The 138,351-nt window shown below is 44.5% G+C and overlaps 2 protein-coding genes, 1 long non-coding RNA gene, 1 other non-coding gene and 1 pseudogene across 14 annotated transcripts; 3 read left to right on the forward strand and 2 right to left on the reverse strand.

The window, feature by feature from the left end:
• The first annotated feature begins 5,779 nt into the window (after positions 1-5,779).
• Positions 5,780-37,413, forward strand: LOC148003699 (uncharacterized). Of its 2 annotated transcripts, XR_015629488.1 has the most exons (4): positions 5,780-5,862; positions 18,857-18,893; positions 23,090-23,183; positions 35,378-36,343. It is a non-coding gene; the product is annotated as an uncharacterized LOC148003699 (long non-coding RNA). The 2 variants fall into 2 exon arrangements; XR_015629487.1 differs by lacking the exon at positions 18,857-18,893 and having other exon boundaries at positions 5,798-5,862; positions 35,378-37,413.
• Positions 37,414-50,813: 13,400 nt separating this feature from the next.
• Cnot11 (CCR4-NOT transcription complex, subunit 11) lies at positions 50,814-60,478 on the forward strand. 2 transcript variants are annotated; one of them, XM_087566658.1, is made up of 7 exons: positions 50,814-51,641; positions 52,360-52,524; positions 53,177-53,329; positions 55,727-55,929; positions 57,946-58,148; positions 59,976-60,072; positions 60,151-60,472. In XM_087566658.1, exons 1-7 carry the CDS (start codon positions 51,551-51,553, stop codon positions 60,346-60,348), a joined length of 1,110 nt encoding a protein of 369 aa, XP_087422784.1. In that variant the 5' UTR covers positions 50,814-51,550; the 3' UTR covers positions 60,349-60,472. The 2 variants fall into 2 exon arrangements, with proteins under 2 accessions (XP_087422784.1, NP_001102264.1); NM_001108794.2 differs by having other exon boundaries at positions 50,820-51,387; positions 60,151-60,478.
• Positions 60,479-63,838: 3,360 nt separating this feature from the next.
• On the reverse strand, positions 63,839-63,953 carry Snord89 (small nucleolar RNA, C/D box 89). Its single transcript, XR_015630025.1, has one exon. It is a non-coding gene; the product is annotated as a small nucleolar RNA SNORD89 (small nucleolar RNA).
• Positions 63,954-64,841: 888 nt separating this feature from the next.
• Rnf149-ps2 (ring finger protein 149, pseudogene 2) lies at positions 64,842-65,602 on the forward strand (annotated as a pseudogene).
• A 510-nt stretch (positions 65,603-66,112) lies between these two features.
• Positions 66,113-93,586, reverse strand: Rnf149 (ring finger protein 149). Of its 9 annotated transcripts, XM_087566662.1 has the most exons (9): positions 93,393-93,586; positions 88,890-88,995; positions 88,665-88,775; positions 79,804-80,054; positions 78,728-78,796; positions 75,271-75,353; positions 72,949-73,045; positions 70,302-70,494; positions 66,117-67,268 (listed from the first exon to the last, which is right to left on the reverse strand). In XM_087566662.1, exons 4-9 carry the CDS (start codon positions 80,029-80,031, stop codon positions 67,225-67,227), a joined length of 714 nt encoding a protein of 237 aa, XP_087422788.1. In that variant the 5' UTR covers positions 80,032-80,054; positions 88,665-88,775; positions 88,890-88,995; positions 93,393-93,586; the 3' UTR covers positions 66,117-67,224.
• Between the last annotated feature and the right edge of the window lie 44,765 nt (positions 93,587-138,351).

Consider the following 138,351-nt stretch of genomic DNA (forward strand, 5'->3'; position numbering starts at 1 on the left):
CAAACCCAGAACAAGAGAGAAGATCCAGGGGGAATGGTGAAGAAAGCATAGCACAGGCTCACACAACATCCTCCTGTCAGCCATCTCTGGGTGCTAAGCAACCCTTCATGGTGTTATCATGGGTTGGATTGTACCCCTCGAAATGTCTAGGTTGGAGTTTTAACCGTCCCCCAGAACCCCAGACTGTGACTTACTTGGAAATAGAATCCATGCAGATGTAATTCGTCAGATGAGGTTATTAAAGGTTATTAAGGTAGATGTTAGTAGAGTGAGTAGGATCCTGATGAAAGGAGGAAGTTGGGGCAGACAAGCAGAGAATAGCATGTGCTGATAGAGAAATGTCGTTGCAGTATGCAGGAGCTCAGAGAGAGCCTGCAGCATCCTAAGAAGCTACCAACCCCAGTGACACTTGATTCTAGACTTCCACACACAGAACTGAGAGACAGTGAGTCTTCTACTTAAACAGTCTGGTTTGTGGTCCTTTGTAAGCCTCATCCCTGCAAAAGACTGGTTGCTTTTTTGATCTTGACCACATCTGTGTAGCATCAAATTGCTTCCAACCACTCTGAGATAGATTCTGGTTCTGCACAGGACCCAGCCTGATACCAGGAATGACCTTGGGAAACAATTTATTGACAAAGAAGTCTGACTGAGTTACTCTTCTAACTGCACAGGGGATACAAGAATGTTAGTAACCCATGCCGTTCACCAGCAGTAGGATTACTCCAAGTAGCCCTGGTGGTGGTGTGAGAGGTGGGTAAAGACAAGGCTTGGGGGCTCTTGCTGCTAAAGGTGGTTGTTATGGCAACAATGGTGATTACAAAGATTGTACAATGAGATGGCTGTTCTGACTGCTCTGAAGAGCAAAAGAGAAAAAAGAAACAAAGAAAGAAAAAAGAAACAAAGAAAAAAGAAAGAAAGAGAGAGAGAGAAAGAGAGAGAGAAAGAACAAGCATGAAGTATTAATTTCCCATCTCAAGGTACAAATGTAGTAAAATTCAAAGAAGCTCTTATCTGTGTGGCCACAGGATAGGCCGACTCTTGCTATGATCCTAAATATAATTGTGTGGGTTACAGAACAGGGACAGAGGTTCCCATTTAACCTCAGCAAGTTCCTTTGCTAAGAACAGGACACTGATCGGGAAGGTATAAGGCAATTGATATATTTTGGAAACATTTGGACTGACAAAGACAAAGCCAATTCCTCAGAGCCAAGCCTCCTGTCCCAGCTTCCAATTACAGGGAAACCTGAGAGTCACTGCAGCTTTTGCTTAGAACCTACCCCCACGTAGGTATGTTGACTCCAGGATCTTAAAGGAGAGTCTCCCCGGGAGAAGAAGCCAAGGTCAGTTTGAGAATGGAAGCAGAATTACACAGTATACCTCAGAGTTGGAAAACCCTTCCCATATGTATTGGGAAGAAGTTGAAAGTCATGTATGAGTAGAGTGTTAGACCAAGGATGAATTACAAAATTGGAGTCAGCAATATTTATAAATATTTACATACTCATGATTATTATGTTGATATATGTGATCTATCAAAGCAATGAAAGAGTTTGGGGAAATGTATATGAATATGCATGCACATGCCGAAATCTCTTTAGAACCAAGAGCTTAAGACACTTGGGAGAGTCAATCAACTATTTACCGTATAAGCACGAGAGCTGAGCTTGATCTCCTAGTGGTGGGCTAGAGAGATTGCTCAATTGTTAAGAGCACTGACTGCTCCTCCAGAGGTCCTGAGTTCAAACCCCAGCAACCACATGGTGGCTCACAACCATCTGTAATGAGATCTGATGCCCTCTTCTGGTGTGTCTGAAAACAGCTACAGTGTGCTTGTATAAAAAAATATTTTTTTTAAAAAAAGAAGAAAATCCAATGGCACATACTTATAACTACAGCCCTGGGGAGACAGGCATGGGAAAGGTTCTGGTACATCCAGGCTGCCAGTCTAACCAACTTAGAGAGCTCCAAGCGCAGCAAGAGACCCTGTCTCAAAAAACCTAAGGCAAGAGGGGCTAGAAAGATAAATAACCCTTTGAAAAAAAGAATTAACCATTTTAAAAGCTATCGGGCAATTAAGGAAGACACCTGACATCAGGGTCCAGCTTCCATATCCATGTGCACATACTCACACATACATGTATTTAAGCACACAAGCAAAATAATTTTTAAAAAAATGTTTTGAAAAGGAGTTTTGGAAAGGATTGTATGGAGGGGACTTGTTACTTTCCCTGACCTGTCCATTGCACACTGTACACATGAAAATAACACACTGGGCCCCACACATCTGTACAATTAAGCTACTTGCTTTAAAAGGGAAAGTGAGGAGATGGAAAGATGGGGCAGCAGTTAAGAGTCCCTGCGGTCCTTCTGCAGGTCCTTTATCATCTGGCTCATAGCCGCCTGTTGACTGGAGCTTGGAGGGATCTGACAATCAATTCTGACTTTGTGGGTAATCATGTGTATGGGACATACACTCACACTCGCTCACACACACACATGCACATACATATGCACAAACACACACTCACATATACATGCATACACATGCACTCACACACATGCACATTAACACACAAATATGCACACTCACACTCACATACATACTCCCACGGATATGCACATACATAAGCACACACATATGCATATACACATGCACATACACTCACATGTATACATACATTGAGTTTTTAAGTACTAACTGTAACAATGACAGAAAACCCTAATCTCTTCTCAAGGACAGAGAGGAAATGACGCTCCAAGCCCATCCCTCTGATTAAAGGCTCTGGGCTGTTGCTCTCTGTCCTAGGTCACATTCCTGGTTCAGGTCTCTGTCACAGGGGCCTAACCTCCTGCCAGCTGTCTCTGAACATCCTCTCTTGCCCCAGATCCTTCCCTTCACACACACAGAGGGGGAAAATGAAGAGACACAAATCAAAAACAAAAATTCTGGGAATGTTAGGCCAAGCCCCCACAGCAAATTAAGATATTTCTAGTTTCCATTCACAATTAACTTAAAAGAAGTGTATGTGTGCATGTGTATATGCATGTGTGTATGTGTGTGTGTGTGAAAGAGAAAGCGTGTGTATGTGTATGTGAATGTATGAGAGTATGTGTTGTGTGTGTGAATGTATGTGAGTGTGTGTGTAAATATGTGTGTATGTATGTACGTATGTATGTATGAGTGTATGTGTGTATCCTATATGGAAGCCAGAGATCAATGCTAAATGACTTCCTCAACTGTTCTTCATTTGTTTATTTTGTTTATTGAGAAACAGTCTCTTGGGCTGGAGAGATGGCTCAGTGGTTAAGAGCACTGACTGCTCTTCCAGAGGTCCTGGATTCATTTCCCAGCAACCACATGGTGGCTCACAATCATCTGTAATGGGATCTCTTCTGGTGTGTCTGAAGACAGCGACAGTGTACCTATATATAAGAAATAAATCTGAGAGAGAGAGAGAGAGAGAGAGAGAGAGAGAGAGAGAGAGAGAGAGAGAGGCGGTCTCTCTATGTAGCCCTGCCCGTCCTGGATTTCACTATGTAGATTATAGATCCATCTGCCTCTGCCTCCCTAGGGCCTGGATTAAAGGCACAGAACAGCACAACTCCCCTTGCTTTTTGTAGCAGAGTCTCTCATGAACATAGAGACTGCCTACTGCTGATAGGCCAGCAAACTTCAGGGTCATCTGCCTCTGCTCTTCACCAGAGCTAGGACTTGAGAAGGGTCCCACCAAACCTAACTTCTACCTGGGTGCCGGGGACCAAGTTCAGGCCTCATCCTGTGCATCAGCCACTTTGCCACCCGAGCCATCTCAGACCCCATAATTAACACCTGTCAGTCCTTGCTAGACCTGCCACTTACGTTATCTGCACACTTGCATTTGTTGCTAATTAGTTACTAAATCTGGTTGTTTGGAGTGGGACACTGAGCTTTTAGCTTTACCGTGATATGTAATTTCCGATACCCTGAAACCATTAAATCCAGAGAACTGCTTTCGAGTTCTTTTTGTCGAGTTGGACTTTTCTTCATGTTCCTCCTTTCATTAGCTGGACCACAGCCTGTGAGCGACTCATTCTAGCAGTTCTGCTCTTCTCGAGGCTCTTGAGAACTCTGACCAACACCGTATCTCCTTAACTTCTCGTGATGAAATTCAAAGGGAAAGGAAGTGAGGCCCAGTTTACAGATGAGCACATCAAAGCTTAGGACATGGCTTCCGTTCCACAGCAGATAGGTAGAACATACTCCCCGGTGTGGCTGGGTCCCAGATCAGCACCTTTTCATTGATATGCATTTGACCATGGGTTCAGAATTCACCAGACAGGACAGTGTTATGGTTTTTTTTCCCCTCAGAGTAACTCCCAGAAACGAAAAAGCTGCCGCCACCACCATCACCATTGTGAGAAACATCAAATTAGAGTCTTTCCTATCAAATACTATGAAATTTGTGTTTCGGACAATGAATTTAAATATTCATGTTCACACACACACACACACACACACACACACACACACACACCTTGTAAGACATCTATATAAATGTCTTAACCTTGTAAAACCTTTATTTATATACAAAGGCCCACTGCTGAATTCCAGGAATTTGATGGCCTGGAGCTGTGACCCTTTCTCCCTTCCTTCTTGTCCTGTGTACCAGTTCTTTTCAGACTGGCCAGTTAAATTAAAACTATGAACTTGGGGATGGGGATTTAGCTCAGTGGTAGAGCGCTTGCCTAGGAAGCACAAGGCCCTGGGTTCGGTCCCCAGCTCCGAAAAAAAAGAAAAAGAAAAAAAAATAAAACTATGAGCTGAGCTGGGACCCCAGACAATAGGGAAAAGGGAAAGGGCCCACCTAAGTTCATATGAAAACCAACCATGCTTCTTGTAACCTCAGGAACTTGCCCTTCCTAGCACATCCTTTTAACTGGGTCAAGAGTAAAGTTTGCCTTGTCCAGACACTTCCCCTGAAATGGTGGTCTCTTTCTTTGGAACCCAAAACATTCCTAACATATTATCAGCATAGCCTTCGAAGAGGCCAGCTCTGGATCCAAACAGCTGCTTCCTCTAGTCCCCACCGTGTAACCACAGGCAAGTGCTTTACCCTCGGATAACTTCAGTTTCTCCATCTGGGTAAATGAGACTCTTACCGCAGTGTCCTATGGCTGAAACAAGGTGGCCAAGGTCACTCACTCACTACAGGCTTGTCCCGTGCACTCCTACTGAAAGGAGCTGTTGTAATGAGCTCCTGTTCTCAGCGCCCTAGTCAGGCATGGCATGGCTCACCTCTACCCTCTATGCTGAAGATGACTGCAATGCCCCTAGCATTTGTCCAAGAATAGGTAGAGGTCAGCATCCAGGAAAAGAGGTTGGCAGCTCATAAATAATGACCCATCTACACCAAGTCACCACCAAGAGCAGGGCCCCAATGTCTATTCCCTAACCAGGCCTGGAGTGTGCATATACATAATCCCAGGTGGGGTTATCTGCACTGTCTCAAGGATTCAGATTAAAACCATGTAGCTCACGTATATGTCACATACGGAATGTTAAGGTAAATTTGGCTTTTGTGCTTCAGGACTAGTGAAGCCCGTCACTGAAAAGGACCTCATCTGGTGCAGGGAGAGAGATGGTCCCTACCATCCCTTTGCAGGGACCGTGATCCGATGACTCTGGGATGAATGGGAGCTTATCTTCCTCTGCTTATGTAGGATGATGTCATTATGCAGCAAGGCAGGTCTAGGATAAGACTAAGTCTATCATTGGATGAGAAGGAAGGGTAGGCGGAGAAAACATCTAGGAAGGAGAGAGGAGGAGGAGAACCAAGAGCTCAAGATGGATCTACAGAGAAGGATGGTTCAGATTTAGGTGAGCTAGATCAATTTTATCTTGTCTAGGTAAGCAGTTTATATCTTTATCGATTGGCAGTGAATTTATTGTGTGGATGAGTTGTGGACTGAGTATTTAATATATAAATCTAATTTCTAAATTACAAGTTTCTGGAACTTTGGTTCTACTGGGCTAAAGAGGACAGTGTGTGAAAGAAATGGCTGAAAGGCAGCTGGAGCTTGCGGATCTGGTTTTGTTGCCCGCACAGAGTGAGAACATTCAGGGCCTACAGAACGAGATGTGTGTGTGTGTGTGTGTGTGTGTGTGTGTGTGTGTGTGTGTGTGTGTGGCATCGTAACTACCACCTAGGGGACCTCATGGAGAGGGCCGCTAAAAGGGGGACAGCCAGGAGAGGGCAGCTTGCGGCAAAGTAGCAGCCTGAGTGAGCGGATCTGGCTCACAGAAATGATTGAAAGCGTCCCTTTCGAATGTTTACCACAACGTGCTTGCCTTTTCCCATCTCTGTGCTCGCCTGAGAGGCGTTGCCAGGCTACATGCGTCCAACAAGGTATACCCTGGGTCTCTTTCCTAGCTATGCAGCTCCACTGTGAGAGATAAGGTTTAGGAGAAAGGCACCAAAGAAAGGAGAGCAGGGGGGAATAGCTCTTGGCATCCCCATACTTACCAAATCAATCAATCAGTCAATCAATCAATCAATAAATAATTAAAATCTGGGGTATAGTAAAATCTGCGATCCCACACACTGGGGAGGTTGAGGCTGGGGCCAGCTGGGGCTCGATAGTGAGACCCTGTCTCAGGAATTGTACGTGTTAACTGAATCTGTACACATGTGAGAGAAAAGCACAGTTCGAGGAGCAGGCGAGCCGCATCCTCTACCAAACGATTTCCTCATTGTAAAGCCAGTTGGTTTCGTTTCCTTATAAAATGAAAGAGGTATCAATAGGAGAAGTCCCCTAGATGGTAGTTACCACCACACACACACACACACACACACACACACACACACACACACACACACACACATCTCGTTCTGCAGGCCCTAAATGTTCTCACTCGGTGTAGACAACAGAACCAGATCACATGTCCTGTGAAGGCTCGTTTCCCCAGTGTATGGGAACGCCAGGGCATTGAGGTGGGAGTGGGGGATGGGAAAGGGGGGAAAGGGATAACATTTGAAATTTAAATACATAAAATATCCAGTAAAAATAAAATTAAAAAATAAATAAAATGAAAGAGAGGACCCTCATATTCAAACAAGAGCACTAGGCCAAAGAACAACACCTTGGGCAGGCTCTAATTGGCTATTGATGTACAGAAGATACAAATCTGCATTCTGGTTCTCTGGAGAGTTAAATTGGGGCTTGTGATGGGACTGAAGCTGGAACTTAGAGCATGACGGTGGAGTGCTCATCTGCAGAGCCCGCCCTCAGCCCAGAGGGCTAGGTAAATCTTCTTAAGCAGACTGATAGCGGTTTTTCTGGGGTTTTTGTTTTTAATTTTTAATTTTGAAATTTAACATACATATTATTTATCATTTGTCTTGTTTTGAGACAATGTATCACTGTGTATCCTTGGCTGATCTGAAGTTTTGTTTTTTTTCTTTCTTTCTTTTTTTCCGGAGCTGAGGACCGAACCCAGGGCCTTGCACTTTCTAGGCAAGCGCTCTACCACTGAACTAAATCCCCAACCCCTGATCTGAAGTTTTCTAGGTAGACCAGGCTGGCCTTGAACTTATAGCTAGCTACTTGCTTTGGCCTCCCAAGTGCTGAGATTAAATATAAGCTCCGCCGCCATGCCCAGTCCTCTCACTCTCAGTTTTTTGGTTTGGGGTTTTTCTTTTGTTTGCTTCTTTCTTTCTTTTTCCTCCTCCTCCTCTTCCTCCTCCTCCTCCTCTTCCTCCTCCTCCTCCCCCTCCCCTTCCTCCTCCTCCTCCTCCTCCTCTTCCTCCTCCTCCTCCTCCTCCTTTGTTTTGTTTGTTTTGAGTTTCTGGCTTCTCTAGACAGGTTTTTCTCTGTAGCCCTGGCTATCCTGAGCTCACTCAGACCAGGCTCTGAGCTCTCAAACTCGCCGAGATCTGCCTGCCTCTGCCTCCTTGTTGATATCTAGGCTGGTTCCATCCCTCGCCATCAGGAATGGAGAATAAACATCAGCTAAGCAACCGTCTCTGTGGCAGGAGATGAGATCCTTCACACCGCAGCATCCAGGCTGATCTCGAACCCACACGGTGACCAAGAGTGACCTTGACCTCTACCTCTACCTCCCAAGTCCTGGATTACAGTGCCAGGACTGGTTCTACAAAGAGAACAATTCTAATCAATTAAAAAGATCTTCAAGAAAGTGTGGGGATGGCTCAATGTTTAAACAACTTGCCATGCAAGCGTGAGGACTGAGGTCGGATCCCCTAGAACCCACAGAAATGCCAGGTGTGTGTGGCAGAGCACCTGCAATCCCAGCCTCAGAAGACGGGGACAGGATTCCCAGAGCAAGCTGCCTAGCAAGCTGGCAGTGAGCACTGGACCAGGCACAGTGGCAGTGAGCAGTGGGTTTGATTGAAAGACCCTCCTCATTGAATAAAATGGTAGAGTAATCAAGGCTGATTCCCACCAACGTCTTCCACATGAACATACATTCACATGCATGCATACCTCCACACATATCAGGGACACACACACACACACGCACACACACACACACACACACACACACTCAAGAGGCTGAGACAAGAATATCGCCACAAGTTTGAGACCAGCCAGGGCTGGATTACAAAATCTGTCTTCAAAAACAAAATAAAACAGAAGATCCTCACAGGACTGTAGATCGAGTCCTGTGGGCGAGCACTTACCTGGCCCAGCACCATGCCAAACTTCTTTAAATTAAAAATAAGTCCAGTCAGGCATCATGGTGCGCACCATTAACCCCAACACTTGGGAGACAGAAGCAGGAGGATCTCTGGGTTTGAGGCTTGACTGGTCACAAAGTGAGCTCCAGAAAGGACTACACAGAGAAACCCCCACTTCAAAAAAGAAGAAAGAGGAGGAGGAGAAGGAGGAGGAGGAGGAAGAGGAGGAGGAGGAGGAAGAGGGGAGGAGGAGAAGGAGGAGGAGGAGAAGGAGGAGGAGGAGGAGGAGAAGGAGGAGGAGGAGAAGGAGGAGGTGGGGCTGGGGATTTAGCTCAGTGGTAGAGCGCTTACCTAGGAAGCGCAAGGCCCTGGGTTCGGTCCCCAGCTCCGAAAAAAAAAAAAAAAAAAAAAAGAGAAGGAGGAGGAGGAGAAGGAGAAGGAGAAGGAGAAGGAGAAGGAGAAGGAGAAGGAGAAGGAGAAGGAGAAGGAGAAGGAGAAGGAGAAGGAGAAGGGAAGGAGGGAAGGAACAAAAATGTCTAAAAATGTCTATGGACTCTGGGGCTTCTTGTCTCTGCGGTCATCTGACACGTGGGTCTGCTGTGCTTAGATGGATGTTCTACTCCATCCTCAGCCCTAGATGTCAGTGTAAATTAGTCACGTCTACACAGTGGCACCTCAGTGAACACAGACTGCATGTATGGTAGTGGCTTGCAAGGTAATAAAGAGTGGGAGCATCCCTCTTGCCCGAGATACAGACCAGGTGTTGGCATACTGCATCACTCACATGACTGGTGTTGCCAGCATGAATAGACCTACTATGCTCTGGGCCTCTAAAAGCATCACCTGTGGAGGATTCACCGTGTGTGGTGATAATCGGCTGCGTCTGCTGGTTACTATTGCCATACTGTACAGCTTACTGCACGCTCCCCCTACCTGTAGGGAAAAGATGGCCATACAACACTATACGCTTCATACGTCTTGTCCACGACCTGTCTCCTGAATCTCTTGATCACTTGGCAGTGGTCCTCGACCTTCCTAATGCCGTAACCCTTTAGCACAGTTCCTCACGTTGTGGCGACCTGCAGCCAAAGAATTATTTTCATTGCTATTTCATAACTGTGACTCTGCTACTGTTGTGAATCATAAGGAAAATGTCTGATATGTGACCCCTGGGAGGAGATCAGCTGACCCCCAGAGGGGTTGAGACCCATAGGTTGAGAACTAGAATATGGAAAGTAACCCAGACCCAGAGAGTACATTTTATTTTAGAAAGTAAGTAAGTGGCATGTGCTCACTTATAAGTGGATATTAACCATGAAGTAATTCATATTGTGCTACAACCCACAAACCCAAAGAAGCTAAATAACAAGGAGGGCCCAAGGAAGGGCGCTTGGATCTCACTCAGAAAGGAATCAAAATAGACATCAAAAGTGGAGGGACAGAGGGAACTGGGTGGGAGAGGAGGTGGGGAAGGGAATAGAGGTGGGTGGGGATCGGATGTAGGGGGTTTGAGGTCAGAGTGAGAGGGCCGGGAGAGAGAAGGGAAATGGGGGGGCATCTCTGGGACAAGATGGAGATAACAGCTGGGGGAGGGGTTATGGAGCCTGAAGTGGCTACCTCCTACAGCCAGGCAGGACTTCTAGTAGAGGAAGGGGGACATCGACCCACCCGCAAAACCTTCTACCCAAAATTTGCCCTGCCTACAAGATGTGCGGGGAGTAAAGGTGGAGCAGAGATGGAGGGAATGGCCAACCAATGCCTGCCCCAGTCTAAAACCTATCCCCTGGGAAAAAGCCAATTCCTGACGCTATTAATGATACTCTGCTAGGCTTACAGACAGGAGTCTAACACAACTGTTATCTGAGAGACTTCATCCAGCAGTGGATGGAAACAGATGCAGAGACCCACAGTCAAACGTCAGGCAGAGCTTGGGGAGTCTTCTGGAAGAGTTGAGGGGGAGAATTGAGGGAGCCAGACAGGTCAAGGGCACCACAAGGAGACCTACGGAGTCAACTAACCTGGGCCCATGGCAGCTCACAGAGACTGAACCACCAACCCAAGAGCATGTGTGGACTGGGCCTAGGCCACCTACACATATGTAACAGATGTGCAGCCTGGTGTTTATGTGGGCTCCCCAAACCATTGGAGTGGGGGCTGTCTCTGACTCAGACTCTGTGCACCTGCCTTTGGATGCCTTTCCCCTAGCTGGGAAGTGGGTGGGAGGGTGAGACTAGGAGGAGAGGAGGGAGGGGGCTGCAATGGGGATGTAAAGTGAATAAATGAATTAATGGGGAAAAAAAAGAAAGGAATATCGCAAACGGAGAACGAAAGGTTCAGAAGGTCACGGAGCTAAGCAGTCTCCACTGTCAGCTCTGAAAACCTCCACTTTCCTCTCAGGCCAGGGTGGGGACAAAAATGGAAATTAGGAACATTATCAGAAGCTTTAGGGGACAGGCGAAGGGGCTTTCCCCACACCCATAATTAGGAAAGGCGAGAAAATGCCTTGGTGGTGAAAACCCACCCAAACATATCGACATACAGAGCTCCTCTGAACAGGACAGCTCAGCTTCTTGTCCCCACTTCGAGCATAGGCTGCCCGGATCTACTGCCATTCTAAAATATGAATGGACCACAGAGTATTTCAGCACACTTGGGAAAATGCCATAGGACACAAGAGACTCTAACAAAAAAAAAAAAAAAACCATAAAAAAGAGACCATAAAAAAAAATAAAGCCAGATATAAGACAGGAAGCAGGTGACAAGTTTAAAAAAAAAATCTATAATGAAATCTGAGGGTGGTGACACAGGGCCATGGCTCCAGGTAATCAAGAGGCTGAGGCAGAGGAATAAGACAGGCCTGGTAGACTCCATTTCAAGAAAACAAAATCGAAATTAAAAAAAAAATCCATATAGAAAGTGCTCAGAGAATAAAACATTGCACCACCACATGAGAGCATGAGCTATTTTTAAAAATGGGGAAAGAAAATAAGGAAGACGCTGAAATGTAAAAAAAAAAAATGCAACAGTGAAACTTCGGGTTGAGGTTGAGGCTATCTTCCCAGGAGGCAGAAAGAACCAAACAAACACTAGAAAAGCAAATACAGATAACACAGAAAAGACGAGTATCCGACTAAAGAGCTGGCTGTCTAACAAATTAGAATTTGTAAAGAAAAAAAAACAGAAAAAAAATCTAAAAACACAAAACAAATACTTACCCAGAACTGGGGGACAGGAGTCTCTGCACATTGCAAGGTCCCAGTTGGAATGACAGACTTAAAGACTCAGTCTGAAATGCATACCCTCTTGAATAAAAATAGACCCAGGCCAAGAGACATCATCACAGGAGTTAACAAAACCCATGCTAGAAATGTGATTCTGAGAGAACAAAAAGGTTACAGACAAAGATGAAGCATCAGAAGAATGCCCAGGGCTGGAGAGGCTCAGTGGTTAAGAGCACTGGCTGCTCTTCTAAAGGTCCTGAGTTCAATTCCCAGAACCCACATAGTGGCTCACAACCATCTGTGACAGGATCTGATGCCCCATTCTGGGGTGTCTGAAGACAGTGGTAGTGTGCTCATATACATAAAACAAATAAATAAATCTTTTAAAAAAACCCACCACCTCAATTAACCTAATTAAAGAAGAAATATTCTGTACAGGAATGCCCACAGACCAGCATAGCCTAGACAGTTCCCCATTGAGACTCCATGTGATTCACAGTTGTATCCAAGTGATGACTAAGACTGGCACTACATTCAGTTATGTACTTCTTGGGGTAAATGCCAAAGCAAGAATAATTTTAATTTAAAAAATTCTATACCTAACTGAGGTAGCACTTTTCCTCCATACTGTGACAGAGTGCACGAGAAGCGACTGAAAGGAATTTGCTTGGGCTTACAATTAGAAAAGATACAAGCCCATCAGTGTGGGAAGGCACAGTAGAGTCAGACTTCTGGCCACACTGCACCCAGTCAGAAATCAGAGAGAACAAGAACTGAACCACACTAAGAAACCTCAACGTCTGCCTCCAAGTGCCCCAGGGTTCCACTTCCACCTCAAAGCCTGTTTCCAGCTGGCAACCAAGCATTCAAATACATGAGCCATGAGGCCCATTTCCCAATCAAACTATAACACTCTGCCTCTGGCACTCATAGCCTCACAGCTGTCTCATAATGAAAGATATGTTTGCTCCAACTTCAAAAGTACTTGTAGTTCATTGTGATTACTATTTAATTTTATTACTTTTATATATGATGTTTTGCCTATATGTGAGTGTGTGTGCGTGTGTGCATGCGCACGCACTACATGTGTATAATACCTATGGAGGCCAGAAGGTATTAGACACCCTGGAAATGGACCTATAGACGGTTATAAGCCACCATACAGGTGCTGGAAAATGAATCTGGGTCCTTTGGAAGAACAGCCAGTACTCTTAACTCCTGTGCCAGCTTCCCAGCCCCCTATGGTTTTTAACAGTCACAATAACTGTTCCAAAATCAAAAGTCTCTTCTGAGACTCAAGATAACCTCTTAGTTGTGAGACCCTCCCTTGGAAATAAAAATACATGCTACATACTTCCAACTCGCAGTAAGTAGAGTAAACATTCCCATAGAGGGCCTCATAGGAACCCTCAAACATCCTAGGCTATTACTATAACCTGATGGTAAATCCTCATTGCTGGAGACAACACTTACATATGTCATTAAACACTAAGTTGACCTGGTGGCTAACCTGAAACTTCATCCCTACTGACTATCATTCGTGGTACTAAACGTTCCTCTGCAGGCTGCTTCTGAAGAAAAGCAATCATCGGTCTCACCAAGTTATGGATTAACCCGGCAACATACAACAGAAGCTAGCCTGCAAGATACAATATTCATGCAACAGTGGCACGAATATTATGGAGTAACCAACCACTGCATGGTTAGACTTAAGGCCCACTCCATGGATATAACTCACATCTGACACTAAAAACGTAGCCAATAACCTGAGACTAGATAGGTCATGGGCCTAATAACCTGAGAATATCTAGGTCATGAGACTAACAACCTAAGATTAGATAGGTCAGTGACCTAATAATCTAAGACTAGATAGGTTCTGAGACTAATAACCTAAGACTAGACAGGTCCTGTGCCTAATAACCTAAGACTGGATAGGTCATGGGCCTAATAACCTAAGACCAGATAGGTCATTGACCTAATAACTTAAGACTAGATCGGTTGTAGGCCTAATAACCTAAGACTAGATAGGTCATGGGCCTAATAACTTAAGACTAGATAGGTCATTGACCTAATAACCTAAGACTGGATAGGTCATGGGCCTAATAACTTAAGACTAGATCGGTTGTAGGCCTAATAACCTAAGACTAGATAGGTCATGGGCCTAATAACCTAAGACTAGATAGGTCATGGGCCTAATAACCTAAGACTAGATATGTCGCTGGCCTAGAGAAGAACTTAGTTCCATTAGTTCACTAAAGGAACATAGCAATCACATGAGTCCTAAGGATATACTGCTACACCCATAGACCAGCGCCTCCTTCAGTCCTCATCAGAGAGGCTTCTTCTGGAAATAGATGGGAAATAACACAGACTCCACAACCGAACAGTTCACAGACAGTGAGAGATTTTGGACTGCTCAGTCCTAACTAGGATATATATCTTCATCAAACTCCTCCCCTCAGGACTCAGGAAACTGTATGTAAGAGGAGTTGGAAAGACTGTCAGAGCCAGAGGGGATGGGTGACTCTAAGGAAACGGTATCTTCCAGACACAACAGAGGTTTTCAGATTGTCAGGGATGAGGCTGGAGGAACTTGATAGCTTGAAACAGAACTGGGGGAAGGATTTATGTCGACAGCACAGATGAAGCAAAACTTTAAATGGCAAGATTTGAATGTCAAAAACAAAGCTCTACAGGGAAAGGACTGAAGTCATTAAAGGCAAACATGGCTTGTCTAAGAATAGTAGTAACTCAAACAAAAACCCTGAGTCATTGAAGGTTAGGGTTTCTTTTTTTTTTAAGATTTATTTATTTATTATGTATACAGTGTACAGTGTTCTGCCTGTACGTGTGACTACAAGCCAGAGGAGGGCATCGGATCCCATTACAGATGGTTTCGAGCCACCATGTGGTTGCTGGGATTTGAACTCAGGACCTCTGGAAGGGCAGTCGGGTGCTCTTAACCGCTGAGCCATCTCTCCAGCCCCAATGTTAGTTTTTGCCTAAGCATCATGACATCCGTTGTAGAGGGATGGAGGCATTGCTGTGTAGTTAGGAAAGGAGACAAGACAAGCTAAGTCTTGGAGCTGCGTGTGGCTCGGGGGTAGAGCACTCGGCTCAGACCACAGCTCTAAGTTCAATCCTTAGCATCAGGAAAATAATATAAAGTAGATCTTCACGGAGAGTAACGAAAAGTCAGCAGCATCATACCCTGGATCCCCGAAAGTTTGGGATCAGTAACAAGAGCGTACCATGTGCAAACAGAGGACGACCTCTCTGCCTCTGAGCTAAGGTCGAGGAGAAAAGTAGAAAAGGCAAAAGGACAAGGAAGTAAGACAGCTTGCCTCTGGACGAGCAGCTCTTACTTTGTGTCAAAAGTCTGAAGAACAAAGAGCAAGCAATGGTGGCTGTGATACCAACATGGTGTGCTGAGGCAGGAGAATCACAAGTTTGAAGCCAGCTTTGGATGTACAGCAAGGCCAAAGGTTTTTTGTTTTTGTTTTTTTTTTTTTAAACCTGTATGTTAGAACTAGAAGAGATGGCTCTATGGCTAAGAGCCTTGTTGCTCTTGGAGAAGGACTGGAGCTGGGCTCCCAGCATCTACATCAGACAGCTCGCGCACGACCACTCATAACCCCAGCTCCCAAGAATCCCACTGCCCTCTTCTGGCTTCTGCGCATACGTGCGCACACAGATACACACACATGCATGACACAAAGATACGCCCCCCCACACACATACATGTAAAGAAAGATAAAATACGAGAAACAACAATGTGTCTTATAAAATTGAGTATTGCTTTGCTAGATGCAACTTTTTTTAAAGACCATACAGGATCTAGAGGGATATTTAAAACACATTTTAGGGGGTTACAAAGAGGAGAATGGATCCTCTTATCTCAGCGTTGCGACCAACGCTTTCTTCATTGTACCCTGCATCTGTTACATTTCGACAGCTGTGATGAAACACCATGGCCAAGGCAGTTTACAGAAGGAAGAGTTTGGGGCTTATGGTTCCAAAAAGAACTGGGTACCAGGTATTCAAATACGTAAGCCTATGACAGAGATTTCTAGTTCAAGCCACCACAACTTTAATTATCTTTCAAAAGTTCTTTCTCCAAAGTCAGCCACCTGCTGGGGTACACTGGGACTTCAACCCTGAACCTAACGGGAACACAATCCCAGGTGGTGAAACCTCAGAAAGTGCTCCGCGCAGCACAGTGAAATGCTCGCACTTCTGTGGCCCGTCTCAAACGCACGTTATCTCGCATGTTTTCCGTGCTTCTGAATGTGGGTTCTCTCAAGGTCAATATGGCATGGTATAATCCCTGCAGAAAGGCGTGGCAGCCTTGCTTACAACCACCGGAAATGAGCAATGGACAGGGACCCCAGAGGCCAGCACTTCTCTTGACCCCTGGCTTGTGGAAGGCAGACTAGCGGGGAAGAGCGCCTCCTGCTGGCAAGGGAGGACGGGGTGGGGGGTGGACATCATCAGAACCATTATACAAGGAGGTGGAAGAAAGACCAGGAAAGAAAATCTAACAATTTCGGCGATCTGAGATTTTTCTAAAGTATTGTAACCTAATGGACAAGATAAAAGGTGGCTCACCATATTGACACACTGAAAATATTCTCATTAAAAAAAAAAAGACGACATTGGTCTGTGTGTATGCACATGCAGACATTCTGTGTGTTATGTGTGTGTGTTTGACTGTGCATGCACATGTGTGTGTCCACTGTAGAATGCAGAGGTCAATATTGGATGTCTTCTTCCAGCTACCTTTTTTTTTTGAGATGGTCATTGCCTGAACCATCTCCCCAGCCCTGCCACCTTATTATTGAGTTGCAGTCATTTTCCTACACATCCTGGGTACAAATCTAAGTCACTCTGCTCAAGCTACTGCAATGAAACACAAAGGAAAGGGCGCAGAAGACAATGGACATCAGATTCCTCACAGTCCTGGGTTGGAGTACACAATCAAGGACTGGTAGGAATCATTTCCCCTGAGTCCTCTCTCCTAGGCTAGCACATGTCACACAGGTTCTGTCTCACGTGACCTTCCCTCATACACGTCTTTGGTATCTCTTCCTCTTCTTTTTTTTTTTTTTCTTTTTTCCGGAGCTGGGGACCGAACCCAGGGCCTTGCGCTTGCTAGGCAAGTGCTCTACCACTGAGCTAAATCCCCAACCCCATCTCTTCCTCTTCTTGCAAGGGCACCAATTCTCTCCACTCGAGCCCACCTTCAGGGTTCCATTTAACCTAGTGACCTTCCTAATGTGTTTAATATAATAGTTGATCTTTTGAGGATACATGCATACAATGTATTTTATTATATTTACTTCTCTTGTATTTAATATTTTTTTCTTTTTTTTTTTTTTTTTTTGGTTCTTTTTTTCCGGAGCTGGGGACCGAACCCAGGGCCTTGCGCTTCCTAGGCAAATTATATTTACTTCTCAATCCCCCCTCTAATTCCTCTCAAGTCCACCCCTATCTCCCCACTCCACCCCAACATTGTGTTTCTCTCTCTCTCTCTCTCTCTCTCTCTCTCTCTCTCTCTCTCTCTCTCACCTTCCCTCCTTCTCTCCCTCTCCCCTCAACCCATGGAGTGCTATTTGTGTGAGGCCATCCACTGCATCATGGTCAACCTACCAGGGGCCCTATTCTAGGGGAAAAGCGACTCTCCCTCCCCTTAACTACGTTTTGAAAAGGCCCTGTCTCCAGCTATAGTTTTCTTTGGATCTGAAGGTTTTATCTTACAAACCTGAAGACAGCGTAGTTCTGCCTCGGTCTGTCTCTGGAGCTGTGACAGAGCATAAGGCCAGGTAACTTGTCAAGAGCATAAGCTCACTTGACACACACCTCTAGGAGTTGTACAGTTCAGGAGGCCTGCCCCAGCTCTGCCCCAGCTCTGCCCCAGCTCTGCCCCAGCACTGCCCCAGCACTGCCCCAGCCCTGGTCAGCTCTGCTCGGCCTCTGATGATGACCTCATTCCAAATCAGAACATGGCAGAGGACGTCACATGCCAAGACCAGATAAGTATATCAGATTCCTTCTCTTTGTATAAAGTTACTAATGCCATCAGTTACTAATTGCCCTACGCCAATGACCTCATATAATCCTGGACTTCCCCAGAGTAACATATCAATAACAGGATCAAATTTTCAACATGAGTGAGGGAGGGACAAATATCATCTGTGTTTAGAGCTGGCTCCTTGGGATTAGGTAACTTATCGGGGGCTCATCCCTGGAGAAAACTGATTCTCCCTCCCTTAGCATGCATTAACTGATGGGCTCTAAGTCTTCACCTAGGGGTGGGATTTTCCCCATCCGTGCTGGAATACCTACTGGTATGGTCACTGTGCAGGTTTCACTCAGGCAACCGCACTGTTGAGGTTCGAGGTTTGCCGGGTACAGCACCCTCGTCACGTCTAGAAGAGACCACCCCACAGCAGGCATCCTGGCTCTTACAATCTCTCTGCCCTCTCTTTTGATGCTGTCCCAGTGGGAAACATCTGGGTTCTCATAGCTGCTTATTCTCTGCATTGGATACTGCAAGGGTCTCCACAGTGGCTCCCATCTGCTGCAAAAAGAACCTTCTCTGATGGGCTGTGAGCTATGCTTTCTTCTCTCTGCCCACCACCTTCCTTCTTTCCTACCAGTTTCTCGGTGGTGGCTTTTGAAGCACAGGTGCCTTTAATTTTTAGTTAAAAAGCCTTTTGAGGCCAGGTCTCCCCATATATCCGTGCTGGCCACAACTCATGATCCTCCTGGCCCTCCACCTCTCACGTGCCCTACAGTCTTACACACTCTTAACAGCGGAGCCAGCTCTCCAGCCCTTTGGAATGGAACTATGCTGTTTACTGTGTATTTATGGGAACATTGTTTCAAAAGAAATTTGTTGTGGGTTGCCCTGATGCTGTTTTTATTCTGATGTTAATTCTGCTTTCTCCAGAGGGGCTGCCCCGACTAGGAGTGGATCACATACTCAGGTGATTTTCATTTTCATGTGAACCTTCTCCCCATTTTAAACTGGTCAAATAAAGGCTAGATCAGGTGATTGGGCAGTGGCTGCTGGCTTCCATACAAATATGCATGACATGGCGAAGCGCGCTCTAGCCAGCCTCTCTAAGGTGAACACGGAGCAGGGAAATGGAATACAAAGGTTAGGGCAACTGTTGCTGCTGTGGGCTTCATGGCTGCCAGAAGAGACATACTACCGTGTGTCTCATATCCAGCATGGGATAGCCTACGCATGTTCTTTGAAAGAAAGAATAAAAACATAGAAAATTGCCTAAATAGGGAAACAAACGGGCTGAGCTCAAGCGTATTATGGGATTTGCATCCAAATTAGATTTCCCTGATGCTTTTTAATTATGAGCAAAAGTGATCTCTGCAGAGGCAGAGAAAGGGCCAGCCACATGGCACACCTCCACGTCTGTCTCTTGAAGACATCTCTCCTCAGGCATTTACAGCCCTGAGTGAAAGAGCTTGCTGTCTAAGATGGCCAAGGTCTGGAAAGGGAGGTGGATTCATTTTGCTTAAGGCATTAGTGTTAAGTAGTAGTTACCTTTGGTGTGGGGTTAGAAAATCTTAGGATCTTTTCAGCCCGGACTATATGCCTCTCTGCTCTGATTTCTACATTATTATCTCCTAGAGAAAAGAGTTGAGAGTATCTGATGAGGAAGAGAGGGGGTTACAGGGAACCAGATACGGCACACAGACACCTGCTCTGATGGTAACCCAAAGGTCAGAGCAGCTTGCAGGCAGAAGAGCATGGGAAAGCCTTATCCAGACTTCGTTCCCATTTTTTCGTTGCCAGTGAGCACTTGTATCCAGAACTGACTTTTTCCAACCTTGCTTTTCCTGACCCCTGTATACATCAAGAACAAAGAAATAACAAAACGCCCTAACAAAGAAAAAGAAGAAAAACAGTTACCCCTTCCAACCCACTGGATACATGAAGGCCAACTCTTTGAAGGGTTTTATTTTGCTTTAGGCCCAGTTTTAGGTGTTACATAAATGAGAGGGCATCTCACACTGTAACTGGGACCACCCTCAGACATGGTACATATCTGTGGCTGACCTTGAACTCCTTCCTGGTTGCCTGCATCTGCCTTGCAGGTGCTGGGATCACAGGAATGAGCCCCCACACCTGGAAAACTTAAGCCACTTCTTAACCATGTCAGACCAAACTATCAGGTGTCACCCACCCTCTGGATAATGTGTGATTGGCAACAATATCTAGATGTAACCCATGTTGTATGTAAACCATATAACAACATCTAGATATAATCCATGTTGCACGTGAACCCTGTAACAACTAGATGTAACACACATTACATGTAAATCATGCAACAACATCTAGATGTAACCCATGTTACATGTAAACCATGTAACATCTAGATGTATCCCATGGTTGTCACTAAATGTCATTTTTTTGTCACCCAAATAGATCCCCAAACCATATCATTAGGAAAGGCCAAAAAATAAGGGAAAACAAAACTTCCTCCACCCCACAGAATACTCTAGGTTAGATTCAGGACTTTCCCTAGCATCGTCCTGTAAGTCAGTGGATCGAGAGCCAAGGACATTTCCAACTCTCCTGTGACTGGCATTCTGAATTCTGTTTGAAGTCAGTTAGCATCATCTGGGGGACTTTTCTTCCTGTCTCATAAATGGCATTCTGGGAGGGCTGTTGGCAGTGTTGCTCCCCACCCTCTTTTGTGTGACCCCCCAAGACCCTCACAGAAGCAGCACCTCACTTTACGCCACCGAGGTTCATGCTCCATCAAGTCACTGACACCCAGTTAACCTCCGACTTGCTTACCCCGTATTTCTTTTTTGAAAGATTTATTTTATTTTTAATTCTGAGTGTATGTATTTGGGGCTGGGCATGTGTAAGTGCAGGAGCCTCTGAATTCCAGAGGAGGGTATGGGATCCCCCGGAGTTGCAGGCAGTTGTGTGGGTGCTAGGAACCAAACTTGGGTCCTCTGTGTGGCGAGTACATGGTTTAAACCACTGTGCCGTCTTTCCAGCCCCTCTCTCCTACTCCATATCTCAACCTTCTCTTTCAACCACCACTTACCATGTGGCTCAAGGCTCTCACCATGTTTTACCTGAACCACCTACCTAGATGACAGAGCCTGGATCTCTCACCTGCATAGCAAGGAGGCTACCCCTTGCCTGGCTCTGCCCACCCCCACAACTTTCTGGGATCCACATTCTGTGTTCAAATCACACTGGGAGGCAGAGCCTTGCACACGTCTTCCCAGGCCCCTGCTTCGTTACCTTCATATATCTGTTCCTCTTGCTACGTATACTTGTGCCCGCCTCAGCCCTTTACCATCCCTATACCTTCCAGAGTCCTACTTGTCCCAGGATTTATGGGACTGGAAAACTGCCTTCCTCAATGTCCTATAACTGTGCCATCTGGCTGCACACCCATGCAGGTTCTGGAGATAGGCCTGTGTTCTGGTTACTGCTCCTGACTGCCAGGCCAGGGGTTTCACCGAGAATCATCGACGGAACAACCATGCCCTTGGCTTCCTTGACCTCTTGCCTTTCCCATCTGACGCCGTCTGAAAACCTTGAAAGTTCTGGCTCTGGCCCAGCTCTGTGTTTCCTTCAGTGCTGACGTCTCTTCTGTCAGCTCAAGTGCACAATCATTCAAGGGACAAAGGACATACAAAGGAGGAGAACTCCGTGTGGGAACTAAGGAGCCCTGGGTCCCAGTTCCTGTATGGGGTGACTTTACTTCCTCTCTCTGTCCTCAGCTCCCTAAGCTCCTTGTATACTCTGAGAAATAGAGAAAAAAAGGGCACTCTGATCTCAGGGAAGGTTGGAAACATGGGTTGTTTCCCAGATGGGGGCTTTCCTAGAAAGAGGTTACCTCCCACTCTTGGGAGCATCCACTGTCAAGCCTGCCCTCACACTCCGTGTCTGGCACTGAACAGGCTGGATATGGCAGCTGAGATTTTTTTTTCTCAGCTCACATTCCCACATCCTCAGAGTAGCACAGTGTCATGAGCTACTGACTTGCCAAAGTCACTCGACAGTTCTGTGGTGACTGAGGGGAACTGAGACCTGTTGTCTCTCTTTCTACATAAAAGGGGAGATGTTGTGAGTATCCTGCCTGGGGCTTGCTCTGGTTTCTGGTGCTTTACTTTACCGTGGCAAAGGCTTACTGGCAAGGACCTGGAGAAGAATAACAGAGCGGACAGCTTGTTGTGAGGTTGTTCTTTCTCATTGCCTGAAGGGTCCTTTCTGGTCTCCCTCTCCCCTTTCCGCCTCCCCCCCCCCCTGTTTCTGTTTCTGCTTAATAATAGTGAGAATTGAGAATTGTTTGTGTTATGAAACTGCCCTTAGGCCACCCTTCCTCCCAAACCTGGTGCTTCAACTGCCCAAAATACCCAAATACCCAGAAATACCCAGAAAAAGAGCAGCTCAACTCTGCAAGCCTGAGTTCCATCACTGTGGAGGGAAAACACATGTTCAAAGCTACCAGTGTTAGCACATCATTTAGAAATGTTACCCAGGCCAGGTGTGGTGGCAAACGCATGTAGTTATGCCCAACACTCAGGAGACCAAGGCAGGAAGATCTCTGTGACTCTTGAAGGGTCAGCCTGGTCTGCCTATCGAGTTACTGGATAGCCAACAGTGATAGAATAGAAATGTTACTTTGAATGTCAAGCTAAGAAGAATGTAGAGACTCCCAGTACACAGAACTACTGAATGCTTCTTTGGGACACAGAAATTATTTGATCATTAAATATTGTATACATTGGGTTGGAGAGATAGCTCAGCGGCTAAGAGCACTGACTGCTCTTCCAGAGGTCCTAAGTTCAATTCCCAGCAACCACATGGTGACTCACAACCATTTGTAATGGGATCGGATGCTGTCCTCTTTTGATGTGTCTGAAGACAGCAACAGTCTACTCATATACATGAAATAAATAAATACATCTTTAAATATTGTATACATATGTCAAGTTATCCCAGAGAACCACAAAAGTAGTACGATTTTCTTTTCACTATTTTGTGGTACTTTGTACATATTAGGGAAGCCCTCTGTGCTGAACTATCTCCCCAGTCCAAATATGTACAATGATCCTATGACAATTGGAAAATAAACGTGAAGAACTAGAGAGGTAGGCCAGTGGTTAAGAGTATTCTTTGCTCTTCCAGAGGACTCCCATTAAGAGGATGTCTGACGCCCTCTTCTGGCCTGCAGCAGGCACCCAGACACATGGAGGCACATGGCACACAGACATCCATGAAGGTAAAACATCCACACGCATAAAATTAATTTTAATTTAAATATTTAAGTAATAATGTAATTAATTAAATAAACTAAATTATATTTATATAATGATAAAATAAATTTATAAATAAAATAAATATTTAAATTAAATAATTAAAATGAAAATAAATAACCTGTCATTAATATGAAAATATTTTCAAAGTGAACGTTACTCGGAATTTTAAAATGCTGTTTGGTGGCCAGGGAAAGCCGGAAGGTAACTGCTGCTGTTCCAGACCGGCAGGGGGTGGGGCGTGGGTGGGAGGGGGACTCCTGTTCAACCCCTAATCCAGGCTTCAAAACACTCTCTCAGTCTTCCCATCTGTTCTTTCACTGTATGTGTGTCTCAACCCCTTGGCAACTCCACAGCCTATATTTCTCCTCACGGCAGGCAGCTGGGGCCTCCTTACAGGACATGTTCAAACCCAGCTCACTTGGGGCTAGACATAGGGAGATACCTAGCTACACAGTGCTGTCAAGTGTGTTAAAATTCTCAAACCGGAGGGCTGGTGGCTTATGGTAAACTCTTGTTCCTGTTGGGGTTTAAATATCAGCTCACTTCCTGGACAAAGCACACCAAACCAACATGGTTCCACCTGGAAAGGTTTAATGAGAGAAGAGTAGAAGGAGAGAGGAAAGGCTGGCCAAGGGTATGTGGAGGGAAAGGGGGTGGGGTGGGGAGAGAAGGGACAGGGACAAAGAGGGAAAAAGGCAAGAGAACAGAGAAAGGAAGAGCAAAAAGAGAATGGGGAGGGGGCAAGCAGTCCTTTATACAGTGTAAGGCACAGCTGGCTATTGCCAGGCAACTGTGGGGTGGAGCATACCTGCCTGTTGCCAGGTAGCTGTGGGGGTGGAGTTTAGACAGATACCAACTTTTCCAGCAGGAGGGCCTGAGTTCAGAGCAGGAGCACCCTAGCCAAATAGGGCATCAGGCAGCTGTAATCTCAGCACTGGGGAAGCTGAGGTAGGAGAGCCCTGGAGTTCCTTGGAGAGACGGTCTAGCCAAATAGATGAGCCTCAGGGGAGGTCAGAAATGCAAAAAACAAAACAAAACAAAAAGGTGGGAAGGCTAAGGAGACGGCTCAGCAGTGAAGAGCACTGGACCTGGGTTCAGTTCCCAGAACCCACATGGCAGCTCACAACTGGTTCTAACTCCAATTCAAAGGGATATGGTACCTTCTTCTGACTTCTTTGGGTACCAAGTACATACATGGTACACACATGTGCTGGCAAGATACCCCTACTTTTACTATAGTAAAAGTTAAAGAAAAAATAAGGCAGAGAGTGAGGAAGATACTTGCCTTGGACTTCTGGCCTAAACACACACACACACACACACACACACACACACACACACACACACCTATTTACATACAAAGGAACAAGTACAGACTCATACACACATATGTGCACCTACCTACTTACATACACATGAACAAGTATAACAGGTACATACACACAGAGATGTATGTACACATGAGCAAATGCACACCAACCCACAGAGGGACAGACAGACAGACTTATCGAACCCACACAGGGAGATTGGCTAAATCTTCTGGGGAGACTCTAATGCTCAGCTTCCAGCCCCTGCACTCTGATTTACTCCTAAGGGCCCCTGAACTCCTATCCCACTTGATAACCTTAAGGCAGCTGCGGTCACCAGAACTCTTCCTCCCTCCTGTCTCTCAAAAGTCTTAGATGTTGAGTTTCACGGCCAGCTCAAGGTTAAGCATGGGGTTGTCTTACCGACCCATGCCTACTGCTCCGTTCTGTTTTAGAGGAAAACTATACTGGCCTGCTTCCCCCACCAACCTTGCACAGCAGACTCGAGACAAGCACAGAATCAGCGTCTTGTAATGATTTTTGCTGAAGTCGGCCTCCTCCGGGTCCTCTAATGGAGAATGTGTGTCTGCTTAGAGACTCGCAGGCTGTCCCCAAGGCGGCTCGAGTTCCTACCTGACGCTCTATCAGAGCTGCTCATCAGACGTCATCCCTGGACTGGGCTCAACTGGGGCTCTTTGGCGGGGGAAACCGGCACAACGGAGCAGCTGAGGTTTCGGGAGCCCTGGGTCCCAGGACAGAACTGAGAGCAATCCTGGATCTTATACAGATTCTCAAAAGTATTTGCATGGCTGAAAAGAAGCTTTTATTGGTCTCAAAATATGGAGGGGAGGGCTAGGAAGTCAGATTAGTGGGTAAGGATGCTTGCCACCAAGACTGATGACATGTTTGATTCCCGTGACCCATGTAGTAGATAAAAACCTTCTGAAAGCTGCCCTCTGACCTCACAATGTTCCATCATTAGCCACACACATTAAGTGTTTTTAATTTTTTTTAAAAATATAAATAGGGGCTGGGGATTTAGCTCAGTGGTAGAGCGCTTGCCTAGCAAGCACAAGGCCCTGGGTTCGGTCCCCAGCTCCGAAAAAAAAGAAAAAGAAAAAAAATATAAATAGAAGAATGGCAAAAATAAAATCTTAGTAATTTCATTTCTGTTGAGGGAGGATGGAACCCAGAGACCCCATTTCTTCCAGGCAAGCGATCTACCACTGAGGTATACATTGACAATTCAATTAATAGTCGTTATGGTTACTCTGATAGCAGATTATAGCATCTTTGGCACTCTTTAAAATTGCAAAATGGCGTTCTGTGTGGGTTGTCAACTGCTTGACAGTACCTTGTGTCATGTTGAAAGAGCCAGAGTTGGGGTCAATCTAAGGCCAGTGGGAAAGTTCCACCAAAAACCTCCAAGCACAAAGACCCCTCCCTTCCAGGGAGTAGTTAGTTCCCAGAGCAACTGCAAACCAAAATATCAAACAAAGCTACCTGTGACTCCCAACTGACCTTCTCCTGACCCCCAACCGTCCCCCCTGGAAAGTCTAGAATGGTCCACTGATCCCGAGTCAACTTGGAGGTCACTTTGCCCCATAAATAATACCCCGCGTAGTTACCAATTGTTTGAATTCTGCTCCAATTGTTTGTAAGGTATATAATTCCCTGTCAGAGTCTTCTTGGGGTCGTCTCCCCTTGAAGTGGGAGGACCCTGACATGACAGAATTAAACTCCTCTTGCTATTGCATCAATCACTGCCTCAGTGAGTCTCATTCAATAGATCCTGGAAGAGGTTCAACTCGGACCTCACAATGTGGCAGAGAGAGACCCAGACCTACACGAAAGTATTCAGGTCTGCCGTCCCTCCATCCTTCAGACTCTGCCAGGACAGACCATGTATCTAGTCTTGGCCCCCCCCATGTACTGTAGCTCTGCCTTCATGCAAACCTGGGGTGTCTTCTTCAACGGTATACTCTGACATCTGTCTTTGTCCAGCTCTAAGTTCCAAGGCACATCAAGCTCTTGATTCTCCCCTTTCACTTAATCCTGGTTGAATAGGATTTGTTACTTGTGTTAAGACAGGAATCCCAGCCTCTTGGTCCTCTTCTTCCTTTGACAGCTGGCTGGTCTGTTAATTGGCTGCAGAAAGCAGCCAGCCTTTGTGGTACATGCCTGTAATCTCAGTAATCGAGAGACCGAGATAAGAGTTTGAAAGCCAAGTGAGACCATGTTTCAAAAAGCCAAAACAAACAAACCACAACACACCTGAAGCAGTAAGTCATCCCGGGGCCGAGTGGATGTCTCTGACAGTTTACCACAGAAGCGTGAGAATCCAAGTTTGGAACTCCAGCTCCTAAGTATCGTCTTGATCTAGTCAGTAGCTTGTTGGATGAAGCAACCAACACTTTGCTCTGGGCTAAAACTGGGTCTGCCTTGTGCGGGCAACACTGTAGTACTCTTAAAACCTCCATGGCCCAGCATGGCAGAAATCAAAACCATCCCGGGCAATTCTGATGGCAAGCCACTGAGGAGCTTAGGAGAGGGGCAGACATGGAGGGGGGGTACTGAGTGGCTGAAGGCAACCTCAGAGCAGCTCATTAATGGACTAGGGCCTGGAGCTGCTCAGCGTCCTCGCTGAGAAGATGGTGCACTATTGGATACTGAACGTCTCAGGTTATTTCCATCTGTGATTTCTACTCTGATGAAACACGAGACAAGCAGATGGTGCTGTGGTATCAAATAAGCTAGAAGTCACATGTGACAGTAGAAAACAAAGTCTCACAGTCTGGTATGTAATATTTATTGTGATGGTTTGTATATGCTTGGTCCAGAGAGTAGCACTATTAGGAGATGTGGCCTTGTTAGAGTAGGTGTGTCATTGGGGAGGGGGGCTTTAAGACCCTCATCCTAGCTGCCTGGAAGTCAGTATTCAGCTAGCAGCCTTCAGATGAAGATGTAGAACTCTCAGCTTCTCCTGCACCATACCTGCCTGGATGCTATCATGTTCCCACCTTGATGATAATGGACCGAACATCTGAAACTATAAGCCAGCCCCAATTAAATGTTGTCCTTATAAGAGTTACCTTGGTCATGGTGTCTGTTCACAGCGGTAAAATCCTAACTAAAACATATATATCCCCTAACATTTTTTTAAAATCTATTCTCGGGGTTGGGGATTTAGCTCAGTGGTAGAGCGCTTGCCTAGGAAGCGCAAGGCCCTGGGTTCAATCCCTAGCTCTGAAAAAAGAAAAAAAAAAAAACTAAAATCTATTCTCATTTGTGTGTGTGTGTGTGTGTATGTGTGTGTGTGTGTGTGTGTGTGTGTGTGTGTGTGTGTGTGTACACACTGGCTGGTTCTGTGTGTCAACTTGATACAAACTGGAGTTATCACATTAAAAGGAGTCTCAGTTGAGGAAATGCCTCCATGAGATACAGCTGTAAGGCATTTTCTCCACTAGTTATCAAGGGGGGAGGACCCAGCCCATTGTGGGTGGTGCCGTCCCTGGGCTGGTGGTCCTGGGTTCTATGAGAAAGCAAGCTGAGCAAGACAGGGGAAGCAAGCCAGTAAGTAACATCCCTCCATGGCCTCTGCATCAGCTCCTGCTTCCTGACCTGCTTGAGTTCCAGTCCTGACTTCCTTTGGTGAGGAACAGCAACATAGAAGTGTAAGCTGAATAAACCCTTTCCTCCCCAACTTGCTTCTTGTTCACGATGTTTGTGCAGGAATAGAAACCCTGACTGAGACAATATATATATATATATATATATATATATATATATATATATATATATATATATATATATATATATATGTGAAAGGACGCATTCCGTGGAGACAGGGGAGGCCATGGGTGGTTGTGAGCTGGCATGGGTGCTGGGAACTGAAATCTGGAAGTGCGGCATTGACTTTCATGTGCTGAGCCTTCTCTCCAGTCCTGCCTCAGAGGCCTGTGGGAAGGGAGAAACACAACTGTGTCCTGTGAACAAGGGCTATTACCCTAGAAGTTAAATGACAGTCCTGTGGGAAAGGTTTGCCCGGAGCAAACAAGCCAAACTTCCTTGGTTTCTCCCCACAGGGGATTAATGCTTCTCTTCAAAGTCTACTATACTGACTTCGAGACAGCTGATGTAGGCAACTCTGGATTAATCATTTGACACTTTTTAAATGATTGGTGTTTTTTTTTTCTTTTGCAATTTTTCCCCCTGAGTTGAAACTCACTCTGTAGCTCAAACTATCTCAGAGTTTGTTCTATAGCCCAGGTCAACATCTAAACCGTAGTGACTCTCCTGCCTCAGCTTCTCAAGTTTATAGTATGGGCAAGAGGCATAACTGGCTAAAATTTTAACATTGTTTTTGTTGGTGGTGGCCTTTTTTCCCGCCTGTTTGGTTGTTTTTTTTTTTTAAACACATTCTTTTTTTTTAAGATTTATTTATTATATAAGTACACTGTAACTGTCTTCAGATACACCAGAAGAGAGGATCGGATCCCATTACAGATGGTTGTGAGCCACCATGTGGTTGCTGGGAATTGAACTCAGGACCTGTGAAAGAGCAGTCAGTGCTCTTAACCACTGAGCCATCTCTCCCACCCTTAGTGTTTATTTTTTTTCCCTGCATGTACATGAAGCACATGCATGATTGGCACCTGCAGATGTCAGAAGAGGGCACTGAATCCCCTGGAACTAGTTACAACCATATGTGAGCCACCATGTGGATGCTGTGAACCAAATCTGTGTCCTCTACAGGAGAAACAGATGCTCCAAGTGTTGAGTCATCTCCCTGGCCCTTTGGACTTCCTTGGTAGAGCATAAAGATCCTATTCCACAGGGCTATAAAGAGCCTATCTATAATAAAAAAAGATACAGCTCCTCATGTTCAAAGTAAAGGATTTACAATATGCCTTTCTGGGCCGAGGGGCCGGCAGTGAAGGAAGTGGTTTATTCTGGCTGTTGCAAGAATGAAACCGCCCATGCCTGAGCAATGCCCGAGGCAAATGAAAGGAGAAAAGTTCCCAGGGGCAGGTAGACCGCCGATCTGGAACCTTCCCGCCTTGGGAGGAAGGCTGGACAGATGTACGAGCTTAGTCATAAGGGGAAGAAGAACCTTGGAAATCAGGGTCAGCCCTTTCGGGGGAGCACAAAAGGTCAGAGAGATTTCAGAAGACGGCGGAACTTCACTGTGCCTTTCCCATGAACGTTGGGTTCAGTTCAGCACGGCCCAGCCCTGCCGATCCCCCAGAGACACTGTGGTGGTTTACAGGGTTTCTCCGTGTAGCCCTGGCTGTACTGGAACTCGCTCTGTAGACCAGGCTGGCCTCCAACTCAGAGATCCTCCTGCCTCTGCCTCCTGATTGCTGGGACTAAGGGTGCGTGCCACCACACACGGATCAGCTTGAATTATGAATCCAGGTTTTCTGTCTCAAACAAACAAACAAACAAATAAATGTAAACCAAGTTTCACACATGATTCCGTCAGTAAATTATTGCAAAAGAGGAGCTTACAACTTCTGAATCAGCGTGTGCTTGATTAGGTTGGGGAGGTATTAGCGTGGCTGATTTCGGGATTGGTTAGGAAGCACAGACTATGTTACAGCACAAGAACCCAGTCCTTCCAGATCCTCTTTAGAATCCAGTGAGTCTGTGGGCCTTTCCCCCTCATATGACTACTCCCCCTGGTCCATGAACACTCCCAGTAGACCAGTAAGGGAGAGAAAGAATGAAGGATCTCAGATGGGGAGGGCTTTGGGGCTAGACAATATGAATCGAAGTTTCCAGAGGAAAAGAAGTCTATGCTTTTGTTAAAGAGTCTACGAGATAAATCAACTGATTAGAATATTGTAATTGTGGAGAGTCAGAATGCTGCAGATCCAAAGCCAAATTATCCTGGGCTGTCTCTGGTCTGTTACTAGTCGTTCCTTGTCAGCTCTGTGTGATCTGACATCTTTGTGTCTGTGAGTGACACCTTTTAGAAAGTGTCAACTCAGGAGAGTAATAGTTTCCATCCATGCATCCATCCATCCATCAAACAAACAAACAAACAAACAAACAAACAAACAAAAAACCCAAAGAATTTCATTTCTAGCATCTGAGACCTGTTACAGGTTTTCTGTTTGCTGGCCCCATTACCTCCACCCCAATCCCACCCCTGCCAATGTATTTGAAAGACAATGCTTTGACTTACAACTCCTGTTTGTTTCATAACTATGAAAACTTCATGGAACTGTTTTCACACCGAGCATGCTATTTAGGGCAACCGGAAAACACGTTTCCCACACAGAGTCATGGCAGGGGGCTGGAGGTTAGCTTAGTCTCACTCCCTTTAAGGTGGCAGCTGTATTTGCCTCTACAACCAGACCTCCCACACACACACTCTTCTGCTGGGATTGTCCCCAAATTGCAGTGTTTCCGCATTTGATTTTCTTATTCTGTATGGCGCAAAAGAGATAATAATTCAACAGGAACCATACTTCAAATCCTGAACTGGGACCTTGTCCTCAGCTAGCAACTTGGCTTGACATTGGCAGCTTCCAATCTTGCCACCACACAGGAAAAGTGACAGACATTATCGTAATCTTTGGTACTAAGCTAGGGTGCTTGGTAACTGGACTTGATAACATTCCAGTTGGTGATATTTCCTGCTGCGATGCATAGTTTTTATGTCAACTTGACAAGAGCTGGAGTCACCCGAGTGGAGGGGAATCTCAATTAAGAAGCGTGCCTAAATGCTGGGCATGGTGACAAATATTTTGTCTCAGCACTTGAGAAGCAGAGGCAGGGGGGTCTCTGTGAGTTCCAGGACAGCCAAAGATACAGTGGTAGGGTCCAGGAGTTGCCTCACAAACCACAGGAGCTCTGACTTCAGTCAGACAAGGATGGCTTATTGAGCATACGCCCCAGGACTGGTTGACCAGGGCCATGGTCCAGATTCGGGAACTGAACCATGACTCTGAGATCCTACAGGATTTTTAAGCCTAAAGTCTACAAACATATATGCCAAGTTAGCTCATCAATCAGGATATAGGGATAGGGGATTTCCTTAGGAATGTGTCTTTGTTGTACACTTATCCTTCTCCCATTGGTTGGGATATTCAACTGTGGCAGAGGACTTGCCTTGTCTAATGTTCATGTCTTAACTTGTCAACCAGGATGTCAGTTACCTACATGCATGTCTCTTTCTGCCAAGTAGGACGTCAGTTTCCAGGGAGGTCTTGGGAACTTAAACTTTACTTGACCACTACTCAAAATAGCTTCTTATATGGGTGCAGGTGTCTCTTTTGTTGGGGTCCACCCAGGGGTACCTTATACCATAAAAGTCCATACACAAACAAACACAGGACGTGCTGCTGGGTGGTTGGTGTGGGTCCAAGCTTACTGTGGGCCTCTAACTAACTTCTATTGGGACTGGTTTCCAAGGACACAGACCATAACAGACTATGTAATCAATCCTGGCACTAGAAAGCTTCCTAGTAACAGCAGAAACATATAAAAAGGTTTCCTTTTAATGGCAGGCTAGCCAGGTAACAGTCACCTAGGCCTTAACATTCCATCTAGGCCTTAATGTTTACCTAGGTCCTAACAGGTTGTGCAGATGCATAGTTTGGGCTGAGACCAGAGCATTTCCTTCTCTGTTCTAACTATCCCCAGGCCTGAGAGCTTCTAGCCTCCATACAATCTAATCTTCCAAGTGACTGATTCAGTCTGGCTCCTCTCAGCTTCTGACTAAATTGCTGTGCCTGGCTTCATACTAACTTTGGCGATTTGTTCTAATCTTCTGGCTTCTTCTTATTCTTTGGTTCGTTCTGTCTAGCTTCTGATCCTACATCATTTTTATGCCTAAAATCTACAAACATATATGCCAAGTTAGTCCACCTGTGTCTAGCTTGCTCTCTCTGCACCCTGTCTCTGTAAAACTGTCCTGGTAAAACTGCCTCACAAATACCACACCACCTTTTTCTCCCTATGCTGCTCTAGAATAACCTCTCGTTAAGTGCTGTTTTCATGAGAGTTGGGCATATTCTATATCTGACTCATTCTATCAAGTCTTTATCTGATTCATCACTTTGTCTGTCCCTCAATTAGACATCACTTTCAAACATGGCTGCTTCCTTCTACAACTTTACCTTCATTATATGGATTAAAGATGTGTCCTGGGGCATGTCTATATTCCAGCCAGATCACACAGACCTAGAAGGTCTTTGGATATGATCCCTTGCCAGAGCAGCCATGTTGCTGGATTTAAAATTCTCTACAAAGAATAAGATCGGGCTATAGGCAGGCCTGTAGGACATTTTCCTAATTATATTGATTGTTGGAGGATAAACCAGCCCTTGAGGGTTGGGACACCCCTGAGGACTTGGTCATGAATTTCATTTTTTTTATTAAAAATAGAAAAATGGTTGAGCAAGCTATGAGAAGCAAGGCCAGTGAGCAGCACCCCTCCATGGCTTCTGTGTCAGCTCCTCCCCTGTTTGAGTTCCTGACCTGACTTCCTTCAATGATAGACTCTGATGAGGATGTATAAGCTCAAATAAACCCTTTCCTCCCCGAGCTGTTCTTGGTTATGGTGTTTCAACACAGCAACAGAAACCATAACTAAGACTCTAACCAAGCTACCTACCTAGGATGGATTAGTGGATCCTCTTTCTGGATGCACTGTGGTCTTTCAGCAGGAAAGGGGTTGAGATGCACAATTGGGTAGCTGTTTAGATGGCTCCAGGACTGGCATACACATCCACAGAAGTCACGTGGAAAAGTTATAGCAGTCCATTGAAGCTGGAAATCTCAATGATACCAAGAAGAACATCACTTTTGCCAACATTGTGCTTGCCTTGCTAGCAAGGGCCTGAAACAACTCAGGAGGCCACGTGGACACAGTCTCAACCAAGACAGAATCAGAGGGGAGCGAGAGGGCATGACTCTAACTGACCACTGAAAATCGGGTCAGTGAGACAGGAATGTAAAAGTGGGGCTTTGTGCATCCAGGGGCCAGACAGAACCCAGAAAAATGGAAACAGCCAATTTAGTCACGGGTCCAGCCTGAATATATTACTATCATTCACTGTCTGGACATGTAGTAAAAATACAGAGGGAAAGGTAATGCTAGTGGTAAATCTTGATGTTTTCCCAGAAAGATACATAGATCTTTATGCGGTTGGGAACTCAGGAGACGGCAAGTGATCTGTGCTCTAATGACATCTGCAAATAGCACTGAAAGATGTTAATATTTTACACAGGAAAATCGATCGCTCTGGGCTGAGAGCACCTGATTGCTATTATGTTTCATTATACCCACTGGGAGCACCTGATTGCTACTATGTTTCATTATAGTGTATTTAAAGCCTTTGCGCATCAAGTGGGATTAGCTAACGTGGCGCCTGCTATTGGGCATGGTGTGGCAAAAGGGGGGGGGGCGGAGAGATAAAAATAGAAAGGACCATGTGTATGCCTGGAACCAGAGGGCTTGGGAAGGTCTGCCAGTCTGAAATGAGCCTGGGCCAGCCAGGCACAAGTTCAGCCTGCTTGCCTGAGGCCCATATGCCTCTCCAACAGGCTCCTGCCAACTAAGCTGTAGCTGCAGGTGACCTGGGTTCTGCCTGCCAAAGGTGGCTGTCAACAGAGCTGCCCCAATGTAGGGCCAGATCATAGCATCTAGGCAGGCATGAAGGCACTTAACCCTGCATAAGTCATGCCCCCAACCCCTAGCTCCCTTCCTCCAGGAGCTACCCTAACATCACTTTCAAGATCCTCCAGAAGAGAACATGATCCAGGATAGGAGCTGTTCCCTGCTGGCTGGCTGCCAGTATTTTCAGCACCCGATTTCTTGTTACCCAGGAGATGAACATCAGAAGCTAGGGGAAGCCATTGTTGTAGACCGAGCCCTTGTGCTGAGCCCCATCATGTCAGACCAAGCCAACATGGAGCTGCTTGTGCTAACTTTCACCCCATCGAGTTGAACTGTCAAGGAAGCAGTTCCCCAAATAGATTAGTTTTCCCAAATAGTTTCTATGCAAAAAAGGACACCATCATTTAGACAAAGTAGTAGAAGGGTGCAGAATGGGACTGGGGTGGGGTGGGGTGGGACGGGGTTAAAAGAGTGGGGTACTGAGATGAGAGGATCAGACAGGGACAGGGAGACAAGAAGGGGACAGGGAAGGGAATGTGGGGAGGGACAGATATAAGACTAAGGGTCATTTGAGATATAGAACCCTAAAACAGTGGAAGCTTCCTATGGTGTATACAACATGAAGGATATCCGAATGCAACTGTCAAGTAACGGGGGATATGGAGCCCCAATTGGACATCCCTTGTCACCAAATGAAGCATCCAGTCCTGGGAATGGGTTACATCTAATCGAGTTATTGGCCAAAGGGGTCCTGTGGGAACCTCCAAACAACCCAGGCTGTGGCCAAGACTCCGCATAAACTGGCAATAAAGCAACACTTAACACAGTTCATTGAACACAAAGAAGTTGAGCTGGGCCTACCTAGAGCCTTTGCCTCCTAGGGATGAATGTTCATGGGCAAGTACTCTGAATGCTACCAAAAGGAAAAAAAGGTAAACAGCAGGCTTACCAGATAGAAACCCTTTACTGTACAAGAGTGATCTGCCTGCAAGATGTGCTGGTGCAATTGTGACACAAAGCTTGTGAAAGTGACTAACCACTCTATGATTAGATTTAAAGCTTACTCCATGAGATAGAAATTCATACCCAATGCTGCTTGGGCGACCAAGCATGGGAGACTAGATAGGCCAGGGGACACAGGGGAAATCCAAATACCATTACTCTGCTAAAGAAACATAGTAATAAAATGACTCCTAGTAACATTCTGCTACATTCATAGATTACACCGTGCCCAGCCATCACCAGAGAAGCGCCCTCCTGCAGCAGATGGAAATAAATACAGAGACCCACAGACAGACAATACTCAGATCGAGTGACCTTGGAAAACTCAGCCCCAAGTGGATGTCACCATCAAGTCCCTCCCCTCAGGGGTCAGGAAACTGCAGAAGAAGAGGCAGAAAGAGTGTAGGAGCCAGAGGGGATGGAGGATACCAGGAAGTCAAGGCTTTCTAGACACAACAGGGCTGACACACAGGAACTCACAGACAGAGGCAGGATGCACAGAACCTGCATGGGTCTGCACCAGATTGGATCCTGGAGTTGAAAGAAGTGGACAGATTCCCCCATCTTTAACCCAGAAGCAATTTCAAACTGACAGCCATCTGCATGAGAAAAACGTGTTTTCTCCAAAGGAATCTCACTGGGGAAACACACTATGCTTCGGGGCAGGCTACATGCCAACAGAAAGCAAACTCAGTGACACCTTTGGTGACTTTGTTTTTATGTCTCATAATATTAAGTCAGAGTTTATTGTTGTTGCTGTACTTTTGTACCCATTATAGCTTCTGGCTTGAATGTTTATAGGATTCCTGACCATCTGAACATGTGTGTCTCTGTGTCCCTGACCATGTGAATATGTGTGTCCCTGTGTCTGTGTGCATTTCCTGTGATTTTTCTTTGGTTCTTTTCTTTTTCTTGTTTGGTTGTTTTTGTTTTTGTTTTCCATATTTTGATTTTCTTTTCTTTCTTTTTTTCTTTTTTTTCTTTTTCTTTGTCTCATTTTATTATGTTATTATTCCTTGATCCCTGTTTGTTTCCTGAGGAGAGACAGAAAAGGTGTGGATCTGGATAAGGATGGGGTGGGGGGTGGGGGACTAGCAGGAGTTGGGGGAGGGGAGAAACCATAATCAGAATATATTGTATAAAAAAACTATTTTCAATAAAAGAAAAAAATAATCAGTTTTCCAGAAAACTGGAGATTCCTGTTTACCCAAGTCAGCCTAATATGGAAGTCCTTTGCTTTACCCTTAAAAAAAAAAATCTGAAGTAATTTGATGTTCATTAATCATTATTACTCTTTCCATTGTCTCTGTTCTCGTTATACAAGCCCTACTGTTCTCCCATAAGCTCCTGGGAACTTTCTGTCTTTTACACAGTGGAGGTTGCTACAACCTGTTAATCATACAGACAGACCAAGACAGACACAGACACATATGTAGACACAAACAGATAGACACACACACACAGAAAGACAGAGACAGAGAGAGGACTATGTTATTAGAAGGGAGGTGTATTTGTCCCTAGTTCTGGAGATTCAAGATCATGGGATTAGAAGTGGCTTCGTGGGGCTGGGGATTTAGCTCAGTGGTAGAGCGCTTACCTAGGAAGCACAAGGCCCTGGGTTTGGTCCCCAGCTCCGAAAAAAAAAAAAAGAACAAAAAAAAAAAAAAAAGAACCAAAGAAGTGGCTTCGTGTTAGTGACCACCTAAGGTAGTTAGCTTTCTGTCACCATAACAAAAACCTATGACAACCAACTCATAAAGAAGAAAAAAGGGGGTTGGAGAGATAGATGGCTGGCAGTTGTTAAGAGAATCTACATGGCAGCTCACAACCATCTGTAACTCCAGTTCCAGGGGATACAAACACCCTCTTCTAGTCTCCATAGGCTGTGCATGCACATGGACATACACATAGGTAAAACACTCACTGTGGTGGTTTGAATATTCTTGGCCCATGAGAGGTGGCACTTTAAGGAGGTGTGGCCTTGTTGGAATAGATGTGGCCTTATTGGAGGAAGTATGCCACCTGGTAGGTGGGCTTTAAGGTCCTATGTTCAAGCTCCACTTAGTGGAGCTTCTCCTGGCTTCCTGCAGCAAACAATCTCCTCACCACTGGCTTTGGATCAAGATGTTGAACTCTCAGCTCCTTTTCCAGCACCATGTCTGCCTGGATGTTGCCATGCTTCCCGCCATGATGATAATGGACTAAACCTTTGACACTCTAAGCCAACCCCGATTAAATGTTTGCTTTTATGAGAGATACCTTGGTCATGGTCTCCTTCCACAGCAATGAAACCCTAAGACACTCATGTACATAAAATAAGAGAGAGAGAGAGAGAGAGAGAGAGAGAGAGAGAGAGAGAGAGAGAGAGAGAGAAGGGATTGCTTTGATTCATATTTTTAAGATTCTAGGATTGGGGATTTAGCTCAGTGGTAGAGCGCTTGCCTAGCAAGGGCAAGGCCCTGGGTTCGGTCCCCAGCTCTGAAAAAAAGAAAAAGAAAAAAAAAGATTCTAATCTGTGCTCAGTTGGCCTTCTTGTTTACAGGTTTGTTCAGGATAGCCTGGCGCTGTAGGAACATACCAATGTACACTACCATCCCCTCTCCATGGCTGAGAAGCAAGAAGGAGAATATGAGGAAACCAGGGTCTCACAGTTCCTTCACGGCACACTCCTAATGACTTGAAGGCTTCCTGTTGGTCTCTTCTAGAATGTACCACCCATTCCTAGTAAGCAGCCCTTGGCACTCATTGAGGCACCAGGAAGCTGAAGTCATGGGAACACAGGTGAGAAAATCCACTGGTCTGGGCTTGATCCTTTATAACCCATCTCTACAGAACTTAATCAGGGTTCCGGAACTGCTTTCATCCAGGGAACGTGTTCTCAGTGGGCTCCATCTCTGTTTCTTGATAGCACCACACATGCAAACCATAGCCCAAGCCAACTGGAGCTGTAACTAAAAGTGCAGTTCTGGCTTTCAATCGCTGAGCTGCTCTGAAGAACTCAGGTGCAAGGTATTTAAGTCTCAAAGACTTTCAGAAAAAAATTTGTATTTTTGCTATGTGATCATTATATAAGTGGTGATCCAGCTAATGCAGGAGAAAATTTCAAAGATGATGACAGTGATGGTGGGGGGTAGGGGTGGGGTACCATGTGCTTCATCTCCTAAGAGAAGAGGGGGAGGAGGGTTGGGAACACACTGGGGTTCTGATCTGTGGGAGGCACTTGATTTCTACAGAAGAAACACTCTGCCTGGGGAGATGGGGTGAAGACCTTCCATATGCTTCTCTCTTCTCTCACGGAAAGTTCACAAATTGCTCCCCATTCTAGGCATAGCTTTCAGTGTGTGCAGCTTTAATGTGCTGAGCATTTTTGAGAGAAGCCAAAGAGGACTCAGAACCAAGATCTGTCCAGTTCTCCCTTGCTCCCCACTCACTGAGGATTCCAAGGCAGTTCTAAAACCCGGAAACACCACCCCCACCTCACCTTTCTCTGTAGGAGCTCACTCTCCCATTTTGCTGGCTGGTTTATGTCAACTGGACACAAGCTAGAGTCATCTGAGAGGAGGAAGCCTCAACTGAGAAAAGGCATCCATAAAATGGGCTGTGCACAAGACTGTAGAGCATTTTCTTAATTAGTGATTGGTGGGGAAGGGCCAAGTCCATTGTGGGTGGAGCCACCCCTAGGCTGATAGTCCTGGGTTCTATGAATGCAGGCTGAACAAGCCAGTAAGCAGCACCCCTTCATGGAATCTGCATCAGCTCCTGCCTCCAGGAGGTGTGAGCCAAATAAACCCTTTCCTCCCCGTTACTTTGATTGTGGTATTTCATCACAGCAATAGTAACCCTAACTGAGACACCAGCCACAAATAAAGACACCACCCTGTGTGACAGTAGGTTATGAAGCCTTCATTCCAGAGAAGCCTGGGGCTATTCAAGGTAGATGGAAAGACAACATAGAGAGCCAAGAAGGAGCTTTCAGTTCCAGGAACTCTGAGCCTTGCATGTTGACCTCACCAAACATCCCCATCCCTCTGACAATATTGCTCAGAAAAACAAACTTCCACCTCAGACTACAGCTCAAGAGAGCAGAAGAGGAGAAACTGACCCCAGAGGTTGGATTTTCTTAGTCACACACAAATATAATTAATCCATCTCAAACTCAAACTCAAACTCATACTCCTGACTCAGCCTTTCCAGTAGCTGGGATTGCAGTCCATGCCATCCTGCCCACTTAAATTCATCTTTCATAGTTGTTATGGTATATCTGAAGAATTTCTTCTTTCTGGTAGCAAAGAAGAAAGGAGTAAAGTCCCCTGCTTTGCTAGGATAATGCAATTTAATTCTGCCTTTCCCTGATAAATTCTCAGCCCACATGAAATATCCCAGGAAGGTTTAACCCCAAAGAGACATCCACTTTTGACTTCACATCAAACATAACTGCCACATAAGAAAATAGAATTTTACGTGTGGTACATCCTGGGAAAGACCCCATTCGATTTACATCTCACGAGGTTCACAGAACACTGATGGAGGGTTTCCGCTTAGCAACTGGGGTGCACTGTGAGGCAGGTCTCTGCTTTCTGTTCTGGGAATTGTAGTACAGTAAGGTCAGAAGAAATGGATGCTGAGATGTGTGTGCATCCTGTTCCTCCAGGGCAGGTGTGAGGCAAGCCTAGTGCTCAGCGTGAGCGATGTGTGCTCCCCAAATTCGGACTGGGGTGCACTACATTGCCAGTGTTGCCTACCCTCTGCATACTGGCAGTGGAACCCAAATGCTCCTGCTCCTCTGGTTGCTGCTGGGGTTGAGACCGGTTAACCAGGCGTCTCTCATCTGTGATCCGGTACCCTCCCTCTGACCAGGATTCATCCAGATGCCTCAGACCCATCACAGATCTCTCCAGGGAAACAAGCATTAAAATGGAGCACCATTCTCCAGGCTCTCCTCCCTCCTAATGGAGCAGCCAGAGGCCCACACGTTCCTGTGGTAAGGAACGAAGGCTTCCCTAGAGGCAAAGCCAGAGAAGCTACAGCACTTCTGTGCCTGCCCACTGAGGTGACTACCAGGCACTTGATATTATCCTGCTCTGTCTTACCTGTGAAACATCCCCAGTCCAAAAATCTGAAATTCAAAGTGCTTCAGAACCTAGCAGTTTCAAGGATTGACATGACTCCACAGGTGGACAACTCCGCACCCCACTTATGTGACAGGTGGCCCTCAAAACATGGGAGAGGGGGGTCTGAGAACATTTCATAAAATTATGGCAATGGGGAGGGGCATATATGAAACATAGAAGCCTGTGTGCATAGGCACACCACACAGTGGGATTCATACTTCTCTTTTGTTATAGGGAACCTACCAGATATGGCCAGTCTGACACAGTTTATAGTCAATTAAGTCTTTATTTCATCTGGCTGGGCCTACACTCAGTTATTTGAGACCCAAGTGTAGCCCTGACCATTAGGCTAAAGAGTTTTTAAAAGCAAAACACTACATCTGCCAAGTATTTCACTTGGCAGCTCCAAGGGGAGGTGTGCACAAGCAGGCAGTTAACAGAGGCTGAGTTAGCCTGGCCTCCTGTCCTTGGGCCCTAGAATAGAGTTGGCTCCCAAGCCACAGGATCAAGGGATCTAATTAAACACTTTGTTTACTGAGGCAAAACTTTATACTGTGTAGCTAGCTTGGCCTCAAACTGCCTACTTTCCTGCCTCAGCCTCCTGGGGGCTAAAATTAAGCTGGGTATTTGGGGTGTTTTGTTGTTGTTTTAAGAGAAAAGATGGGGGGTTGGGGATTTAGCTCAGTGGTAGAGTGCTTGCCTAGCAAGCGCAAGTCCCTGGGTTCTGTCCCCAGCTCCGAAAAAAAGAAAAAAAAAGAGAGAAAAGATGGTATTTTATAATCCAGATTGTTGGAGTTTTAATTAAGGTTATGCGAGCATATGGACTTGTGATATGGGCCTGAGATCATATTTTGTGTCATGGTTTGAATATGCTTGGCCCAGGGATGGCACTATCAGGAGGTGTGGCCTTGTTAGAGTGGGCGTGGCCTTGTTGGAGTAGGTGTGTCATTGTGGGTGTGGGCTTAAGTAGCTGCCTGAAGTCAGTCTTCTGCTAGCAGCCTTCAGATGCAGATGTAGAACTCCCAGCTCCTCCTGCACCATGCCTGCCTGGATGCTGCCATGTTCCTACCTTGAGGATAATGGACTGAACCTCTGAACCTGTAAGCCAGCCCCAATTAAATGCTGTCCTTATAAGAGTTGTCTTCCGGCTGGAGAGATGGCTCATCGGTTAAGAGCACTGTCTGCTGTTCCAGAGGTCCTGAGTACAATTCCCAGCAACCATATGGTGGCTCACAACCATCTGTAGTGGGCATCCGATGCCCTCTTCTGGTGTGTCTGAAGACAGCGACAGTGTACCCACATACATGAAATAAATAAATCTTAAAAAGAGACCGGTGTGGCTAAGGCTCCGAAGCCATGGTGTTTTGAGCTTTTGGCCATCTGTGCTGTCAGCTCAGGCTCCTAAGGGAAGCCGGAGTTTGATGGTTCTCAGAAGGAAGGGAGTTAGGAAGGAAGAGAAGCACGAGGGGGCACGCCCATGAGAGCACAGTGCGTAGTAAACTCCTGGTTCTCACCTGGAGACACTTACCATTTGTCCATCGTTACATTTTGTATCCCTTAAAGTTTAAGGAAAAGGGTTGGGAGGGACTAAACTTTATTCAAAAGCATCTCCTGGATTTGTGTTCTCGGCCTCCAGAAGAGGGCATGGGTGTTGGGAGAGGGTGTGGGGTCAGCTTTGCGTGTTGGTAGTGGCCATACAGCCATCAGTGGCAAATGATAATTTTGCCCAATTTCAAAATAAAAGAGAAATAATGGATTTGTCGTCGGCCTTAACAGGTTGGCAACATTGGACCAGTTTCTACTGCCATCTAGTGGTGAGAACACACATATAGACCTTGGAAACACCAAACCTAACCAACCCTGGGAACCATCCACTCTGATATAATAATCTTGGGGTGTTTTCTCCAAAAAGCTCCTCAGGTCATTCCTTGTTTGCTTGTTTGTTTGTTGTTTGTTGAGACAGAGTTTCTCTGCGTAGCCCCGGCTGACCTGGAACTTGTTATACAGACCAGGTTACCCTCGGAGATCCATCTGCCTCTGCCTCTGCCTCTGCCTCTGTCTCTGCCTCTGCCTCTGCCTCTGCTTCTGTCTCCGTCTCCCAAGTGCTCCTAAAGGTGTGTGCCATCACCGCCTGGCTCTGACGTGATATACCTTTGTAAAAGTCTAGTAAACACTGCTTTATAAGATAATATTTTTAGAATTTTTCAGAAGTGTATTTTTAAATATTTGGTTTTATGGAAACACCCTGTTTCTTTAATCCTACAAATACCCAAATTTTATCCCTCTGGGGGCAGACTTAAAGTTCCCAGCTCCTGTCTCCTAAGGAATGGGGTGTTCTGGATGAGTTTTCCTTCTGTAAAACTTGAAGTTTCTGTGATTTAGCAGGCCGGGGGTTGGGGAGTGGATGCAAACAGGCCTTATTTGGTGACAGGTTTGGACGGAAGCAGTCTTGGAAATGTATTGATCACAGAGGCAGCCTTGGAAATGTATTGATCATGCAGATCCATGGACTAGAGTAGAGGGTCTGGAAACAGAGAGCCCTCGTCATCAGATTCTCAGCAACAGTGCTCAGAACACATGAAGAAATGATTCGGGTACTAATGCCCACTGGAGCAGGAATGGGGCTAAATTACCCTAATGTACCCTTGTATGGAGACAAGTTCGAATCCGTCAAAGGCCAGGGCGAAACATTTCCTGATGGAAGCAGAGACAATCTTCTGTCCAGCATTCCAACAGCTGGAGGGACAACAGCAATGGCTGATAAATGGGTCTGAGGGAAAGAAAAGGCTCCTCTCATCAGAGGGAGCAAGAGCAGAGCGGGGAGACCCCACAGGATGTGTCAGCTATTCATCCAGTGGGGGATTGTAGCCAGAAAGTGTAACAGATGAAAAAAATGAAACATCCCAAGAACAAATAGCCCAATCAATCACTACCTGAGAAAATAAATGATTTTTAAAAGAACGCAAATGGTCATCACATGAAACGCATGGAAACATTCAATATCTTCAGCTACCAGAGAAATCTAAGCCACGGTAAAACTCCATCTCACCCCCAGTCAGAACAGTTTTACCAAGAAAACAGTCAGAAATGCTGCCATTAAAACAAACACAGCTCTTGCTCCAAAGCGAAATAAGAGATCCTTTAAAGCTGGGTATGGTGGAACATAGCATGAAGAGGCTAGCCTGGGCTACAGAATGAGAACCCCTGTCTCAAAAAGCAAGCAAGCAAGCAAGCAAACAAACAGTAGTCTATTTCAAGCCAGACTTGAGCGTTCTAAGAATATGGATTTAGACGGCCTGAATGTTAAGTTCTGATACAGTTATAGTCTCAGAACAGAAGGCAGACACAGGCAACACATTGACCAATGCTTCATGTGTGGCTCAGGGGTAGAGCATTACCTAGCATGCTCAAGGCCCTGGATTCAATCCCTAAAACGTCAAAACCGAATCAAAAGAAAACACTTTGGTGTGCATTTCATGTAGGCAGCTTAAGGCAAAGTGGAGAAGCCCTGGAGCTAAGTTGCAGGCGCTGTCTGGTACCACCCCTAGTCTTTGCTTCCGGGAGGCACATTGAGCTTAGCAGGACATTGCGGGTATGTTATCTCAAAGCGGATGTTAGATCAGACACAGAAGCGGGTGATAAATAGCTATTTTAGGAGCAAAAGATAGCCTGAGATAATCTTGACTGCCTACAACAGTCCCATAGCCGAGAGGTTCTAATCAGTCTGTAGAATCTTCAACACAGATGTGACTCTTCCAGGAAAATGTAGTTCACACTGGACTCGATGCCCTAACTGCTGAGTGGGGCTGGAGCCCATAGAGAAAGTCTTTTACCAATGCACCTTCGAAGTATTCTCTCTTCCGGCTGCAACTAAACAATGTTTCTTGGGAAAAGAAGCCAAGTGTGCACAGAAACATCCCTATCTGCTTTCTTGCTTGGATTATGATCTCCAACTGCGCACACACCAGGATGCACATCTTACTGGAAAGGTGGCTCAGGGGTTAAGAGCACTTGCTGAGGATCTGAGTTTGATTCCCGGCACCCATTTAGTGGTTTAACATTTACCAACATCCGTAACTGCAGTTCTAGGGGATCCACACCCTCTTCTGGCCTCTGCAGGGACCAGACACATGGGGCATGGGCAGGCATATAGGCAGAAAACATATACAGAGCAAGAGTGAGAGCGAGAGCGAGAGCGAGAGCGAGAGAGAGAGCGAGAGCGAGAGAGAGAGAGAGAGAGAGAGAGAGAGAGAGAGAGAGAGAGAGTGAGTGTTCTCTGTGGTTTTATACAATGGGAGCTGTATTAAACCCCATGGGGTGGGGGTTGCTAATTACCTAATTCACTTACTGTAGAGATCATAATCCGAGTGGCAACAGTTAAGCCATTGGTAAGTAAGGGGATGGGTGTGTGCAGTCTCTGGATGGTTTGGGGAAGAGCCCTGTAATTCAGAAGGTCAGCAGAGGCTGGGAAACAATGTTTCAGGAAACTGTGGTTTGGCCCAGTTTAAAAGTTCAGCTGTGGATGTGTCAGACCAGACTAACAATGGCCTCCAGCCTGGATTCAAGTGCCCCACAGCATGGCCACTTCATTTTGTCTTCCTTGACAACAAGCACACAGACACAGTCATATAATACTAATATATGTACTTATTTGATTGTTTCTAGGGAGGAGGAGTAATGTTTCCAGATTGTTTTAATGTTTATTTTCAAATAATCCCAAATTTAATGGAAGTTAGGGGATAATGTGTAGACTACACTTCTCCCGCTCTTCTCAATGGTAACACCTTCTAGAAGCGCACCATAGAGTGACAACTAGGAAACCGGCAAAGCCACAATGAGTGTGCATAATTGCCTGAGAACTTATCACATGTGTGGATACAACCCGGAAGCCAGGGCACAGATTTGCTGTCACCAAGATGCTCCCTTATGTGAAGCCTTTAGGGTTGGTCAGACCTATCTCTCTCTCTCTACCTCCAGCATCTCCAACTCGTCTATCTTCTACCTCAGACCTTTAGGGAGATACTGTTTCAGTGTGATGTAGGGACTTTCAAGATGGCTGCAGGGGCTGAGCCCTCTGGAGAACAAAGAAGGAACAGGGGTAGGGAGGTAGCTCAGTTGGCAGAGTTCTTGTCTAACACACAAAGCCCTGGGTTCAGATCTCAGCACTGCCTAAAATTGGTGTAGGGTAGCATGCCTGTGAGTCTCAGCTCTTAGAAACTAGAGGTAAGAAGAGAGGATGTTCAAAGCAAATCTTGGCTACGAGGTGAGTTCAAAGTTAGGAAGGCCTCCACAGTCCCCTCTCACAAGACACCACCAAACGAGCAAGGGTATTGCCACATTTTTTTTTTTTCTTTTCTTTTTTTTTTTTTTTTTTCAGAGCGGAGGACCTTGCACTTGCTAGGCAATCGCTCTACCACCAAGCTAAATCCCCAACCCCTATTGCCGCATTTTAAACGAGTGGCTGTTGTGTAAGATCCAGAGAGACATCTCTGAGCGCTCTCCCCATCCAGCCAGTGCTAAGGTGCTAAGGTGTCTTCCCCTAAGGAGCGTGAGTCCCAGCAAACGCTACAGTTGTCCTGAAAAACCCAACTTGTCCAGCATAGATACTCCGATAAACTCACCGCTGTTCTGTACTGTAGGCTATAGTTGCTGCCGCCCACGGAGGGATGTGGAAGGTGTCACCCTGGGAGGTTGTCCTCTGAAAGAAGGTACCTGCTGCTGACAGGGTGACAGAAGACCCTCTGGTCCCTCAGCTGCCCTGACAGTGTCCCATGATGTCCTGAGAGTGCAAGCCAAAATAGGTCTAGAGATGGGGATGCTAAAGTCTTACTTCTCCCATCAAAGCAGTATACAGGAACACTATGATCCCGATTCGGGCTGCCACTCAAGGAGCATGGTGTGCCCGGCCGGCTACCGCTCTACCTTGTCTGAGCGCACACTGCTTTCAGGACTGGTATGAGTGTCGCCCACAAGGGGGCGCTGTGGTTCCTGACGCCGCTTCTTAGCCTCACACTACTTGGATAGCTAATTAGACTATACTGACTGCTGCAAACGGTTACAAAAGCAGTGGGTCTCTTCCTCCCTCCCTCCCTCCCTCCCTCCCTCCCTCCCTCCCTCCCTCCCTCCCTCCCTCCCTCCCTCCCTCCCTCCCTCCCTCCCTTCTCCCCTCCTCTGGTGTGTAATCGGGTCTAAGACCATTTGCTAGAAGCTGTAGCAATGCGTTGAGAGCAACAACTCTCCTGCCTCCCCCATCCCCCACTATGTTGGCAGCAACTTGTGGGTGTAGGAAAGATCTGACTGAGCTCTGTGTGCTGTTCTGTGTTAGCAACACCAGAACCCACTTCTCCCTTTCGACGCCTGTGAAAGATTGATTGAGATGAAAGTTCCTCATTCCTTTTGGTTGCCATGTTTGCTCTGTGGATCAATGGGTGAGAGTTTGGCCCTCGTTCAGGATTAAATTCCAGCCTCCTAGCCAGACCTCTCTTGGAGTAGATGGCTCTCTTTCAAGTAGCCAGTTAATACAAATGCTTCCCCGACTGTTCCTTGCAACAGAAAGAGAATACTACTACCAAACTCAAGCTGCAAGAACAGGAGACCAAAACTTTTCTGATTGAACCAGGACCACTCCTGGGCCAACAACACTAATAGCTATTCTTTAACATAGCATTGCCATATAGAGTGGGGATCTATTTCTTTAAGTTTTGTGTGTGTGTGTGTGTGTGTGTGTGTGTGTGTGTGTGTGTGCACGTTTGTGGGCACATGGGTGCTATGGTGTGTCAGAGGAAATATTTTGAGAATTAGTTCTCTTCCTCCATGTAGATCAGACACCTGCTTCTGCCCTCTTCAGGCATCAGACATGCACTTAGTATGCAGATATACATGTAGACAGAATACTGTTGTGGTAAAAATAAAACATGGCGGAACCAGTTCCCACGCGTACCCTTGCGGTTGCGCTCTCACTAGTTCTGGCTCCAGCAGGTCATTGGAACAAGCACTCATTTATTTCAGTGGTTCCATGCTGTCCCCAAGTACTCTCTGACCCAGGCAGGTGGCTGCCACAACAGTTTCATACAGAGACCGCCTATCTCGCAGCTCTCTTACTGTGGGCCCTGTTCACATTTCTAGCATCCACACCCTGGTCCTAGTGGCAGCTACCCTCTCACCCTCTGCCGCTGCTCTGTTCACATTCCCAACATCTGTCCCTTAACAGTTATGGTATAAACTCCCAACGACCCATTAAAATCAAGGCTCAACAAACTGCATCCCAACAATCAGATTTCTATGTTAAATTCTCAATCCACAATACATCCACACGATAAACTCACAACCAATTGATAAAGATATAAACCACCCACCTAGATAAGATAAGTTTGCCTACAGAAATCCATCCCAACTACCACCTGGATCTGGGACATCCTTCTCCGTCTCCATCTTGATTCTCCTCCTCCCTCTCCTTCTCTCCTGCCTTACAAAAACTTTGTCCCCGACTTAATTTTTTTTTTTTTTTTTTACTGTCCAATCATGGCCTTGACCTAACTGGTACCAACCCTCACCTGCATATAGACATCAACCTACAGAATACATATAAAATTAATACACATAAAGTTAATTGCTTTAGAAAATTAAATTAATAACAACTACAACAATGACAAAAAAACAAAACAAAACATTACTCACGATATCAGTGACCTTCACAGATCAAAGCACCTGAGAGAACAACTTAGGAGAGCAAAGACTCATGGTTTCACATGCGCCATTCCATCAGGGCAAGGAGGGCTGGGTAGAGCAGAGCCCTTGGCATCATGGCGGGCAGGAGGCAGAAGAGCAGACAGGAAAGAGTCAAGGATGAATATTCTTACCACTGTTGGTTTGCTTCTTCTAGCTAGGCTCCCCCTAAAGCTAAAGATGTCAGAATTGCCCAAACACTGCCATCAGCTGGGTACCAACCTTTTTAAACACAACCCATTTTTGGATGTGTGTGGGGGTGTGTGGGAAGTTTATAATCAAATCCCAGTCTGTGGCATTCAATAGAAAATGTACTAAGAAGACATCTTTTCTTGGAGGAATAAATGGGGTTGTTGTTGTTGTTGTTGTTGTTGTTGTTGTTGTTGTTGTTTTGTTTCTTTTTTGTTTTCCAGCAGAGTTAGGTGTCTTCCATACTGGTGTGGGCTCTCCAGTAGGACCCCCCTGCCCCCCAAAAAATGAATAGGCATCTTTTCAAAAGAGATGGCTTACAGGCTAAGAGCACTGGCTGCTCTTCCTAGGACCCCAGTTCAATCCCCAGCACCCACATGGAGGCATACAACTGTCTAACTCTAATTCTAGGGGATTTGATGCCCTCTTCTGGTCTCCATTGATGCTGCATGTCCGTGGTATCCAGCCGTGCAAGAAGGCAAAGCAACACACACATAACAAATAAAGTAATAAGGAAGTAGTAAGGACAACAATAAAATACCAGTTGCAATCAGGAGGAGTTAGGGTCTGTGGCTCAGTTGGCCGTCACTGCAATGTGCTGTAGTGGAGACCCATGAGCAAAGGTTATCCTTAAGCTGGATGAGCTCATCAGGCTACCCGGCCCCCTTGTGAGGGTAATCCCAGCTGCTCCAACAGCAACAACCACATGGTGCCGACAGCACAGCCTTCCATAGCAGGAGGCCACAGAGAAACTTAGAGGAGACATGACTGAAGGAAAGAAATAAAAAGGAGAGGACATGACTGCTCCTAGGTATTGTGGGGAGAAAGTTTATTGTAGATAAAAGGTTGAGTGTAGGTAGAGGCAGGGACGTCCAGAGTGGACATGACTAGACTGAGCTGGACCTTGTGGGGAGAGGGTGAGACCATGTGCAGCAATCAGGAGTCTAAAGGGACAAAGGAACTGGTAATCAAAATGTCTGGATTCTAGAGGGAAGAGCCTGTGCTGGAAGGGGAGTTCACGGTAGAGAGGGGGTATGCCAGCCATGTCCAGTTAGGGAGGAACTGAGGGATGCTGGGGGAAGCCAGCAGCCAGGTCAGCTTTGATATGTTAACGTTAAGTTTGAAACTTAATAACAATTAAGGGCACCTAACAAAAGAAGCTTTAACCTAAGGGGGGTCGGGGGCTTTGGATAAATGCCAGAAGCTAGTACAAGACTAGGAAGGATTCTCCCCTTGAGGCTTCAGAGGTGGACTGCAGAGCTGATAACTCCAGACTTGCAGCTTCAGGAAGGGAGAGGAAGTCAGCTTCTACTGTGAAAATGTGCTCTGTTTGTGGGGATAGCATAGAAGTCCTAGAAACAAACTGATTGGAAACATAAAGAAGCTCTTGGTACCGTGTTAACCTTGATGAAAATCAGCTCTATTTGGGGCTAGTATTGCTGTGCTCAAATACCTCCAAACATCTTGAAGCACCCATACTATACCAACATTTAAGTTACTAATTAATAATAATTTACAACAATAACTAGCTTGAGTGGGTTTTAGTATTGTAGAGTAGTTGTCATAGAGCATACAATCAATGTAAAAGGGCTCAAAGAGAACGTAGTTGATTAATAATAATAATAGAGGTATTTTGAATCATTTCCCCCGTTTGCCAAGTTATATTTTCTGCTGATTGTAACGTTCATTGGCAGAATCCCTCCACAGGTTTAACGGCAAACTAAACAATGCGCCATACTCAACACCCGTTCCTCAAAATTTCCTTGAGGATTTTAGCCGGTAAATAGAAAATTCTTGAACTGTTTGCCATTTTTAGCACAGGGTAGCTAGCAGGTGATGCTGATGACATTCCGTTGGTTTCTGTAATTCTAGAGTGGGTACTAGTCACCACCCAGAGCATGGGAGTGGGGAGCAGGTAGTGGTGTCTGGGACCTGGACCAAGAGGTTGGTACAAAAGAAGTTTCCCAGGGCTAGAGAGATGGCTCAGCGGTTAAGAGCATTGACTGCTCTTCCAGGGGTTCTGAGTTCAAATCCCAGCAACCACATAGTGGCTCACAGTCATCTGTAATGTAAGTTTCCAGGGTTTTCCAGTATTCAGCCAAGGTGGCCAGAAAAAGAGCCCTAGGGCAGGCTAAGAAAAATGAAGTACTACAAACGACTTTGAAAACGAGTATTTCTTGAGACACTTTCTCGGATTTTTGTTTCTTTCTTATTGATTGATTGAGACAGGGTCTGTCAGTGTAGACCAAGCTGGCCTCAAACTCACAGGGGTTCGTCTGCCTCTACCTTCTTGGTGCCGGTAATCTCACCATGAGCCATCAAGGATGTTATATCGGACAAGATAGACCTATTTTTCAAATTATAACTTAGGTACGATCGACTGGGATAGCTTGGCGCCACCCGCCACTCTAGGATCGCTTCCATGGGGCTTTAACCACAGTTTACCACAGTTTACATTACTGAGTCCACGCGTCCCCGCCCTCCGCGGCGCCCCGCCCACTTCCGGGCACAGTGCCCCGCCCACTCGCGTTCCCGGAACCTCGGCTTGGCCCGGCTTTGCGCTGTTTCTCCGTTCCGCTCGCCTTACTTACGCGCTGTTTTGTTTGCGACGCTGTCGCAGAAGGGTGCGCTTTACGGCCGCGGGGGGACGCAGCGAGCCGGCGCCAGGGCCTTTCGGCCGGGAAGCAGGATAGGCGGGCGAGGTTGATGCCCGGTGGCGGGGCGAGCACGGCGTCTGGCCGGCTTCTCTCAGCGGATCCAAGAGGGGCGCGGGAGGCGGCGGCGTTCCGGAGTGGCCCGGCGGGCTCGAGCGGAGGCCGAGGCGGAGCAGGTGGCCCCGGGTCAGGGAGTGGAGGCCCCGCGGGCAGGATGAGCCTGACCCCGAAGGAGCTCTCGAGCCTGCTGAGCATCATCTCGGAGGAGGCAGGCGGCGGCAGCACCTTCGAGGGCCTGTCCACCGCCTTCCACCACTACTTTAGCAAGGCCGACCACTTCCGCCTGGGCTCGGTGCTGGTGATGCTGCTGCAGCAACCGGACCTGCTGCCCAGCGCCGCGCAGCGCCTCACGGCGCTCTACCTTCTCTGGGAGATGTACCGCACCGAGCCGCTCGCCGCTAACCCGTTCGCAGCCAGCTTCGCGCACCTGCTCAACCCGGCGCCGCCAGCCCGGGGCGGACAGGAGCCCGATCGGCCCCCGCTCTCAGGTACGACCCGCAGCCTGCTGTTCTGTGGGAGCTCGTCGGCTGGGAACATATTCGGCTTCCTCAGAGAGGATCGACCCTCCCTCCCTTTCCATACTTTGTTCCACTAAAATGGGGGTGGGTAGTCAGAAGTTGCAAGCTTCTTTTCAAACTCACTGCACCCCAGATGATCCCTCCCAATCGAAAAAGCCAACGCATCGTACAAGCCCACCGATGGTCTGGACTTATTTTAAGTATGTCAGATACGGTTCGTTCAGGTAAGGTCCTGAGGTATGCGGAGTAGCCAATGGCAGAGTCCACCCCCTTTTTAAAGCCTCTGAGTAAAGAAGTCGATATTAAGAACCTGAAGAAGTGGCAGGTTGAGATCCGCATTATACAACATCTAAAGTCTTTGCAGCCGCCTCCCTCCTTCCTTGGTCTGCTGTAATGTCATGGGAGCAGAGGATGAAGTTGTTTCTAATTAACTGTTCCAAGATGCATGTATGTGTCCCGGGCAATACTGTGGAATGTTTACTATTGCAGCATTGCAAAGATCGGGCACAGGTTTACATCTGAGGATGCTCCCCTAACTTATGTACCGAGGATGGAACCCAGGGTCACTTCCTCTATACCACGAGCCTAGCCCAGGACTCTGGTACAGCTGTACTCGCAGTCACAGGCTGCATTTCAGAAAGCTACCATATTGTAGTTTTTAGCCTTTGCAGGACTCAAAGTATTTGATAACCACAAGTTTCACTGACGTCTCCATAGGTCCACATTGTCTCAAGTGATATATTTGTTTATGGACTAATATGAGTATACTAAATGTACATATTCGATTAGCTGGAACTCAGTTACATTTAGTTCATAGAAACGAAACGGCTCACAGTGTGGCGAGCAGGAAACAGCTAAGTGTCAAGTTAACTGTTAAAGTTAAGTTTTGAAAATTTAAAAGTAGCCTTTGTCGAGAAATCGGCATGTATTTTTTGTTTGCAGGGTTTCTGCCTCCTATAACTCCGCCAGAAAAGTTCTTTCTTTCCCAGCTCATGCTGGCACCCCCGAGGGAGCTGTTCAAAAAGACACCTCGCCAGATTGCACTCATGGATGTCGGAAACATGGGGCAGTCTGTGGATATTAGTGGCCTTCAGTTAGCCCTGGCAGGTAAGGAAGGGCCAGAGACTGGGACATTCTTACTGGTCCTTGAGATTCTCTACTTAAAAAAAAAAATTAAGATTTTTTATATATATAATTTACACTTTTGCTTGTTTTTGTTTGATCCTCTCTCATCCTGCCCTGGCCTCCCTGCCTTGTCAACCCTCCCCCCCCCCTTTTGTTTGTTTGTTTTGAGACCTGGTGGGTTTCTTTGTGTAGCCTTGGCTGTCCTGAAATGTGCTGTGCAGCCCATGCTGGCCTCTAACTGAGCTCTTGCTGGCTGACCAGCTCCCACCTTGAGTACACCTTTGTATCCTAGTACCCTCCTTCACTCTCCTTTCCGTTTCCTTTTTCTGTGTGCATCTGACCCCAACCCGGCCTCAGTCTCACACCTCCCTGCCGTCCATCCACCTCCCTCTATCTTTTCTTTTGGGGTTATTTTACTATTATTATTGTTTGGTTTATAGGATTTAAAGATATTTACTTTGTACCCCATTCTGTTCCTGGTGTTCTCAGTTTTAAAATGTTCTCTCTCCCCTGTCCCTGCCCCCAGTTTCAAATGCCAGGGCTGGCCTTGGATGCTTGATTTTTGTGTCTACCTTCCAGGTATGGCTCACAGGGCTTAAGTGCTTTAAATGCTCCTTGTCTGAATCTGTTCCAGAGCGTCAGTCTGAGCTGCCAACCCAGAGCAAAGCTAGCTTCCCAAGCATCCTCAGTGACCCGGACCCGGACTCCTCTAACTCTGCGTTTGACAGCTCAGTTGCCTCTCGGATCACAGAGTCTTTAGTCAGCGGACCCAAGCCGCCCATCGAAAGTAGGTGTCTGTCCAGACCACCTACTGAAAGTAGGTGTGTGTGTGAGCCGGCTTTATTTTCTCAGGTTTACAGTCCAGCAGCATTCTGGAGTCCTAAGGTTCTATAGTATCCGTTCACTGATAACAGACTTCCTGCCTTGCCATCTAGAGTATAGCAAACACCAGCCACTAGTTCTACACTAGGATGTTTATTACTTGTTTGATATACATATATGTGTGTGTGTACACATACATATACGTATACATACACACACATATACACCTGTATACATACATATGTGTATACATATATGCCTGCCTGCAGATAGAAGTTCAGATTTTACAAAAGTGAATGTTCTTGTTTTAATGAAACAGTCTTATGTACTGTAAAGTAGCCTTAAAAATTTCTATGTAGCTGAGGGTGACCTTAAAGTCCTGGTCCTCATACTTCTGTCTCCCAAGTGCTATGGTGACTGAGATGGCCATGTCTGGCTTTGTTTGTTTACAGTGTTTGGGTTCAAACCCAGGAGTGTTTGTGTAAAAGGAAAGGACGCCACAGGTCAGCCATGTCTCCAGCCCCCTAGATGAGTCTCCCTAACGTGTGTCCAGTGGAGGTCCTTTTATACCTAGTAGTCTTACCATCTCCGTCCGTCTGTCTGACCATAGCTGACAGTCCTTACTCTGCTTTCCCTGGAAACCAACCAAACCAAACAGAAACCCACGGGTACCATCTGGGTGGTTTGAGTGATGAAGACGTTCTGCATAGGGGGTAGAGCATCATCCCCTGGTCACAGGACGTCCAGGATTTTGAAGCTTACGTCAAATGTGACTTCCATTCGGTGTAATCTCTGTGGCATAAGAGGGTTTACTGTTTGCAGTTTCAGCTCATTACAAGCCTGTCTCCAGTTATGTGGTGGTTTGGTTTGTACAGGATTTCTCTAAGTAGCCCTGGCTATCCTATAACTTACTCTGGCCTGGAGCTCAGAGATCCACCTGCCTCTGGGTTTGATTGCATGGACCATTGGTCAGCTATGTGCATAACTGAGCATAGCTGCACCTCAGCATCCCTACCTCTCAGGAGAAGTACTTCCTTGTGCTGAAGGCTCTTTGTGAGGAGAGGTAACGGGAATTCACTCTGGTGATGCTGGTGAGGGGACCCTGGAGATAATTGGCTTGGTGATCCTTTGCCAGGAACAAGCCAGATCTCCACTTCGGCTGATAGTGGGATCCATAATACAATGAACTACCTTCTGTCCTGTGTGGAAAATGCTCTCCGGAAGGCTGTGATGGGACTGGGTAAAATCAAGCAGGGAGAGGGAGTTCTTGTACCCCAGTGTAGTGGAAATTACGAAGTTCTTATCTCCTGGGCCTTTTGTGGGGCTTAGCAGGCAGGCAGGATGCACAGCTGGATAGAGGACTGGGTGTCTATCGTGTTAAATACTGAGATTTATAGTAAAGTTGTCTTATTGTGCGTGGTTGTTTGTGTATAGCACTGTGGGTCACTGGAGTTAGGCTGCATGTGTTATATATAAGAACATAATACACCACCGGGGCAAGCTGTGTGTTCAGGTGTTGTCAGATGAGGTCTCATTGTGTAGCTACTGAATGAAGGACAATGTTAGTTCAGAAGTACTGATGAGTTACACATCAACCTTGAGTTGTGGGGATAGCCCCAAGCACGATGTATAGCATTCTGAGACCCTAGGGGCCAAAAAAAGAAAGGGGGTTGGGGGGCTCATAAAATTTTAATTTTATGTTAGGTATGGTGACAATACCTTTAGTCCCAGCACTTGGGAAGCAGAGGCAGGCAGATCTCTGTGAGTTTGAGGGTAGCCTGGTCTACATAGTGAATCCCAGGACAGTCAGGGACATAATGAGACTTTAAGATAACAATCAAGGGTTGGGGATTTGGCTCAGTGGTAGAGCGCTTGCCTAGCAAGCGCAAGGCCCTGGGTTCAGTCCCCAGCTCCAAAAAAAAAAAAAAAAAAAGATAACAATCATAATCATCAGCCAAGTTGACATCTGCATCCTCAGCCTAAGTGGATATGCTTGCATTAAAACTTAATTCATGGGGTTGGGGATTTAGCTCAGTGGTAGAGCACTTGCCTAGCAAGCGCAAGGCCCTGGGTTCAATCCCCAGCTCTGGGAAAAAAAAAAAAAACAAAAAAAACCTTAATTCTTTCTAAAAAACAGATTTGGTATCTGGCGTCATGCTGGTGTGTGTGTTTGTGTGTGTGTGTGTGTGTGTGTGTGTGTGTGTTGGTTATAATTTGAGCAGAACTCTGATCTTATATTATTACTATTTGAAGCATGTTTTATAATGTGTCCTTGTTAAAGGCATTCTTGTACTTGATTAAATGCATATAGGGTGTGTGTAAATGTTAGCTTGCTGATAGTCTTGTATTACTCTCATTATAGGTCATTTTCGCCCAGAGTTCATCCGCCCACCACCACCTCTCCACATCTGTGAGGATGAACTGGCCTGGCTCAATCCTACAGAACCCGAGCATGCCATTCAATGGGACAGGTCAATGTGTGTGAAGAATAGCACTGGTGTGGAGATCAAGAGGATCATGGCAAAAGCCTTCAAAAGCCCTCTGTCCTCTCCCCAACAAACACAGGTATGTATGGATTACACTATCCCATCTGTGCTCATCACAGTTTTCTTCCCAGGAAGTAGTAAGTGGGCAGTCAGTTGTTGATGTGAACCAGCAGGAGCAACAGAGGTCTTCACAATCCCAGCCGCTGTGTTGTGACCTTTCCTTGTTTGGCAGTTTTGCTCCGCTGAGACAAGAGGTCTAATGACTAAAAATGTCTAGACTCTTCCATTTTGTCTTGGAGAGAGGTAGGAGAGGGCGAGTGTCAGTCGGACACTGTTCAGTCGGGCACATCATCTGCATTACTGCATCAGGCTGGACAGTGACTCTGGATGGTGTATGGGGTTACTAGTGTTTTATAAAAAAGGAGGTTCAGGGAATGCTCTAGACATTAGCTACAGTGTTTAATGGTAGACTGAGGATATCTTTCCTGCTACCCAAAGTTACAACTAGATGGATCCCCTGAGGAAGCAGAGCAAAGATACCAGGTGGTTGTAGATTTTGTTAGATTTTCACACTTTCAAGTTAGAACTGATAGGGAGACACACTTACCTCCAAGCTAGTTTTTTATTTAAAGTACAGATTTTTTTTTTTTTTAAAGATTTATTTATTTTTTTATACATAAGTACTTGCTGTCTTCAGACACCAGAAGAGGGCATTAAATCCCATCACAGATGGTTGTGAGCCACCATGTGGTTGCTGGGAATTGAACTCAGACCTCTGGAAGAGCAGTCAGTGCTCTTAACCACTGAGCCATCTCTCCAGCCCCTAAAGTACAGATTTTTTAAAAAGTTTGTTTTATACACATGGGTGGTTTGTCTGCATGTATATCTGTGTACCATGTGCATGCAGTGTCCACAGATGCCAGAAGAGAGCATCATCCTCTGGAACTGGACTTAGTGATACTGTGAGCCTCCATGTGAGTGCTGGGAACCAAACCCTGGTCCTCTAGAGAGTAGCAAGTGCTCCTGACCACTGAACTATTTCCTGGCCTCCCCACAAATATTTTTAAGTGATGTGATAACAGTTGTAGTCTGTTGCTCTTAGATGATCATGAAATGGTCCAGTGTTGAATACACAAGTAGGTAAAAGGAGATAGAGTTAGAAGGGATGGGTGTGATGCGTGCCTGCAACCCCAGCACGTGGGAGACAGAGACTGAGACTCAGCAGTTACAGGCCAGGCTCCACGGGATGAGGAGCTCAAAGCCAGCCTCAAAATAAATGGACTTTTAAAAGAAAGAAAAAGTACATATTTGGACAGAGAGAAAAAATGTTTTCCCATCTCTTGGATTTGCAAAGCATGGGTATGTTTTGAGCCGTGAAGTACTGCAGGTGGAGGACGGAAGTGTTGCCTGTTCTGTCCCTCTCTGGGGCGCTTGGGTAAGACAGGGCGTGGCTCCTGTTCTCAATTATTCCAGCTCTTTTGTGGCTTTTTTTTTTTTTTTAAATGGAGAAAAGGTCTGCCTATATACCTCAGATATCCTTGAACTCATTGTGTAGCCCAGGCTACCTGCCTCCTGTCTCAGTGCTTGTATTACTGTGTGCCAGTACACTCAACTTGATGTGTGTGTTTTGGGAGAAGTTGATAATTAAAATTTCTAAGAATGACACTATTGTTAAATTGTATACTACCAGGGTGGGGGTTTGGCTCACTGGTATAGAGCGCTTGCCAGCAAGCGCAAGGCCCTGGGTTCGGTCCCCAGCTCTGAAAAAAAGAAAAGAAAAAAAAATTGTATACTACCAGACAAAACCAAGTTGTCAATGTCTAGAGGAAGGAGGACTATGAATTTTTTAATTGTCCTTTATTTTTGTATCATTGCAAATCACTGAAAAAAAAATAGATAGATAGATAGTATCAGTGAAAATATATGGAGACATAGTAAACATTGGCTTTGAGGGAAGAAATTTAACAAATTAACAAAGATAGTTGTTGTAATTTATGTATAAACACTTCTGTTTGTATGCAGGAAAGTTGTCTAATATGACCCAAGAACCTTTCAACTTGTGTTTTTTTTTTTGTTTGTTTCATTTTGTTTTTAGCTCCTGGGTGAGTTGGAAAAAGATCCCAAACTTGTTTATCACATTGGCCTTACTCCAGCGAAACTTCCAGACCTAGTGGAAAACAACCCATTAGTCGCTATAGAAATGCTGCTGAAACTAATGCAGTCAAGCCAGATCACCGAGTATTTCTCGGTCCTGGTCAATATGGACATGTCCTTACATTCAATGGAAGTTGTGAATCGGTAAGTGCTCATGTTCCGCCAGAGCTGGTAGGTATACAGCACCTCGTCAGATTACCCAGAGGTTTGAAAAGCTGTAGTACGGTCTCTTTCCTTTTCTGATTCTGTTACCCTGAGCTAGTCCTTAGTGTTCACTGCATTTAATTTAATCTCAATTTGTAAGAACTCAGTTGTTGAATTTACTGTCTTAGAGAATCAGGTTTTATGTTCCTTGATAGCCAGCAGTGGCGGCATGCATGTGTGGGTCTTAGAACTGGACCTCTAGGCATGCTGTCATGTGGTTACTAGTATTCTCCCAGCTTTGTTATTTGAGACAGTCTCTGTATAACCCTGACTGTCCTAGAACTCAATTTGTAGGCCAGGCTGGCCTCAGATTCATGGAGATCCACTTGCCTCCAACCCCCAAGTGCTGGAATCAAAGATCTGGACCGGCACACCCAGTTTCCCAGTTCTTTCTTGATTTTGTTCAATGAACATCAAGGAAAGAATACAGTCCCTTCCCTGTTGGTGTGTTTAGTTTGTCTTTTATTTTCCTTATAGATATAATAGTTTAGGTAAATTGTGAACTAAATGCAGTGAGGTGGATGGGGTATTAATTTTCTGAGGTAGTTTTTTTCTTTTTTCTTTTTTTTGGAGATAGGATCTTATAGTATCCTGGTAGCTTCAAGTTCATAGCAGTTCGTCTGCCTCATTCTCTGAATGCTGGAATCATGGGTGTGAATCAGATTACATTTTGAGCATCCATATATAAGTTGGCAGTTGTTTCAACCTTGAACTAAGGAATGTGCTGGTCACCTGGTGACAGTAGCTGGGCTGATAGCTCTGCACAGGAGAGGGCTGGGAGAGGAAGGGAAGCTTGGTAAGGCCATCACTGGCAGACTGCCTGGCTATTTGTGCAGAGCTTGCTGCTTGCTTCCACCTCTCCTTGCTGGGCCCTCCTCTACTATAGATGCAGTTGCTATGTTTGCATTTGGCTAGGTTCTGCCGTTGGATGGAGCAATCAGAGTTCATGGATTCTCCCTCCCGGCATTCCTGTGCTACTGCCTCTACCTGTCAGTCAAGTCCCATCTTTGCTTGTTTCCTAGCTCCTTCATATTTATTAAGTCCAAGGATCAAGCAGCCTTGCTGATGCACAACACTAATCTCTGTGGACGACGTAGCGGCTGGTTGTAGCTTTCTTAAAGTACCTTAGTGCCTTAGGCTTAAGGATGTATAGATTTAGAAGAGTTGTGATGTTTCTTGGGCTGAACCTGACTCCATTTCTTATGCTTCACTTCTCATTTGGGAAGACCTCTCTTGGCTTTATGGACTAAGCTTGTCTCGTCACGTAGCTGCTGTTTCTGTGTAATGGCAGCTCCAAGCCTGCTTGCCTTGCTCAGCTCTCAAGAAGGCCTTTTGTTCCATTATCAGCTAAGTAACCTCTCAAGGCTTTGCCAGGTTCCTGTTACTGCTCCAAAGCCCCATGTTAGTCTGATTATAGGTTGTTCTGTTTAGTCTATACTTCACCTCAGACACACACTGCCTCTCATAGTGCTTGTACTGCTGAGGTGATTTGAGGCTTAGAAGGGAGAGACCGTGACTGACAGTGATTCAGCCAGGCGTACTCAGGGATAGGATACTCATTGCTTAAAGGACCATTACAGAGTGTAATTCATGATACAGACTTCATAGAAGCATCAGACATTTAAATGGCCATGGCTCTTAGGTTTAAAACTAGAGAACTGGGTCAGATAAATTATTATTAGATGACCACAGGGAAATTTGGGCTTTATGATTAGTTTCTCCGTATTAGCAAACAGTTAACAGCTCAACTTTTCTTTTGTGAAACAGACTAACTACAGCTGTGGACCTACCTCCTGAATTTATTCACCTATACATATCCAATTGCATTTCTACTTGTGAACAAATTAAGGATAAATATATGCAGGTGAGTAGTATAAATGTTTATAACATTATCATCTGCCAAGAATACAAGTTTCTAAACTCGTTCCTTTTTCTTTTCCAGAATCGCTTGGTGCGTCTTGTGTGTGTGTTTCTCCAGTCTTTGATCCGTAACAAAATTATTAACGTGCAGGACTTGTTTATAGAAGTGCAGGCCTTCTGCATTGAATTCAGCAGGATACGGGAAGCTGCAGGCCTATTTCGGCTGCTGAAGACACTGGACACTGGGGAAACCCCTTCTGAGACCAAAGTATCAAAATAATACCTCAGCAGAACTGCCCCTTCTATCGCTCAACTGTATTTGGATTGGTTTTTAAACTGTTGTAATTCTTGAGTGGATTGCTTGCTTTATCTAAGAAATATAAATGACACTTTATTTACTTAAAGCAAAATTTCCTTTTTCCTAGATGTTTCCCATGGATGACTTTGGTAAGAACTTGGTGAAATGTATCTTTTGGCTGTCTTGCTGACGACAATCCACATGAAGAATAGTTACTCTATAATAGTTACTGCAAGAAAGGAGGTGCAGATGTTTCTCTTTAATTTCAAACACAGTACCTGTTCCTTTTAGAAAACACTGTAGGTTTCTGAAAAACCAGGAATTTGCTTTTGTAGCTTCTAGTGTGAAGCATGCTCATAAGAGCAGAGATGCTGGGAATTTACGGTGAAGCAGGGTGACAAAGGAGGGCACACACTTCCTGACAACAGGATTCTTGCCCCAGTGACACATGAGCATCTCAGGCGGGACCTTCTCCCAGGCTGATGGCTGGCATTTGTTCTTTCTTAACCAGTCTGAGATGGGCGTGGTTTTTGTGGTCTTGAAGACAAATAGGAGCTGTCACACCAGAAGTGTGTACCTCAGATGCTGTTTGGTGAGGAGGTAGATTTCAGTCAGTACTTGGGACAGTGGTGCCTTAATTAAGACAGGGTCCTCTGTGTAATCCTGGAGCTCACTGTGTAGAATAGGCTGGCCTGGAAATCAGATCCTTCTGCCTTTGCATGCTGTGATTAAAGGTGTATACCACCAAATCCAGCCTTTTTATTTTTATATGTTGTCTGACATATCTTTTTATTTAAAGAAATTATGAAAAATTAGTTTTTGGGAGATATCTCTAGAACTGATTTATGGGGACATAATTCGTCCTACATCTGTCAAGAGTTAAAGGAAGCCAAGCTTTGATTTTGTTTTATTGTACAATTACAACAGTGGAGAAGGAACAGGTAGAAATGAGCCTTGAGCCCCTACAGGAGTGACCCCCTCTGAACTAAACAGCTGACTTCTCTCAATGCCCCAAAGTGGCCACCATGATTTTGCAGATGGCACTGGGTGAAAAACAGCCCATGACCAAACCACTGTTTTAGAATGACAAGTTTCAAAGACTCACTGTAGGCAACAGCTCTACAGCAGATAGGCAAATCTGTCCTATAGCACAGGTTAGGTATGGCTGCAGCCCAGCACAAATTGAAAACCTAATTAAAATGATAGTAGACAGATGCAGATAATTACTCCCAACCACTGGACTGCAGTTGGGGACACCTATGGTTGAATTGGGAAGGATTGAAGGAGCTGAAGGGGAGGATGAACTCATAGGAAGGCCAGGAGTCTTAACTAACCCAGACCCCAGGGAGATCCCAGAGACTGAGCCACTAACCAGGCAGCACATACACAGCAGAGGACTGCCTGGTCTGGCCTCAGTAGTAGATGTACCTAACCTTGAGAAACCTGAGACTCCAGGGAGTGGGGAGGCCTGGCCGGGACTCGGGGGTAGAACCTCTTGGGGAGGAGTGGGATGAGGAACTGTGGGAGGGGGGCTTGGGAGGGGCAATGGCTGGAATGTAAATAAAGGAAAAAGGAAAAAAATGACAGTTTCTTATTTAGGGGAAGGGTCTATGTGTGTGCATTTATTTGTAGAACTTGGTTGTATGGCTCTTGAGTGTCTACTTCGTAGATGACAAGTATCCGGTCAAGATGTCTGTGAGTATAGTAAAATACCTTTACCCTGCAGCCAACAAGGACACAACTGGGATCCATGAACAAAAACCCCTAAAGCTTTAACATGTATTTGTCCATAAAGCCTGTCACCTCATTAAGCTTACAACTAGGAGATGGTAATTCATTATGTTTGCTCAGTTTAGAAAATGCAATTGCCAGCTCCCCACCCCAGGCATGAGCTGGGAAGGGATCCTTGCAGTGAAAACTACAGCAAAAAGGCACAAGCAACTCAAGCTTTCAGACTTCTGTGTATTGAAAAACAAGCTGCTGTAGCACAGAGGGGAAAATTGCAAGTCCTCTCTTGATTTTGAAATCCCAAACAAATGTCTCAAATAATGAGGAAGGACAAGATCACAGTCTTGTTGTTCACTAGGAAAATGAAGAGAAGCTGTGCTTGGTGAACATTACGTACATAAATCAAGTTTATAATGCCACCAGATGGCTGCTGGTTTAGCATGTGTAAAAGACAAAGGTATGTACACCGCACACTGGTGCGGTCCTGTAGTCGTCCCAGCTACAGCCAACTGTTTGGATCCAGGAAGTTAGGGGCAGCCTGGGCAATGAGTTATGTATTCTTGAGACTGAATAACTACAATCAACTTTTAAGTATAATTGAATGAGTTTAATATAGGTTAGGTAACTTCAAAGTTTTTAATCCAACTTAAGTCTTCAAATCACCTGTTCAAAGAAAGAACACTAATCAGTAACATTTTAAGAGTACAACTTTTTAAAATACCAAAATACAACCACTTAAATAATTATTACTGACTTAATAAAGCAATGTACGGAAGACCACTTAGTCTATAGGGTATGTTCTATTTACACTTTAGGTAGCAAGCTTTATATATTTTAGGTAACATTTCTATAGTAATTAGTTGTGTTTCTGAGTCTTACAATCTATGTAACATTTTGAATAGCTCTTGGTAACAAAGGATATCTGAGAAATTAGTAATTAAGAAAAACGTTTACCATGTTCATCAAATCTTAGCAACTGCTTACTGCTGATTTCATTCTGATGGTTTTTTTTTTGTTACTATCGTCTATATTAGGCATAATCCAAGATTTACTAAAGCTTGAGATTTGTAACTAAAATGGGCCCACAGAAAATGGACTCTGTTCCTCATAACTTCAACTCATGGTTTTGTTCTACACTTTGCTATAGGAGGAGGCAAGTGGGTTCATGGCAAGTGGGTTCATGGCAGAGACCTCACTATAATGAGTGATGCAAATACTATTTTTGGAAATGAAATGTTGACCAATGTTTCTGGTTTTAGAGGCAAGACTGAGCTGGAAAAGGCAAAGGTAGCTTTTCTAATGTGTTGAATCATAAAAGCACAACATTGTATTTTACCGCATTGATTTTACTTCAGGCCCACATCTGGTGCTTAGGACAGACATGGTGGAACAGTGTTTTCCTGATCTGTAAAACTGCTTTTGTCTAAATGTCCTCAAGTTCTCGATAATAATAGATACACACTGATTAAACTTCGTCCTTTCTTGAGCAAACAACATCAACTTTCTCCAAGGAAATTGCTGCCAAATTTAGCTATCTTGTTCTAGAAGGGCTACTGTTGCGTTTACAATTCTAGCAGTCCTTGATTTGATAAGTGTTCTAAAGTTACACTGACACTGCTTGGTCAGCGTAGCTAATCTAAGACCCTGATTGTTTTTCTTAGCATAGGAAGGCTTTCCTGCCACCCCCACCCCCACCCCACACTTGGGAAGTTCAGCACAGGCAGGAAGCTTCCACACTGGCACTACTGAGGTCAGACAGTGACTCGCTTCAGGAGGTTTTGTCATCGTGTGCCCACACGGAGAGCAAACTGTTGATGGAGACACTGCAATTCGGCCTTTTATTGTCATCATTCCTCAGCAGCCTTGGGAAGCAGTCAGTGGGAAGAAAGGTTCAAGATCCCAGTTAATCAAGCATGTGAGAGACAATTACCTGTAGAGTGTGGTGACTGTTCCAGTACTCTGCTGGGAGAACTAAAGTCAGTACTGCTGGGCGAAAGCCAGGAAAGCGGGAACCACAGCAAACAACCTCCAATCTTCACATCACCGTTTAGTCAGAAGTGATCTCACCACTGGGAAGGCTGAGGCACAAGGATGGTGAGTTCAAACTCAGATTAAACAGATCCTGCCTTAAAAAAATTTTTTTTCTGTAATGACTAAATGATTAAAACCATCTTACCTTGCTCGATCACAAGATCCTTTTGTAAAAGCAAGCCTCATCGGCTGTTAGAATGGTTATAGCATTTTCCCTGTTATGTCTTAAAAAAACAAAGCACTAACATGCCAAATTCATGCTTTCCTACTTGCACTGAACACAGGTTTGGTGCTAACTTATAAAGCCAACTTTGAGACTCTCCAAAAAGTGTTCAAAGTATGATTTTCTACATCAACAGCGGATTATAGTCATCTGGTTGTACATTTCTTTCAGTAAAACTCACCACGTATTTTACTATGGAGCAGCTAAAAATCAAACTGGAGAAAAACAGCTTGGTAAGACACTTTATCAAATATTATGTCTTAAGAAGGGCTCTAAGGATAAACTTAGCCTTTAAAGTTGTATTTTCTTGGTGCTGGCTTCCAGTTGGGATACTTTCTGCAATTTTCTGGAGACAAGCCCTTGATGCTGATGCTTTCTCTGCCTGTGAAGACGGTATATGGGTACCATGGTGATGTCTCAGAACCAGCTCTAAGAGATGTTGTCCACACAAATAGAGACACACACCATGAAACTGCCCTTATTACTCTACACAAAAACCTCAAAGTTGTACTGGACCTGCTTTTTTAATGATGGCTGTTCCAGGGAACCAACCCACTAAAGACCTCCCCTATGCTACGTGTGCAGAATGGAACCTCTTTATATGTGTCTGGATACCTCCCTCTCAAACCCCAGTAGTTACACTGGTTATCCTTACACCAGGTGCTCCATACACTGCCAAAAGTTCTCAGTACCCTTTCAAGGCTCCCGTGACTACTGTTGGTCCCAGAGGAGACGGAACAATCAGTGAGGACACAATCTGAGCAGCTCTAAGTAGCCAGTGACAAAAAGATGGCAGATGGAAAAAATGGATCACAGCTAGTCAGGGCTCAATGCCTTGAAACAAAGAATCACCAAAACAGATTACTGGAAACTAGAAGGAATGGTCCCATTTAAACCAAGAAGTAGCTGACATAGAAACAGAACTTGTGAAGAAAGACAAAGGACTAAGTTTTGCCCTGGAGAAGATGGAAAATAGATCTGAGAATGATTATGAAGTTCTTCCTAACTCCATGGCACACATCTTTTACTTGGCAGAAGCTTTCACGGGCAGAGTGACAGACCTGGATGTGTTCCTGACTCATGTCTGTCTCCTGTCCTGGAGGCAGTTCTAGCTGAGGGCATTAATGCAAAGAGCAAGACAGACCATGGGTCAGTGACCTCTACTTCTGCTGTCAGCCAGAAACCAACTTCTTACAGCATTCTCTTTTGGGCTGGAGAGATAGTTCAGTGGCTAGCCCAGAGAATTCAGGTTTAATACCTAGTACCCACAAGGCAGTTCACAAGCCTCTGTAACTCCAGTGCCAGCAGATCTGATACATAGCCTCTTCTGGCCACCCCTGGCTAATGGCATTTAATGGCATTTAGATGACTCACAAATGTACACACAGACAAAGTGCCCATATACGTAAAATAAACTTAAAGAAAAAGCATTCTCAGTTTATCACTGAAGTGTAAAATATTTCGATCAAGAACATATTTTCCTTTGCGTAAAGACTAGATTTTTTTAAGATATATATATATCGCTGTAGCAGTCTTCAGACGCACCAGAAGAGGGCATCAGATCCCATTACAGATGGTTGTGAGCCACCACGTGGTTGCTGGGAATTGAACTCTGAACCTCTAGAACATTCAGTGCTCTTAACCACTGAGCCATCTCTCTGGCCCAAGACTAGCTTTTATTAATGCACTTTCTTTTCTATCCTCTGTAAAATTTTTGTGCTGAATGTTAGGGCTGACTATGCTAAATAAAATTTGTTACATAGAAAAATTGTCAGTAAGCATTTATTTTTGTCTACAAAGTAGACATAAAACACAAGTTTAGAATCAACAACAAGGACTCCTAGTTCATAAGTGTGTATCTAAGCACTATATAGAACTCAGACGACAGTCCTCAAAGACGTCACCTGTGGGAACATCAAACAGGAAAGAAGGACAAAAGGTCACAGTATTGAATCGGCTTAAAATCTCATTAGGAAAATGTTATTTTAGTTTAACAACAAGATCAAACTTTTAATTACATATTTTTAATTGTAAAGATTAAATCCACCAAAATATACTAATCATTTAGAGACATTACAGTATGCCTACTTGATTTTCTTAATGAATCACTATTTTAATACTTTTTAACATGCAATATGGCATTTTTGCCAGGTTTTTTTTTTAATTTGTAGAAAAAAATGGATAAATTCCCTTCTCTTTCCAAGTGTGAAAAGAAATTAGGCAATAAAGGTAAAAATGCAAATCATAAAATCATCTAGTGTTCTTTTCACAATCCCACATAATAAAAAGGTATGCATGGTTCTAAAGTTTCTATAGACAATATAGTGCAAGACAGCTGATTTCTCTCTCCCTTTACGTAGCAGTCTTGCTACGTAGCCCAGGGTAGGCTTGAAGTCAAGATCCTCTTGCCTCGGCCTCCTGAGTTTGCACGTGTGTACCACTGCCCATGGCAAGATTTCTCACTTTACAGGTTCTAGAGTCTGCTTCAGGGAAAGTTCATTGATCAATAAGGAACTACATTTCACAATTCCACTGAGTGAGCTTTGTCTAAAAGGCCTGAGAAACAGAATCTTGTTTTATAGTACCACAGAAGCTAGTCTAGTACTCAGAAACAACCCCTCCACATACATCTGTGACAGTTTGATACAATGAAATTTATGATAGACATCATACTTTAGTAGATAAATAGATGAAGGCTAATTAAAGTCTTTTAGGAATAAAATATCTCAGCCCTTTGTATATCAAACCTGAATCTGAAAGGTAAAGTAAAATAGAATCCACTGTTTTCAAGTGTACAAACTATGCCCTAGAGTGAAAACTGAGTGTCCTGTATTCAAGCCAAGGCTCTGTCGGTGAGGCTGTCAATGAAGACGGCACTAGCAGATGGATCCTCCATGCTGAGGGTCACTCCTGCCGGCTCCTACAACAAAGCATCAAAAGCACCCTAGGTCAGTCAGTTGTCTGTCCAGCCTGTTACACATGTGGAAAAAATGACTCAAGAAACAAATTATAGAAACATTTAAATAAAACCTACATGTAAAGATGATAACCCATTTTAAACACAGCTAGTAAGAGAAATACAGAGATATCCTTTCATTCAGTAAGTATAACAGACAGGCTTTTCTAGTGTTATCTGTGCCAACATTCATCTGGTTACTGCCTTCAAAGGACCTCTCTGTTCATACTTCTCAAGTGGAGTCATGTTCTTGAGAAAAGAAATTTAGTTTCTTTCTGGACTTAAATCACAGTAGTATATGTGCACTTTGACTCAAAAGGATTCGTAAATGCAACATTCCTTGCTATGCTGACTATGTTGCTCTGTAATGTGGTTGGCCAGCCAGAGACGGGTGAGATCAAGCCCCAGCTTTATGATCTGTGAAATCCATTCCCTAGAGCCACCGTAACACACTCCCTTTCCTCTAGTATTGGTTTAAAACTTAAGTTCCAGGAAGCTTATAATGTGTCTTCTACCTCAGCTCCATCTCCAGAACACTCATAAGAAAAGCTGGGTGTAATAGTGTGTGCTTATGATCCCAGAGCTAACAAAGTGGAGCAGGATGGATCCGGGAGACTCCCCAGCCAGTCAACCTAGCTTTACTAGGCAAGCCCCAGGCTAGTCGGAGATTTTGTCTCAAAAAATAGAGTGGACAATGCCTTGAAGACTGAAGCTTGAGTTTGACCTCTGACTTGCACACACATGTGCACACTGCACTTTGTGCCTACACACACACGTGCAGCCCAGCCTCCTGAACACATGTGCAGCCCAGCCTCCTGACATACACAATAAAACCCAAAATTCTAACCATTCCTGTAAGTTTTCTAAAACATGTTAAAAGACAATCTGACTCAATTTTAATCTTACTGTTTTGGAAATTTTTTTCAGGATAGCCAAATTCAAAATTAGAAGCATCAGTTACTCTCAATTAAAATAATCTATAGATTATTTTATCTATAAATTTATCTAGAGATTATTTTAATTCTAATAAAAATGCTGGTGGGAATTTCTTCTTCTAATTTTTATTTTATGTATACAGGTATGTATACCATATGTATGCCTGTCACCTGTAGAGGCCAAAGAGACTATCAAATTCCCAGGAACTAGAGTTACAGATAGTTGTGAACCACCATGTAAGTGCTAGTAATGGAATGGATCTCAGGCCCTCTGGAAGAGCACCTAGTGCTCTTAACCACAGAGCCATCTCTGCATCCTCTCTTTTGTTTAGAGAGATGGTCTTACTATGTAGCCCTGGCTAGTCTGGACTCCCTATATAGACCAGGCTAGCTTCAAACTCAAAAGATCTTCCTGCCTCTGCCTCTAAAGTGCCGGGATTAAAGGCATGCACTATCACACCAGGCTCAAAATAGCTTCATAATTAATCTTTAAAGAATACAGAAGAGGGGGCCAGCAGCAAGATGGTTCAGAGGGTAAAGTTTCTTGCTGCCAATTCTGACGACCCGAGTTTTATCCCTGGGACCTACTAAAAATTATCCTCTGATTTACATGATGACATACATGGGCATTTCAATAAATAAATAAGTGAGTGAATAAATTAATTAAAAAGGGGTAGATATGGGAATATAGCTCAGTTGGTAGAGTGTCTGCTTAGCATGCACATGGCCCTGAGTTCGATCTCAAGCACTGCATGAAACCAATGTGGTAATGCATGCCTGTGACCTCGCATTTGGGAAGTAGGATCAGAGGATCAAAAAGTTCAAGGTCATCTTCAGCTATCCAGGGAATCTGAGGCTAGCCTGGTATACATAAGACACAGTTTCAAGAAGGAATTGGGGGGGGGGGCACAAATATTACCAAAACATAGGTCAATAATTCTCTAATGAACCATAACCAACCAAGAAAAAAACTTTCCTATTTAGTATGCCATAAAAGCCAGAAGAGACTAGAAGACAGAATAAGTACAGAGAGACTAAGGATACAGAAGTTAGGCCCTGGAAATACAGCCAAGAAAATCAACACAAAGAAGAAATAAAGAAACTGAGGGAGCGGAAACAAAATATATGGCAAAGGTCTTGTACTTTCCACATTAAATTTTAAAGGTTCTAAGAAAGGGCTAGAGGTACATCTTGTCAGGCAAGCCCGAAGCCCGAGGCTTCACTTGGGCCCACTACAATTTAAAAAAAAAAAAAAAAAAAAAAAAAAAGCATTTCTAAGAGAGTCTAATGTCTGAATAAGAATGGCCCCACAGGCTCACCTACTCCCTCCCTTAGTCCCCTGCCTTTGGGACTGTGTGTTTGGGAAGGATTAGTGGTGTGGCCTTACTGGAGGGACGACACTGGGGATGAGGGGTTGCGGTTTCAAGACTATACAGCAGGCCCAGTCTGCTTGCCTGTCTGTCCTTCCTTCCTTCTCACTGTAGATAAGCTGTGGGCTCTCAGCTACTGCTCCAGTCATGCCTTCCTGCTGCCACACTCCCCACAGTGAAGAGCATGGACTCTAGCCTTCTGGAGCAGTGAGCTCCAATAAATGTTTCCTTCTAAGTTGCCTTGGTCATGGCGTTTTGTCATGGCATCAGAAAAGTAACGAGCTTGAACTAAGAATTAGTAAGAAAAAGCTGTTGAGCTGAGAAGCAGCGGCAAGAAGACTATGCCCCACACATGCTACACAATACAATGAGACTACAGAGACCACCAGAAACACGAATTGAGCAACTAAAAAAAAAAAAAATTTAAAAACTTAAACACAACATGGTCATAAAAATTTATCTATCAAATGATACATTAAAAGAACAGTCTAGGGAGTGGGGAAAAAAAATAGAACAGTGTACCAAACAGCATGTGTAGGGTATTCCCCCATTCCTGAGAATATATGCACCAAAGGGTTTAAACGGCATCTCTAAGTGTGGGACTGTGGTTTTCACTTATGCTTTAATATTCCCTGCTTTCCATCTCACTCCATTACTGGTAGCATCACAGTTTCACACCTGCAGTCACATACCTAGCAATGCTGTGTCCTCCTCTGCATCTTCTTTAAGACAAGGGCGGTGTGGCCCAAACTCGCTTGAGGAAGATGATGGAAGGTTGCTTTCACTCCTCTCCTCATCTTGGACTGTCACACTCAGATTCCCAACAGAAACACTTCCTGGGGCAGCTTCTGGGATGGGTAGGTCCTGTGCATCTTCAGGGTCCCCCTTGAGAGGCAGACAAAAGGCAATGGCTTTCTCAGTGACATGAACAGTGAGGGGTCATTTTGCTGGTAAATTCATGTGAGATATCCTTGACTCTCTACAGGGAACCTGGTGGGAGCACACCTGTATCCAGCCAGGCAGCTTTCTACAATCTATAAAGCTTGGTTTTTGTTTTCCTCTAAAGAGTTTCCCTACTTGGTAGAAGTTGTATCTCACCTTTTAAATTATTTAAACAAAGTTGCTACTACCTGAAACTATCTTCTTGTGGAGTTTGTGAACCTGTACAGCCTCACTGCTGCTCCCTCAGCCCCAGTGAGAGCCCTGGGTATTTTATAGCACAGCACTGGGGTATCAGAGACAATTGGGCTCTGAGCGGCTGAAGGCTTCAGATTTTTGTTTTAAAAGCCTGTTCTGTGGGTTCGGTCCCCAGCTCCGAAAAAAAGAACCAAAAAAAAAAAAAAAAAAAAAAAAAGCCTGTTCTGCATCCTTCCTTATGTAGTTTCTCGACTGTGGTTTGTCTCCAACTCCCCCACTCTTTGTTGCGCTGAAGGAAGATAATGAAAGCATGGCCAGAGACTCCTTTAGTCACACTCCAGTAAGCCTCAACACCAGTGGGTGGGTGTCTCAGACATTCTTTATGGTTAACCTAAGAGCCACAGATGCACGTGGGTGGAAGAAACTGCTGGAAAGTGACTAAGGGCTTGTAGGCTGTGAGCGTGGGGTTCACAGGCACTCAGACGTCTCTGCTCTGTTCTAGGAGCATTTTGAAACCACCCCCTCCTCCTCACCAGTAACGAGACATCCTAGACACATCAAGCAAAACTTCCTGTTGTAATGTCACAATGCCAACTCCTGTTTAGCCTCATCCCAAGTTGTTTCTAACAAAGTTACCAAACCTAATTCTCCACCAAGCCCCACTGAGTTCACATCCCTGAGCACGCACTACCCACCTCCTATGTACTGAGGTGACAGTCCCTCAGCAGCCCCACTAGAATACATGCCTCCATTTCTCCATGTCTAACAGGCAGTATAAAATCTTTTTTTCTAACCCGGATGGCATCTACCACATTGCTATGTTGCATTTCCGGATATGTACTGGCCCCAGTGATCTGAAGGTGAAAACCCCAAGCATCCTTGCTCTAGCTTATTTAACACTGAGCCAAGCTCAACTTAACATCCTAGACAGCATTTGTCTGATTGGGTTTTCCCCAGTAAATGCAGTAGATATGGTTGCAAACCTTAAACTGCCTTAAAGTCTGTGTAAGGGTCACTGGGGACTCTACGGGTGATAGAGAAATGGACCCTCTAAAACTGAGACACACCCTTAGCGCTGAAGTTGCAAAGTGTCCTTCTTCACAAAGTATGGCACATACTCATTCTCTGTATTCTAGTAAGAAAATAATTCAACCTGGGCCTGCATTCTCTGAACAAAATGTATGAGAATGTGAGTCTTTGCTCAGCTGAGAACAGAGATTGGTCTCACACAAATGTCAAGGGCGGAAAAGCTGGTTTAGAATCACTGACAGAGACAACTTAGCATAAGCTTACAGTGTATCTAAGGAAGGGAATGTAAGACTTGGTCAAGAAAACAATTCATGAAGCTCTGTATTTTCTCATTTAAAATTCTGAACCACAAAGGCTCAGCCTCTTGTTGAACTACAGTTTCTACAGTAGAGGACAAGAACTAATAAGGCAATGATGGAGGTATGCCACCCCAGGCTAAAGGGACAGTGGATTAAAGTTGCCAATAAAAGAAGTTTAGGAGTTCTATAAGGAAGACACATTTCAGGACAAAGCAGGATGAGGCTGTAGTCCTTGGGTGAAACATTTTCTCCCCAGGGGGCCACAGCTAGGAAACAAGAGACAAGGTCTTCGAGCACCCTGGGCTACATTCCTAGTCCTTCATTGTTAGTTAAAATACACTATGATTTTATTACTAGTATTTTAAGGCGTAATAGAGTCTATTCGAGTCTAAAAAACAAACAAAAATCTGTGGAGCCCAGAAACAGTGAAAGCAGATTTCAGAAATGATTGGGTATAGTTTATCTAAAATGTGTCTCTGAAGCCAGAAGGTACAGGAGACACTTCTATTTCATACAATCTATGGTTCACTTTACATAAAAGCAAACACACAAGCGTCTGCACACATGCATAAACTCATGCATACCCAAGCAAACACACACACAGATGATACTAGAGTATACAGAACTATACTTAGTAGTTACAAATTGGTGAACACATTCATATGTTCTATTATTCTGTCATAAACTAATCAATTAACTGATTTATATGGACTACTCTACAAATTCAATTTTAATACTGAAAACGTCTCTAAATAACAGTAAGGATATCAGAAGGAACATTTCATCTGTTTGCCTTGCCTCTGGTCAGTAATAAAAGTGAGATACTCAGGAAGAACTGGGGTAGAGATTGAATATAAACAAAAACGTAACAAACCCAATATCCCAGGGCTTTGATGACATCAAGTTTACACATTGGACACGTTCGGTGATCCAAAAGCCATGGGTCAATGCATATTCTATGAAAAATATGCCTAAAAAAATTAAGTATGTGTTAATGTCTTAAAATAAATGGTTGCATATCTTATAAAGGAAATAACGCATTTTACCAACATACCCTCTATTAAAGTGAGCCAACCGTACATCAACATTGAAGTCTACCCTCTTGACTAAGTTATTTTCTAGTATATGTTCCACTTAAATTTTGGACTTAGTAGTGAATTTTTTTAAAAATTGAAAGCTCTTTATTAAACAAAAATATGTTGGATCCATTTCCACCACATACTAAGACGTGTGTGTGTGTGTGTGTGTGTGTGTGTGTGTGTGTGTGTGTGTGTGTGTGTGTATGCGCGCCAGGGTCTATGGTTTTAAGATTAGGGTCTTGCTATGTTACTCAAGCTTGCCTCGAATGTACTATGTAGTTCAGGATTGCCTTGAACTCAGAATCCTCTATCTCTGCTTCCCAAGTGCTAGGATTCTGTTATGTACTACAATGCCCAATCATTTTTATGTGCCTTAGTAGAATATTTATAAACCATTTAGGCTAGTAAAGCCCATAATAAGGTATCAGTAATAATCTAATCCCAAGCTGACAGTATCTTCTTCAAGTCTAAGTGACTCAAGTGGTAATACATACTAACCATCTGAGTGGCAAAAAATTCGGTTATTTCCACTTACACATTTTATAAGCCTCCTCTTGAAAAAATCTCTGTGCTACCAGAAAGGCACATACACTTTCTTTTCTTGTTGGTTTATCTTGATTTCCTGCCCCTCCCACATAATGTGTGAACTCCAGGCTTTGAAACCAGACAGGCAGAGCTCTAACACCAGCTGGGTGACTAGACAGCAGGACCACAAGGAGCTGTGTGTTTCCCAGTCTTTACACCTACACCATGAGCTGTTCAGTGTCGACATATGCTATCGTTACTATTACTCTCTGAAGACTTTCTTTAAACAAAAAGCTGCCAGCGCCATTAAAAATAGTAATCCTTACTTGTGAAAACCTTAGTCCAGTTTGTCACTCAACCACAAATTAAAACTCACTGACCCAGAAGAAATTGTCCAAAACCAAGAAAGTTCAGTTTTGTTGGGGGATGGAGAGAAGTAGACAAAATAAAATCCCCAATAAGGAGAGCAAGGAGTGTGCACCCCGAACACATCTGCAAAGGTCACCTGCAGGCTCAGTGTGCAGTCAGTGTGTAGCCCCGCCTCTCTTCTATGCAATCCTGAGCATCACTCTGACGTGGGAAAGGCCTGTTTTAAAGCCAGCCTAAAGCTCTACTTTCAATGCTCGCTCGTGTGCATTACACGATCAGCCTATACTGACCTCACTCATTACTGTGCTGATCATGTATAAATACTGACAGACTTTAGCCACACACACCCCTCAGGGATCTGTTATTATTGTGGTACTCATTTTATTTCCTCAACAGAGGTATCAAGAATTCAATCTACTAAAAAGTAAAATATTTTTTTAAAAAAAGCTAATACGAGTACTTTTTAACTTGATTCTAAAATATATAAAGTATAATTGACGTTTATTAGACCTTTGTTTAAAAAAATCTAATTTCTATACATAAAACAGGCCCTTTTTGCTAATTAGCAATTCTTTGATGGGGGATGTGTTTTTGAGACAGGGTTTCTCCGTGCAGCCTTGGCTATCTAGAACTCACTCTGTAGATCAGAGTAGCCTCTAATTCAGAGATTCTCCTGCATCTGTCTCCCAAGTGTTGGGATTAAAGGTGAGTGTACCACCTCCTGGCTAATCAACAATTTTTTTAAAACAAAATTTAAGTCAATTGAAGTAGTGGATTATTAAAGACAAAATGGCTACTTCCCAGTTTTAAGTGCACCTGTGCTCCTGAAACCTCAGTAAAGGGAAGATACTCATACAGCTTCGAAAGGAACCTACACCCAGTGTATAAGCAAGGGCAAACTGTTGTGCTCTGAGCCCGCTTCCGGGTCAGTCACTTGAAGGCTCTCAGACAAATGTTCTTGCTTCTCTCCAGCTAGCATGTGCTCTGCATTACTGGGTGTGTAAAGGGGTCTAAGCAAGCCTTGGTAAGACTAAAAGCCAGTGCAAGACAAAGACGCACAGCAGCTCTTAGTGGTCACCAACAAGCCTCTGAAGACAGTATGAAAGATGAAGTAATCCAAGATCACAAGAACTTCCTGTCCAAGAACATGGAACTAACTCTGTCAGAACAGTGAAACTTGTCAAGTGATTTTCAATATTTTTGTGGGAAAAAGTTATTCATACTTGCATGGCAGGATTCTGATAACATCTTTGACTTTAAAGTTTTCAATACACACTGCACAATTCTCAGCATCAACATCGATTCCCTGGAGAGAGAGGGAGAGTCACATGTGCACACATTACACATAGAGCAACAAAAGTTAGAAAAAAATGAAACTGACTAAAACAACAGATCCTACTCTATCTGGGAACAACATGAACCTAAAACATATTTTCTCCTTACCACTATCAAGCAGTTATTTGAAGAACCTGAATGAAAAAGGGGAAAGAAAACCACTGTCCGCTTAATCCGGGCATTAATAGCGTTTTCAATAGTAAGTGTCTGAAGAAATATTAGATGATTTAGGGCTACAGAAATGCACATCACTGTTTTTAGAGATCTCGTTCCCAGGCTGGCCTCAGGCTCATGGTGTAGCCAACAGTGACCTTGATCTTTTGCCTCCATTTTCCAGAAATCTAGGTTACACTCAGGAGTCACCAGATCCAGTTTCTATGGAGCTGGACACTGGATTTAGGGCCTCATCAATGCTAGATAACACTCTACCAAGCGAACTCCATTCTAGATAACACTCTACCAAGCTAACTACATTCTAGATAACGCTCTACCAAGCTAACTACATTCAAGCCACACCTGCTATGATGGGAAAAAAGAAAGATTATAAAGTCTAAAACATAATGAGAATGAATGTTCATATTAGCTGTTTATTTGGCTTCTGAAGTTATTTAAAAAGAAATTGTATCCCTGAAGAACAGTTACAACCTGGGGAAAGTACAATAGCTACACATCTGAAATTTTACTTCATTATTGTTAACGCCTCATCCCAAGTTAGAATGAGTTAACACCTCTGCCTAAAAAATGAACAAAGAAACAGACATTGCTGGCAGTAGGGTGGGAGAATTGGTAACACTTCTACAGGCCTTAGGCTTTCTGTGAGTCAGCACGGTCAGTGGAGCTGGGACAAGCTGAGGTTCTGTGACAGGGACTCAGAACCTCAAACATCATGTACTTCTGAGGCTGCAATGTTTGTCAACTCATATTATAAAACACAGCCCCACTACCCCTGAGTTATTATTTAAACATACCCTTAGCCACCTGTAACAATTAATGAGGAAGCAGTAAAAACCAGATTTTGTATGTATATACCATTATCAGCGACCATTAAAATTAACTTTATAACAGCATTTGAAACTGTTGTGTCATTTTATAAAAACATTTAGTTATTATTTTTATATATGGTACCCCTGCATGAGTTTTTGCACACATGTGCATGTTTGACACCTTACAGGCGAGAAGCAGGAGCTCTTCAGAGGCCCAGGCAGTTAGGGGAGCAGAGGCAGGCAGATCTGTATGAGATCAGGCCAGCCTGGTCTACGGATCGACTTCCAGGACAGGCAGAATACACAGAGAAATCCTATCCCAAAAGCCAGGCCCTCTGCAAGAGCAGTCAGCACTCTGGACCACTGAACCATCTCTCCAGCCCCTTAAATTATATGTTGCAGGCTCTTTCATAGATCCTGAGTTCAATTCCCAGCAATCACATGGTAACTCACAACCATCTGTAAAGGGATCCAATGCCCTCTTTTGGTGTGTCTGAAGAGAGTGACAGTATACTTCTACACATAAATAAAATAAAGAAATCTTTCTTTAAAAAATGTATGTTGTGACAAAATACTTTCACTTATATATCATATATTATACAAGAAGCCATTTTAAAATTCTTTAATAATTTACAAGCTTATACATTTTAAGTAAATCTACAAAAAAATTTAAAAAATAGTCACTTGTCTTCAGGACTGGGTAAGATGCTGACTGCAAACAATAATCCTATGTCAGTTGACAGTGTAGAAATGCTCCCAATTTTGGGTATAGTATCAATCTACTTGTATGTTCAAGGGCTTGGCTCAGTTAGTTACACATATGAATCTGTCTTTTCACATGTTAAGGTATGAGAATTCCTGCTAAGGTGGTGAGAAAACAGCAGCCAGTACAGTACTTTTAATAGTTTGTACAAAGTACTGATTTTCTTCCTGCAAATGAATTGAAGAACAAATAAATTTTTAGAACTCAATTCTCATAGCCTAAGATCAGCATCTAATTTATAAATTACTAAAAGAGTCTTTTCTATTAGTTCCTATGAAAAATTATTCTACACATATTCTGCATTATTAACTGGAAACTCACTTGGTGATTTGCAGAGAAAAAAATCAGTACTTTGCATCAACTATTAAAATTCCATTATGTTACAATGTAAAAGTTATTGGGGGCTGGGTGTGGTAGTGCACGTTTTTACTCCCAGCACCTGGGAGGCAGAGGCAGGCAGATCTGTATGAGATCGGGCCAGCCTGGTCTATAGATCGACTTCCAGGACAGGCAGGATACACAGAGAAATCCTATCCCAAAAAAAACGACGATATCGGGGAAGGAATAACCCAAAGCATATCTTAATCCTAAATATATCACAGAAGCCATTAATAACAGATTTCAATTTTCTTAAACTCAAAAGGTCTAAAATGTAATGTCTTTTAAGAAAAATCCTTTATGTAAGCAGAGGAAGAGATGAAGTAGTTTCTTTTCCTAGTCTTCCTTTCATGAAGGGAAGTGAAGACTGGAGGGTGAATAGACTGAGAGCAATGAGTAGTATGGGAGCACCTGAGCCAGCCCACACACACGGCAGCATGGCACTGCAGGAGACCCTAAGTTTCTGCTCTGGGTATGTCCTCAGGGACCAGGCTCTGTCGCTCCCTAACTGCTTCAGTCTCTAACTGAGCAGGTCAGAATGGCTCCTTTTTAAAGGTGTAGTTTTAAAAATCTCCTTTCTCTCCTTTAGAGATGTTCAGTATGTCCTCGCAGGAACTGAGGGGCTTGGAAAGACTGCACACAGATTCAGATTGAACAGAATGTGTTTACAGGACTCAGGTGCAAACTTTTTAAATGCATAGCATCTTTACAGTCTTCACCTTGGTCTACAGGACTTTCAAAGACAGGAATGTTGGCACACTGTCATTAGTAAGCACATATCATGTAGGAGCTATCTTTTAAATCAAATTTAACCCATTTAACCTTCATGGGAAGTGGGTGCTGGAGCTGTCTGGGACTCCATGTATGCTAAGCATGAGCTCTAAACACTGAGCTACACGGCTGGCCTGTGACTGTACCTCACTACATGTAACTCAGGGCTGCCACAATGGCCCTTCACTCATTACACTTCTGTCAACTTTCCCTTTTTTTTTTGGAGCTGGGGACTAAACCCAGGGCCTTACGCTTGCTAGGCAAGCGCTCTACCACTGAGCTAAATCCCCAACCCCCTGTCAACTCTCCTTAAGATATGAGACACATACAGGAAGGAGGTCTGAAAAGCACAGCTTGTTACTGCTGAACAGCAGCCTGAGAAGAAAATACTTCTCAAACACATTAACATCCTCCAGTCTGAACAGACAAGCACAGGCAAAGATGGATTACCTTCTCTCCATGCTTCACAGTGTGTAGTGGAAGCTGGCCAATAACCTTCTTAGTTTCCTTTCTATGATTCTTGGGGAGGAAAACAGTATTATTAAATAGTCTTTTTAAAGTAACCTACACACTACAATGCATGAAAATAGCTTAGAAAAAAAAACATTAGCTTTTAACACATAAAAGAGCCATATAAACTTATAAGCTACATTATTATTATTATTATTATTATTATTATTATTATTATTATTATTATTATTATTATTATTATATAATGCTTCACTTTAAAGCTCTGACTGACCTTAATCTCGAAGCAACCCAGGATTATAGGCCTAAGCTACCAGGCCCAGCTAAGAATATATTTATTTACTTGCTAATGTGCGATAGTAAGATTACATCTAGGGCCTCACAAATGCTAAGCAAGTACCCTACCACTGGGCTGTACCCCCGGCCCACGAATAGTTGCTTTAATTCCTTATCTGAAAAAGAGCATCCTTGCCTTTGTGTATGTGTGACACTGAAATAGTAGGGGACTCTAGCACTCTAATCATGAATTTAGCCATACTTTTTCAAGTTCCAGGAAACAATTCCTACACTTAAATATTGGCGAGAAGGTACCAATGCCCAGAAAGAAGGTACCATCCATTCCCACCAATGGTGCCCAAGAGGAAAGAGTCCTGCCTAGTTATTAGGCCAGGAACCATGTTGTACCTAGTGTGCCACTAGAACCCTCTGGCTCTTTGTGCTGTTACAGAGAAACAGCCCGCCTTCACATAGGCTGCCTGTAGGCCCCTGCAGTGGACACAAAGCAGCCCTCAGCCCTATGCCGAGCAGAAAACAGGGCCATACCTGTTCATGCTGTCACATGCCCTTTTGCTAGTCCCCTCTGTCTACATAAAGACGGAGGGTACAAGTACCCACAGAAACCCAATGTTCAAAAAGTAACCCAATTAAAAGTTTTATCGAAGTCATAGGACTTCAATAAGTAAACTGAAATTAGTGTGGTTAAATATCACTTCAAGTAGTATATAGACTGTATTTATGAGTTATCATTTAGAAATCAAAATGAAGTTATCCATAGCTACCTGACTTCCAAACTGTGAGCCAGTATATAGGAAACGCTGTATATAATAGAATATTAGCCATGCTAATGAGATAATCATCATCGTGATGAAGGCAATGGCCACAAACACCACAGACTGACCGCTGATGAACTCCTGCATATGACGAGTACCAATCTCTATCCTCATTTTTACTGGAATTCCTTTTTGCACCAGATCAGAAATCTCCCGTCCTTTTGGGTAGCTAATCATGATGACGACTATGCTGCCTGTTCCTGCACAGAAGAAATGAACAGAGAAGAGAGTTAGGTAAAGGCAAGGGCACGCTCGTCAACGCACACATTTGAAATCATTAAGAAAAACAAACAGCCGGTTGTGGTGGCGCACGCCGGTAGGATTTGCTGAAGGAGGCAGAGGCAGGAGGATCACGAGTTCGAGGCCAGTCTGGGCTACACATTGGGGCTGGGGATTTAGCTCAGTGGTAGAGCGCTTACCTAGGAAGCGCAAGGCCCTGGGTTCGGTCCCCAGCTCCGAAAAAAAAGAACCAAAAAAAAAAAAAAAAAAAAAAAAAAAAAAAAACAAACAGTCTTCAGAAACACATCAAGTGCCACAACTGACCCCAAAAGAGAACCCAGGCTGACTGAAGTGAGGAAGTCACTATGGGTTAGTTGTTCTCCCCAAACCCATGACACCGTGAAGATTCACAGATGGGTCTATCATCAGACCTTTAAGAAGCACAGAATACAGTTGTGTTTAAACTGTTCCACAGCTAATGAAAAATAAGAAAAGGACACTTCCAGGAATGTGGTCAAAGTCTAATCCAGGGGTGGAAACAGAAGACTCTCAGCTTTAAGCTAAGCCTGGACCACACAGTCAGTGAAGGCCAGCCAGCCCGACTACACGGCAAGACCCCGGCCCAAACGGTAGAGTACTTGCTAAACTCCAGAACTAGAAAGACACCTAAAGATTATAAAATCAAACACGGTAATAAAGAGCAAAAGAATCACATGGATTAATTTTACTTATGAACATGAATGAAAATTGTTGCAAACATGCCCATCAGACTTAGGGAATATGTCTATATAGAGTGAGATCTAGGACAGCGAGGGCTGCACAGGGGAAGGGGGGGGGGCGGAGATGACGACAACTGTGAGGACTCTTCTGTGATCACTACCATTTTTTTCCCGGGGCCAGTGGCTCACTATGTAGACCAGGCTGACCTGGAACTCACTCTATAGACCAGGCTGGCCCAGAATTCACTCTGTAGACCAGGCTGGCCCAGAACTTACTCTGTAAGCCAGGCTGGCCTAGAACTCATGGAAATCCACCTGCCTCTGTCCCAAGAGTTGGGATTAAAGGTGTGCACTACCCCACCTAACTTGTGCTCACTACTACTTAACACTCCTTTGCAGACAAGAGCTGACCCGAGAGAAAAGAAGCAGAAGTCTTTAGTTTATTGTGACTCTAGCTATAAACACAGCAACCACAACGTATCAACAAATAAATTAAAAAAAAACAACAACAACAAAAAACAAAACCTCCCTCTAAAGTCACATAGGGGCTAAAAAGGGATCAGAGATACTTTTTAAACAATGCACCCTGGATGAGTCTTTTCAGGGGAAGCATTAAAACAGCATGATGGTAGCAGATAAAGATGCCCACAGAATGAGATAGGACAGAAGGTCCAGAAACAAACACAAATACACAAAAAAGCACATAGCAAGTGATAACAGATCAATAAGGAAAATGGACTATTTTTAAAAACCAGATGAAGGCAAATGGATATTATATTGGGGGAAAATCTGCATGTTTTTCTCACAATGCATGCCAAAATAAATTCCTAAATCAAAAATGCAGATGTGGCTCAGTGGTTAAGAGCACCGACTGCTCTTCCAAAGGACCTGAGTTCAATTCCCAGCAACCACATGGTTGCTCACAACCATCTGTAATGGGATCCGATGCCCTCTTATGGTCTGTCCAAAGACAGGGACAGTGTACTCACACACATGGAATAAATAAAGCTTTAAAAAAAATGTAATGTGTTTTTAAAAGAAATATATAGACTAGAAGAAGAGAATTACGATATATGCTATTAAAGAAAAAAATCATTTATAAAAATCTATCTAGAGAGGCTGGAAAGATGGCTTAGAGGTTAAAGAGTACTGACTGCTCTTCTAGAGGTCCTGAGTTCAATTCCCAGCAACCACATGGTGGCTCGCAACCATCTGTAATGGGATCTAATGCCCTCTTCTAGCCTGCAGGCATATAGGCAGGCAGAAAGCTGTATAATGAATACATAATAAATATTTTTTTTAAAAAAATCTAGAGGTTCTGAAATATCTGTGATGGACATGGGAGAGGGGAGGAATAGCTGACGGTAGGAAAAAATATATTTTTTCAAAGTCAAGGTTAAAGTAACAAATGGCCAACTTGAGAAGAATAGATATTACATACAACAAAGTAATTTTTAATAACAGAAAGAACTTTGTGTTAATTCTCAAAAAAGGCTAAGTTTTAAAAATGGTTGTTTTACTGAGAAAATAATTCAGACACTACACCAAACAAACAAACAACCCACCAGCTTTACAGCACAATTCAGTGGCTTAAAGACTGGTAAGTACCACAATATAATTCCATTCCATTCCATCACCTGAAGGAATCCTGGGTCCATCCATCAGCAGTCAACTCCTGGTAAGTGAGTTTTAAATATATGAAAAAATGCTTCAGCTATCTGTAAGCCAGCAAAAATCTAAGTTTCAGATATTCTACTGCCAAGATGCACAAGTCAGCATGTTTGTATACTCTGTGTGTGTGCAAGGGGGATTAGAAAGATGGGGTAGGGAGGGGGGTGGGGAGATGGCGGGGTAGGTATGAATTACGTTAGTGTTTTGTCTGCATGCAAGTTCGTATACCACATGTATGCCTGGTGACCATGGAGGCCAAGCAGGGTGTCAGATGCCCTATAACTGGGGTTACAAACAATTGTGAGTTGCCACAAGAGTGCTGGGAATCAAAGATAACCAAATACGGGTCCTCTGAAAGAGTAGCCAAGTGTCCTGAAGCTGTCTCTACAGCTCCTTCAGCAATTAAAAAAAAAAAAAATCCTTTGTCTGAGGATTCTTATTGTCAAAACAAGGTACCTTCACAGATGTCCTGATAATTTCAGACTCCAGAATCTTTCAATGAGATCAGCCCCTGCGTCAGTAAGACAATCCAACACGAATAAAATCAGGTATTTGAGAGTGTTCAGGATAGTGACTGGACATGCAGAGAGGACAAATACAAAGGCAGCCTTTTTATCCCTTCCCCCTTTAAGATAATGTGTTAGATAAAGACATGAGGCTCTTCTTTTTTTTTCTTTTTTCATAGTGGGCCTGGAATTTCTCCTGCCTCTGACTTCTGAAAATGCTAGAATTAAATATGAATTATGTCTGGCCAAAAAAAAAAAAAAAAAAAAAAAAAAAGCTTCCTGTGAATTTTTCACTATCCCTTCCTCAAAGTTTCAAGCATAGAAAAAGCACAATAAGGTGACACGAATTGTGGAGTATAACTGTACTTACCACTATCAATCCTAAAGTTTAGGGTCGGATGGGGATTGGGGGGATGGTTGAGCCTGAGTGCCCACTTATAGGCAGAAGGCTGACTTCTACCTTAAAGACCAGGACAAGAATTTACACCCACTTGTCCATACCAACGAGTCTACTGAACTGTCTCCTTCAGATAGTTTTGAACGAGCTGATGTTAAACCAACCTAAGTGAAAAGGACAGACAGGACTAGTGTCTAAGGGGCTTGGGATACCTCAATGGTACATGTGTGCCTGGGAGAGGCAGAATTTAAACCCAAGCACCTTCCTAAAAATGTGTTTATTTCATGCTGTGTGAATGGGATGAACTCCTCAGCATGCCTGAGACCCCAGTTGCCATCCCCAGTAACAAAGTTGGGTAAGACAAAGAGATCTAAAGCAAGCCATCAGGTCTTTTGGATGTCACTGGATGTCTCCAGCTTGGGCCAACAGAACACTGCCAAGTCTGGCTGTTAACTGTGCCCACATTTCAATACACTTAGGCTCCCTCCCTGACTGTGCTGCAGACAACACCAGCACAAGGCTGTGCTTTTCTAATGGTCATACTGATAGGGATAAAAGAATTCAGAAGCCTAGGTTTGGGGACAGCATAAACATCATTTCCCTGGTAAGCAGCAACAGAGCTGTGGTGTAGTTTAAATGGTGCAAAAATATTTAACTGGACTCCCCAAATATCACTCCTGAGACCACTTGGAGGTACAACTTTCAGTACAAAAAGCTTTTTCATCCATACTTGCAGTAATGCTTCTCGAAAATCTTCCTCTAGCTCTATCCTCGGTTTAACAGGTTTCAGTCCACCTTGGGGACTAGGTGAGATGACTCAGCAGAAAAGCGCACTCAATGCTTTGTACTCATCCGAGTTACTGCAACTCTACTTCTAGGGAATCTGATGCCCTCTGGCCTCTGTGGGCACTTGTACACACATGGTGCCCAAACTGGAGCAAGCACAAATATACACACATAAAAATAATAAATAGTTCTTTTTAAAAAATCAGATCTGGGCTAGAGAGATGCCTCAGTGGTGTTCAGAGTACTAACTGCTCTTCCAGAGGTCCTGAGTTCAATTCCCAGCAACTACATGGTGGCTCACAACCATCTGTAATGAGATCTGAAGCCCTCTCCTGGTGTGTCTGAAGTCAGTGTACTTACATAAAACAAGTAAATAAATCTGAAAAAAAAAAAAAATCCGATCTTTCCTGGGAGAAACATGCTAACACTGATGGACATATTGGTTTTTTTAAATTTTATTTATTTACTTTATGTATGTAAGTACACTGTCACTGTCTTCAGACACCAGAAGAGGGTATCAGATCCCATTACAGATGGTCGTGAGCCACCATGTGGTTGCTGGGATTTGAACTCAGGACCTCTGGAAGAGCAGTCAGTGCTCTTAACCGCTGAGCCATCTCTCCAGCCCGATGGACATATGTAAATGAGGGGAATTGTTCAGTTGCTGCACATATGAAACAAATCTTTGATTTGCCATTTTTTTCCCTTAATTTGTCCTCCTTGATCTGCCAATTTCCCCTCCCCCCACCAAGGGCCTGCTGTAACAATCTAAGTGTCCATCAAAATGACAGGGCTGTACAGAGTACATGTGTGCACAGGGTGAAGCAGTAGCTCTGACAATGCTCAGGAGAAAAAGCAACAGGTAAAGTGTGGATGGCATGCTAGCCTTTAAAATCTCTAAGGACTTCCTTAATTATACCACAGAGGACCCACAGAAGGTTACTGAATAGTCGAAGGCTGTAGCTCTAAGATGAGTTAGAAGCTTCTGGATGGGGCAGTCTCACTCTGCAGAGCAGAAAGTCCTATGATAAATAGTGTAATGTGTTTGGCCTCAAAGAAACTTGGGACAAATGGCTGAAGTGGCTATTTAACATATCAAAGTAGTCTCCCCTACTCACCAGTACCTGTTCAGTCACCTGGACTGGGATATCCCATCCCTACCAGGACCTCTCTAGCCTGAGGCTTGCTCCCCTTCCCCTAGCTCCTCTTTTTATAAAGCCTAGCACTGTAGTTCTGGTCTTCTTGGTCCTCTTAGTCTCCTGGTTCGCTCCGGGTCTTCCTCTGCCCTCTTTGCTCTCACTCTCCCATCTCTCTCGTCGCCCAATTCAGTCAGGCTGTGCTCTCCCTCACACCTACAATAAACCTTTTCCTCAACCACACCCTGAGCATCATGTTCTCTCTCTTTTTCATTCATTTGGTGAAAACAGAGCACAGACTATGTGATCTCAGTGAGACATATAGTCCACAGCATTTCCACTGTGATCTTAGCTGCACGCAGGAGCTTTGTTACTGAAATGCCAGAAAGGTACCTTCTAAGGTGGCCTCTGTCTGCAAGCTGATACTAGAACCAGTCTGAGCCTAATGAAAGGAAACTCTAGTTTCCTCAGCGTTAATGTCCCTGTTGTCATTGGGAAGACATACCTGGAAGCAAGTACTATCTCTAGGAAAATGAGTGTTCCGCACTCTAGAAACTTGTACAGCAACTAGGATATGGCTGTAACACACCTAAAAGTACTACAGGGTACAAGCTAGAAGCCTTTTTTGTTGTTTTTGAAGACCAGGTTTCTCTGTGTTAACAGTATTGGCTGCCCTGTAGACCAGTGCACGCCGCCACCACCATGACCTGGGCTGCTAAAACCCTTTTTAATAAAAAAGAAGCTTGTAGAACATTTCAATAGAAACAATGGCACAATGCTGCAATCTCATTTAAAGTTTTCATACAGAACCCCAAATGGCTTCTATTCTATAATTACTAAGTGATACCAATGTCATATTGTGACGATGTGGGCGGAGGGGTGAGTGTGAGTGTGTGTGAGTGTTAACAACCTCCATTACTGAACATTTCACTTAAAGGAGAAAGCTGCTACGTTGGCAATCTACAGCTAGGCCTCCTCAGAAACCTTCAGGGAGTTACTCAGTGTTACACACCACCTGGAAATGCTGGTTCTCAGGGTCAGGAAACTCAAGTCCAAGTCAGCATTCATTCCCTGAATCTTTGCCACAGGGTGTGTAGCTGCAGAGCCAAACTTGTGTTCAAATTTCATCTCGTGCACTGACAGAAGGACGGTCTGTGTTCCTGGACAAACTCTTCTCTGAGAGTGTTTTCCAGTTTGTTTGTTTGTTTGTTTGAAATTAGTTTGATGATCATTCTTCTTTGGATTGCCACTTATTATTACCAAGCAATCAGAACACAAAGAACTAAAGATATGAGGGATAATCTTGTTCAGAGTAGAGGGAAATCTTACATTTTGAGAGAGGCACATTTACATTTTATCTTCAAGAATAGAAAAAGTTTTACCAACCGAAGGAAAGGAAAAACATCTTAGAATCATATTTGAGGGACTACAGAGGTGAGTCAGTCGTTAAGAACACTGGCTCTTGTTTCAGAGGACCCAGGTTCAAATCTAAGCACCCACATGGAACGCACAACCATCCATATAACTATGGTTTCAGGAGAGTCAATGCCCTCTTCCAGCTTCTGTGGGTACTGCATACATAGAGTGTCACAATACAGCATGCAGAAAAGGAACCCAAATAAGAGAAAATAGATCCTTAAAAAAAATATATTTGAGACAGCCAGTTAATAGAAAAACAGGCCAGAGCTGGAGAGATGGCTCAGAGGTTAAGAGCACTGACTGCTCTTCCAGATGTCATGAGTTCAATTCCCAGCAACCACATGGTGGCTTACAACTGTACTGGGATCTGATGCCCTCTTCTGGCCTGCAGGCACACATGCAGACAGAAAGCTGTATGATGCATACATAATAAATAAATATTTAAAAAAAATGTTTAAAAGGCCATCTTGTTGAAGGAAGAAGAAAAGTTAACCAAGATGAGAAAACAGCACACTTAGCTCACTGAGTGAAAAAATATAGTATTTTTTAAAGCTGTGGCCTGTAGAGGCAGTAATTAGGACTGGGGCTGGCTCCTTGTGAAACAAGGACAGCAAGACTGCTTCCAGGACCCACTGTAAATTGGTAAAAGTCATGGCGACCTTTTCTACTCTGTGATGGACTCCCCCTTTCACAAACATTTTTGGGTGCCCCAGCAGCTATAATCACAGATGCTCAGGAGGCTGAGGCAGTCGAGTTCTCAAAGCCAGCATGATCGATATACCCAGAACAATTCTCAAAGTGGGGCAGGCAGCTGAACGAGCAGCAAGGCAGAAGGGTAAGAAAGTGCTAGCTCTGGAGGGAGCTCAGGCATAAGCTAAGGGACACCAAGCACATCTACCAGATGACCAAAACTCGACTTCCTCTCCTCACACACTGGCTCTCTGGTCCAATCCCAAAGAACTAATCTGCTCAGGTAATTTTGTACAATTGTGCCTACAATGGTACAAGAGAGAAAAATCTCAGTTAAACAGGTGAATTTCTTCACAGAAGGCACAGAGACCTGAAACAGAAGAAACAAGCCTTTGGAATTCTTTTTCTTCCCCAGGGCTTATTGTTATCATTCTTGCTTGACCTAAAAAGGTCATCTTACACAATCTCAACCACAAAGTAATCTCTACACCTTACCTGAGGCAGACACACCACACCACCCCCAGCAGGGGAGGTTCTGTTTTATTTCTGTCTTATGCTAACTGAACACCTGGTCACTGCACATAGTATCATCATAAACCTCGTTGAGTAACAGATATAGAACAGCATTTTTAGCAGGCCAAATTAGTAATAACAGAATTTCAAGTTTTCCTATGCTGAAAATAAAATGGTAACCGTTTCCTTCTCAAAAAAATTTTTTTTTTCTTTTTCTTTTTTTCGGAGCTGGGGACTGAACCCAGGGCCTTGCGTTTGCTAGGCAAGCGCTCTACCACTGAGCTAAATCCCCAACTCCCCTTCTCAAATTTTTAAGCTCCCCTTGCTACCTTGTCACAAACTAAACAAACACACCGGTATAGGATTTGCACTTGTACAATAACTTTAAATTTTACTATCAAGACATAGGAATGTAACATTTTTCTTCCCAAGGAAACTAAAGTCTACTTCAGTATTGTCTTGAAGAAGATAAGAACTACTGAAATATTTAAAGTAGTAGGTTAAATTTCTGGTGGAGAAAACTAATTTAGCAGCAATAATTGACCTTAAGGTTCCAGTAAAAGAATCTCCTAAACTTTCAGGTTTTCTTTTTTATAAACTGCCACATTCTAGCAACTTCTATTCCCCTGGAGAATCCTCAACAAAACCAAGGTGTCTGTCACACAAACTCAGTTTAACCTCTACAGTGACTCCTGCTCTACCTGTAGACACTGTCATCAATTTTTAAAATTGTGTGTTGAGTACACACACATACATTCAAGTGAGGTACCCAAGGAGGCCAGAGGAAGGACTCAGATCCCCTGGAGCTGGAATTACAGGCACTGTGAGTCATCTGATATGGAGCTGGGAACTGGACTGGGGACCTCTGCAAAAGCAATACTCACTGTTAGTCACCTGTCTCCCCAGCTTCAGACAGGCCTCCTTCCACACACCTTGGCTAATTTCTTTATAGGTCTCTCCTCACTTGACAAGTACTTACCTGTTCAATTAATCAGGTTTTTGAGGCATCCTGCAGGGATGGCCCATGGAAGGTTTCTTTATGAATGAGTGGATTTGAGAAACTGGTTTATCTTCCAGGACTACAACTGAAACAACCCAGCAAGAGGAATTACAGAAGAGGGAATAATCTGGAATTAAGTGTCTTGTTATACAAAATAGAAAATTTTGGATGGTTGGGCCAGGAGAATGAGGAGGACACAATTCACAATGGGACACTACATAATTATAAATAGTTTGGTTTTGTCAAAAACTTGGGGGTTTGGGAGGGAAACAGATTTGTAGAGATGGCTCTGTGGTTAAGGGCACTTGCTCTTTGGCAGGAGTCCTGGTGAACTATTTATCCAGACTCCATCACAAGTAAACAACACAAAACAACAAACACTTTACCTTCACCTCCTCCCACAAAATGGATTTCTTGTAAATAGTGCAGAACACTCTTACTGAGTGAAATCTTGCAGCTTTCCATGTGAGTTTGTTTCAGACCTTTTAGCCTTTTGCAACACTACTTCCGCTACACACAAGTCCTAAGCCCACCTACCACACATACACATAACTTCCTAGTATTCCAAACATTTATCCAGACACATTTTAAATTTGAATGTGAAGTTGTAGATCATTTGAGAGCATAGTATTACACATAATCAATAATTGATTATCTATGCATGAAAAACCATTTAATATGCACTTCTGGTACAAATGATTATCTCTTTAATATATGGCTTCTCTAAAGTTGGTTGTTTCTTTTTCTTTTTTCTAAAGCTAAGATCTTGGAACTAGTCACAGTGAATTTTTAATTAAAAGTCTTCTTCTTCTCATCACTGCAATACTGGGGCCATTTTCAGTGGTGTTAAGAGACCTGAGTGGTCTTTAAGGTTTTTTTTTTTTTTTTTTTTTAGATTTATTTATTTATTATATATGAGTACACTGTAGCTGTCTTCAGACACACCAGAAGAGGGCATCAGTTCTCATTACAGATGGTTGTGAGCCACCATGTGGTTGCTGGGATTTGAACTCAGGACCTCTGGAAGAGCAGTCAGTGCTCTTAACCACTGAGCCATCTCTCCAGCCCGGTCTTTAAGGTTTTTAATGTGACCTTATCCTTACCAGCTTTTTCTGAATGTCTGCAGGACCACTCATGGGCTGGCTAAGTTGCATATTCTTCTATATCTCTGAAACACCCTTGACTTATTGCAATTCAAGCCCTTTCTCCACCGTTCTGCCAATTATTTTAGCACTTATCAAATAACATTCAAGGACGTAAAATGTCATCCCTAAAAAGTCATGCCAAAATTTCAGCTGGAGGAGCGCCGTACTTACTAACCTAAAAGAATTAGAGTAAGGCCAACTCTAAGACTTTAAAGACTTGGCTTTTATCTTCTTTCACCTATCTTGCTCAAGATAATTTCTACAACTTATCTTCAGCACCAACACCCAGCCACTCCATAGGCCTTCTAATCACCCATGCCTGTATCAGTTCAGTATAAACTTTTCTGGCCTGTCAAGCTATCTATATTTATCACTACTGACAGACCATAAACCATGACAGGCAGACACTTGTCTTAGGCATTTCCAACAAGCAGGTACAATGTTTTTAAACCTAAGTCTGCTAAAGTTAGAATGTAAGGTATAACTGTAGTCCTTACTGCTGGTTTGATAGTATGATCTTAAGGTACTGATTCTTTAAAATCCTCAATTTCAGTAATGATTTAAAATTTAAAAGCTATCTAGCGCTAGATTCCAGTGAGAGAAGCAATGAGTTTCAGAAGAACTGGAAAACTTCTCCCCACAACTTAGGAAGGTTATCAGTATTCAATTTCAGAAGCACACTTCTACCTGTTTCATAGAAACCCAGTGTTACACATCAGCACTACCAGCTCAATCAGTGGGTTTTCATGGCTTCAGCTAGATTCTGACTAAACAGAGGAAACCAACCTAAGTCTGAACAGCCTCAGTGGCTCTAAAAAAAAATAAAAAAATAAAATTAAAAAAAAAAAAAACCTTCATCCAAATTTAAATAAGGTCTGTCAAGGCAGGCTTCTCCCATCTTCTTAATTCTTCTCAAAGTGCCGGATTATCAATACCTAATACCCAAATGGACTAAGTTTTATGAGAGCTAACTTTTCCATCTCTGCAGTGCCTACAGCTGAAGATCAAGAGTCTTAACTTTATTTCCAGCTTTTCCTGCTTATCAATCGCACTGCTACCAAATTCATTTTCTTGTGGGTCAGTGGTTCAAAATGCTAGATAATTTTGTTGTTGCGTTAAGTTCTGGCTAAATCTCAAGGCATTTCTGGTTGTTACAACTGTGGGGAAAACTTTCAGAACGTGGGAAGACAGGAATGTAACTAAACATCCTATAGGTCACCAAGTAAACTTGACCAAGTTTTAGAACACCTTTGAGTATGTTTCCTTGGGAATCTAACTTAAAAGGCCCTCAGGAAGATTCAGTTACTTGCAGAGTGCTTTCACACATTATCCAAAAGGTGATAATCAAAAAAAAAAAAAAAACAAAAAAAAAAAAAAAACCCACAGAATTATTATAATGCTAAAAAAGCTAGAAAGGAGGCAGATAATGGGGAAAGAAGTGTCCCTCTTCTACAGGAAGAGTCTAATTAACATGATTGAGGTGTTTTCCTGGGCCCAGATAAATTATATGTCAACAATGTAAACAAGAAAAGATTGCTGAGCCACGTTTATTAGAACAAGAGGTGTCTGCTTGGGAGGATGTCAAGGTCATTATCAAAAAATGCAGAAGAGTTAGAAAATTGTAGGATGATGAGCCTGTCATTGAAAAGAAAACCGTCTACATTAGATATGTGTGTACACACATCTACACTACATGTACACACTCAACATCAAGGAGTCAGCTGTAGCACACAGGCCTTCTCTTCCCTGACAGAACTGAACTCCGGAACTTGTACCTGGAATTCTAGGATCCCTCGTGAGCCTTGTGGAAAGAGGGTGTGTGGACAGTGACAATTAGACTGATTGGCAATCACAGGACAAACTGCCTGACTCAACACCACCTCAGGGACATCTGTAGCATTCTCATCCAGCAGTGTGGTCCACGGCCAACCAACTCTTGTGTTTTCAAAGACACCCAACTTCTCTGGGCATCTCTCCATTCTAGCAGATTACTTTCACGCCATTTCAAATGCTCCTTACCTTCTACTCCACCCTACTATGCTGCTGCAACGCATACCCATTTCTCTCCTAATCTGGAGGCGACCTTGAAAAAATGAGTTGGTCTGTAAGTGTAGCTCGCTTCCTTGCCATCAAACGACCATCATTCCCAACCGTGTATATAAACAGTCAAATCCAATGTCACTTTTCTGTCTTCATAAACTGTGTTGCATACACACCAAAACAGAACAACAAAAATGCAGGTCAGGAAAAAGGATGTTTTAGCTAGCAGCAGAAACTTAAAAACCGTAATCACAGGAAATTCAGAATGAGTCAACCGTGTGATGCCTTAAAGCTAATGTGATCTTAGAAGGCACAAGAGAAAGAATCAAATCCTGGGTCCCCGGAGAGAACTCTGTCCCAAGGATGACATTTTGCCAACTCATCCCTGTCTGTCCCCGGAACAGCGTGTTTAGGAGCGGCCTCCTGAAAGAGGTAGCAAGGCCTTACTTTCCTTCAATGAAAACAGTAACAAGATTTCATCTGAACGCAGAACTGTCCAAACAAATAGCGAGCGCGATCACCCGACAAGCGTCGTGAGAGAAACTACAGCAAAAAGAACCCAGGTTTTCCGATCCAGGGTTTGGAAAACACTCAGGTACGCCTCGTCGAGAGGAAGACACCACAACGAGGAGCCACAAAACCATCGCTCTAGGTTGGTGAGGAGACAATGCGAGCTTGGCGTGCGCTAGCGGTCCGCTCCTACACACTCACCACTCAACCAACTTTGGGAGACGGTGAGCCGACCTTTCTAAGTGACCCGTGATCCGCAATCCGGAGACTTACAGCACTCGGTAGGACTTTCCTCCGGTGTGTCTGCTCCTCCCCAGCCGAGGGCCCTTCCCTGCTTTCGCACCCACCCAAGGTGAAGCTCCGACCCAGCGTGTGCACGCACTTCCCTCTCCACACCACCCGGAAAACCACCGGGCTCGCCCCGGCCGCGGACGGCGGCCCAGCGCCCGGCCTGCTCACCCGCGTGGGACATGGGCTCGGTGGCGTTCCCGTAGCGCTCCTGGTTGTAGACCACCACGGCCGAGGCGTTCCTCCGCGCCGCCGCCAGCACCTTGTCCTTGAAGGTGCAGCCGCCTCGCGCCACCAGCGCCACCCAGGGCGCGTTGCCGAGGGCGCCGGGCGCCACGAAGCGCGTGTCGGGCGCGCAGCCCTCCGCATCCGCGGGAGCGCGCGGGACGCCCACCAGGCCCTGCCTCTCCTCCCTGAGCGAGCTGTCGCCGAAGCGGCCGCTCTCGGTCACGCTCCACACCGTCAGGTTCGACTGCGGGTCCACGTACTCGATGCTCACCGTGGCGGAGTACCACTCGAGTGCCCCGCCGCCCACCCCGGGAGCACACAAGGCCAGCGCAAGCACCGCGAGCGCGTCCCGGGCTCCCACGCCAGCCGCGGGCCGCCGCCGCGCCGCCATGGCCGCCCGGCCGGGCCACTGATGAAGAGCGCGAGGAAGAGCGAGATCGCTCGCTCCAGCCAGCCTGCTGCTCTGAGGAGGCGACCGCAGCTCGCGAGAGACCGCCGAGCACCGCCGAGAGCGGCGGGGGCGGGCCCGCGGCGCACGCGTACCTGGAGGGGCGTGGCTGGGGGCGTGACAACGGAAGGGGTGGAAACCTGCCCGCGGGCTTGAGGAGTGCGCGTGCGCGAGGGTCTGTGCCTCAGGGATGTGGGCGGCAGGCAGAGCAGAAGCTTGCAGATGCAGCTGTGTGTTGTGCAACTCCACTCGAGTCCCCAAGTCTGGGGAAGTTTGTGCGCTCCGGACCGGCAAGCGTGGGACTGCGGTTGTGTAAAAGCTCTCAGAGGGTGGAGTTCGCTGTGCAAGGCACGGGGGAAAGGCCTAGCTGCCTAAACCACTTTAAAAAAAAAAAAAAGTCAAGTTGTCCGGATGTCTTTTGTTACCAACTTTGAAATAGATTTGATTCTTCGTTGCTCTTTTCTCAATTATTCGCTTCGATCCTTTTCCTTAGTTTATGTATAAGGTGTAGGCCTCTGTTTGGACGAAGACCAAGGTGCTACGTTAACCAAAAGAGAAAAAGGGAAAAGGACTTGTTTGGAAATAAATGCTGGCAGATAGATATTCATACGATAACATAGTGGGTGGATACTTGCTATCTACCATTAAAAGATCCTGAACACACTAAACATAGTTAAATTCACGTATAACTCTTTGCTCCGGTTAAAACTTGGGTAGAGGGTTGGGGGGGGGGAGGAGGAGGAGGAGGAGGAGGAGGAGGAGGAGGAGGAGAAGAAAAACTTGGGTAGATCTGAGGTTTGAGATGCTCTGGTAGATCTTGAAAGGTATTTCCTTTGAAGAATATGAAGTCTTACTAGACCCCAATAAACATAGGAGATCTCTCCTTAAGGCTGAGGAGACATCACACACATGAGTTACTAAAGATCAAAATAAATTTAAAATACTAATTCACATATGAGCTACTGAGTATCAAAATATATTTAAACCTAAGAAGTGGACACTTAAGAGCTAATAGCATAGCTGTACATTGTTAGGCACTGTTCTGAAGACATACACACACAGACAAATGCTGTGACACACCTTAAACTCATCCCTAAGCCTGACTTACGTTATCCTCTACATCTGAGGGGCCTCAGGTCACCTTACAGATCTCTACTGTATTGGTCAAACCAGTTTCTCCCGAGAACCACTTCTATAAAGGTACACCAAGTCTTTAATTACACTGGACTTTTCAGCAGAGGCCCGCTTCTATCCCAATGGAGCAAGCGAACTCATGATTTCAAAACCTACTCACTGTGTGGTTGTGCCACATCTACGGACCATGTTCCCTGTGAAGTCCGTTCATGTTGTTTCCCCTCTTTAATCAGTGTGAGCAGAAAGCAAAAGTACCCTTTGTATGACAATAAGCTATATGATTCGTGAAATCATATTTCATTCGTCTCTTTATTCCCGCCAAGCAAACCGTGAAGGAGCTGGAAATGGAGTTTAGGGTTTTGATTTCTGACTGACTCACTAGTCTTCCTTCTTTGCACAAGGGTCTATCATTACAGGAAGTAGGTTGTTGCTGTTTATATGCTTTAGGTTGGACCTATTTCTCTCTCTCTCTCTTTTTTTTTTTTTTTTTTTGGATTGCATCTGTGGTGTGAGACGCAGCCCAAGTTCCTAGGAGTGGCTTTCAAGTCAAACCTCTTCTCCCACTCCTATTACTAAAGTAATTGATTTATTTTTAATATATACATATATATGCATGTATATGAGTGTTTTGCCTACATGTATGCCTGTGCACCATGTATTTTGGTGCCCCTTGAATATCCCTGAAACTAGAGTTACAGAACATTGCAAGCCACCATATCATATGGGTGGCTAGAATTGATCCTAGGTTCTTAACCACTGACCATCCTCCCAGCCTCAGTATTAGCCTTTAAAGGCCAATAGGACTTCCACATTCACATTAAGGCCTTTCCCACGCTTTAGACCCAGAATAAGATGGTGTGTTTTGGCCTGAGGAACCATCCCTAGAAGCCCTGGCATGCCACTTCAGCAATGCATATACTCAGAGTTCCCAGAACATATCTCTGTGGTTTCTTGCTGTCTGACACATTATTTCCTTCTTCTTGATGATCTCTTCCTTCTGCCTCTTGTGCTGGCAAACACATTGGTCTTAAAATTTTAACCCCTCAGCTGTTTCTTCTGTAAAACCTATCTTGGCTGAGCATAGGCTAACAGAAGCTCTGTCTCCCATGTCACTTGTGCACAATACCTACACACATTAATTTCATGCCACCAAAACTGATTTCCAAATAGGGTTTGGGGCCTTCATGAGCGCCAGGATTTCTTGGTTGCTCTCTTCACATGCCTACTTCAGCTAGCAATATGTTGAGCTTGTTATATGAATAAAGTGGTTTTTTACTATCCGGCAGCACAGAACTCATGATTAATTAAACACTTGCTCAGAGTAGTCCAACAGACTAATGAGGCAGCCCGTAATGCTGTTGAGTTCTTGGGCCCTGCACAACTTCTTGGTTTTTACTGTTTCTCTTCTTTCTTCCTTCTCCCTTCCTCTCCTCTTCTTTTTTTCCCCCCTGCCAACTCCTGAACCCCCAGCAGGGTTTCCCAGTGTAACCCAGGCTGTCCTGGAACACACTTTTTAGACCAAGTTGGCCTTGAACTCGAAAAGATCTGCCTGCCTCTGCCTCTGCCTTAAGTTCAGGGATTAGAGGCATGCGTCACAACCTCCTGTTGGATTTTTACTTTTTGATCATCTAACCAAGCCCCAGCTGGCTTCCCCTGCTGTTATGTGCTACCACTGGCTCGAACTTCCGAGACCTTCTTGTATCACAACTTCACACACCACTTCAAGTCCCCTTCTACAGAAGAGCTGACAGGACTTAACCTCAACAATTATTTTTTGAAGAGAAAGAACAGAGAGATCATTGCCTTTAAATCTTTCTTAGTATGGGAATACTCAAATAGTTCTCAGAGTAGAGAAGCTGACAGAATGAATCTCTCCACGCTTCTAACTTAGATTCAAGAATGACCCCCAGCACATGGCTGTCAACTCTAAGTTGACACCTACTTCCTCTCTCTTCTGTTACACCACCCTGAAGGACATGACAAACGTCATATAATTTTTATAAAACTTTTGATACGTACTCATGATTGTTACTTTTTGTTAAGTTGGTTGGTTTTGGAGTCACCGTGCAAACACACCTCTGGGTAGGTCTATGACATGTTTCCAGAAAGGTTTAACTGAAGGTAGTGGTTTAACTGAATGTGAGTGGTATCACCTCGTGGACTAGGATCCTAAAATGAATTAAAAAGAGAGAAAGCAAGCGGAAAAATAAAATGACTCTTTCTCAGCTTCCTGTCTGCAGGTGCGGTGTGACTAGCTGCCCCATACAGCTAACATTATTTCTTCCCATATATATAAAACAAACTGTACCCTCAAATTGTGAGCAGAAGTAAGCCCTTACAGAGATTCCTCTAGGCTTCTCCCAGGGACCTAGTAATAGCGTATGTCATTGTGTGTCACCAGCACCTGCTGCCACCAAGTGTGGTGGCATCATATAAAAAGACTACTCCCCACCAAGTTCTCTCTCTCTCTCTCTCCCTCTTTCCCTCATCCCTCTCCCCCTCCCCCTCTCCCTCTCTTCCCTCACTCTCCTCTCCCTCTTCTCCTTTTCTCCCTCTCCCTCCTCTCCCCTCCCCCTTCCATCTCCCCCCCCTGTACCCTCCTTCCCTTCCCTCCTTCCCACCTCTCTCTCTCTTTTCCTATATGTTCCTCTTTCTGTTCTTCTCTGTTCCCTCATTTGCTGCCCTCATGGCTCTGCTCACCTCTGCCTCTACCCCTCCTCCCCTTCCTCTAAATAAGCCTCCTTCATACCAGGTCTGTGGCACAGCCTGATTTCTCAGGGGAGCACCTTGACATGGGTTCACCAAGTCCTCTCCCCCTCCCCCACCACCAGCCACCACATTATATTTCATAGGCTTGGGCCTTTTGTCACAGCAACAAGGAAAGAATATGTTACAGAAAAGTGGTACCAAAAGTGTGGTTATTCTGATTAACCTGACCTTGTGGACTGATAGTCTTTGAAACTTTTGAGAGAGGAATGTGGAAGAGTTTGGAGCTTAAAAAAAAAAAAAACCACACACACACACACACACACACACAAAAGAAAACAAAACAAAAAAACAGAATCTCTGGAATTCTGTAAGCTGAGCTTCACCGGCCAGGCTTGTGGAACTTGAGAGAAAAGTCACCTTCTGGGGAGGACCTGGGCTAGAGGCCGTTTGTGTTCTACCCCAACAAACAGTTTGGCTTCCTTCTTTCCATCCCTTTAAGTTTATATTTATGCCGGATTCAAAAGCAACAGACTAATGTTTGGTGGAAGAAGTTTCCAAGAAGGTGAAGTAGTCACGCCGTGGTGCCACATCGCTACTCGCTGTTTTTAATCAGTTCTACGGTCAGCGCAGAGCGATATAAAAGTATGCAGTTTAGTGAGGAAAAGCTCGTGAGAGATTAGAAGGGGTGGACCAGGAGGTTGCAGACATTACCGTACTTGGTAATGAGATTAGCAATATTAAAAAGAAACCCACATTCTCCCTTGGGATGGAATTCTCCCATCCATCATCAAAGGCTCCAACTTGAGAAAATGTAGATTAGTAGAAAGAAGAGAGTTGGGATTCAGACCCAGGACAAACAGCGGAGGTGCATATTTAACAGAGGGAAGTAGACCGGCCTCCAGGTTCTCCAAGCATCCCTCAGTCCCTACTTGGCATGCCCCTTCTCTACTCTGAACTTCCCACCCCAGGGCCTGGACTTCCCCTCCCCAAGAGGGGGAGTTTTTTTCTGTATAATCCAGACACTTTGGTCCCTCCACCCCCTACCTCTGCTTCTCTTCCTTTTGCGCACACACTCTTTCTTTTCCTACTCCCCTCTGTCTCCCTCCCTAAAGCAACTTCTCTGGCCTTGTTCCTTGGGACCAGAGAACCTGCCCGAGAGCAGTTCCCAATAAACCTGTGTCTATGTACTTTTATTTGGCTTGAATTGGCTCACCTCACCGGCAGAGAAATGACTTATCGGAGAGTCTGTATCTAGGTAGTCACCATAGCACTCCCCTGCTCCGAAATGTTTACCTAGTAATGTGTTTCCCCAGGGCAAGCCAGGGAAGCACAGCAGTCTTGATCCAAGGGGTAGGGCGGGTTACATGTCAAGCTGGTAGCACATCTGGGCAATGTTATCTCCGTTGTATTTGTTTCGTAGGCAAGCAACATACAAAGGAAGAGGGTTTTAGTTGCTTACACCAAGGTTCAGAAGGCCAATGGGACAAGACCATGTGCTATGTGCTGGAATGGTTCCGGCAAGGATGTCCTGATAGGCTTAAGGCAGGAAGATGGAGTCCAAGCTGCAACAGAATTCTGAGGTGCTGGGAATGTCAAGAACGTGGATGTTGGGTGAAAAAAAAAGTCTGTAGGACCTAAGTGGGGTGCACCAAGAGAGAGGCTGTGGGTGCTACATGAAGCACAGAACTGGAGGGGTTAAGTTGATTTGAAGCTGTGCAGGAGAGATGGCACAGCAGTTAAGAGCACTGACTACTTTTCTAGAGGTCCTGAGTTCAAATCCCAGCAACCACATGGTGGTATATAACTATCTGTAATGGAATCTGATGCCCTCTTTTGGTGTGTCTGAAGACAGCTACAGTGTACTCATATAAATAAAACAAGTAAATCCTTTTGAAAAATAAGTCCAGGGGTTGGGGATTTAGCTCAGTGGTAGAGCGCTTGCCTAGCATGCGCAAGGCCCTGGGTTCGGTCCCCAGCTCCAAAAAAAAAGAAAAAAAAAGTTCAAAGCACATAACACTAAGTGTTTACATCAGAAAACTGGAGAGGGGGCTGAAGAGAAGGCTCAGGGGTTCAGAACACTGACTGCTCTTCCAGAGGTCCTGAGTTCAAATCCCAGCAACCACATGGTGGCTCACAACCATCTGTAATGGAATCTGATGCCCTCTTCTGATGTGTCTGAGGACAGTGGCAGTGTACTCACATATGGAGCCCAGATGATTCTATCATAAGCCTCAGCCACTGGACATGAATCTTCAGGATTTGGTTTTTGCTCCCCTTCCAGTCTTGCTTATGTCCCATCTTTTCTAACTTTGCCCTCACTCTTCCCCTTTGGAAAGGGAATGTTTACGCTGGAGTTCAAAATTTAGAGATTAGATTGTTTTGCATTCCAGAAGAGATTTCAGACTATTTAATATTTTTCATATCTTATAAGCATATTCTTCCTTTCTCTCAACTCTTCCCAGATCCATCCCCTGGCCTCTCTACCTGCTCAACTTCATGATTTCTCTCTCAAAACAAAAACAGAAAACAAAAATCAAAACAAAAAAAAAATGAAGCAGTGAGAAAGACCAACCAATCAACAACAAACAAAATCACATTGTGGTTTGCCCTGGAGTTATCTGTATTTTCATGCTAATTCCGCTGCCTCAAGGACAGCTACCTACTCAGGACTCAGGTGACTTCACCAGAACCTTCTCTCATTGGATGAGAAGGAATGATGGGCGGGAGAGAAGTTTGAAGGAAGAGGAGGAGACTGGAAGGGAAAGGAGGAAGAGACAGGAGGAGAGAGAGAGAGAGAGAAAGAGAGAGAGAGAGAGAGAGAGAGAGAGAGAGAGAGAGAGAGAGAGAGAAGCCTTGCTTGGCAGGACAATATGGCAGATGACATTAAGATTCCATGCTGTACCTTTTTACAGGTTGTTACGAATGTTTTGTTTTGTTTTTTGTTTTTTGTTTTTTTTTGGTTCTTTTTTTTCGGAGCTGGGAACCGAACCCAGGGCCTTGCGCTTCCTAGGTAAGCGCTCTACCACTGAGCTAAATCCCCAGCCCCTTGTTTTGTTTTTTTTAAAGATTTATTTATTTATATACATGAGTACACTGTAGCTGTCTTCAGACACACCAGAAGAGGGTATCAGATCCCATTACAGATGGTTGTGAGCCACCATGTGGTTGCTGGGAATTGAACTCAGGACCTCTGGAAGAGCAGTCAGTGCTCTTAACCTCTGAGCCATCTCTCCAACCGGTTACGAATGTTTTTAAGGGTTAAATGTGTACACGGCTTTGTATGTTTAGGTGGGCAATTATATCTTATCAATTGGGCCAAAGGTTATTGTGTTGTGTGTTCTTTCATGTGTAGACTTAGTGTAAGGGAGTGTGGGGCGGCTGGTCTGGGCTGCCACAGAGTTGGGATGTGTGTATCTGGCATGGAAACCTGCCTTGGGAACTAGATAGGTAGAGAGATTGCTGCCAGGCTCAGGGAGAGGCCTTCGTCGGTGTGATATGGGATGGAGCAAATCGGGTAAGAGGCTTTGCTGACTGAGAATTAAGATATCCAGCATATATCTTGGGGCAATACAGTGTGGACCTAGAGAGGATAAAAAGACAACCTTACTTTTTTAAAATTTTTTATATTTTTACAACAACAAAAGCAAACCAGAAACCACAGAAAAAACATGGAGTCGGCTTTGTGCTGGCCACCTACGGCTGAGCATGGGGACTACCCTGATGTAAAGTTAGTATATCCAGTGGCACTTCAGTGCGTAAAACTGATTTTTCCTTTCCTAGCAGGTATGAGTTGCAATTATTTTCTTGGTTAAAGATGGGTCTTTTGTGTCCGCATCTGTTACTCAGTTCTGGGATTTCTGTGTGGTTAGAACCTGGGCAGGCCTTGTTCATGCTGTCAGAGTTTCTCTGAGTTCATATGTGCATCAGTCCAGTAATGTCTGGAAGACTCTGGTATCAACTCTGCTTCTTAAAATCCTTCTGCCTCCTCTTTCTCATAGATCCCAGAGCCTTAACAGGAGGGGTTTGATAAAGACATTACATCTAGGATTGAGTGTTCCAAAGTCTGCCGCTCTCTGCACATTGTCCAGTTGTGGGTCTCTGTGTTAATTACCATCTACTTCAAGAAAAAGCCTCTTGGATGAGAGTCCAGCAATGTGCTGATCCATAGGTATAGCAATATATCATTAGGAGTCCCCTTAGCAGAATAATAATAGTACGCTCCCCCTAGCGTCCATGACTTACATAGTCTTGGGTTCTTAGCCACATTAGCAGCATTTTATATGGATTTTGTCTCATGGAGCAGGCCTAAAATCAAGCAGTGAAGTGGTTGGTAACTCCCATAACAGTTGTACCACTATCCCATCAGTACACCTTGTAGTAGGTCTCTGTTGTAGGTCTCAGGGTTTATAGCTGGGTGATATTGATGATCACTTTTCTCCTCCAGTAGCATGAAAAGAAACATGAATACTACTAGTCAGTAGGGGTGAAGTTTCCAGCTGCATCCCAGTTTGATTTCTCCATGTTCAAAGACACAAGCCAATGGTGTCTACTGCTGAAGTGGCCACACCATTAGGTTGTGGAGAGTAACTAGTAGCCTCAGCAGTAGCCTGTGGAATTCTGGGAGAGGTCTATGGGACCCCTCTGGCCAACACAACTCAATAAGATGTAACTCATTCCTGGCACTGGAGGTTTTACTTGGTGGCATAAGATTTCTGGTTGGGCTGGAGAGATGGCTCAGTGGTTAAGAGCACTGGCTGCTCTCTCAGAGGTCCCGAGTTCAATTCCCAGCGACCACATGGTGGCTCTTGACCATCTGTAATAGGATCTGAGGCCCTCTTCTGATGTGTCTGAAGACAGTTACAGTGTACTCATGTACATAAAGTAAATAAATATACCTTAAAAATAATTTCCAGTTGGGGCAGTGTCTTCCCCTATTATATGGTGACTTCATTTAATTTTCTTTCGTGTGTGTGTGTGTGTGTGTGTGTGTGTGTGTGTGTGTGTGTGTGTGTGTATCTGGATACTTACACAGTAGTGGGTTTCCGTGTGGCTATTCAAAAGGCTCTCAGTGTTGGTTTTCTCTCTCCATGATCCCGCTACTGTACTGTTCCATCTCCCACCCCAATTGCTCCTCCTACTTTAGTTTCCCTTTGTCTCTTTATAACACTATATTCTAGTTCCTCTTCAGCTTGGAAGATTCCCTTCTCCCTGTCCCTTATCAGACAGCTAATTGTAGTAAAACAATATTTTTTAAAAAATCTCAGTGCCAGGTTTCTTCCCACCTTTGAGCATTCATATTCTGAGGTGAAAGACGACGGACAGACACACAGCCTTTATATTTTAATATACATTTGGCAACATAATAGCAGGGCAGCTGCCTACCCTCTATGCTGTTAGAATCCATGTTCCCACAGATAACCTCATTATTTCTTACTACGTTTATCTGTGATGCTCTTAGCTCCAATTGGCCAGCCCACATGGCCACATTTTTATGACTCAGCTATCCCATTTCGGTTCTCCTCCCTCCTGCAGGTTCTTCCCCTCTTCCATGGCAGTTTCACTCTGCTTTCCTCTCACCTAGCCCTTGAAAGTGCAAACCCACCTGTCTCTTCTTCCCAGCTATTGGCTGCTGGCATCTTTATTCACCAATCAGAATTAACTAGGTCTAGGGTCCCTCAGTGTCTGATGTTGTGGATCTCTCATCTTTGAGGCAAACAGTCTTGGGGGACCGGGGTTAGCATTAGAATACAGCAGCACTAGGCCAAGCTACTACACCTAACCTCTGTGGTTACCAAGATCGAAACACACACATCTAAAGCTCAAACGCTAACACTCACCTATAAAAGAAAACATACAATGTTTGTCTCTTGGGTTTCGGTTACCTGACCCAGAATAAGTGTTCCTAGGTAGATTCCTTTACCTCCAAATTTCATTTTTCTTAAAAGCGGAATATTATCCCATCATGTAAACGTACCCCACTCTTGCTATCCATTAAACAATTGATCGCCTTTAAACTGTTTCTAATTTCTGGCTATTATGAACAGAGCAGTAGTGAACACGGCTGGACAAGTGTGTATATTAAGGCCCGATGGCCTTTGTGCACATGCCTAATGAGGTAGACATTTTTACAGTTTCCTGAGGAATGTCCGCACTAATTCCTCAGTGGCTGTGCCAGCTTGCACATCTGGCAGAAACCGACCCGTGTCATCCCCCCTCCCCCTCCCCCCACCCCCCCGAATCCTATTCAACATTTGCCCTCATTTGCTTTTACCGACCTTGGCCCTTCAGAGTGGAGTAAGAGGAACTCGAGATGTAGTCTTAGTTTGCATTTTCCTTCTGGTTAAGGATGTAGAGCATTTTAAAAGTGCTTCTCACCCAAAGTGGGTTTCGTCTTTCGAGAACTCTGTTTCCGTTCTAAGCCTCTCTTTAAAACAGGTTTTAAACTGGGTTACTGGTTTTCTTGCTGTTCGTTTTTGGTTTCTTTGTGTATTCTGGACACCAACCCTCTGTCAGACATGAAATTGGTAAAGTTTCTCCCCCATTCCGTACACTGCTCTTCGTTTGAACGTTGGTGTCCTTCGCTGTACAAAAGTCTGTGGTTGAGGTCCCGTTTATTAACTGTTGCTCTGGGTGCCCGTGCGACTTCCTATTCAGAAAGTCCTTTCTTGTAAGGATGAGGTCAAGCCCATTCCCGCTTTCTCTTCTATGGGATTTAGGTTGTCCTTACGTTGGGGTCCTTGATCCATTTGGACTTGAGTGTTGTGCAATGTGATAAATATGGATCTATTTACATTCTTCTACATGAAGCCTTTAGTCTAACTAGAACCACTTGTTGAAGATGCTGCCTTTTCTACAGTGGGTATTTTTGGCTTCCCTGTCAAAAATCAGGTCTGTGGAGGTGTGTGGAATGATGCCCGGGTCTTCAATTCTCTTCCATTAATCAACACGTCTGTCTTTATGCCCACACCATGTCGTTGTTATTACTAACTCTATAATACAACTTGTAAACTGGTGATCTATCCTGAAGTCTCTTTATTATTCCTGATTATTTTAACCCTACAGGTTTTTTTGTCTGTTTTTATATTAAGGTGAAGTTTTGTTGTTTTTTTTTTTTTTCAATTTCTCAAAAGAATTGTGTTGGTGGGATTTTTATGGGCATCGATATTGGATCTGTAGATAGGACTGATCCACGCCTATGGGGTCTTTCCATATTCTGGTGTCCTCTTCAATTTCTTCCCTCAATGTGTAAAGTTCTGCCCCACAAGTCTTTTATTTGCTTGGTTCAAGTTATCCCAAGACAATTGTTTGAGGCCATTATAAAAGGTACTGTTTCGGGGTTGGGGATTTAGCTCAGTGGTAGTAAGCGCAAGGCCCTGGGTTCGGTCCCCAGCTCTGAAAAAAAAGAAAAGAAAAAAAAAAAAAGGTACTGTTACCCTGAATTCTTTCTCAGTTTCTGTATGTTTGTTTTATATCCTTCTATTTTGCTGAAAGTGTTTGTCAGCTGTAGAAGTTTTTGGGTGGAGACTTAAATGTATAAAATTCTATCCTCTGCAAACAAGCATACGTTGACTGCTTCCTTTCCTACTTGTAACCTCCTGGTCTCCCTCGCTGTTTCTGTGGTAGATGAGCTTTATTGAGCCATCCCCTTACCTCTGGAATGAAAGCCATCCCTGTTTAGATGGATAATCATTTTATGTGTTCTTGATTTTGGTTTGAGAGCATTTTAAAGATTTTATTTATTCATTTTATATATGATGAGTACACTGTCACTGTCTTCAGACACACCAAAAGAGGGCATCCGATCTTGTTACAGATGGTTGTGAGCCACCATGTGGTTGCTGGGATTTGAACTCAGGACCTCTGGAAGAGCAGTCAGTGCTCTTAACCACTGAGCCATCTCTCCAGACCGAGAGCATTTTATTGATAATGTTTATTTCTCTGTTCGTAAGGGATATTGATATAGAGTTTTCTCTTGGGGTCATCTTTGTGTATTTTGGTAACAGAGTACTGGTGGCTTTATAAAAAGAATCAGGAAGCCAGGTGGTCGCGGCACACAGGGAGAGGCAGGCATATCTCTGTGAGTTTGAGGTAAGCTAGGTCTACAGAATGAGTTTCTGGGCAGCTAGGGCTATGCAGAGAAACTCTGTTTTGAAAACACACACACACACACACACACACACACACACACCACACACACACACACACACACACACACAGAGCACAGCGAATATTAGGAAATGTTCTTCAATTTCTATTTTGTAGAATAATTTGAGGAATATTGACAAACTTCTTTGAAAGTCAGACAGAATCCATTCTGTGTTAGATCCATCTGGTCTTTGGCTTTTTTGAGGGGAGGAGGAGTAGAGTTTTAGATAGTACTTCTATTTCATTGCGGGAATAGGTTTGTTTAAATCAGTAGTTCTTAACTTTTCCTTTAATACAGCCTATATTGTGGTCATCTCCCACCCCCAAAATTATTTTATTGCTACTTTATAACTACAATTTTGCTACCATTATTAATTATAACGTAAACACCTGATATGCAGTATATGTGATATGTAACCACAAAAGGATCTTGGCCCACAGGTTGAGAAACATTGGTTTGGACAGTTTATTTTGATTTAACTTTGGTAGGTTGTATACATCAAGAAATCCAGGGGTTGGGGATTTAGCTCAGTGGTAGAGCGCCTGCCTAGCAAGCACAAGGCCCTGGGTTCGGTCCCCAGCTTCGAAAAAAAAGAAAAGAAAAAAAGAAAAAAGAAATCCACCCAAGTTGTTTTTGGTTTTCCAGCTTGGTAAAATGCAGAAGTACATTTTTATAATTCCCTGCATCTCCGCAGTATCTGTTGTGATGTCTCCTTTCTCATCTCTAATTTTATTAATTTGGGTTTTCTCTCTTTGCTTTTAGTTAGTTTGGCTAAAGCTTTGTCAATCTTATTAATTTTCTAAAAACAAACAACCGACAAACAAGCCCAATAACTTTTCGTTTCGCTGATTTTTGTTTGTTTGTTTCTATTTCATTGATTTCAGCCCTGAGTTTGGTTATTTATTTAAATTTAATCTTTTTTGGGGGTGTATTTCACCCCCATTTTCTAGCACTTTCAAGTGTGTCATTTGGTTATTAAAACAAGGTCTCTCCAGTTTTCTTTCTTTTTTTTTTTTCCAGAGCTGGGGACAGAACCCAGGGCCTTGAGCTTGCTAGGCAAGCGCTCTACCACTGAGCTAAATCCCCAACCCCGTTTTCTTTATTTTTTAAAAAAGATTTACTTATTTTATGTATATGAGTACACTGTAGCTGTCTTCAGACACACAAGAAGAGGGCATCAGATCCCATTACAGATGGTTGTGAGCCACCATGTGGTTTCTGGGAATTGAACTCAGGACCTCTGGAAGAGCACTCAGTGCTCTTAAAGGCTGAGCCATCTTTTCAGCCCTCTCTCTAGTTTTCTGATGTAAGCACTTAGTGTTATGTGCTTTGTGTCTGTCTTAAAACTGCCTTTGTTCATCTTGTTCAATAGGTTCGGGTAAGTCTTGTTTTTGCTTTCATTCAATGCTAAGACATTTTCATTTTTTAAAAAAACATTTCCTTGTTGACCCAATTTTCATTGTGAAATTGACCAGTTTTCATGAGTGTGTAGTTTCTGCTGTGTCTACTGCTGTTTGTATCCAGCTTTAATCCATGGTGAAAGGACAGAATGGAGGATATTACTTTGTCTTAACATCTGTTGAGACTAGCTTTGTTCCATAATGTGTGCTCAATTTTGGAGAAAGTTCCACGGGCTGTTGAGAAGAAAGTTCATTTTTTAATATTCAATAATGTTGTGTAGATATCTGTTGTGTCTTTTTGATTCATGATTTTGTTTAACTTCCGTGTTTGTCCATCTAGCTTTTTATTCTTCACCTACCAGTTGTCGAGAGTGGGATATTGAAGACAAGCCTTATTAGTGTATTAAAGTCAATCTGTGATCTTAGCTGTAGCAGTGTTTCTCTTATAGACTTGGGTGACCTTATGTTTAGTATATACATCTAATTGAAATTCCTCTTGGTGGATTTCCCTTTAATGAGTATGTAACGTCCTTCCCTATCTTGACTTTAGGCTCTTGAATATTGTTGATGAAATTGCAGATTCTGTGAACTCCTGACGGTAGGGTGGGTATACTATGAGTTACGAGATGACCAGGAGCCTACATGGGGATAGAATGTTGTGATTTTCAGTGAAGTATTCGGATTCCAAGTTGACATTGGTGTGGAACTTGCAATGGCTAATATGCTTTGTCAAGTTTGCTGGACTCAGGATCGCCATGGACACACTTCTAGCTGTGTCCATGAGGGTTTTCTAGAGAAGTTTAATTGAAGAGAAAAGGCTCACCCTAGATATGGGCCACACCCCCATGAGCTGGGATTCTGGACTGAAAAAAAAAGGAAAGCGAGCTGAGGATCAACATTCCCCTTACGTTCTTCTTTCTGTCTACAGATGTGAGGTGGCCATCTTCTTCAAGTCGGTCACCTCACCGTGATGGACTGTCCTTTCAAAGTGTGAGTCAAAACAAATGCTTCTCCCTTAAGCCATCTTTGTCAGGCATTTTTGTCAGGGCGAAGAAAACAGTAACTAACATAGTGCTTTAAAAAGATAGGGACCAAGCTGGAGAGATGGCTCAGTGGTTAAGAGCACTGCCTGCTCTTCCAGAGGTCCTGAGTTCAAATCCCAGCAACCACATGGTGGCTTGCCTTTTTCTGATTGTGTTTGAAGACCGAGTATAGTATACTCACATGCATAAAATAAATGATAATAATAAAAATGATACAGACCTGTGAAAGACATGAACACAGTCATCATAGTTTTTTTTTTTTTTTTTTCTTTTTTTCAGAACTGGGGACTGAACCCAGGGCCTTGCGCTTGCTAGGCAAGCACTCTACCACTGAGCTAAATCCCCAACCCCGTCATCATAGTTTTTACACTGACTTTCATTCAGCCCACCTGCTTGGGAGACTGAGGCAGGAAGATCATCTATATTAGCTGGTATTTATTATCACTCCTCTGAGAATGCCAGTTGTTAAAGCTGTGACTAGAAATTTAACTCACTTAAAAAAAGTTATTTATTTTTATTTCATGTGCTTTTGTGTTTTGTGAGGGTGTGCATGTATATTTGTGTGAGGGTGTCAGATGCCCTGGAACTGGAGTTACAGACAGGCGAGCTGGAGTGTGGGTGCTGGGAATTGAACCTGGGTCCTCTGGAACAGCCATCTCTCCAGCCCCCTTAGTTCACTTTACTATTGTTTTCCCCTGTATTGGGGATTGACCCCAGGGCCTCATGCCTTCTATGGAAGTTCTAGACCACCAAACTACAGCTCCAGGTAGAAACATTTTTTTTTTTTTCGGAGCTGGGGACCGAACCCAGGACCTTGCGCTTGCTAGGCAAGTGCTCTACCGCTGAGCCAAATCCCCAACCCCCAGAAACATTATTTTATGCCCACCAGAGACTTTAATTATAGTGCCAAAATAGCCCCCCCCTTCTCCCTGCTTCCTTCTTCTTGAGATACCACGGAATTCAGGGTACAGTAAAGATGAATCAGCGGGTTCTAGAAGGATTTCAGAGTGGGTTTACTTTAAATTCCAAGCCAAGCTGGATGTGGCTGGATGAGAACTTCATTCTAGCTGTAGGTGGGAAAGGATGTTATGGTAGGGAATCCAGCCACTTCCATAGGAATGGAAGATGGTCATCGCTATCGAAGGTACAAGGAGGGGCTGGGGATTTAGCTCAGTGGTAGAGCGCTTGCCTAGGAAGCGCAAGGTCCTGGGTTCGGTCCCCAGCTCCGAAAAAAAGAACCAAAAAAAAAAAAAAAAAAAAAAAGGTACAAGGAATGGTTTACTTCTTTCTTACTGACAACTCAGGTTGTCAGGCTTTGGGGATGTGTCTTCTTCTCCTCGGCCCCCATGCCTAGCCATCTCAACAGCCTTTGTTGTCTTTATCCTCTGTGTGCTGGAGGAAGAATTTTAGTCTCTAGTATCGGGTACGCAAATACCTTCTGTTTCTTTTTGTCTTCAAGCGGCGATGGTGTTTTAAATGAAAACGAGCTGGCTTGTGGCTGCATGCTACAGTGGATGTCTCAGGTAGCCCCGTGCCCCAGAAAGAAGATTGGGTATGATGGGGTCTAGAGACCAGGATGGGGTCTGAGAAGGGTCTCCTAGTTAGCTTTGGGGATAGGGACAGGGGATGATTTTGATGGACCAGGAATCCCAGTACCCCTCACTCTCTATATTACGAATTGATTTGAATATGTTTCTGGTTAGGGATGCAATTAGGTGGTAGGCATCCCACAAGGCCCATCGTCTCTCCTCACAAAGTGGCCCTGAGCTTTGCAAGTCCCGTGGGCTGATTTCTCCCCTTTCTTTTTTCCAAGGCTCAGCTCTCTGGAGCCTTTCTTCTAGTCCCGTAGCTCCACACCTCACTGTGCACATGCCTTACTTGAAGAACTTGTTACAAGGCTCTGAGATCTCCTCCTGTGAGTTCTAAGTGGGGGCAGGGCTCATTAACTCCCTGTTGCTGGGAGGATCTGCCACCCTGCCCTCCTCCTTCCAAAGGAGTCTGTGCTGTCTGCTCTACAAAAGTCCCTCAGGCAAAATGACACCTCACCCCAGAGCTGGCTGAACTGCTTGTAGGATGATATGGGCTCAGGGAGAGCAAGTTTGTATTTCAGAGTTCATATCAACAGTTTAGAATTACAAACTTGGGTCCTACTAATAAAATGTCCCATCACACTTATATGTAGACTTTATATCTATTAAGAAAACAATTTTTTTGAGGAAGAAAAGGGTGAGTATGATTTGAGAAAATGAGGATGATTTGTATGCTCCAAGAAACAATGATAAATGAACAGAAAACCACAATCACCCTCCCCAACCCATTATGAAAAGAGATTTCAGTGAATGTCATGTAATTGTTTTTTGTTTGTTTTATGCATGTGAGTACACTGTCACGGTCTTCAGACAACACTAGAAGAGGGCACCACATCCCTTTACAGATGGTTGTGAGCCACCATGTGGTTGCTGGGAATTGAACTCAGGACCTCTGGAAGAGCAGTCAGTGCTCTTAACCACTGAGCCACCTCTCCAGCCCCCATCATGTAATTGTTAACTGTTATGTGTTTGGGATGCCAGTTCTATGCTGAGTAAAATTTCTCCGAGCTTAGTTTCATTTTTAGAAACATTTAATTCTCCCCACCCCCAACAGAATATAACCTAATTGAATCTAGATTGGTAGTGTTAGAAATCTCTCCAGCTCTGTTCGGGCTGTGTAAATGAGTATTGGGGGGAGGGGGGAAGAGGGAGCAAAGGGCACCTGTGAGTCCCAAAGTCCCGTGGTTTTAGGCTGTCACACAGTGAACCGGTCAAAGATTCTGACCCTCCGACTTCTGTGGCACTGTTAGGAGAAAATGCTGAACTTCCACCGAGCTATACACAAACCAGACAGTCTAGGCCCCAAGAATTGAGAGGACTCACTCTGAGACTGGAGTCCAGCTCCATGGTAGCTCCAGACTACACTTTAATATAGGGTAAGGTAAGTAAAGGCCCTCAGTGCTCCTGCCTCTGTTTAGAATAAATGCTAATAAAAGAGTTTATAAATGTGGCACTGAGTCACAGAAAGGGGTAATTTGGCGATGTTGGTCATTAGGCCATGAAATGGGACATCCTCAAACATCCTTTTAAGGGAACTGAATCAAACTATAATTAGGTAGGTCCAAGCCTGGTCAACTATTTTCATAATAACACACACACACACACACACACACACACACACACACACACACACAAACACACACACACACATACACACGCCCCTATATGCCTGCTTCTGCCTCCCAAGTGCAGGATTAAAGGCCTGGGTCACCACCAGGCCTATCTCCATCATTTCTTGACACAGGCAGTGTTTGTTCATAAACTAAAGAGTTGGTTAGCAAGTTTATACACACACACACACACACACACACACACACACACACACACACACACACACTGAGGCCAGCCTCATTTACAGAGCAAGATCCAGTACAGCCAGGGCTACATAGAAAAACCCTGACTTGGAAAGCAAAACAAAAACCAAAAAGAAAGAAGAAAAAAAGAAAAAAAGGAAAGAAAGAAGGAAGGAAAGGATAGATGATGTAGAATTGGGTGTGCTGGTGTTTGCTTCTAGTTCTAGCACTCAGGAGGAAGAGGCCGGAGGATTTCTGTGAGTTCAAGGCCAGTCTGGTATGTAGAGAGTTTAAGGTTATCTATTGGTAAAGTAAGATCCTCTCAAAAGAAGGAAAGGGAGAAAAAAACAAAAGAGAAAGAAAAAGGAAATTGTGACCAACCCTGATTCCACTCTGCATAAGGTTCTTCAGGAGGCTCCATATCGCTAAGTCTTTCCTTTGCCTGGCTGTGCGGTCTGTGATAAGACCAGACCACAGGTGTCCAGGACAGCTGCATGTGTAACAAGTTTTTAGTGGCCACATGAAAACACAAAATGGGTTGGGGATTTGGCTCAGTGGTAGAGTGCTTGCCTAGCAACCGCAAGGCCCTGGGTTCGGTCCCCAGCTCCGGAAAAAAAAAAAAAGAAAACACAAAATGTAGATGAAATTCGTTCTTAGCAACTCAGTTTATTCGGCCCAACATATTCCAAACATATCAACAGGTGGGCGATGTAAAAATTTTGAGGTCATCACGATTTCTTCTTTGTAACAACTTTGGAATTAAGATGTGTTTTGCACATACCGCATACCTCTGTTAGGATGAGTTTCACCTCCTCTATTTCCAGCAGCCACAGCGAACTTATTGAACAGTGCAGGACCAGCCGAACACAAGGGGCTCTCTTAAGACATTGCTGCTGTCTAACAAGAGCATATCACTTGTCGTTAGACTCCGGCTATACCTTGATGTCCCACATGCACCAGGTCTTACAAGACCTACTCTGACGTGTGCTGGAGACACAAGCTTTGAATTCAGAAGCCAATCATCCTAGTTTCTACGGTTTTTATTCGTCTAATACCTTCTACTCATGAAAATAAGATTCTCTAGCAAATGGCCCAAAGTGAACCCATGAACATTTTGTCAATTATGAGGCTGGGTCTTTAATGAGACGCTGATGTAAATAAAGACTACCTTATCCTGGTGAGACAAAGTTGTAGCATCCCACGTAACCTGTCAAGGTGCAGGTTTGGAAAGGGTTGCTAGAAGCTCATAAACAGGGGCTATAATGTGTTAAACTCTTCAGCTCCTCAGTCTAGGTCACTTACTGATGATAGGTTGTCGTAGCAAAGCCTTGTGCAATGCTCACCGTGGTGGGAGCCTTGCTTCTCTTCAAGTCTGCGAGCTGCACGGCTGACCTGGAATAAGAGACACATCCGATCGGTCTCACACCACGGGCCACTGTCCAACGAAAGGTAAAGTTCTTTTATTCAACTTAATAACTTTTTTAAAAATGTTGTCTTAAGTCCAAGGATAGTTTCATGAGTCTGAGTAACACAGCAGAATGAGCACGCTTACCCTCCAGCCAGGAGGGAGACAGAGGGGAAGAGACAGCGTGGTGTTAGAGTGCCACCTTTAGCAACGGAAGTCAGTGAGCAGTCACGTGGAGGATAAGCAGAGCCACCATCACCTGTCACCAGTCACTATTGAAAACATGCCCTACGCTTTTTTTTTTTTTAACTGTAGCTGTCTTCAGACACACCAGAAGAGGGCATCAGATCCCATTACAGATGGTTGTGAGCCACTATGTGGTTGCTGGGAATTGAACTCAGGACCTCTGGAAGAGCAGTCAGTGCTCTTAACCGCTGAGCCATCTCTCCAGCCCACCCAATGTGTCTTCACATACACTCTTGGGAACACATGTCTAAGACCAGGCAGATACATATATCACCATTGTGTAAATGTGTTAAAATTGTACTTCTAAGACTTTGTTCCACTTGGATATATCATTTATTGCCGCATAATTGCTTGTGCTGTCCCTTTAAACCAGGCTTGGTAATGACAACCCTTTCAGCGATGATTTAATGATTTGAGGATTCTGTCAGGATAGGCAAAGGTTGGTTTATCTCCTGGTTTCATGGGTTTTCTCTCTCCTCTGACTCACTTATTTTTATTTTAGGTGATTTTCCTTTTTAATTTTTTCAAGACAAGTTTCTCTGTGTATCTCCCTGGTTGTCCCGGAACTCCTTCTGTAGACCAGTCTCGCCTCTAACTCAGAGGTCCGCATGCCTCTGCCTGCCAAGTCCTGGGCCTAACCGGATGTGCCTACCTCTGCATCTTAAGTGCTGGGATCAAAAGTCTGCACCAGCGCACCCAGGTCTTTCATATTCTTAAAGATAAAAGTTGTTTCTCATTAAGTACTGCTTTCATTGTAACAATTTCCTCTCACCATTTGATTCATTGTATTTTCTTTCTGCTGGTTTGTTTTTTTTGTTTTTGTTTTTGTTTTCTTTTTTTTGACACAACAAATTATGTACCCCAGGCTGGTCTTGAACTTGATACATAGGAATGGATGCTATTGAATCAGGATCTTCCTGACTCTACCTCCCAAGGGCTGGGATGACAGATGCCTGTCACCATATCTTGTTCATTGCTAGGTACTTTCTTTCTTTCTTTCTCTTTCTTTCTTTCTTTTTTTAAAAAATAATTTTATTTTTCTTGGATATTTTATGTATTGACATTTCAAATATTATCCCCCTTTCCTCCTCTCCCATGCCCCTCCCCCTCCCCCTGTTAGGTATTTTCTAATTTTCCTTTAAAAAGTTTTACTTGATACATTGATTAATTAGGAATGAGTTGTTTCATTTATAAATTTCCCAAACTACTTTGTGTGTGTGTGTGTGTGTGTGTGTGTGTGTGTGTGTATCTCCATGTTTTTGTTGCGTTGTATATGTGTATGGTATGTCCATGTGTGTGTATGGGGTATGCGAGTTCATTTGTGTATGTGCATGTGGAGGTCTGAGGTGAGCATCAGGTGGCTTTCTTCCATTGCCCTCCAACTCTTTTGAAACAGGGTGTCTCACTGAGAAGCTCATCACCGGGATCTTCCGGGACCAGCCCGCCTCATCTGTCTCTCTCCACACCTCTGCCACCAGCCTCTGTCCATCAGCCCAAGACTGGGGTTACATGCATGCTCTACTATGCCAAACCTTTTGTGTGGGTTCTTGGGATCTGAATTCAGGTTCTAGTGCCTTCGTGGCAGGCATTTTACTGATCCAGCCACCTGCTTTCTCCTCAAACATAAACTATTGGCTTTGGGTAAATAAAGATGTCTCGGTAGGGGAAAGCCAAGTGCGGGGCCTGTAGAACATGTACCACACTGATGGGGGAGTTTATTAGTGGGAGAGGCTGTTCATATGCCAGGGCAGGGCAGCTAGGAACTCTCTGTACTGCCTGCTTACTGTGAGTCTAAAAATGCTCTAAAACAAAACAAAACAAAACAACACAACAACAACAACAACAAAAACAAAAAAACTCCAAAGTGTCCAGAAAAATCTACTGAAGGCTATTGTGTGCTGAGTCAATCTGCTTAAAAATGTGGCTCGTGGGGGCTGGGGATTTAGCTCAGTGGTAGGGCGCTTACCTAGGAAGCGCAAGGCCCTGGGTTCGGTCCCCAGCTCCGAAAAAAAGAACCAAAAAAAAAAAAAAAAAAAAAAAAACCAAAGGAAAAAAATGTGGCTCATGCTCAGGGTGCTGTTCAGTGACCTGCTTGTTACTGTTCTGCTGTGAGATAAGAAACTTGTCCTAGATGTCAATCAACCTAAAGACGTCAATCAACCTGTCATTTCCTGTGCTCATAAAGTATTGCCGGGAGAAGACTCGAAGGCTCAGCTGTGAGTAGGAGGTTGTGCGTGCATGCTCTGTCCTTTGTCTTTAGGAAGCATTGACTCAGGAGACACAGACAGAAGTCTGGCATAGGCCTGCTTGCAGGCTGTGGTGACAAAGATAAGACGTTCATGTTTCTCTTGTTTCTGGGTAAGCTGAGCTCAGGACAGGACAGTAAGAAGCACCACACAGAGGAAACTTCCCAAAGGGAAAGCAGGTGATGCTTCCCGGAAGCTGTGAAGGTGAAAGAAGCTGGAAATGCTGCTGTTTGGGGTTTTGATGATGTGTTCAGGCAAACAGGAATGGTATTTGAGGTAAACACAACCTAAGCAAAGGTGTGAAAATAGAGGTTGTAGTTAGAGACCAGGAAACAGGTTTAAATGGAGATACGACATACAGGTTAAAACATAGCAGAGAGAAGTCAATGAAGAGTTTGAGGGCATACTAGATTGGACGTAGATTCTATACATGAAGCTTGTCTTCAACTGGAGGACAACGGGAATGTACTGACATTAATGGACCAGAGCGGATGGCATGTGTCAACTGTGATTTTAAAGTAACTTTGTATCACTAAGAAGCCATCTGAAGAGAAGGAACCTGAGTGAAATGCTGGCTGTTGGGAGGGACTGAGGTGGATCTGAAAACAATGCAATACACAAAGCCTCCATAGGGGGAGCATGTTTAGGATTTGAAAACTGCTCACGCATGAACAAGGGAAAGAAAGGGTGTTTGGAAGGATGACGGTACAAAGCCAAGCGGGGAAAGGCAGCGCGAAGAACCAGTTGGATGGGAAGATAATGATTTTGGCTTGGCTCATGCTTGAGGTACTTGGCAAGACATCCAAGTAAAAATGAGCATAGATAAAGTAGGTCAACGCTCTAGAGAGACACCGGCTCTGGGCAGCCAACCATGTGGAGATGGCTGGGGAGCTCAGAAACAAGCTACTGGAGAAAGAAAAAGCTGTTCACCAGGGAGAACCCTGGAGGTATGGTGGGGATGGAGTGGAGATCAGAGAATGGAGAAGGACCCGGTTAAAATGATTGACAGAGATTTAGGGATGAAGACCCCCCAAAGATCATGACACCCACAGAGGGATAGGTATGGAAGACAAAGGCGAACCTTGTCATACGTAGCTGCTGGCTAGGATGTTAGGACCACTAAGCTTTAGTCACCCAGGTTATTTGAGAAGACCCTTGATGGGAAATTCTAAACTATAGGATTGAAGGAAACATTCTTTCTTGGAGCAGGGACTGATCATGGGCCGACCCCAAGGAAACAGGGGAACAAGGGAAGACAGGAGCTGCAGGCTAGAGGACATAGTTGAGGCAGAAAGTCTGCAAAAACAAGTTGAGAAGTTAAGATCGGTGTAGAGAAGGGATCTTCCAAGGAAGACACCTTCCATTATTCAGGGGAAGGATACAAATGTAAGGAGTTTTGTAGCAACGGCAAGAAGCTAGATACATTCTTGGCAGGTGTTCTGCCCTTCTCAAGAGGGTAGGAAACAGTCATGAGAAACAGGGAGGGGGCAGAGTTGGAAATAAAGGAAAAGGTTGGCACACTTGTTAGGAATGAACTGAAGAGTCTGCTAGAAGTGGGCCAGCACATTTCTGAAGCCTACCAAAGGCCTTTGTGAGTCAAAAACCCAAGAGTGTGTGGTGAAATCAGTTGGCAGACTGCCAAAGTGAGACACAGGGCCAAACAGAGAATAGTGGGGAGTCAATGCAAGCAGTCGCCTGTGTGTTTTATATTATTAGTGAAAGTGAAGAATGGGTTCAGACGGCATTCATTATTCTATTTCCAAGACCCACTATGGTATGTACTTGTGTATGTTTTCATGTAGGTGGCAGTGTAGGTTTACACGCATACATCCTGCCATGGTGTGCACATGGCAGCCAGTGGTAAGGATTTGCTCCTCTGGTATCACCCCCCTTGTCTTTTGATGTGGGCTCTCTTACTGGGTCCGAGGAGTTTTTGGTTAGGCTAGGCAAGCTCCAGGGATCCTCCCACTTCCACTTTTGAGTGTGTAACACCATGGCGAACTTCTTGTGTGGTTGCGGTACGGTGGGGGTATGAGGCAGCTGAACACAGTGCACCTGAAGCTGGGAAGCAGAGAAATGGAGAAGAGAAAATGACTGTGCTTTTAGGTATTATGGGAACACTTGCAGTTGATGGGTATATGCCTTTAAAAATCAATACTTTTGCACAGAACATCCCTTTCAGGGCCCAGGAGACCATGGGCCATTGATCACATCTCATGGACCTTATGCTATGGGAGGAGCAAATGGTATGATGGATGACCAGGAATTTAGTCAGGGATGCTAAGACAGGTCCCAGAGCACAGGAGCCCCTTCTTTGGCTAAGGGCTTTATATTGGCCTCACCTCCTTCTGAGTTACCAAGTAAAGCAGGGCACTTCTGGATACTCTCTCTTCCCTCTCCCCTTTCTTGGTGTAATGAACTCCAGTGCTGCTCTTGACCCTTCCCATCTCTCTCCTCCTTGTGACTCACAGATCTGTTCAACACCGGTCTCATCATGGAGCCTGGTTCTCTGAGGACCTGGATAGACAAAGATCTTTTACATCAGAGCCCAGAGGTTAAAGAGAAGCCGAGGTGGTGTCACGGGATGGGCTTCCTTAGTATTATATTACTCTTGTTGCCATATAGGTTAGCAAATTGGAGATCAGCAAAATATCTTTAGGGAATCAGGGGATGGGTGTGAGATTCTGTTTCCTCTCCCATCTCATTGATAAACAGTTACTCTTGGAATAAGTGGCCCGCAGGCAGAGATGGGAAGCTCAAGTAGAGAAGAGGAGAACTTCTGTTTTACAGCTCTATATCTCGAACCCACTCTGAAAGAGGGTGGCTGGGTGAGAAAGCTACTACCATTATTGAAGACGTCTACAGTTCTGAGCAGAACAATACCAGTGGGCTAGCGCTGGAGGTGGGCTGAGCAGAGACAACAGAAGCCTGAACTATCCAATACCAGCCTTCACAAACACCCTTGGGAAAGGGGCAGTGCTGTGATCTCCTGCTTTAATAGCCGACATCTAGAAGTTCTGCTTTGGGGGGTTCTGCGACTTCCTCCTCTCGTTTCCAAAGATGAAGAGGCGAGAGGGGACCTGTGGAAATTAACACTTTACTGAGGGGTCTGTTCTTATTAGGGAATAAGGAGAGGTGTGACTGTTGGGGTGTCCTTAGCCTGGGACTACTTCCTGCTTTGTACCCATAACCTTCTACACTGGATAGTCGTGACAAAGGCCACTCAAGCTGCTTCCTTTTCCTGTGGCTACAGGTTGGGCTGGTCACTCAGATTCTTCAAAGTGAGGTTTTTCTCTTAGATCCTAAACTAGAGCAGGACAAAACTGCACACACCAGGGAAGGATTCCTTGAGGGGCCAGGACTCCAGAGGGGACCTGCCTTAGCCCACATGCAGAAATTTGACTCCTCTGTTCCTCCTTCAGGAGCCAGAGGCTTCAGCTTTCTCTCAAGCCGATGACCATGCCCAAAGCTTCCCACAATGTTCCTTTGTGACCAGCTGAGGTTTCCGATTTTGAGTCGTACTCTGTGTTTCAGGGCAAACCCTAGGATGGCAAGGAGACACCAAAGCTTATGTTTGTGTGTCTAGACTGGGTGTCTCATGGTCACCATGGTCCTCCTCTTTGTGAGTAAAGATCTCTTGCCCAGGGTTTCACAATTAGGAAGTAGCAGGGTTGAGACACATAGTCAGCTTTGTCTGACTCAGCAGCGCCATGTGGGGATCTCCAAACACCCTCCTCAAGGGCTGATCTTATCCTTAGATTAAGCCTCTGGCTTTTTCCCTTACACCTTGTGATGTGTGGGGCCTGGGCACTTCCTGGGCTCAGGTTCTGTACTGGCAACAATGATGCCAGTGGCCTGCTGGGCTTCTGCAGCTGCTGCTTGCCCCCTTAAAATCTCTCTCTCTCTCTCTCTCTCTCTCTTTCACACACACAAACTCTCACACACACATATACACACACACTCACATACAAACACACTTTGTCTCTCTCACACATATTCTCACACACACAAACTCTGTCTCACACATGTCTTTCTCTCCGTGTCTCTGTCTCTGTCTCTGTCTCTCTGTCTCTCTGTCTCTCTTTCTGTCCCTCTCTTTATCTCTGAGATGTAGGTAGGAAATAGAATGTAGGAATAGCATTTCCTCAGCTGGGCATGGCGACTCATATCTATAATCTCCAAGATGGGAAAGTGAGGCAAGTTTGGTTCCTGTCTGGGCTACATAGTAAGTACTAGGTCAGGCCGGGCTACAGAATATGGTGCTATCAAAAGGAAGGAAGGAAGGGGAAAGGAAGAAAAGAACTTTTTCCTCTGTGTTTTGTATGTGTCAGAGCCTATTCTAAGTGTGTGTGTGTGTGTGTGTGTGTGTGTGTGTGGGTATATGTCCTTGTGTATGTTTCTGTGTGTCTCTGTGTGTGTCTGTATGTTTCTGTGTGTGTATCTGTGTATGTCTGTATGTGTTTGTGTGTATCTGTGTGTGCCTGTGTGTGTTTCTGTGTGTATCTGTGTATACCTGTGTATGTGTGTTTTTGTGTCTCTGTGAGTATCTGTGTGTTTCCGTGTGTGTATCTGTGTGTGTTTATGTGTATCTGTTATGTGTGTGTATCTCTGTGTGTCTCTGTGTGTGTCTATATGTCTGTGTGTTTGTGTGTATCTATATGTGTGTCTGTATGTGTATCTGTGTGTGTGTCTCTGGGTGTGTGTGTCTATGTGTGCCTGTGTATGCATTTATGTGTGTTTGTGTGTGGGTCTGTGTGCGTCTGTGTGTATGTGTGTCTGTATGTGTGTATATTCATTCACTTAGCTTCCAATCATCCTGGTGAAGTAAACGATCTGTTGTTCCCTCTCTCAGGTGAGGAACTTATAGGCTAAAGACATGAGTGGTTTAGTCGAGGTCTCACAGACAGCAAATGACAGAGTCCCCAGGAAGCCATGGAGATCTGTTTATTGTTGAATTTACTTTCTGCCTGGTATCAAGTGGGCAAGCTAATACTGGAACAGATGAGGGAACTAAGGGGTTCATGGTGTGTTCAGAGTGGTATGAGGAACAGCAACTCCGTATCTCTCCCTGTCTAAACGGGTATCTTCCGCATTTCTTTGTGCCCGCCTGTGTTCCTGTCACTTCCCAGGTAGTCTGTCGGTATCTTAACTACATTCCTGAGCTAGCTATTAATTTAATTTTTGCCCAGCTGATATAAACACAGCATTTCTCAATCTGTTACATTTTTTCTGTTCCCTCTTTCTTATGGGACCAAAAATTATGCAAAAGTGCTTGTGTGACAACCAAGTGTCATTTATCTGTGGAAAGCTGCGATAGCATTCGCCATTACAAGATGTCGCTGGCTTCTGCTGCGCCAGCCCGACTTCCTTTCAGGAAACTAGCTGTGTGCGCGTGTGCAAGAGTGTGTTCGCGCCAAGTCTTTGCCCACCCCGGGGCGTGCCAATGAGATCATGGGTAAGCGACCAATCAGGTGTGGACGCGCCGTGCTAGGGTTTTATAAGCGGCACCTTTCTGGGCCCCGGGTCTCTCCTCTTCAAGATGCAATAAACACTTTGCTGCAGAAGGATCCTGGTGTCTGCGCGTTGTTCTTGCTGGCGAGACGTTGGGCGCGTGGCATTTATCTTCTCAGGATTCAGGTGAAGCCGAGTCTTGAGCTCATGAGATGGTTTGCTGCAGCTTGTGTATCTTAGATCCACCAGGAGTTTTCTACAACTGGTCCTTGGGGGAAAGAGGGCAACTGAATCTGTTATACACTGGCACCACACGGAAGACACAGGTTCAGAGCATGTTTGAAAGGCAACCGGAAAGGTCACCCTGGGCCTAACCTCTTGGATGGGGAGACAGATGAGACCATTTGTGCTGTCTGTAGGCAGGACTGAAAGGTTGGCTACCCAGTCAGGGGTCTGGAACGTACAACGCAGAGTCCCGGGAAGTAATGTGTGGGTGGTTCTCCTGGTCAGATAACATTTGTGGTGGAGATATGTTGCTTCTATAAATAGTCGCCAGAGAGGAACTTCAGCAGATGAGGACCATACCGAGACTGGACAGGATGTCTTGTGCTGTGGCCTGATGCTCCCTGTCTTTGCACAATGGATGGAGGATGCAAGTGAGATGTGGAGTTCACAGCACTTCCTCCACACACATGCACATGTATATACACACACTCACACAGACAGACACACACACAGACAGACACAGACACATAGAAACACACATAGGCAGACACACAGAGACACACAGACACACAGAGACACACAGACACACAGAGACACACAGACATATAGACACACAGACACATAAACACACACAGGCACACACATGGACATAGACACACAGAGACACGCAGACACACAAAGACACAGACATACACACAGACACACACACAGACATAGACACACAGAGACACACAGACACACAAAGACACAGACATACACACAGACACACACACAGACATATACACACATACAGACACAGACACACACAGACATATAGACACACAGACACATGTATACAGACACACAGACACACACAGTATTAGCTACTGCAACTACTGTGGCTTAGAAGTCCCAAAACCAGACACCGATGATTAGTTCCAAAGATGGTGCTATTCCCAGAAGGGCTGACCCTTTGCCTGATAGACAGTTTTATTACAGGAGACCTCTCATTTGACAGTCAGGGTTTTCAGGTCTTTGAAACCAAAAGACTGGGGGGGGGGTGCCTGATGACCTAGGAGAAAGGGAGTTTGGCTATCTCTTAGTGAAACACAGTGAAAGATTTTTTTTTTTGGTTCTTTTTTTGGGAGCTGGGGACCGAACCCAGGGCCTTGCGCTTCCTAGGCAAGCGCTCTACCACTGAGCTAAATCCCCAACCCCCACAGTGAAAGATTATAGGAATCAAGAAAAAAAAAAAGGAGACCGTCAAGGAATGAGGCTTTACGGAGTGAAGGTTTGGCCACTTGCAAAAAGCATAATTGCATTGTAAGAGGAGCAGCAATGAGCCTTGCTGGGGAAGGGATATTTAGACGTTATTAAAAGGGATGGGTGCTGAACAATCAAGGGGTGGACTGGACCAATTAGAGGCCAGCTGTCTGTCTAATGCACAGTACCTCTGCTCCGTGTGGTACTGTAAGACTAAACTTGAGAGCCCCCTTCAGTGTGAGAGCGAGGAGGTCACTACCTTTTGCCATCTGACCTCCTCCTGCTAACTTTTGCTAATGAGAGGCACTGGTTCCCAGATGGTGGTGCTGGGCAGTGGTGGCTCATGCCTTTAATCCCAGCACCCTGGAGGCAGAGACAGGTGGATGTCTGTGAGAGAAGCCAGCCTGGTCTACAGAGCAAGATCCAAAGAGGGGCTGGTGGTGAGCCAGACCCTAGAGGAGAAGGGAAGACAATAAACTAAGATAAGTCAAGAGTCTTTCCAGATACCAGAGTCTGATATTTGATGTCCCTAATTGATTGAGAACATAACCAGATTAAATTGCAAAGCACCGGAAAAACACAAGCCAGTGTGTCATCAGTGCGACCGGTGAGTGACATCCTTGCCTATCAGAGGTAGTCTGGGTGTTTTGACTGCAGTGTCTGGGAGAGAGCCTGGGGAACATGATCCGCCCTGCAGGTCACCACACATTCCAGGTTTATTAAAATGTGCAAAGAGTCTGCTCTTTCCTCGGAGGCAGCATCAAGGCCCTTTGATCTTTGCTGACTTCCACTGACAGGATTTGGAAGTCTCTGTTGGCATCAGAAAAGACAAAGAGTTGGGACGGGTAGTGTTTGATATTTGGGCCTCTTAACTAGAACAATTGCAGTCTTTATAAGTTCATGTATTATTAATATTTGGTCACTATACTATGCTTAAACATCTGTGAAGATGAAATTAAAAAAAAAGAGAGAGATCGTTTGGCTGCATGGTATGGTTGGATATGTGATTTAACCTGGTTAAATCTCTGTTTTGGAGGATTTTGCTTTAATTTAAAAAAAATCAAGCATCCTTGTTTTACAATGAATATTTTGTGTGAACTGAAGTTCCTAGAAGAAAAGAAAAGAAAAGAAAAGAAGAAAGAAAGGAAAAGAAAAGCTGTGCTAAAGATTCTAGAAGGATGAAGGGGCAGATTAGAACTTTGGAACTGTAAAGAGTTAGAATGTTGTAGATCCAGAGCTAAATTATTTTAGACTTCCATTAGCTCCCTCACTGGTTATTCGATGCCCACCTCCATCTTACCTAACACCCCCTGACTCTCAGGGAAACGCTTTTAAAATGTATGAACAGACCCCATTCATGAGTTCCCCCAATAGCAATGCTAAGACTGACAACCCGGGGACAGCATCTGAAACTTACAGCTAAGCTTGCTGTGACCGCCCACACACTGTGTATTTAGAAGCACTTTCATTTATGACTTTCTTTTGTTCTGTGACTATAAAAATCATTTGCATGTTGGAACAAGGTATCTGGGGCAACCTGAATTAATCTGAGCTTCCAGGTTATGGCCACGTCTGTTTGGTTTCATCGTCAACTATCCCTTATTTCCTGTGAGGTGAGGTGCATTTTGCCGGAGCAGGAGGCCATGATTTCACCTTGATTCAAGGGTATCTACAGGAGAGCTCACTGTCTGTTTCAGCTTATCTTTCTGCTGAGAGCCAGTTAAAAGACTTCTCAGATCTTAGGCAGTTTTTATCCTCAGTGAAGTTCATGAATTTTAATCGTATAATAGATAAAGCAAGCCGGGGGCGACTCCTACTAGCTATTAACTACATCAAAAGACTGAAAACGCCCAACTATTAAAAAAAAAAAGGCACGGATGTCTCAAGATACTTCCTTATGAGAACTTAAGAAAAAGGGACTAACTTCAAAATTTTCATGGCTTTCATGGAGCCACTCGAGGGCGGTGATTGATTAAAGGGAATTATAATGAGACCGTGCAGTGTGAATACAAACAGATCTGGTCCTGCCCGGTGTGAATTTTCCCATGATGTTTGTGTCTGTGTGAATCACATTTGTTCTCCGCTCAGAATCAGAAGATGCAGGCCCGGCGTCCAGGATTTTTCAGGGACGGCGAGAAGGCTTAGTGGGTAAAGGACTTGCCGCTGAGCTTGATAACCTGAATTTGATTACTGGGACCCACACCTCCAGCAAATTGCCTTTTGACTTCCACGAGCATGGTGGCATGCACACACCACCCCACCCCCCGTAAATAAATAATGCACTACAAACTTTAAAATATATTTTCTGGAATTACAAATGTTGTTTGTTTACGGAGCTGGGGATTGGACTCAGGGCCATGCACATTCCAAGCAAGGCCTCTCACTCAACTACGACCGACCCCCCTGCCCTGTTGGTGAGCATCTTCTAATGCTTATAGGTATGAAGACAACCGTTTTATGTTTGTTTGGACATTCAACTGGATGTGCACTGGCAGAATATATCTTCTGTTTAGTACGGCTTAGCTCTACTCTCAATCTAAAACTTCAAATATCCTAATTTTCTTAAAGTCCAAAGTCTTATTTCCTTAATAGTGAATTTTGGTGAGAAAATTGTATGTTGGTAAGGGGGCACCTTTCTGTCTTCATTCCTTTTCAACCCATTTTTACTACTTAGGTCTTTGCCATAAAGAACGAACACATATTGTTCAATTACACTTGCTTTTTAAAAAAAAAAAATCTCCCAGAGCCACCTGATTTGATTGAGTGGAGCAAAGTGTTTCTCATTCATGTAAACTGAGGTTTGTTTTAGATTGGGTTCTGCCTTAGTCAGCTTCCGGTTACTGTGAGACACCCCCCCCCACCTCCCACCCCCCCCCACCCCCCCACCCCCCCACCCCCCACCCCCGGGTAACTGAGGAGGAGGAAAGTTTCATTTGGCTCAAGGTTTGGGCCTGTGACCTCTTGGCTTCAAGGCATGGGGTGAACATGTGTGAGAGCAAAGTCACCCACCTCACAGTGGCCGGAAAGGAGAGAAGAGAGAAGATGAGAAGAGAAGTGAGAAAGGGAGGGAGGGGGGGGGAGAGAGAGAGAGAGAGAGAGAGAGAGAGAGAGAGAGAGAGAGAGCGCACGCTCATCACATACCCTAATGACTGACTCCAATTAGGTTCTGACCTCCAGCAGCTCCCAGTAGCTCTGTCAGCTCAGGAGTGAGCCTTCAACAAAAGAACTCAGAGGGGATCAGATTTGTAACAGTAACTTTTAGCCTTCTCTTGTTTGCCCTGTGAACAAATGTATCATCATTATGTATTGTACTAGCTTCCTCTTCCTGTATGAAAATACCCGGAACTCAATGGCCTAAGACCTCACACATATATTATCTTGAAGACGTAGGGGTGGCAGTGTCAGAACGGTAAATAAATTCTCCACGAGTTAAAGTTGAGGTCTGAACGTAACTGTGAGGTTTTCATAGGAGCTTCAGAAGAGAATTCTCTTTGTCCAGCTCTGAGAAGGGGCCCACGTTTTTTGGCTCATAGCTGTCTATTCTTGAAGCCAGATGACCTGTATGGTGTGGGGACTTATCTACAATAACCCTAACCCTATTTGTAGTTTAGAATGAGTGAGGTTATTGATTATAGAGCAGGCCAAAGTATAAGAATAAATAATAAAAGTTTGGTAGGTACGAAGGTAGCTAGATAGGGTAACATCATCAAATCCAGGTATCCCAAACAACCTGAGGACATTGTGGAAATCATCTCCCCACCCCCTCACACACACACACCCCCGCCAAGGCAGCTGGCTGGAGCCCCCAATTGTCAGTCTCATGCCAAGCAGAGTGTCTCCTCAGCTAAAACTTCCAAAGAACAAAACGAAACAAATTTCAACAGAGATGACATCATCAAATCTAGGGTTCACAGCACTGAAACTGACTGAGGAAGCTGAGGCAGACAGGGGCATTCCACACGGAGCTTTCTCTCTCTGGCTGAGCTCCCCATGGCAAAGCTTCAGGCCTCTCTACATCACAGTGGTTATTTTTACACCATAAGATGTAAAATATCACATCGTAAGAAATAATATGATGTCTGTTGGCACTGCGTCGCCTTCCACTGCTCTCAAAGGCACAGGGTTTTCAGACAGGCTGTTTTGTTACTCTCTTCTGCTTGTCCCAGAGTTAAAGATGGAGGGATGAGTGACGGACAGGTGGGTGGATGTAGGGAATCTTAGGTCCAGACTAGGGTCTTCTTGAACACTTGACATAAATATGCTTAGGTCTTAAGTGTATTAGAGAGAGGGGAGAAGGGAGGGAGAGATAGAGAGAGGGAGGGAGGAAGAGAGAGAGATGGGGTGGGGAGAAGGGGGACTGGGGTATGGAGCTCTACCTGCCCACCTCCTGCCCTGCAAGCCTTGGTCCCCAGAAGGAGCCTAGCAGATTGTCAATCAACCAACACAGAGGCTAAACCCTAACATATGGCCTGCCCTCCTCTCTGTTCCTCTCCCTGAGTGATCAGGAGGGATGTCCGCAATCGTTTACATCTGTTTCCTCTCAAGTGAAACTATATGTGAGTTCATCTCTGATTGCTACATCCTGTTTATTAATTATCTCAGAGCATATCGGACACAGGGACTTGTGGCAAGATTGGCCATTAGTCATTTCCCACTCCAAACTTATAAGTTTGGGTGAGTGTTGCCGCCGTCAGCTTAGCAGAGTTTAGGTTGGAATGGGGGAGGGGGAGGAGGCACAGCCAGGCATTGGTCAGACTTGAGAGTTTTCTAGAGTTTCTGGATCTAAGTTAAACCAAGGCACCTTTGAACATGAACCACCAGATTTTTATTTCTTACAACAGGAAAAGGAGAAAGAAGCAAGAGAGGGAAAGGTGGGGGAGATAGATGATAGAGAAATGATAGATGATAGATGATAGCTAGAAATGGTTTATTCGAATAAAATTTAAAAGTTTTTTTAATGAATGGGTGTCTAGAATATTATGATATACTTCATAACTCAAAAAGTAAGATAGAATTAATCAACCTCTCAAATGATCTTGGATGATTTAAGCTAACTCCAACCTGACATTACTGTTATAATTTATTACTGAAAACATATTGCAAAAAATACGTGAATATTACACATTATTATTGTAATCGTTTTTCAAAAAGAATTATGAAACATAGTGGAGAATGAACAAAAGCTCATTTGAATTTGCTGTTTTTAGCATTTAGCATTCAATTTGATAACTCAGTCCAAAGACTTCATGTTTATTGGTTCAGGAAGGGCAACTGCTTAGTCACAGAATTTGCACATTAACCTGATGACTGACAGGAAGAACAGGAAGACACGAAAACAAATCTCAGGGGTGAAGGACACTCCGGGTGTTATAGTGTGACACTGAAATGCCCCCAAACCCAGCTCAGGGGTGAACGACACCCGGGGTGTAATGGTTTGATGCTGAAATGCTCCCACAGGTGTATACTTCGATGCTTGGCCTCCAGCTGATGACAGCGCTAATTTAGAAGGCTCTGGAATCTTTAACAAGTGCTGTCTGGCAAGTAGAAGTAGGTCATTGAGGGTGGACTTTTGAAGATTTTTTTTCTCCCATTCCTGCCCCCACTGTCTGTTTACCGGTCTACCAAGATGTGGACAGCCTTCACGCACTTCAGTGAGCTGAGCTGTTAGGACACCTCGGACCAAAAAACAATTTTTTTCTTTTTCTCTCTTAAGTTGTTTCCCATAGTACTGTGGTTGTGTCGATGGAAAAGCAATGGCTACACCAAGTACTGGAAAAATTGACCTACAAAAACATCAACTCTGTGACATAAGTTAAGAAAACTATTAGGGGGCTGGAGAGATGGCTCAGTGGTTAAGAGCACCAACTACTCTTCCAGAGGTCCTGAGTTCAATTCCCAGCAACCACATGGTGGCTCACAGCCATCTGTAAAGAGATCCGATGCCCTCTTCTGGTGTATCTGAAGACAGCTACAGTGTACTTATATATAATAAATGAATAAATCTTTTTTAAAAAGAAAAAAGAAAACTATTAGGTTTAGTAGCCAAAGCGAAAAAGAAAACCCTTCAAAGTTCCCTACAGGTAAAAATGTCAAATAGTCTTAAAAACCAAACCAAACCAAAAACCAACTATGGTAGTGACTTTTGCTTGGTAACTTGGTACGATTTCGAGTTGCCTGGGAAAAGCCTCTGGAGGGAATTGTCTAGGTTTTGTTGGCCCGTGGGCGCCTGTGAGGAATTTCCTTTCTTAGCTGAGGTGGGAAGGCACACTCTGAATGTTGATAGTAGCAAGCCGTGGGCTGGACCCTAAAATGAGTGAAGAGGAAAGAGAACCAACACAGGCAAGCACACGTGCATTTATTCTCTTTCTGTTCTTGACTGTGGGTGTGATCAGCTGCTTCCGGCTCATGCCACCTTTACGTCCCTGCCGTGATGGACTGTGACCAGGAGCTGTGAGCTAAAATAAAGCCCCTCTCCAATAAATTATGATATTTAACCACAGCTACAGGAAATATAAACAGGATACCAGCAAAGTAACAAGAGTCGTCATTTCCAAAAACAATGAAGGAAAGCACAATCCAAGCTCTTTTTGTTAGCATCCTGTCTAAGCTCCTCCCCCCACAGTTACCTGGCAATAGCCAGGTATGCGCCACCCCCACGGTTACCTGGCAACAGTCAAGCGTGCCTGACACTATAAAAGGGGCTGCTTGCTCCCTCTTCTCTCTCTTGTTCCCTCTTGTTCTCTCTTTCCTTCTTGCTTTCGCCCTCTTTCTAATTTGTTCCTTCTCTCCCCATTCCCCTCCCCCTTCTCTTACGTGGTCATGGCGGGCCTCTACTCTTCTACTCCGCTTCTCTCTCTCTGCCTTTCTCTGCCCTACTATTCTCTTAACGCCCCTCCCCATGTCCTGAATAAACTCTATTCTATTCTATACATCTGTGACTGGTCCCTCATAGGGAAGGGATGTCTCTGCATGGGCCCGCTGAGGCTCCCCCTTTCCTCAGACCTCCATAGGAACCCCCCCACCTCTTTATCCTTTTATCAACACAACATTTGTGCCGAAACTGGGGACATAGCCTCTATCTTTTTCTAAACACATGACTTTTTATAGCATGCCCTGCAGGACATACTTTCAGCCTGCAATACTTTATCCAACTCTGCCATCAACCAGAGGCGTCCCCTAAGGGGAGATTAGTATCTCTCATTGTGGTAATCACTCTTGATTATCAATCTCACAGGATCGAGAATCCTCAAGGAAACAAGTGTCTGGGTGTGTCTGTGAAAGAATGTCTGGGTTAAGCTAACTGAGGTTGGAAGACTCCACCATAAAAATCAGCGGTGCCACCCATGGGCTGGAGTCCCTCTTAGTATAAAAGGGAGAGAGCTAGGGGAGTATTGGTGGCCATCTTTCCCAGCCTCTTGACTGTGGAGTTAATATAACCAGCCACATTCTCTTACCACCACATGAGGGATCATGTCCTCTGGACCTACAACTGAAATAAACCCTTCCCTCCTCCCTCCCTCCCTCCCTCCCTTCCTTCCTTCCTTCCTCCCTCCCCCCTCCCTCCCTCCCTCCCTCCCTCCCTCCCTTCCTTCCTCCCTCCCCCCTCCCTCCCTCCCTCCCTCCCTCCCTCCCTTCCTTCCTCCTTCCTTGCTTCCTCCTTCTTCCCTCCCTCCCTCTTCCTTCCTTTTTTCTGTTTTGTCAGGTTCATCACAGAGACCAGTAACTAATTGCCCTCTGAAGAAGAAACCGGAAATGTCACTAGCTGATGTTGAACACTTTAAAATATGTTAATACACACTTAAGATTAAGAGAGATTGGAGCAAAGGTTAATGTACAAATGTTATGTGTTACTACAAATTTGGAATAAGGTAACTAAATTATGGGCAAAAAAAAAGAGACAAGCAGCATGTGTGTGCGTGCGTGTGTGTGCGTGTGTGTGTGTGTGTGTGTGTGTGTATGTGTGTGTGCAAGCACACGTGCACGGGTCTGTGCCACGGTGAGCCATTGTGTGTTCCAAGGCTAAGGCAAAAGGAAGTTTTAAAAGACAGGAAGGATTACATTAGATGTCTTGAATCCTTGGATTTGTGGCATGGTGTCAGTCAAAGGTTGGCCCGTTTGTGTGCTACAGGGCCTTGTATGAGGCTGCGGTGTCCTTTGTTCAAGAGGTGCTTCTGGCACAGCCTTTCCAGATGGCTACTCTCCTCAGTACACGTGAACAAACCCTCCCTCATGTCTCCTCGTGTCTTTTTCGCTGCCGCCACCCTTGGCACAGTGGATCCTATTTTGACTCTGAGGGAGTTGTATCCGAACGTCTGTCACACACGGATACAAATACAGTTTTCCTTGGTGACAGTTTTCCTTTGGTTACAATAACAGCGAGTGGTTTCTATTATAGGTGTCTCTACAATAATTTTCACATTATTTAAAAATAGCTCGGCTTTTGATATTGTCACAGGGACTGCATTGACTCTGTAGATTGCTTGGTTAGATGAACACTTAAACAATATTTATTCATCCCATGGGTAGGTGGATATGTATACACTATTTATTCTTCCTATGCTCTTCCATTGATTTACGCTCAAAATCCCTCTTCGTCTATTTTTAAGAGCTAAGTCACACTATGCTGCCTAGACTGATCTCAGACTCCCAGGCTCACGTGATTTCCCTGCCTCCCAGGAGCTGATACTACAGGCATGTGATATTGTATCTGGTTCTACTTTTCAAATGTGTTGATGTGTGTGTGTGTGTGGTGCACATGAGTGCAGTACCTGAGGAGGAAAGAGAGGGTGTCGGATCTTCAGGAGCAGGATTGAGCTGTCCAAAGCCAGTGCCATCTACATAGGTAACGTTCCCAGTCTCTGAAGTTAAGTGAGATAGTGGTGGATTTTTGCTTGCTCCTGGTCATTTGAGACAATCTTTCATTGTGTCTCTTATACTTGTCTCAACCTGCCATCCTCCTGCCTCTCTCTGCCTTCTGAGAGCTAGGACTACAGGCATATACTGCCATGCCGGGCTTATGTGTGTTGTTTTAAGTACCTAATTTGGGGTGTGTGTAGGTAATCTGGATCAGGGCAGCAGATAACTAAAGCAATGGAACCCAGTCTATTACCTAAGCAGAGAAATTGGAAATTGTCATTGTGGGGCATTCCCAAACTTTTGATGGTATTAAATCAATATATTACATCACTAAAGACTGTCTCATGGCCACGCAAGAAGGCCTGGAATGTTAGCTCCATCAGTGATGTAAAGCATTTAGCTATCATGGTCTCCTGAGGAGGAATAGACCACCGGGTCTGGATTATGCGTCATTTGGCTGCATTCCCTGTTGGAAAATAAAGACTCTATTTGTCTGTTTTTGAATTTAGGTAAACAACCTCTTCTAGATCTCTTCCTCTTCTTCCTCCTCTTCCCCCTCCTCTTCCTCCCTCTTCCTGTTTTCCTTTTTTGAGATAGGGTCTCACTATGTAGCCCAGGCTGGTCTTAAACTCCCAGATATCCACCTGCACCTGCTTCCCCATTGCTGAGATTAAAGGCACGGCTGCCCCAGCCATTCACTCTGCTTTTAAGATCCGTGTGTGTGCTCATCACAGCTGTGTGGGTCATTAGCCCCTCTGGGGACTAGGGAGCAGGGTGGATTTGCCACGGTTATGGTGTTGGACTTGTGGGGTCACTGTGCTGACATAGCGAAATGCCACAGGGCACTTTAAATCAGGAGAGCGTGGATCAGTGGAACTACTGGGCAGGCTACCAGAAATAGGTTAGGGTGTTCTTTGGGGAAAAGAGGCATGTGGGTAAAAATTAAACCGGGCTACGTTCGATGCCCTTAAGGCGGTGGCTCTTAACTTTCCTAATGCTGCGACCTTCGTGTTGTTGTAGTGACTCCTCTGCCCCAGCCATAAAGTTATTCCGTTTCCACTTCCTAACAGTAATTTTGCTACTTATATGAATTGTAATATAAATATTTTTGGAAATAGAAGTTTTCCAAAGGGGTCTCAGGCCCTTTGAGGAAGACTGAGAACCACTGCCTTAAGGTAAACAGGCCTCCTGTGAGAGTCTCACCTACAAGCCAGATGCAAGACTGTGTCTGGGCCTGAGAAGCAGGAAGGCTGTTAGGGTTGTATAGGAGCTCATCTGGATGCTGCCCCTGTGTGGGAAAACTTCCAGATCAAAGACTCAGAACCCCCAGGCATAGGTGAAGCCAATTGGTTGGAGACGTTTCTGACACGTTAGGATGTGAGGAGGAAGTTTTCCCCGTCTCCAGAAAGCAAATCAGCTCCAAATGGCTTTTGTGTGACCTCAAGCAGCTGCACAGTGACCTTGAGAGGATTATGATTTCCAGTCACTCTCACAGCTGGAGCTGCCTGTTGCTTTTATGCTGGCCTGATTCATGACAGGGAAGACTCCTTCTTACTCTGAGCTAATTATTCCTCTTTCAATAAAAGTGTCTGGAGAGAGAGAGCCTTTATAAGGGATATCCACCAGGTACTTTGCAAAATATAGGGCACTATAGGACAAGCAATAAAAATGATTAATATGGGTTGGGGATTTAGCTCAGTGGTAGAGCACTTGCCTAGGAAGTGCAAGGCCCTGGGTTCGATCCCCAGCTCCGAAAAAAAGAACCAAAAAAAAATGATTAATACACACGCGCACACACAAACAATTTAAGAATAAGTTCTAGGGCTGGAGAGATGGCTCAGCGGTTAAGAGCACGGACTGCTCTCCCAGAGGTCCTGAGTTCAATTCCCAGCAACCACATGGTGGCTCACAACCATCTGTAAAGGGATCCGATGCTCTCTTCTGGTCTGAAGACAGCTACAGTGTACTTGTATACATAAAATAAATAAATCTTTAAAAAAAAAGAATAAGTTCTAAAAATAAAAGTTTTAAAAAGTCTAGAATTTTGGCCTCAAAGGTTGCCAGAAGACGACACTACTTTTAGTTTAAAGATCTCCATCTTCATCCCTCGTTTGTGTTTCTAGAATCTGACAACTCTCAATTCTATCAAATGCAGTCAGTTTTCGGTGAACCAGGTACTGGAGACTTACTTTATAGACTGCAAAGTGCTGAAGAAAATAGAAACAAGAAGTGGTTTGGTGGGACTCAGCACTGTTCCTTTTGGAAGGCTGGGACCTGGAGATGGCCCAACAGGATAAGATCAGGTTACCTCTGGTTCCTTTGTAGGAGCGTAAGGTCTATGGCAGAAGGCAGAAGGGAAATATCACAACAGCTGAAACTGGTTTGGGAAATTTGGTCATTAACTCTATTTACTGGTTTCTCGGAAAAATGGAGAAAAGCTCCGTTTTGCCTTACTGAAGGGAGCTGTGGCCAGTGAGCTGGCCTTGCCCATTTGTGGAAGTCATTGCAGTCTGTCTGCAGGGCCACCGAGAGAAACGCTCTCTGACTTGGGTGGCAATGGCTACATTGTTGGACACAGTTGTGTCTGGGGCCATACATTTGGAAGCCAATGCAAAGAGCTGCGCAACTTCTTCCAGGTGTTAAAAACATCTGGTGCTGATGCGGCTAAAGGTCTAACAACCAAAAAGCCTCTGGTGAGCTAAGAAACTCCAGGACAGGTAAGTTAACACAAAGATAGCATCTTCTGCAGGAAGTTAGGACCCAGTGAGCTCTTGATAAGAAGAGCAAACTCATCCTCATTTACAACCTAGAGACTGCAGGGGAACAGAGCTGCAGATGCAATCTCCAACCACAGAAGTTCCCTTTTTCTGCCCTATAAAACTCCAAGACCCCCTCACCGGACTTCTTAGAACACCATCTCCACCCCCCAGGAGTGGCCTCTGTCCTTCCTTGTTCTGATTAAAGGACAACCTGCTTCTGTAGAACCTGGTTTCCGATATTCTCTAGACTGTAGCAATCCTAACGACCTAACGATCGGTCAGTCGGTGTAATGCTGACCTCCGGTACACACAAGGCCCAAGTAAGCACAGCTCATCAAGGCTTCTCTCTCTGTTCTGCTGGGCCTCATCTTCTAGAAGTAGCTGTCCCTACAGCCTGCATTTGGACCTTGGACGGCCAGGCGGGGGCTTCCGTAGCTGCGATGAGGATATTGAAGAAGAGAGGAGAGCAATTCCAGGAGGGGGGAGCAGGACCCACCTCCATCCTTATTGGACTCCCCAAAGCATGGGGGAAGTAAAGATGGGGTTTAATATTTGCTCCAAGGACGAGAGACTTAAAGTAAAGTTCCCCTGGTCAGTCACCAGGGGGCGCACTAATTCTTTGCCTCTGTGGTCCTACAAAATTCCCAAGTTAACTCCCAAGTTTGTTAGAAACTCCCAGAGGTCCTGCTTATCTAGAAATGTCCAGGAGATGACGAGACTACCGTGAGACGTGGAGCAGGTAAGGAAGGTCAGAGCAAGAGGTGAAATCATTCCTTCTCAGATACATCCGGGTCTTGCCAGGGGCTATCCGACAGTAGACAAATGGCTTCGGTGGGATGCGGAAAAACTGGGGATGTCTGGGCACAACCAGCACACTATAGCCCTTATGATGAGGCAAGTAGGCTTGGGAATAATATCACTCTAAGTGGGGAGAAACTGAGGTAAAAACTAACCGCTCACACTCGTAAGGAGGAGAAGCAAGGAATCGAAGTCAACTCCATCTCCAAGCCAATTTTAAGATTCTAGAATGGGGGAAGATACTATAGACCAGAGTAGGTGTCCTAGTGGGCTGAGAGGAGGAGGAGGGGAAGGAGGGAGAGGAGGAGGAGGAGGAGGAGGAGGAGGAGGAGGAGGAGGAGGAGGAGGAGGAGGAGGAGGAGGAGGAGGAGGGTTTTTCAGATAACAGCACCCAGGGAAGCACAAACAAGAAGCAAGATGCTGGGGTCGGGGATTTAGTTCAGTGGCCCTGGGTTTGGTTCTCAGATCCGGGATGGGGGTGGGGGTAAAGCAAGATGCTAAATAGTGTTTCCAGCTTGCAGAGTCAGGATAACACTAATGACAAAAGAAATGACTGTTACATACCAGGTTATTTCTGTCACCGTATCCCATCCATTGAAACCAGTCTTTCTGATCTCTCCTCTGCTTGGTCACATTTGTACAGCTGTGACCGAAAGATCTGGTGAGGACACCTTACAGGAGGAAAAACTAATTGTAGTTCACAGTTTCAGATCAGAGTGGTGGTGAAGGCAAGGTGGAGTAGTCAGTTCAAGGTAGCGTGCAGAGTCCAAACGGTTCTCCTTACAGCAGAACAAGAAGCAGAGAACCAGGCAGGAGTGAGGGGCAGCAATGACCTTCAGAGGTCACCCCTAGCAACTGGGACTTCTGTAACTAGGCCCCACTGTTAGGGTTTAAATCTCCGCTTGCATCCCGACAGACCACACCAAGCCAACACGGTTCCACATAGAGAGGTTTAATGGGAGCAGAAGAGTAGAAGAGGGGAGGAGTAAAGGAGGCCGCCCATGGGCACGCAGAGGGAGGTGAGGGGAGATGGGGAGAGAAGGGACAAGGAAGGGCAGAGAAGAGCAAGAGAGGAGTAAGAGAGAGAAGAGGGGGCAATCGGCCCCTTTCATAGTGTCAGGCACAGCTGGCTGTTGCCAGGCAACTGTGGGGTGGAGCATACCTGGCTGTTCCCAGGTAGCTGTGGGGGTGGAGCTTAGACAGAATATCAACACCCACCCCAAACGTTTTAGTACCTCTGTAAATTGCATCAATGGCTTCGGACCAAGTGTTCAGACCATGAACCCATGGGATACGGTTCCTTTAAAACCAGAATATCCCTTAAGCCTGACTCCTTGGAAGGTTGTATTAGTGCCCTGGTTTCGTCATGGTGGTATAAAACTCTAGTAATTGTGACTCCATCTTAATTTTTACCCTGGTCTTTTGGGGCTCAATATAGGAACTCAGTTCAAAATAATAGGTCCTGGTAGTTTTTTTTGACAGTTCTTTAAAAATTAATATTCTTGGGTCAGGAGACGTAGCTAGGTTGTAGAATATTTATGTTGGTTGGTAGAATATTTATGTTGCATGCATGAAGCCCTAGGTTCAGACACGAGCAGGACACAAACCTGGATGTGGTTGATCGTGCCTATAATCTCATGTCTAGGTGGAAGGATGCTCAAAGGTGGAAGGGTCAGATATTCAAAGTGATCTTCTTCTGCACCGTGAGTTCAAGGCCAACCATAGGGGCAGCCAGAAGTCTCCCATAATCCCCCCCATCTACCCTTTAGCTCCTATCCCTGCTCCCACCTGTCATATAACGACCTTTGCTTTGCCTACACACAGAGCCTGTCCTTGTAATGGGTAAACACACAGAGAGTCAGCATGGAGATAAATACAGACATTGTCCGAGGATGGCAGTGTGTTTCGGGGTTAGTCTGGCAACAGCAGAGGCTGAGGATGCTGGCTGAATTGATGGAGTTTGATGTCCCAGACTTACTTCGGGTTTATAAAATGCAGTGTCTCAAGGGTAGGGTCATTGACTTGCTCTCCATGGTAGACCTGTTCTGCTCCCCAAACCCTTCTGAATAGTTGTACTGGGCAAGTATCGTGAAGAGCCTCTTTGCTCAGGCAGCAGGAAAGCAAGGGCTGCTTGAGTAGGAAGAGGAAGAGTCTGGGCTTACAGTCAGAGGGAGATAGCCTGCTCCAATGTTGCAGTATAACTAAAAGAGCACATCATCGTTCCCTCAAGTTCCCGTTCAGCGTGGATCCAAGTGGTCTTGCTGCTTCTTTGTCACCCCGTTTCACGCACTGTTCCCTATGGTTGTTACCATACCTGATACACACATTGCCTTCTGTGGGCTAGTATGGACCTATGCCATGCCAGCCTGAAGTATTCTATAGCCTAGCAGCTCCAAGCATTCTATAGCCTAGCCCAGCTTCCAGTCACAGACTCTACTCACACTCTCAACAACCCAGCTAAGTCATGACTCAACAAACCGGGACCCAACAACCAGATTTATATGTTAGATGCTCAATGTACAATACATCCACACAGTTAACTTACAACAAATTGATAAGGATATAAACCTCCCATCTAGATAAGATGTAATTTGTTCATCTAGACATACAAAATCCTGTACACATCCATCCCTTAAGAATAGTCATAACAACCTGTAAATGTGTAGAGAGAAATCTTAACATCTGCCTCCATGTTCTCTCAGCTGCTCTCTCGCCTCTTGATCTGGTCTCCTCCTCTCTAAAACTTTTCTCTTGCCCATCCTTCCTTCTCATCCAATGGCAGGTCTCGTTCTATCCTGTACCTGCCTTCACCTGCATAATGACATCAACTTACAGTCCAAGGTGTGGATGAGGGATTGAGGACTGAGGTGAGGGTGTAGCATTTTCCAACCTCGCTGCAGAAAGACCCACATCCCACTCTGGGGTGAGTTGGAGTTTGTTAGCCTAAGGAGAGTTACTGAAAGCCTCAGGTGAAGCTCCCAAGATAGAGCATTCTCATGGGTGCTCCACGTTCTTGTAGGAACTTTGCTGTCTTTTTTTTCCATGTATAAAACCTATATATAAGACCTTTTCTGGGCTGGAGAAATGGCTCAGCGGTTAAGAGCACTGACTGTTCTTCCAGAGGTCCTGAGTTCAAACCCTAGAAACCACATGGTGGCTCACAACCATCTGTAATGAGATCTGATGCCCTCTTCTGGTGTGTCTGAAGCTACAGTGTACTCACTAATAAAATAAAATAAATAAATATATCTAAAAAAAAAAAAAGACCTTTTCCTAGTCCTGGTCTGTAGGGATGACAACCGTATTAAAAACAGTAAATATGCTAGAAGATGGTAGCACATAACTTTAATCCCAGCACTTGGGAGGAGGGGCTGGTGGATCTCTATGAGTTTGAGGCCAGCCTGATCTACAGAGTAAGTTTCAGGACAGTCAGGGAAACAGTGTGTCAAAAAGACAAAAGCCAAACAAAAGCAAACAATTTAGCAAATGCAGGGTCTAGGGAGTCGGCCCAGTCTGGAGAGTGCCTAGCACACAAACATGAGAATCTGAGTTCCTATAAGCCCAGTACTGGAAGAAGGAAGACAGGCAGAATGCTGGAGTTCTCTGGGTAACAACCAGTCCAGCCAACTCAGTAAGCACCAGGTTAATGAGAGACCTTGTCTTAAAAACAAAGTGGAGGGAGCTGAGGTAGTGGCTCAGCCAGTATAAGTGCCTGTTGGGCACACACATAACCTGAGTTT

This window comes from Rattus norvegicus, chromosome 9 (assembly GCF_021556685.1).
Source record: "Rattus norvegicus strain SHRSP/BbbUtx chromosome 9, alternate assembly SHRSP_T2T, whole genome shotgun sequence".
Classification (NCBI taxonomy): domain Eukaryota; kingdom Metazoa; phylum Chordata; class Mammalia; order Rodentia; family Muridae; genus Rattus; species Rattus norvegicus.

What these genes read in the sequence shown, in the direction of transcription:
- Cnot11 (NM_001108794.2), top strand. Translation starts at nt 50,892, where the DNA reads ATGCCCGGTGGCGGGGCGAGCACGGCGTCTGGCCGGCTTCTCTCAGCG. An exon ending in CGATCGGCCCCCGCTCTCAG is followed by an intron (nt 51,388 to 52,359) that starts GTACGACCCGCA and finishes TTTTGTTTGCAG; the next exon opens with GGTTTCTGCCTCCTATAACT. An exon ending in CCTCTCCCCAACAAACACAG is followed by an intron (nt 55,930 to 57,945) that starts GTATGTATGGAT and finishes TTTTGTTTTTAG; the next exon opens with CTCCTGGGTGAGTTGGAAAA.
- Rnf149 (XM_087566662.1), bottom strand. Translation starts at nt 80,031, where the DNA reads ATGATTAGCTACCCAAAAGGACGGGAGATTTCTGATCTGGTGCAAAAA. An exon ending in ATCAGAATCCTGCCATGCAA is followed by an intron (nt 73,046 to 75,270) that starts GTATGAATAACT and finishes TAATTTTTTTAG; the next exon opens with GCATATTTTTCATAGAATAT. An exon ending in GGAGGACACAGCATTGCTAG is followed by an intron (nt 67,269 to 70,301) that starts GTATGTGACTGC and finishes GCTTTGTTGTAG; the next exon opens with GAGCCGGCAGGAGTGACCCT.